We start from the raw sequence: 144,179 nt of genomic DNA, 5'->3' as shown, positions 1-144,179 counted from the left end.
AGCAAACACCACCCTTTTTTTTTAAATAGGGAAACCTCAAAGTTCCAGCATTTAAAATAGGAAAAAAATGAGATATAATGAAAACTAACATAAAATTAAACTCATTGGTTAATTAGATTAATAACAGAACAAAAAAAAATAAACAGTGAGGCTTTAATATTATAGGAGGAGACCAGCCATATATGGGAGTTAACAGCAGTTTGGAGAAAACCAACAAAAGTAGAGTTTTCAATGGACTATAAACCACAACATGAGATAACCTAAGCCATTTTACAGAATTAAGAAGTGAAAAATATAAGCCACAGACTTAAAACTTATCTCCAAAATTGATTAGTAATGAAATCGGCTAATTTATCGAAACTTGTTTACAAACAAATAAGATTACTAGGGATAAATGATGACAAAATATTTAAACTGCTACATCAGTAACCTTATTTCATACTCAAACTACCCTTAGTTTTAGTATTATACTGTTATTAACCACCAACACAATGGTAAAGTCAAGACAACTGATAGATAGAGAAGATAAATCGGAATATGAAAAATAGACTATCAGAAATATCATTGTGAAGTTAAGTTGACCAACTATAACTACTGTACCGTCAAAGGGATGACTTGGTTGAAAATGAACTTGCAAAATTGCCACACATAAGACAAGTAACAACTCTATGTTAATTGTCAAACTTGAACCATATACATTTCATATTGAAGTAGTCAGCGTAATCCTTTTCATACATCTCTGGATTCACCCAGGGAAAGAAAAAATATAACCCCAACTGAACCACCAGACCTAAGCTTTATACCTACCATGTTTCTACATACGCTAATTTTGATGCATAAATCAAAATAGTATTCTCTGAACTATTTCATCAATAATGTCAAGATATATCTCTATATTCAGTTCTATATTTAATTTTGTATGTCAGCAATCGTTTTTAGTAGTAGCATCGCAGTAAACTAATGTGTGCAACAGTAAAACTATCAACAAGAATATGGACCATTTGCTTTTCGATGACATCAATTAAATAACAATGTTTAGAAAAATTCTTCCACATTTGGCTATATTGATTTTAAATTAGGATTTTAATGTTTTCAATACCCCATGCTACTCAATCATGAGTCAATAAGGTGGTAATTTGATAATAAACTATTCTTTCTTCATTAGATGTTTCTTCACATAATATCTTTTTTTTAATCTAACCACATCTTACTAGCCCTGCAGAATTGAAAATCATATGAAAGGAGTTAAATCGTGGTCCAATGATATTAAGCTCCAGGAACAATAGAAGAACTACAGGACAGGAAAATATCATCCCCAATTTCTTCTTTGGCTATTGAATTATTCCTATTGATCCACACTGGTATTGTGAAACAATTCCAAACAGAGGAATCTTCAACAAATATAAGCAGGAACATGTATTCGTAGAAACAAATATTAATGAATTTCATTGTTCAAAAAATAAAAAATATAAAAAAGACATGTCATAATCATATCATGAAATTGAAACTTATCATCTTTCGTAAAAAAAAGCCCAATTAAAAATATCTGCGGAGAATATATTTAAAAATCTATTAATCTTTTTTTAAATTAAAAATTATACCTAAAAATAATTAAACCACAAATATAGAACATTTTAGTTATAAAATTTACCAAAAGTTTGAAGAATATTGAATTTAGTTTATCCAAAACTAAAAAATTAAAAAAAAAACATATATACAACAAACAATCCGTGTATCCCACAAAACAAGGTTTAGAAATAACAAAATTACAAATAAGTATTTCAAAAATTAAAATTTGAATTTGATTTTAAATATATACCGTGTCTATACATTAATTTTTATCATCATTTTTTTCATTACTCTATTCACAGTACTGTATTTTTTTTCTCTCAAAAGAAACTTAATTTGCCTCAAGTCTCAACAAATCTGAAGAGCAATTCAGTGCCATAGTTGTTAAGGTATGAGCTAAATGATATTTGATATATATCATGATTGACATTATAATCTTGCGTTGATTAGATTGTTAATTAAAAAATCCCTTCAGGTGTTTCAACTGGTGAGGTGTTTCAAAGAATTTCAAAAAGGATACAAGGAGTCAGTACACACAAACAGGTTTGAATAAATTTCTATACTATTTCACTAAAACAATATGCATTGAAACCAACTAGGAAATATAGAATTGACATGGATTAATTATCTTCGTTTTTGAATCTGTATAGTTGTTCTTTCTTGGGCTAATGAATTTACAATCTTCTAAATTAGAAATAACATGAATAGAGATAAAAATAAATATTTAAATCTGAATCATATATTTAAACAAAACATGCCTCAATAAACAATTAACAATCATCATGAACCTTGGAAATTTTTCATCAATCAAGATACTAAAAATATACCTCAATAAAAATCTACTAGCCGCAACATAGTCGCTGCAATCCAAAGCCACAATCGAGCGACATTGTACCAAAATCTACAACTGCCAAATCCATTCCACAACTATAAAGGCCAAAGAACCAGATTTTGGATGAATTCCCCTGCCCCCACTACTCAGTGCTTAACATAAAATTACCCTCAATTTTTTTAGGGCATTAGGCATTTAGTTTTACATCGAACTTCAATTAAATTCTCAAAAAGGGTATAAGTCTACCAACTCATAATGATATATTTATATAAGCATTCTCATATGCGGTGTTTCCCTTACTAAATATTACCCCCATCCCCTCCATAAAACCTAGTAACTAGTTATATCAACATACATTTCTTTGACATCAAATCAACTAACGAAGATCTTCATGTAGAATTTCCATTGTTAATTATATACATAATAATGAAACTTATAAAAATTACCTTCTTCCATTAGTAGAGCACTTTCTTAGAATCCACCACAATCCAAAATTCTTAGCCAGCCAAAAAAAAAAAAAAAACCAGAACACAAATGAGATGATTAAATAAAGCAAAGCCAGAGAAGAGTAGTAGTAAATAATGAAAAAACCGAAACAGAAGACAAATATTTTTATATGAAATTGAGAAAGAGCCCTCCCTTTGAGAGAGATTAAAACAAGAAAGACAAAGAAAGAAGTGGAACCAACCCTAAATAGAGATTGGTGGTTGAACTCAACAACCAAAGCATAGAACGATCAAAGTTAAACCAAATAAATAATATTTTTGAATTACCTGCGGAGCGAGGCAGGTGTCAACTTTTTGAACATCATTCTTGCTTGTTTTGTTTGAGTTTTGTTGGATTAGGATATTTTTTGGTATCTTGTTTTGTTCCAAATATTTCGAACAGAGCAGAACGAGCACTGCCTGAGCTGCCGTTCTTCGCCGAAGTCGAACAGAGCAGAACGAGAGGGAGAGACTGAGATCGATTTTAGGTTTAGGGTTGATACATGAGAGGCAGATTTAGGCTGTTTAGAGTTTAATTAGGCAAAAGAATGAGAGAGCTAGAGCAGTTGTCGACTAAGTTGCGAGTATATATGTCGAGCAGTTTAGGGATACAGCTGCTATCGTTGATACAGCTGTATATACTCTTTATTATTATTATTATTATTATTATTATTATTATTATTATTATTATTATTAGCCTACCAAAATGTAATCTATTTTAAAAAATATTTTTTTAACAAAAAATAAATTGAGTGACATTAATATAATATGCTCTTTATTTTTAAATGACAAATGTAATTAATTACTAAAAAAATTAGAGTATCATAACTTTTAATTTTTAAAAATAGTAGCAATTAAGTATATATATCTGAAATAAAAATTAGTATTATATTCTTTATACTTAATTGTGTAGTACTTATTTTTGAGTTGAAACTATAAACTATAAATTATCAATTATAAATATAAATATGAATTTATTTGTACACTTCAACAATAAATAAGAAATATTAGATCGTCACTTTAGTTGTGCCAATAAAATTTATACACTATGGTGCCGTTTGGTAGCAATTGTGTTTTCTAATTTTTAAATTACAAAATCATTAGAACTTGCTACAAAATCATTTTGCTACGAAAATTTAGTAACTAATATTAATTAACTGCTACCAACTACATTTTGTAGCTAAACTTTTGTTGCTAAAAAGTTGGTTTCTTGTAGTGAAAGGGGCATAGGTAAAGATGAATAATAATAATAATAATTAAGGATATGGGTGATGGGCGCAGTGTATAGTGTGAAAGAGAGAAAGAAGAGTAGTAGTAAGGGAAATGAGTAAGGAGACATGGTGCATAATCTTGGGGATTTTGGCCGAGAGCCCAGGGCCGCACCCTGGTGTCGGTCTCTTGGTCTACAAAATGGTCTAACCCTTCTTATAAAGGACAAATGCCCCGATTTGACAGCTCCTCAAGCCCCTTCAAAATACGTCTCCCCCCACACATACTCATACTCATATATATGACTCGTATCTCTCTCTATATATATATATAATAAAAAGGAGCTCCTCTAATTATAATTTCCTATTACAATATTTTAATCTATTTTTACACCGAAATGAGATTACAGAATATATTTTTTTATATTTATATATTCGTTATAATTACAATATTATTTTTGTAAATTTTTGAAAAATTTCAAATAATTTATAGTACTAAAAATAAAATTCTTGATATTTCAGTCTACCATGCGTGTTCAAAACTTTAAACATATTTTCGACGTTACAAATTATTTGAAATATTTTAAAAATTTACAGAATTAATATTATAACTATAATAAATACCACCATTCAAAATTTTTAAAAAATTTACAAATTTAATAAATAACGCCATAAAAAAAGTTTGAATTATAACATTCTATATTTTTAAATACAAAATTAAATAAGAAATTAGGATAAAATATTAAAGGAAGCACACCATGTATATATGGGGACACCATTTGTCCTGTGATGTACTTTCACGGAATGTATTCCGTGATACATTAGATGGGTCTCAGGGCACATTAAATGAGTGTCAGGGTACGTTACTATTTTTAACCCTAATTACCCCTAGATCAATCTCATCTTTCAAATCAAATAACTCATTTATCTAACGGCTGCCGTACATCACGACATACATTCCGTACAAATATAATAACGGAACAAAATCATCTCCCTATATATATAAATACAATACAAGGCTCGTATAATCTTACTATCGCTCTCTCTCTCTGTGTCTCACCCAAGTACACAGTACTATACTACCAAATCCACCCCTATCTCTGTGTTTGTCTCCTAACTCTGCCAACTCCAAACATCAAAGCTGTATCCCAATCTAAACAAATGGCACAGATATGATGACGTGGGAGCTACCTTATTGTTTTTTAACATTCAAAATTTGGCAATTAATTTTTTTTTCTTTTCTTAAAATAAGATAATTATCTATGTGTATGAAATAATATTATCGTGACATTCTTATTAGAATCATACGATTCACAGCTAGCACAGACCCTAGCAAGCTATAATAGTACGTATATATAAATTATATAAGGTATATATATAATATACCTGAGACCTGAGTAGTACTACAGGATCCAAATATAATATATGTGTAAATATGTTGTTATATATTAACATCTATATGCGCGCGATTGGACATTGATATATATATATATAATAATTTTAATTTTGATGAAATACTCTTAAGATAATAATTAATAAGATATGTATGTTAGTTCACAATTAACAACAATCAAAATCGACAAGCACGCACGTAATATTTTCGGTCGAGCTACATGCTACTGCTATAGATATAGTAATTAAAATTAATTAATTAATTAATCAGTATAATTAAGGAATATATATAAATATATATTTGGAGTGTGTTTTATTTATTTTTACAGGTCATATTAGGTCATTTTGCATGTCACCGACCCAATAAACATGCAAGAGGGGAACAAGGGTCTGTTTAAGGTTGGGTTTCATAATATTATCAAGTCCTAATAATAATATATAAAAATAATTCTAGCAAAAACTAATATAAAAATAATTTTAGAATTTAATAATATTGCTTGTTGGCCCAGAAAATTCAGTTTTTGCCGGATGGTCAATTTAAGGTCTCGATGCCAAAAATCTACGTCCAGTCCATTATAGAGCAAGTCATCATGACCGGCCACCTTTGCATTTTTTTATTCATATAACACTTATTATAAGGATACCATGCACCCATATATGATATATAAATTTTTAATTATTTAATTTGTTGCAAATTAAAATTAGTATGTATAATTAATTCACGACCAACAAATTAAACTATTGTGAAAGTGGCATTTGAACTACTCCCAAATATCTAGCTCCATATAAAATAGTAATAATAGTAGAGTTCTCTCTTTACCAAAATAAATAAATAAATAATTGTAGAGTTCTCTCCTACCCTTTTTAACTTTTTTCGAGCGAGAAAGACCCAAATGGGGTCAGTCAACTTTCCCAAATCCTACTTTCTTTTTTTTATTATTATTAAGCTAATTAAGATTTTTCTCCCTCCATCTTTAACATGTATTAAATTATGCTTTGGTCAAAGTCTAACATTGATGAAAGTTCAAGGAATTTGATTTAATACATGTCAAGATTCAAGGGGCGTGATTTGATAGATTTCAAAATTTGAAAAGTATGGTTTAGTACATAAACAATCACTGAAATAGTAAAATTAAATGAAATTAGACAAAAGTCCTTAAATCTAACAATCTTAATAGTTTAGGGGGAACTTTTAACGGCCATAAAAATTTAGAAAACATGATTTAGTACATATTAAGGTTTAGAGGACAAAAATCCTAATTATTATTATTATTATTATTATTATTATTTCCCAACTGTCTTAGCTAGTTACTTTTTAAAATCACAAATATATCGCTCTTAGCAACTATGTTATAAGTGGTCGATTCCCATTGTGGAAGACAAATCAGCAACATTATTGTTAACATATGTTTGCCTAGCTATACTTGATTAATATTTAGATTAGGTTGTTTTTATTAGGATGGACAACATCTAATTTAATTTAATTGAACTGAATTGATCTAATTTAATTTTATTATAAAAAATTGGATTTTCATTTATAATTAGATCATTGGATTTGATATTAAAAGTTAAATTTTAGTTGAATTGGATCGATTATAGTGAATATCAATATCAAAATTCAATTAAATATAGATCCAATTCAATTACATTTCTATATATTTAAACAATTATTTATATTTATTTATATATAATAACAATATTAAAAAATATATATACATGTTGTTAGCGGTTTTTTTTAATTCATAACTTTGTGTATTTATTTTCATATTTTGTTCTATTTTATTACTTGACAGTGTTGTCTTAATTATTTTAAATTTTATATTAAACTTGTAAGGATGATATCTTTATATATAGAGTATTAAACTTAAATAAAGAGTGATATTTAACTTTTACATATTTTTTTTTTCATATTTTAAAGTTAATATTAAAAATTTGGTATGTAATTGAATATTCAATTAAAAAATCGATACAATCCAATTATTAGTAATTGGATTGAATTTAGAGGACTAATTGAATTGAATCGAATGATGTTTTTCCAAATCTAATTACTAATTAGATTGAATTAGATTAAACTAGAAAAAAAATATTAAATTGGATCGGATATCCAGCCTAATTTTTATCATCAACTCAAAGACCTCAAAGACCATGTTTGAATAAAATGTGTTATATTTTAAAAAATGAAAATTGTTGACAATCTCTTCGTTGAGTTCACCCCAATCTCCCATGTAGGTATCCTAGAAGAGACATGCATAAGCAAGTGCAAGGAGTTGTTGTTCCAAATCGGCCCTACAATCTTGGTTGTGCTTAATTATATATAAATTAGAAAATATTAGTTATTATGTAATATATGATTATGGGGTGGTAAAATAGTCACTACGGAGCCTAAGCTAATATTTGAAAAGGGAAAGGGAACAAGATCCCTAACACAATCACTTCGAGGCAATTGTCTTGGCATTTGTCCCTAACTGTTTTCTTTTTCTCATTATATATATTATTTTTATATATTGTCTTCTATATAGGCTATTTATATATGATATACGTGTCGATGAGGACCCATATTGTTCCTTTCTCTCTTTATTATTTTAATTTAAACTAATTTTTATTTAACGTTGGGGAAGTGATATTTTTGTAGTATGCGCATGGGATTTCTATACAAACAACGTTGTGGTGGTCCTGCCCTAGCTAGCTACCTCTCTCTCTCTCTCTATATATATATATATATAATATAATTATAAACCCTAGTTATTATTATTATTATTATTTTTCTTCCCTAAACTAATAAGTCTTACTTTAGTGATTGATTGGCTAATTTAGACCAACTCGTATTGAATAAACTTTGATATTTTGATCCGTCATCGACCTAATCAACATTTTTAAATTCTAATAAATCAACCAAATAAGCATAAGATTGGAAACAAAAGCCAAAAACTTCGCGAGAATCATGTGTTTGAAATATATATAAGATTAGTTATATTAATTAGTATAATATATATATGTGAAATGTTGATCATCACTTTCGTCAGCACATAACAACTTTCTAGATCGGATCAAATTTTAATTCGTGATTGTTGAGTAATAAACGTTTGGAGATTCAGAATAATATCTTGGATAGAAAGCACCATTCCCTCTAGTAGAATTATTCTTAATTAATTACTTGTTTAACTACGGCCTAAAGCTTCTTATTCATTGTTTAATAACCTATAGAACATAATTAATAAAATGATAATCTCCATATATATCTTGATTCTAAATCCAATAGAAAGTTTAACAATCAACTAGCTAGACCGAATAAAATTTTGTGGAAAAGGGAAGATGGATTCTTAGGATCTCCTTATTCATAATATATATAATGAGAGAATCTCATAATGCGTAGCTTAATTATTTTATGCCATGATTATTATTAATTGTTTTATTCTAATCTCATTTTTTACATGTAATATATGCTTCTATATTACTTTGACTATATATATTCAATCATTTGAAAACAATAGGCTTTTATGAGAAGCTATATATATAAATGCAAATAAATCTTTTTATTTTTTAATACATATGTATATATAATACTATATATCAACTAGTTGCAAAACGCACTTATCGTGGTCAAATTAGCTACTATTATTCCTTAAGTCACCATTGGATGACACACATAAGTGTTTAAGTACGAAAACTTCATTGTCAAGTTCACCATCATCTTCATTGTCAATATATTTATATATCATCATTTTCTATAATTGTCTACAGACAGATCGATCGTATGACGGTCATCGTTATCATCATAAACAGTGAGACAATTATTTATTTTTGTCATTGTCATCAATCTCCTTTTTTTTAATCTTTCATACATGTCCTTATTTTTTTTATATTTATCTATAAATATTCAGTTTGTCTTTTTTTTACTACTCTATATATAAATATGGATGTATTTACTATTTAGCTAGTCCGGCACACCGTATTATTTTTATATATATAAATGTATATACACACAATAGTGGGATTGCTGGGATTGCTGCATGCGCGTGGATTGGCTTCTAATAAAAATATTGAAGCACAATTATTTTAAGAAATAATTAATATTTTTGTTTTCTAAACTTACAATATTATTAAATTATATTCTCTAAAATATATATTATATTGAAAAAATTTAGTGAACTCTTCTATATAAGAAATATAATACTTTTGTTAATTTTCTATCTTTTTATCATTTAAAAGTTGATGTGATATTGTTAATTAATATTTTTATCCTTAACATTATCTACTTTTAAATCATGACTCCTTTTACAAGAGAAATAAAAAATTAAATAATTTTTAATAAATTTTTTCAAAAAAAAAAATAACTCTAACCTAAAGTATATTATTAGTCAATTAATATATTTTTTGTTGATTTAAATAAAAAATTTGCATAATCATCGTCTTTTATGTTTAACTGAAGAAATTTCGGTAACATAATAATATTAGATTTTAAATATGAATAATGTTTAAGTAAACAAAAATTGTTAAGAAAGAAATTTTTTTAGAAAAGTTATTGGATTTTCAATAATAATAATAAAAGAATTAATGCAAAATAATTTTTTAAGAATAAAAAAAATGGGCATATATGGTCAAAGTTTAAGAAAAAAAATGGGCATCTAGGTCCTGGGTCCGGGTCTGGGTCCGAGTCCAGGTCCGAGTTCGGGTCCGGGTCTGGGTCCGAGTCCAAGACCCCAGTCAGGGTCCAGGTCCCAGATTAGGGTTCGGATCCAAGTCCCGAGTCAAGGTCCGAGTCTGGGTCCCGGGTTCGAGCCCCGGGTCCCGGTTTGGGTCTAGGTCCGGGTCCAGGTCTTAAGGGATCCGAGTCTGGGGTTCAAGTCTTGAATTAATTTTTTTCAAATAAATTAAAATCGAGTCGGATCAGATCCGATCCATAGAAAAATTAGGCGGGGAAGAGCCGAACTGATCTAAGATCCAATAAGTATCCGAGTATTTCGGATCAGAGGTGATCCGTCATATCGGAGCTCCAACCCACTCCAACTAAATGGATCTTTTTGACATGCCCAGGTATATATTTCTTTGAAACCTACCGTTTAGTAGTTAAACCTTGCACTATCAGGATAATTTTCACTTTATGGATAGGACATTCAAGTGGTTGATATCAATAATGCATTTTTGAATGGTGATCTTAAAGAAGATGTTTACATGTATCAACCCTAAGCATTCATTGATCCAAAACATCCAAATCATGTTTGCAAACTCAAAAAGCCTATCTATGGCTTAAGACAGGCCCTTAGAGCTTGGTTTGACAAGCTCAAAACCTGTCTGAACTATTGGAGTTTCAGACCAGCAAATCAGACACGTCTATTTTTTACAAGAAAGAATGGTAAGTTTCTTCTTCTCCTAGTCTATGTCACTACTAAAAATCCTAAAATTCTCAATGGTCTATATAACTATCACCTATATGAGTGTCGCGAATACTAGGTAGAATAGGCGATAGTAGAAAAATATTGGTATAAAAGAATTCCCGTCAGTTTAAAACTATCGGGTATAGTTAAGACTATATGCCACAATTTAAAACTATCGCCTATACTATAGGTGATAATTTTAAACTGTGGTCTATAGTATAACCAACTGTTTCAAACCATTGCTATAGCGGATTTCCTCAAAAAAATCATCACATTCATCCTCCTTGAAACCAATATGGGATCGAGTTTTGTTTTGCCTTAAGATTCCCGAATAGTAAAGATTTTTGACGATCTATGAAATACAAAAATCTCAAAAATATATAAATCCCAAAATAAAAAAAAATAATAAAGAAGTTACGAGAAAGAGTGGATAAGAGAGAGAAGATTGACCGGTGCTCGTGGTGGCTCGTCTATATTCGGACAAGAGAGAGAGAGAGAGAGAGAGAGAGAGAGAGAGAGAGAGAGAGAGAGAGAGAGAGAGAGAGAGAGGAGTGACGGTGGTTCTCATGGTGGAGCTCGTGGCCATGGCCGACCATGGTGGAGCTTGAACATGCTTTTGTCTATGGTGGAGCTCAAGAAAGAGAAAGCGAGAAAGAGAGTGGGAGAGACGACAGATGAGTGATGAAGCTCATGGAATTGCCGTCTATGAGAAAGAGAGAGGGGGAACTCTAAAGAGAGACTGAAATTTTGAAAATGTATTGATTTGAAAAATTTTAGATCTAAAATGCCTTATATTGGAGTGAGGGAAAACACATTATTTTAAAAATTTTAGATTTGAACTAATTGCTGACGGTTAAAAACTATAGCCTATAGTATAGGCCATGATTTTTAACCATCGGTAATTCTCCTTTAAAAATATTCGAAATTTTTAAGGTTTGCTTAAAAATTATCGGGAATAACACTGTAGGCGACCGTTTAAAACCCTCGCCTACAGTATAGGCCACAGTTTTTAACTGTTGGCAATTCGTCTTTAAAAAAAATTGCAATTTTTAAGACACGCTTAAAAATCGTGAAGATGATATACTCATCATAGGGGAAAATATGACGGTCCCCCAAAAAAGTTATTTTTCCCGACAATTTTTCCCGACAATTTTAAACACTCAAGTGACGGTCCCCCAAAAAAGTTATTTTTAGGACCGTCAGGAATAATAATTTTTGTAATAGTGTGTAGATGATATACTCATCATAGGGGAAAATATGACTGAAATTCAACAAGTAATTACCACCTTGCATGACCAGTTTACTCTCAAAGTGCTAGGATTTGTCATGAGTTGCTTCCTAGGCTTTGAAGTTCATAGATCTAATGAGTCCATTACTCTCACTCAACAAAACTATGCAAGAGATTTGTTAACAACTACTCAATTACTGGACTCTAAACCTCAACGTACTCTTATGTGCTCCACATCCGAATCGTTCCCTAAGATCGACACTCCAATGCAAAACCCCACAATGTACAGAGGTGTTATTGGAGCCTTACAATATTTCACAATGACCAGACCAGATATTACTTTTCATATGAATCGATTAAGCCTGTTCATGCAATCTCTAACTTTTAATCATTGGAGTGCTTGCAAACATGTTCTCAGGTACCTAGCTGGCACATTTGATATGGGGTTAACATTCAATGTAGCTTACAGTCTCAATTTACAAGGATTTATTGATGCTGACTGGGCAGGGTGCTATGATGATCGCAAATCAACATCTGGTTACTGCATTTTCATTTGTGGTAATCTCATAAGTTGGTGTTCAAAGAAGCAAACAGTGATTGCAAGATCGAGCTTATAATTTGAGTATTGTGCTCTTGCTTTAGTCATATCTGAAGTGATCTGGATTCAGTCGTTACTCTCTGAGTTTCACCTCAACGTTTCTTAGTTTCCAAATTTCATGGTGTGACAACTTAGGAGCATGATCTTTGCCTTCAATTCAGTATTTTATGCACATACTAAACATATTAAGATTGATCTCTACTTTGTTCGAGATAAAATTTTAGCACAACAACTTGCTGTTCGATATGTGAACTCTCACAATCAGTTCGTTGATCTCTTCACAAAGCCCCTAACTGCCACTCCCTTTATGTTTTTTCGTGACAAATTGATACTTTGTCTCGACGAGTGTCATTTGAAGGGGGATGTTGGAGATTTAGGTAGTTAGGAATTAGTTAATACCTTTGTACCTAACTAATTATTAGTTAACGAGTTAGTTAGACTCTATTTGTCAACTGTATTTTTAGCTATGATTGTTATTAACTTATTTTTGTAAAAACTTTCTATAAATAAAAGATCTTAAGGCCAATTAATTGATTGAGTATTTTTAGTCATTTCATTCATCTCTTTCTCGTTCCATCTCTCCCTTTTCTTTCTTCTTAGTTCAAGAACTCTGGTTTTACAGAGTTTATTCAGAGAAGAAATGAGTGAATGAGAGTATGGAAGCTTATCAATACAAGGCTATCAATGAACACAAAGAAATAGTTGGGTAGAAAGTCTTGCAAAAAGCTTGAGCCTCAAACTGAGCTCATTATCTTTATTTATAGGCTAAGAATTTAGAAAGGGAGAGTTGTTACAAAACAGTTAACAAGTAACAACCTCTGACTGAGGAAAAACAGAAAACATAACAGAATACAACTAACAAAACTATTCTGTAATATCCCCCCTCAAACGAAATGGTGTAGGACACAATTGAAGTTTATTTTTGAGGTAGAGCAACCTGTCCTTGCTGAGAACCTTTGTCAAAATATCAGCAACCTGATCGATCGAAGGAACATAACAGACTTCAAGTTGTCTGGCCACAATAAGATCACGGACGAAGTGTAAGTCGATTTCAATATGTTTGGATCGAGCGTGGAAGACAGGATTTGCTGCAAGGCTGGCGGCTCCTTGATTATCAACCCATATAATAGGAGCAGATGGCAAAGGAATGTGGAGTTCCGTCAGAACAGAGGTGATCCATTTCACTTCAGCAACATACTTTGCCAAGGCACGAAATTCACTTTCCGTGCTAGAACGGGCAACAACGGGTTGTTTCTTAGCTGACCATGAGACAAGGTTGCCACCATAGAATACTGTATATCCACCAGTGGAACGACGGTCATCGGGGCAGCTAGCCCAATCGGCATCTGAATAGCCTGTAAACAGAGTCGAATGGCAGGTTTGATGAGAAGTCCTTCATTGATGGAGCCTTTGAGATATCGAAACAGCCGTTTGCATGCCTCCCAGTGAAGAGTGGTGGGGGCATGAATGAACTGGCTTAACTTGTTGACAATGAAAGCAATGTCTGGTCGAGTTAAAGTTAAGTACTGCAGTGCCCCGAGTGTGTTGCGATATAGACTTGGGTTTGAAAACGATTCACCATTAGTGGGAGAGAGTTGCAGGGCAGTATCTGTGGGAGATGGACTCGGCTTAGCACCATCCATATGAAGCCTGGTCAATAATTCTAAAATGTATTTTTTCTGAGAGAGGTGTAAACCAGATGGTGTCCTGTGAACCTCAACTCCAAAAAAAATAGTGCAAGGCACCAAGATTTTTGACAGAGAATTCTGTGTTAAGATCAGTCATGAGCTTGGTGATGAGCACATGATTAGGGCCTGTAACTAGTATGTCATCGACAGACACTAATAGATAAATCATATCAGTGCCCGATCCATGAACAAAGAGTGAACTGTCGAATTTGGAGGCAGAGAAACCCTTGTGATAGAGTGTCTGTTTGAGCTTATCATTCCAGGCACGAGGCGCTTGTTTTAGGCCGTATAGAGCCTTCTGAAGAAGGCACACATGGGTTTGTTTTGTTGGATCCACAAAGCTTGGGGGATGTTGCATATAAACAGTTTCATTGAGTGTCCCATTTAGAAATGCATTAGATACATCAAGTTGTTGAACCGACCATTGAAAGGAGACAGCAAGAGTGAGCAGCAGTCGAGCTGTGGTTGGTTTAACTACAGGACTAAATGTCTCAGTGTAGTCTATACATGGTGTTTGAGAGTATCCCTTTGCAACAAGTCTTGACTTAAGTCTATCAAGAGTGCCATCTGCATTGATCTTAATCTTGTGAACCCACTTGTTTCCAACAATGGTCATATGAGGTTGGTATGGGACTAATGTCCATATTCTGTTTCGAATAAGGGCATGCATTTCATTATCCATGGATGTGTGCCATTTTGGGTCAGCAAGTGCTTGTTTTAGAGAAGTAGGGTTGTGGGTAATAGGGATTCGGGTAAGGGATGATTGGTGGAGAGGTAGGCTTTGGGTTTGTAAACACCAGTTTTAGATCGTGTTTGCATTGGGTGAGTGTTTGGAATGGTAACAGGTTGTAGAGAAGGGGCTGTATGGGAGGTGGGGAAGGCATAGTTGGTATGTGAGTGGGTTCAGGTGATGTTTCTGTAGGAAGATCATGTTGGCTTTTGTGCCCTAAATAATACTCATTTCAATATAATCAGATTTACTTATTAATAAAGATCAGAAATAATATTTTATGTTGCATGGTTCACATGATTTATTTCATGATTATATTTATAATGTATGAATTCCATTTAAGTCCAGAACATATGAATTTGTTAATGATTATAGTGTTGTCAGCACAGTGGAATATAATCTTAATTATATGTTCGAAAGTTTATTCCCTGATTTGTCAGAACACTGGATTTAGACTGACATGGTATAATCAGCGATAGGTATTCTTACACCTTGGAAAAGTGTTATGTCCTTTCCAGGACATTGGCGAAGTTTACCAGTATCGGATGTATATACATCGAAAGGGACCGATATTGAACTTTGATTAGAATTTACCGTAATATCTATTCAATTCAATATCACCTGTTGATCCTAGATCAAATGATCTTAATCCTGATATGATTAGGTTCAATCTCAAGAGTGCTATTCGTGTTCTTTGATTTGTTAGTTAAGCCTACTTTTGGGTCAGGGTGATACGTACATTTTGGGAACACGGTAGTGCAATTGAGTGGGAGCGCTAACATAAATATGGAATCTATAACTTCTATCTGGGGAATAGAAAGTAAAGGATGATTTCCTTCGAGCTGAACCAAACGAAAATAAATGCTGGAGTACTCATTTCACTTAGCTGAAATATCATTTATACAGGGTTAAGTGTTTTAAGGATAAAATACATTGTAGGGTGTAACGTTAATTTAATCCCTTTACAGTGTAAATCATCTATATAGAGGATCATTGATCAAATTAGGATTATAACAATGGATAACTAATGACGTATCTATATCGTGGAACATATAGAGCGTTCTATATGACTGAGAGTGCAATTCTAAGTTCTAAGAATAGATTTAATAAGGAATTAATAAGTTAGGGAATTTACTTGGTAAATTCGGTTCGACTTATTGGAAGCTCGGTTATATAGACCCATGGTCCCCATACTAGTTGAGACCATACTACTTGTAAGACTCAGTTAATTGATTTTGATTAATCAATTATAATTCTAAAGTTAGACTATGTCTACTTTATGAATTTTCACTAAGCAAGGGCGAAATTGTAAAGAAAAGAGATTCTAGGTTTATTTATTAATTAAGATACTTTATATGTCTAAATTAATAAATATATTAAAAGGTAATATTATTTAATAATTATTTTTAAGTTATTAAATAATTAGAATTGGCATTTAAAAGGTTAAATTGGAAAATTGGCATTTTTGAGAAAATAGGAATGAGAAATAACAAAATGGAAAAGTTGCAAAGTGAGGCCCAATTTCCTTAAATGGCCGCCCACTATGCAAAGTCTTTTACCATTTTATTTTACCATTATTTTAAGGGGTATGTTGAAAAATACCTCTTTTATTTATTAATTAACCAAATCTACCTCTAATTTTATACTTAATTGAAACATACCTCTTTTTATATGTATTGTACCTAAAATACCCTGACATAAATGAGTCACATGGAGAGTATATTGGGGTGACAGGGGTAAAATTGGTAAAGTGTTTAAAAAAAGAGGTAAAAAAGGTAGACTTTAAAAAAGAGGGTAAAAATGAAAGAGGACAATATAAAAAGGGTATAGAGTCTAATTTCCTCTTATTTTAATGCCATACAATTCTAACATAAACCTAGAGGGCATTCTATAAATAGAAAGTAATGGCTTCAGGAAACAACACACAATTGCATCTCATTCTTTTCAGAGAGAATTCCCGAGCCGCCATTTTCCTCTCTCTTTTCTTCTCTTCAAAATTTCGAAAATTCCTTGAGTGATAGAGTAGTGCCCACACACATCAAGTGGTACCTCAATCATAGTATGTAAAACTGTGGAAAATCAGCATCAAAAGAAGGAGAGAAAGAGATCCAGATTCAGATCTTGATTATGCTCTGCTACAGAAAGGAATCAAGGGCTAGAGATCTGAACGGAAGGAGTCATTATATTCCGCTGCACCCAATGTAAGGTTTTCTTAAACTCGTGTGTTTATTTCATTGTTTTAGAATTCAAATTAGGATGTTAATCAAACATACTTGGTAGTAAATCTAGATCCTGGTAAAATATTTCCAACAACTGGCACCAGAGCCATGGTAATGATTTACTTTCATGAAATATGATTTAAAACGATGTTTTATGTTGATTTGGATGGTTTCATGTTGGTTTATGTGCTTATGTGATGAATGTATGTGTTGTACGAAATTTTTCCATAAAAAATATTTTTTCTATTTTTGAAAATATTTTATTTGGATTCCTTGTGAAAAATTAAGCAATTTTTGTTTTTACGGAACTTGATTCCGATAAAAATTGAGAAAGTTATGAATTTTGAAAAAATCAGGATTCAATGGTGTCGAGGGTGGTGCTCATGCGCACCAGACCCTTGGACACCCCCATCCGCGCGCGTGGGCTGGACATCACCCCTGCCAGTGCTGAGTTTCTCCACCCACGATCACCCTGCTGGCGCCGAGGTCTCTGGCCCAGCTCCTCCTGGTCCACGCGCGTTTTGTGTGTTTTGCAGCCTCTGGAGGCTGCACGTGCAGCCTCCTGGGCAGCATTCACCAAAAATTGCGTTTTTTCCCCCAAAAATCCATTTTTTTATGGGACTGTTTCCCAAAATTTATTTTTTCCAATTTTAGATTTTTTCAATTTGAAATATTTCCAATTTTAAATATTTCTTTTTTTTTAAATATTTTCAATTTGGAATATTTCCAATTTTAAATATTTCCAATTATGGTCAGATTTAAAAATTTGTTAACTTCTTTAATATTTACATATAATTTAATTATAAGATTAACATATTTTAAATTAAAAGATAACTTTGTCTTTTTATTTAGAATATTATATTAAAATTATCTTATATGATAAATTAAATAATTAATAAATTTGAAATTAACATAGATATTTTTATAGATACACTTACCATAATATTTTGAAATTCTAAATTTGTTATTTTGTTAAATATTTAATTATTTATAAATTATAAGTTTAAAAATGATATTTTTCTATATATATCATTTTTTTTCTTATTGGAAATTTATAAATCGTATCTTAAATATTTAAATAACTTAGATATTTTGTAAAAATTTGAATATTGCTTAATTTAGATATTTTGACATATAATTATGGTAATTATTATTTATTTATTATTTTATTCATAAAATAATAATTATCTAACCAAATCTATTTTAAAATTAGTTTATTTTATTAAATTATAAGATTTGAAAGTGATATTGAAGATTCTTTCTTTCAAATCATTGATCTTATTTGATATTTAATTTAATTTGATTCTAATAAACCTAGATATTTTAAAATTAGTTTCCTTTATTTTGAAATTTTTTTAAAGTTTGAAATAACAACCCTAAATTTTCAAAATCTAGTTGGTTAGTTTAAGAATAATAATTTAATTATATTAATATCTTATTTTCACATCTGTCACATGGACAATGTTTGTTTATTTAATTTTATGTTGCATGGTTCACATGATTTATTTCATGATTATATTTATAATGTATGAATTCCATTTAAGTCCAGAACATATGAATTTGTTAATGAGTATAGTGTTGTGAGCACAGTGGAATATAATCTTAATTATATGTTCGAAAGTTTATTCCCTGATTTGTCAGAACACTGGATTTAGACTGACATGGTATAATCAGCGATAGGTATTGTTACACCTTGAAAAAGTGTTATGTCCTTTCCAGGACATTGGCAAAGTTTACCAGTATCGGATGTATGGAGTATACATCGGAAGGGACCGATATTGAACTTTGATTAGATATATTAGAATTTATCGTAATATCTATTCAATTCAATATCACATGTTGATCCTAGATCAAATGATCTTAATCCTGATATGATTAGGTTCAATCTCAAGAGTGTTATTCGTGTTCTTTGATTTGTTAGTTAAGCCTACTTTTGGGTCAGGGTGATACGTACATTTTGGGAACACGGTAGTGCAATTGAGTGGGAGCGCTAACATAAATATGGAATCTATACCTTCTATCTGACGAATAGAAAGTAAAGGATGATTTCCTTCGAGCTTAACCAAACGAAAATAAATGGTGGAGTACTCATTTCACTTAGCTGAAATATCATTTATACAGGGTTAAGTGTTTTAAAGATAAAATACATTGTAGGGTGTAACGGTAATTTAATCCCTTTACAGTGTAAATCATCTATATAGAGGATCATTGATCAAATTAGGATTATAACAATGGATAACTAATGACGTATCTATATCGCGGAACATATAGAGCGGTCTATATGACTGAGAGTGCAATTCCAAGTTCTAAGAGTGGATTCAATAAGGAATTAATAAGTTAGGGAATTTACTTGGTAAATTCAGTTCGACTTATTGGAAGCTCGGTTATATAGACCCATGGTCCCCATACTAGTTGAGACCATACTGCTTGTAAGACTCAGTTAATTGATTTTGATTAATCAATTATAATTCTAAAGTTAGACTATATATGTCTACTTTATGAATTTTCACTAAGCAAGGGCGAAATTGTAAAGAAAAGAGATTCTAGGTTTATTTATTAATTAAGATACTTTATATGTCTAAATTAATAAATATATTAAAAGGCAATATTATTTAAAAATTATTTTTAAGTTATTAAATAATTAGAATTGGCATTTAAAAGGTTAAATTAGAAAATTAGCATTTTTGAGAAAATGGGAATGAGAAATAACAAAATGGGAAAGTTGCAAAGTGAAGCCCAATTTCCTTAAATGGCCGCCCACTATGCAAAGCCTTTTACCATTATTTTAATGCCATACAATTCTAACCTAAACCTATAGGGCATTCTATAAATAGAAAGTAATGGCTTCAGGAAACAACACACAATTGCATCTCATTCTTTTCAGAGAGAATTCCTGAGCCGCCATTTTCCTCTCTCTTTTCTTCTCTTCAAAATTTCGAAAATTCCTTGAGTGATAGAGTAGTGCCCACACACATCAAGTGGTACCTCAATCATAGTATGTAAGACTGTGGAAAATCAGCATCAAAAGAAGGAGAGAAAGAGATCCAAATTCAGATCTTGATTATGCTCTGCTACAGAAAGGAATCAAGGGCTAGAGATTTGAATGGAAGGAGTCATTATATTCCGCTGCATCCAATGTAAGGTTTTCTTAAACTCTTATGTGTTTATTTCATTGTTTTAGAATTCATATTAGGATGTTAATCAAACATACTTGGTAGTAAATCTAGATCCTGGTAAAATATTTCCAACAGATCAGCAGATGCAGGAGCTGCTGCTTGTTGAGGCAGAGTAGCAGTATGCTGTGTTGCAGGAGCTGCTGCATTTTGGGGTAAATCAGTAGGGGAGCACCAGTAGTATGATCCTCAGCAAAATCTGTAATTGAGTGAGAGACTAATTTATGAGCAGTAAAACTAACAGTAGGAAATAAGGGAATTGGTTGAGATGCTACCTGATCTGGTGTGGAAATGCAAGTGTAGGGTAATCATCTTCATTGAAGATGACATTGCGAGCAATGTAAATTCTGCCATCCTTGTTCTCACATAAGTACCTTTTGTGTTGCAGGCTATAATCCAAAAATATGCACTTGGTGGATCTCAGATTCAACTTATTTGGTAAGTATGGTCTGAGATGAGGATAACAAGCACACCCAAAGCAATTGAGAAATGTTTAATCGGGTGTCTTGTGAAATAGACACTCATAGGGAGATATATTGCTAATCACAAGTGTGGGAAGCCTGTTAATGGTAAAAACAGCCGTGTGAAAAGCATGCCACCAGTATTCTAATGTCAAATCAGATTGTGCAATTAGAGTGAGCCCTGTTTCAGTGATATGATGATATTTTCTCTCTGCTCGTCCATTTTGTTCATGGTCATGTGAGCATGGGTGCTGAAATTGAATACCATGTTAAGCAAGAAATGAAGCAAAAGACCTATACTCACCTCCCCAATCGGATTGGACAATCTTTACAGGCAGTTGAAATTATTTTTCAACTAGAGTTTTAAATTGAAGAAATGTAGAGTATGCTCAGATTTAACAGTTAAAGGAAAGATCCAAGTAAATCTACTAAAATCATCAATGAAATGGATATAATATCTATAGCCATCCTTAAACACAATGTGAGAAGGTCCCCACACATCGGTATGCATTAATTCTAGGGGTTGAGAAGCTCTAGAAGTGGATAAAGGGTAAGGCAGTTTGTGATGACTTTTGCCTTTTTGGCAAGCTTCACAAAAGCTGAGATTTTTTTGAGATCCTGAATAATTGATTTGGGATAAAACTCTTTTTAGTGTGTGAAATGCAGGGTGCCCAAGCTTAGAATGCCATTTATTTATGTGAATAGCTTTGGCCACATTAAAAATAACAATAGAACTAGAACTAGGAAGCGGAGAATCAAATGGGACATTTTTATTATCATTGTCTGAATGTTTACAATTAATGGAGGCAGTAGAGACTGTCTAATTAGTACAGACATTAGATACAGAAGGTGTATCTGAAGAGGAACTAGAACTAGTACTAGGCTACTTAGAAGCTAAATGACATTCAATTTGAACTTGAGATTGAGGAAAAGTGTGATGAGAGAGCTTGTACATGCCATCTTTCTCCCTTCCTTTAAGCAGAACTTTCCCTGTGAGTTTGTCCTTAACAAAACAACAAGAAGAGTGAAACTCAAGAAAGACTTTGTTATCTTTAGTAAGTTTGGAGATACTAACAAGATTCTTGGTTATATTAGGGACTTTTAAAATAGAATTGAGTTCTAAAGCATGGGAGGAACTAGATGTAGGTAAGAATGAATGACTGAGATGAGTAATGGGTAGTTTCTTACCATTGCCCACAGCTAAGGTTTCGGATCCAGAGTATGGAATTTCAGTGTCAAAAAGTTCCATTCCTTGAGCAACATGGTTTGTGGCACCTGTGTCAGCATACCAGTCATGATCAACACCAAAATCTGGTACTGTAGTGGGAGAATGAGCCTGTGGTTGGTCTGTGTCATCGAGCTCAATAAGAAAGGCTTTGGCTTCATTCATTCTTGGTGTGACAAAATCTTTATCAAATCTGTAATGACAGACAGCCGCGGTATGACCCATTTTGTGACAAACTTGACACAAAAGTCTGGAATTGGTGAAACCAGATCTGCCATATGGACGATTTGGGGGTCTGTAGTTGTTTGAGTAGTTCGAACCACGCCCAGAAAAACCAGTCGATCTTGGAGGACCATGATTGTAGGATCGTGGATTGGGGACAAAGAGATTGGCAGTCATTTTTGTAGAAAGATCCCCAATATTGTAGTGACGTTCAAGTCGACTTTCATAAGTAAGAAGCAAAGATTGAATGGATTCAAAGGAAAGATTGTCAACAAGACTTGTAACGTGGACCACGACTGGATCAAATTCGGGACCAATGCCATTCAACAAATGCATAATGAGATCATTTTCATCAAAGGGATGACCTGCAGTGGATGAAGAATCAGCAAGTAATTTGATTTTATCATAGTAATCAGATATAGAAAGGTTGCCTTTGGTGATGGTAGACAATTGGGACTTAATTTTAAGAACACGAGCCTTGGACTGGCTAGCATATCACTGTTCTAGGGCTTTCCAAACAGAGTAGCAAGAATTGTGTTGGGCTATGGATCCAAGAACAGTCTCAGACTTAGACGAACGAAACCAACTAAGAAGAAGTTGATCCTTTCTTCTCCATGTAATGAATTCGGGGTTATCAACCCCTAAGACCAATTTCGCAAGAGGAGCAACTCCAGTAAGGAGAATATCATCAAGGCCATGGCCAATTACAGTGGGAATGACCTGCGATTTCCATGCAAGAAAGTTGGTGCGATCCAATTTGACCGTGAGAGATGAATTGAGGGAATTCTGAAATGGATTCCATTGAGATGAAGAGGCAGTAGCAAAAGCAGCAGGAGCTGTAGTGGTGGAAGTAGCATAAGGATTTTCAAGAACACCAGGATCCATGGAAGACAACTATTGTCGATGGCAATCTGATACCATATGGAAGCTTATCAATACAAGGCTATCAATGAACACAAAGAAATATTTGGGTACAAAGTCTTGCAAAAAGCTTGAGCCTCAAACTGAGCTCATTATCTTTATTTATAGGCTAAGAATTTACAAAGGGAGAGTTGTTACAAAACAGTTAACAAGTAACAACCTCTGACAGAGGACAAACAGAAAACATAACGGAATACAACTAACAAAACTATTCTGTAATAGAGAGAAATGATTCCAGGGTTGAGTTGTCGTTGTAACTGGAAGTACACTAGAACTAGTGATCCCAATTGGAGACGAGTTATCGCTAAAAGAAGTCATTGAGAAAGATAAGTGTCTCTGATACCATAAAAGTGTAGAAACAAAAGAGAAAAAGAGAACATAGAATTTTAAAGAACGCTTGGCAACAAACCTCTCAAACAAAGGCTTAACTTTTTATTTATAAAAGAGACATTCTTACAAGAATATGATAATGAACAGATTTGGTTAACATACAAACACTACAAAATTTTTTACTTTTAGTCATAATAAAATTTGTGACTAAAAGTAAAAAATATTATGACTAATTATAAATAATTATTTTTACATTGTGACTAAAAGGTTCGTGGTAAATGTATTAGTCATAATAATTACAATTTATTGTGACTAAATGTGTTTTAGTCATAATATTTGTTGTTACTAAAATTAAATTAGTGATAACTTGTATCTAAATATTAATATTTTAGTTCAAAATAATTTTTTGTTGTGATTAAAAATTTATCAGTAACTTTTTTGACAGTAAAACTAAACCAACATAAATTAACTAATCTAATACACTAATTGTTGGTTATCAATTGCTCCTGTCCCATGAACGAATACTAGTTTCAATATAATAAGAAGACAAAATGTCAAATTAATTGATGTTATTAAAAATAATCATTTCTCTACTTTCTTGCTCGTGCTAGCTATCTGTTAAGTTCTTTCATCATGTGCGTACGTAGGTAAGGTTTTAATTATATAAATGTATATTAACTGTATCATTTGAAAAATACATATATATACTAATAAAATTATAATAAAATGTTATTATTTAATCAATATTCTAAATAAATATTAGGCTAATTAGCAATTTTTCCCTTATTTGACATGTACTAAATCATGCTCCCTGAATTTTTTTGGCCGTTAAAAATCCTCCCTGAACTATTTATAAGATTATTAAATTTAAAAACTTTTGTCTAATTTTAGTAAAAAAATTTTAATATGGATGAAAGTTCAGGGGGCATGATTTAATACATATCAAAGTTTGAGGGGCATGATTTGGTAGATATAAAAGTCTGGGGAGCATGTTTTAGTACATAAACAATCACTGAAACAGTAAAATTGAATGAAATTAGACAAAAGTCCTTAAATTTAACAATCTCAATAATTCAGAGGGGAATTTTTAACGGCAAAAAAAGTTCAGGGAGCATAATTTAGTATATGTCAAAGTTCGGGAAAAAAAATTATTAATTAGCCTAAATATTAATTGGAACAAAATTAAAATAACCACATCATAGATATAAATATTTACAATAATAAAAAATTAAAAGAAATTTATTTTTATTTTCAAAAACGAAAAGAACCTAAATATATAATTTATTTTTAGTATGTACGTAGGAAGAGGAGTTTCAATTTACGACGTTAACCAATCAAAAGAGTACTATATATTAGGGTTGTATATAAATTTTTGTAAGTCGCCCAACTCGAACAATCTGCCCAAATCAAATCGAGATTACTCGACGAAAAATGCAAACCGGAAAACCCGACGGAAATATAACCCTCTCAAACTTTATATTCCAATCAACCCTAACTAACTATATTTATCTCATTATCATAATAACTAAAAATATAACAATTGAATGCGAAAAAAAAAATTAAACATTAGTGCTCGGTTTGGACGGGTTAACTCGACTAAACCGATGAATTCATTGGGCGGGTTGAAACTTCTTTTTTCTGGTTGTACTTAGAATTTTGTAACTAAATCTTTACATTGAGTTAAATGTAACTACAAGAAATGAAAAAAAAAAAAAAAATGAGTGAGTAACTACAAGAGAGGACTCCGTACATTTTCCTTTTGAACTTTCTATAAGATTAAATTAAGCTCAAATAAAATAGTTAATACAACAATAAGCAGGAAGTTTCGTAGGATTTCGTTTTATTTTTTTTCTAATATATATGTCAGCCACCAAAGATTTTTTTTTAATGAAAATAAAGAAGAGATTTTTTAAAAAATAAAAATAATAAAATAAATAAACAATTGGTGAGTACAGAAGGAAAGCTTCCATATATAGTTCCATGTAGTTTGACTGTGATTTTAATCATAGAAAAATCAATGTGTTCAAGAGTAGTCTCTATATAAAATCTACGACTAATAGTAGTGCAAGATATTATGGGAAACACTTGAAAAGATTAATGGTCAAATTTTCAATTTGAAAAAGGGTCTAAATATATGGTCACAAATTAAACAACCCCAAACCTATGGCCAAAAATCCTAGATATTTCAACGAGACCCGTCAAATGTAGGACCCCAATTATCATTTTCAATAACTAATTTTTTAATGGTTCATCTTTAATATTATATATTCAATAATTTTTAAATAATTAATAAAACAAAAAAAAACAATGATAATATACTTGTTAGGTGCTCTCTCTTAACCTACACAAAAGTCAGTTTGTCTTATATATTGTTTGTGTTATATATATATATGCTTAAATTAAAATATACTTCTGAACTTAGAAACTTCCAAGTCTATGTAGCTAATAGCTTGTTTCGTCCGCCTTTAATTATGACTATTCCTTTTCCTTTCATTTTCACAACTTCGATTTTTAAAATAGTCAATAATTAAGGGTCGTTATCATGATCTGATTTTTTTTATCCAGAATTATAATTAGAAAATTAGACCCTTCTTATGCCCCACACAATTGTGTTCTCACTAGTTTTTTTCTTTTTTTTGAATAAACTAGTTATTAATACTAAGTTTAGAAGAAGAGAAAAAAAATGATTGATTAATAAATAGTTACTCGAAAAAAACCTATTAATTGTGACGTGCCGACTTCCTAGAGTCAATGTCCAATCATTGTCAAAACTCATTTATTTTCAGTAATTAAATCACTCCTTAGCTTTTTTTTTTTTTTTTTTGTTTAAGATAAAATGGTGACATTTTATTAGCAAATTGAATCAACTATTACAATGTTTAAAAGATCATCCGGAGCAGTACTCTCGGTGAACATACGAACTGAGTGAAAACAAGAGCTGTGAGCCATATAATGGGCAGCCTTGTTAGCAGAACGTTTAACAAACTGAATCGACGTATTTTAAAGAAACAAGCAACTCTTTGCACTCTTGAATCACCACGCCAAAGGGAGAGCGTAGAGGACCCGAAGAATGTAAAGCTTGAACGCCCACAAGACGATGCATTTCAAGCTGTACATCTTGCCACTGCTTGTCTTTGATCCAGCTAAGAGCCTCCTTGATGCCAATCGCCTCCACCACTGCAGCATCTAAATAGCCCGGTTCACTACAAGAACGAGCTTCGATAAGATGGCCATGACAATTGCGAGCCACCAACCCAGTCCCAAACCAACCTTCTGCCTCAAAGATAGCTCCATCTACGTTGACCTTAATCTTATCAGTTACCGGTTTAGACCAATGCTCACTTCCTTCATTTTCACCCGAAGCCAAAAATAAAGGACCCTTCTTTCTCAATTGAGCATTCTTCCATTGATTAAGGTTGACTCTGCACAGACGAATGACATCCGAAAGCCGAAGTGCTCTTGCCTTTCCAAATGTACGCATTACGTGCATTCCAAATGGCCCAACAAATCATGACCGCTTCCTCTCTAATTTCGTACTAGATGGCAAGACGGATGACTCAAACCAATTTGAGAACTTACCCCCAACAAGACATTCGCACTTAAGGATGATCTATGCCAACAACTTTGAGCAAAAGAACATTCTATTAACAAGTGCACAATCGATTCAGCCTCAAAGTTACACATAGGACATCGCAGATCAAGTGGGACATGTCAGAGACCGGTTGAACCTTCGTGGGAAGAGTTTCGCAGAGAGAGCGCCACAAAAAATGAAGCACCTTAGGCGGGACATTGATGTTCCAAGCTATCTTCCACAATCTTTTCTCATCAGATGACAAAAGCAACCCATCTTCCTTGTGTAACAAATTATAGGCGTCCTTCACTTTATACACACCAGAAGAATTGAGAGACCAATACCAGAAATCAGAAGAAGCTGAAGAAATAGGGAGCTTACAAATCAGATCTCGATCACGGGTGTTAAACAAATCATTCAAAGACTTCTAAATCCCACCTTCTATCATGACTCTCCATCGGGCTAGCCACTTTACTCATCTAAACCCACCAAATGAGTCGTTACAAAGGGATTGGATGCATCGGGTAACCGGGGATCCCGCCGAATATTAATTGAAGTTCCGTAACCAATATTGCAACGCACCCCCGATAAGACAAGCTTCTGAGTATCAAAGATGCTCTTCCAGATAAAACTTGGATTGTGACCAAGTTCAGCATTAAAGAAAGAACCTCGAGGAAAATACCGAGCCTTGTATAAACGACTAACAAGAGAAGTCTCATTAACAATTAATCGCCAAGCTTGCTTACCCAACATGGAGAGATTAAAATCCCGTAAGTCTCTAAACCCCAGACCACCAAAATGCTTATGCTTTGTCAGTTGTTGCCAACTCTTCCAATGAACACCATGTGACTTTGAACTGTTAGACCGCCACCAGAACTTGGCCATCATCCCTTCAAGTTTGTTGCAGGTATCAATAGGAAGAAGAAAACCGACATAGCATATGAGGGGAAGAGCGTCCGAGCAACCTGTCTTCACAAGAACTTCTTTGCCAAACTTTAGATAAAAGACGACCCTCCCAACTTAATATTCTCTTTTCCATCTTATCCTTAAGGAAACCCAGGATAGCATTTTTATTACGACCCATAGTGCAAGGAAGACCCAAATAGAGACTATTTGGCGGGCCTCAACCATACCCAAAAGAGAACACATTCTAGCTTGGATAGATTCGTAGTATTCGAACTAAAAAAGATGGTGGATTTAGCAAAATTCACCCGCCGACTCGCAGGCTTGTTCAAATAACCGGCAAAGAATCTAATGACATTCAAAGCTTCCTTGTCGATAGCTTTACAATACAAGTAGCTATCATCTGCAAAGAGCATATGTGATATAATCGGAGCTCCATTACACACCCTGCATCCATGTAACTCTCCCTGAGCCTCGAAGGACTTAATTAGAGATGAAAATCCTTCAGCACAAATCAAGAACAAATAAGGTGAAAGAGGATCACCTTGTCGAATACCACTAGAAGGAGTGAATGGATCCAATGCATGACCACCATGAGTGACCGAATGTTGACCGTGGAAATACATTGATAGATAAGATGAACCACACGACTATCAAAACCCATCTTCAGCATCATATCACACAGAAAAGACCACTCAACTCGATCATATGCCTTACTCATATCAAGCTTAACCGCCATGTAACCATCCTTTCCCATCCTTTTCCTTTTCAAGTAATGCATTACTTCAAAGGAAATCATGATATTATCAGTGATGAGCCTTCCAGGAATAAAAGCACTCTGATTATCAGAAATGACCAGAGGAAGAGCAACTTTTAACCGGTTAGCTAACACCTTAGAACATACTTTATAAAGGACATTACATAAGGCAACCTGCCTCGCACGTACATATGCGAGGATCTTCTTCTTAGGAATAAGCACAATGTTAGTATGATTCAATCCCTCGTGTAAAGATCCAAACAGAAAAAGAACGAACTCCGCTCGATGACATCCTTTCCTACAACATGCCAACATTTTTGGTAAAAAGCAGAGTCATCCCATCGTGACCAGGGCCTTGTCCGGTGCATTTGAAAGAGGGCATCTTTGACTTCTTCATCGCAATTGGCGCGAGCAGAGACACATTATGAGCTTCGTAAATCGTAGGACTAATACCATTAGTAACATTCAGCCGATTGGCACGTACCACCGGAAAAGAGGGTCTTGAAATAATCAACTATGACATCGTGAAGACCATTGTCCCAATCGCCCAAGTACCATCATCTTTCTCGAAGTTTATGAATGAGGTTAGAGCGACTCGGCGCGAGGTAGCCGTAAAGCATGAAAATATTTCGTGTTCTCGATCACCCTCTCGTCAACTCCGTTTAGATCTTTGTCGCCGTAAAATTTCTTTTTGATTGAGGACCTCAAAAAGATTATTCTCAGCTTCTTTAAACCGCCTCAAAGACACATCATCACGCCCAGCTTTAAACTTTTTAGCTTCACTCTTCCAATGCTTCAACCGAGAGTGGAATTTCCCCAAGTAATCATTGTTCCACTCTGTAAGCTTATTACCGCAGAGCTTAATCTTCTCTTGAATGCCACCCAAAGCAGACTCCACCCAACAATCCTTGACAACTTGGAAACACATAGGTTCCCGGAGCCAAAAGTTCTCAAACCGAAACTGCTTATGACGAGAAATGTAAGACTGACCAACAAGATTAAGCAACAAAGGACTATGGTCAGAGGAGCTCAATTCCAGTTCAACAATCGTGCCGAGGAAAAATAAACCAACCATTGCTTAAACAAGTGCCCGATCTAGCGAGACTCTATCCAAGCATCCGAACCACTCGCTCTTTTCCCAAGTAAATCGGGTGACCAACAAGCTCCATATCACTCAACTCACACTCTTGAATTGTTTGCCGAAAACCCTCAATAAGCCGCAGATAAGGAATACCTCCACGCTTATCTTCATGAGACAAGATGTTATTTAGATCCCCAATAACACACCATGGCAGAAGAAACGTAGCCAAAGTTTTCAATTGATCCCAAGTAGTCACCCTTGCACTTCGGCTAGGCTCTCCATAAAAACCAGCTTAACCGCCACACACCTCGATCGAAAGAAGTAACCTCAACATCAATATAATTATGAGCAAAGCGAGAAGATTGATATCCCCATTATTACGCCAAAGAAGAGCAACACCACCACTACGCCCATTTGCATCAACCGCAAATAAACCATCAAAACCAATAGCAACTCTAATTCTTTCCACAACTTCCTTACGACACAAAGTTTCACAAAGAAAAATAAAATTAGGCTTCTTTGATCACAAGGTCCTTAAGGAATTGAACGGTCCCGAGGTTCCCAAGCCCACTCGCAATTCCAACTAAGAACACTCATAATTCGTGGTGGGCCCTGACACCGTAACCCACCAAAAGCCCATTTTTCGGGAGAGTAGCATTATTGGAAGAAATAATCAACTCGACCTCCATACCATCATTTGGCCCACTATCCATAAAGTCCACCTCATTCGCCCATTATCCACAAGGTAAATGTCATTCGCCTTCTCCTCTTATGGTCCGAATTCTCCCCATCGACCAATAACAAATTAGTAGTCTTAGAACATTTAAATTGTTTTGACCAATATTCTCAATAAAAGAATTTCTATTAAAAGAATGAGAAAATAAGTGGGGCTTGATTACCTCCCATGATATTAGGAGAAAATGGCCGAGATTTTGTATGACCATGATTCCCTCCATCGCCTAAAACAGTAACTTTTCTTTACCTCTCGCTCGTCGTACCCGTAGCCGGCACGTGGTCTTCATCTACAAGCCGACGCAGCCGCCTTGGGCTCCCTTGGCCCAAATATTTGGTCGTCCACCTCCGTACCACCCGAAGATATTGAGAATGAAGTAAATAGCTTTTCCGACGAGTTTCGAGCCCTCGCCCATTCCCCATACGCTTGACAACAGCCTCCTCCGCGTATCGAATAGTTTATGGCGTGCTTTTCGTGTGGCCAATGATTCCACAGATGTAGCAAAAGCTTGGAAGAAATTCATATTTAAATGGCACCCAAAACCAATCCCCACCAACCTTTTTAAGTTTCATTCGCCTTTTGATCGGTTGATCGATATTGACTCTCACCCGAACACGCAAAAAATCACGCCATAGTCCGTTATCGTTCTTCTGACGACTCGACAAACTCTCCGATTACTTTCGCCGCCTCTTTAACCACCCTCTCCGTCATGAACGCTGAAGTTAAGCCATGAATTTGCACCCACATATCCAATCTATTCAAAGGAACAGATTTCGGATCTCCTCCTTGCGGCACTCTTCCAAACAAAAATAATAGACGATTGAACGTCCACGGGCTGCCATTGATGACACGTTTAATATCGATTTCATGATAGAACTGAAAAAGATAGAGATTTGGTCCCAATTCCTTCACAAACAATCCTTTTCCAGGCTTCCACAACCCCGCCAGAGTATGTCGCATAGCATCAAAATCCACCGATCGAGCGTTCAAGAATCTGCCTACTAGACAGAACCGATCGTCAAAGATCACCCCGTCCTCCGAATCAAGAGCATCAATCTCCACTCCCTCCTCTTCCCCTTCAATATCAATGCATGCATATCTCTCTTCTACTTCCTCTAGAGATCTGCTACTAGAAGCCATTACATAGACCAAGCAAAATAGGAACCCAGAAAAAAACTACGTTGTATGGTGAATAAACCCGTAAAAAATGAACCCGAAAAGAATAGTAATTCTTAAAAGACAAAAAAGACTTTAGAGAGAAAGACTAACACATGCCAGCTGGCAAGACAAAAACATTACTTTATACAGAAAATTATTATTGGATATAAATCACTCCTTAGCTTAATTACCATAAATAATAAAAATTGGTCATAATCACATGCTTAATTGTCATTTCATTATCAATAATTTAGAATATCCAAATCCAATATCATTGTGATTTTTATTTCCCTAAAGTAGTTAAAAATCTATCTTTACATTTCAAACTCTGTATTTACCTATAGACATTTTTTTTTCCATCACGTGGTTTTAGTTGTAGGACTGAATAGAGCATTAGGGTCGTGTTAAAATCTAAGCCGCTGATTTCATGATTGGTTCCTATCACAGCCGTTCAACTTGATTGTGATGGGAGGGATATTTATGATGAGGCTAATCATCATTGGAAAAGCCAACGCTATCAGTTCTTTTACTATAAGGAAAGCTATTTTTGCAAAGGCAGCACTCAGAATATATATAAATAATATAATATACACGAATTCAGCAATATATATTTATATAATACACATATGTAAATCAACGGCCAAAAAGCAAGAGCCTTGTCTCCCTAACCAACGGTTCTAATTTAGCCATGTCGCCAATTTTTTCTTCTCCATAACCAAAAAAAAAGCCCAAATCTCATGCATACATACCATGTCATGCACACAAAAATTGCCAACTTCAATGTAACGACTAAAGCATGACATGGATATCATGGTTATTATATGATAGACATTAATTAATTAACTCTTTGTACGCACACCTGAGTAATTAAAAATCCATGCCCATGCCATGATGTTGATGATGATGATGATGAATGTCATGGTTTGATGTATCATGTATATATTGTATGTATGGGATGGTGTGTGTGGGGTTAAGTCGAAGGGATGGAAGAGGAAAAATAATAGTAATGATTACAAATGGGGTCATAAATGGCTCTTAAGAAAATAAAAAAGATAAAAAAAAAAGGTATTTATTTTATTTTATTTCGAAATAGTTTATGAAAGAATCACAAGACTGCGCAGCCATAGCCGCCATTTTTTCTCTACTCTTTACTTTTTGCTATGATCAGTTTGATTTTATTTTAGTTTGTTTCATTCATTTATATTTCTTTGTAATGTTGTTATTTACTAGTACTATTATACAATCCACTAGTCCTATTGCTGTGGAGAAAAATAAAAATATTTATTAAAAAAAAATTAGTAATAGATAAACGAAAAAGAAGAGATAAAGACACAAAAGGAAAATTGAATTAATTAGATCAAAGGAGAGAGAAAGAAAGCAAAAAATAAAAAAGTGGGGCGATTCTAGAGAGAGAAGGACACAAAAAGACCCCCCAAAAAACAAGTATTTAAAGCCACCACAAGGCCACTCGTACCACTGCAATGATGAACTACTCACCACCTAAGAAGCAGAAGAAGAATCAGCTTAAAGGCCCTCTCTCACCCTAACCTCAACTTTTTTCTTTGATTATATACATATATATATTCCTATATATATTTTCTTTTTCTCGTCTACCCAATACAGCTTTTGATCATTTATGAGCTGGGTTCTTTCTAGTTTCTCAAATTTCGAAGCCTATATATGAGCTTTTTAGCTTTGTTGCTTACAACACACGTTATTTAAGCTGTTTCGCGGCCTTGAAAAAGCTGCGATTTAACAGTTAACACTCATTTGCCTCTCTCTCTCTCTCTTTCTCTCTCCTTTTCTCCAAAGTCTCAATCATTCCCTCTATAAAATCACCAATATGGTTTCGTTCCTTTCTGCACAATAATCACACTGCCGATCTCTCTAAACTACTTTCACATAAAAACTTTCTCTATATATAGCTCATCCTCTTTTTCTCTTCGTATTCCTTTTTTCTTCTTCTTTTTGTTTTATATATTCTCGTTAAAACAAAAAAATGGATGGAGAAGAGAGAAAAGTTTCATTAGTGGTTAGAAATTATGACCCCAAAACAGACCTTTTGGGAGTGGAAGATGTTGAGCGGCGGTGCGAGGTTGGACCTAGCGGTGAGCTCTCCCTCTTCACTGACCTTTTGGGTGACCCAATTTGCCGAGTCCGTAACTCACCTGCTTACCTCATGCTGGTAATTTAAATTTAATTACTATTCTATACACACACTAATAAATATTAGTACAATAAAAGCTTCTTTTCTTTGTTACTCTGTTTTTGTTATTTATATTATAACTTTCTCATCAACTTTTCGTTTTTTTTTTAAAAAAAATAATTTGTAAGAAAAATATATGTGTATTCATAACGTGGGGTTTGTCGTTACATATTCTTTGTATTTACATATATAAATATATATTAAAACAACATCTAATATGGTTGGAACATGTTTATTTTCCAATAATTACAACAGGTAGCTGAGTCGATAATTGGGGAAGAGAAAGAGATAGTGGGAATGATCAGGGGATGCATCAAAACTGTTACTTGTGGGAAAAAACTTTCCAGAAATGGCAAAAATAATAACGAAGCTACTCCTAAACCTGTGCCTGTTTACACCAAAGTCGCTTATGTACTTGGTCTCCGCGTTTCTCCTTCCCATAGGTACTACTAAGTACTATAAACCTTTAATGATCCTTTCTCAGAAAAGTATTAACAAAAGATTATCACAAATCATTGTGTTTTCTTTTCTTTAGTTTGGCTCTGTTTTCTCATTCTTGTCATTATGTAACTTAAATAATAAAGATCCCATTATTGTAGTTATTATTATTATTATTCTTTTCTTTTCTCGAGTTCTGAAAAAAGAAAAAAATGCCCACCAATTATTATGTCTTTATTAAAATACCGTTTTGTTTATTTCGGTTTTTGATGATGATTTTTTTTTTTTATTTTTATTTTAATAATAGGAGGATGGGTATTGGGTTGAAACTGGTTCGTGATATGGAAGAGTGGTTCAGAAAAAACGGTGCTGAATATTCTTACTTAGCAACCGATAACGACAATCAAGCTTCCGTTAATCTCTTTACCGACAAATGTGGATACTCAAAGTTCCGTACACCTTCAATACTCGTCAACCCGGTATTCGCTCACCGGGTCCGGGTCTCTTCTCGGGTCACCGTGATCAAACTTCCGCCTTCCGACGCCGAGTTCCTATACCGGAAGCGTTACGCCACCACTGAGTTCTTCCCCCGCGACATCGACTCGGTTCTCAACAACAAGCTCACGTTGGGGACGTTTCTAGCAGTTCCACGTGGCACTTACACGGCGCAGACGTGGCCCGGGTCGAACCGGTTCTTGTCTAGCCCGCCCGAGTCGTGGGCGTTGCTGAGCGTGTGGAACGCCAAGGACGTGTTCACGCTCGAAGTCCGTGGCGTGTCGCGAGTGAAGCGCACGCTCGCCAAGACGACTCGTGTCCTAGATCGGGCCCTCCCATGGCTCCGGCTCCCTTCGGTGCCCGAGGTCTTCAAGCCTTTTGGGCTGCATTTCTTGTATGGTTTGGGAGGAGAAGGCCCACGCGCGGTTAAGTTTGTGAAAGCGCTTTGTGCTCACGCGCATAATTTGGCGAAGGAGCGTGGGTGTGGTGTAGTTGCGACGGAGGTTTCGAGCCACGAACCGCTTAGGTTAGGTATTCCGCACTGGAAAAGACTATCGTGCGCCGAGGATTTGTGGTGCATTAAGAGACTTGGGGAAGATTATAGTGACGGGTCTGTCGGTGACTGGACCAAATCACCTCCTGGCCTGTCCATTTTTGTTGACCCCAGAGAGATCTAATTTCGTAAAGAATCCAAATTAGCTTCAAAAACATCATTAGCTAATAATTTAATTTTTTTTTAGGAAAAAAAAGAAAAAGAAAATGAAATCTTTTTCCTTTTTCTTTTTCTTTTGATTTTGTAACCTTTTATATTTAGATGATATTCTCATAGGATAAGCGATTTTAATAGGAGTGGGGAAAGAGTTCCTATACACAAAGATATGGGTCTTTTGTTGTAAAAGGGAATATCATCACCATTGTTTTTTTTTTTTTTTTTTCTAAATGTCATTAATACTAGTCATGTAAATGAATGTGACATTTTTAGATCCTCCTTGAGCCAAACACAGCCTTAATTTTAATGTGGGGTTGGAATTAGCTTTTTATTTTTTATTTTATATGATGGGATTTACTTTAATTATTCTGAAATCCAAAATGTCTTCTTCCTAGCAATTGTTCTTCCAATATGGTTCAGAAAACTTTATTAAGTTCATCTCTTTTGTTTGTGTCAGTATAGTATATAAGAATATACGAGTGATAAGGTAACGTAATGACTACTAAGTAGAAAGTTTTTAATGAACTTTTCGAGCATATAATTTGTCCCACGATGCACACTGCTCAGGTAAAGAACCTTATCTTGTTCACTTTTAGTTAAGAGATTATTATTATTACTCTTGTGGGTTAATTAGGCTCCTAGTATCTTTCTAATTAAGGGTAAGTGGTCCTAGTTGTCGTATCCCCCGGGGCAATTCTGACTTTTCACAAAGTAAAAGTGCGTATATATGTTATCAAAACTCATGTGACATGATATAACATAATGGGTACCTTTTTTTTAGATGATATGATGATATTTTTCTTTTTTGTGGGTTTTGGAATTCCTCTTTTGGGCTCCATTTATATAATGATATACATATATATTGAGTGATGATGGGGACTATGAAATAGACATTAGATTTGGCTTTTAGTTGTTATGCGTACATGATTTATTTTTTTTAATAAAAATATACATGGAATAAAGATAATGAAATTTTAAAAAGAATATGAATATAAAAGATGTAGGGAAGGCAGATAGGAATGAATAGAGGTATTTTCTTGGCCTTTACCCTCTTCATAAGCACCTATTTCGCTTTCATTCCATTTATTTGTTATTGTTTGGAATAATTTGAGTATATAGTTTAACAAGTGGATTTAAAAGCTTTTGACCATGACATTTTTCAATACTATATTCACTGCACAACGTATAGTTGCTCTTACAAAAATAACCAAAATATCCATTAATATAAGTTATTATTATTACTATTAATATTAGGTATTATAATTATTTTATCCCACACAATATTTATAATAATATATTGCACTCTTAATCGAAGAGTTTTCTACATATCCAGTAACAAATTCGAGATTCTAACCTTAATTTGGATAAAAGAATGACCTTCAAACAGGGCTCTTAATTTATTACATTTTATTATATTTATTTATTTCTGTTTACTTTATTTGTATATAAAATATTTGTATAAAGTCCGTATACTATATTATATAAAAGAAGTGGATGATAATTATTTTAATGAGTGGATCACTTATAGGATTTTACTCACAATTCTAGTTACGGTTCTTCATGCAAAAATGAGTTTTTTAAAATTGAAGTTGATCAAATCTTATATCTTCAGTCAACTATATCACAAGATAAATAAGTAATTTGTCTATGCTATTTATTAATTACAGTAGAAACTCTATTCAAGAATACACTTCGGACCAAGTAAATTATATTCTAATTGGGAGGTTATAACTAAATAGAATTACACTAGAAAAAAAAAATTAAAAAACTAAAAAAATATCAATGTAACAATAATAACAACAAATAATCATTAATACAATATCATAATATAAATATTTTAGAGTAAATATAATTTCATACATGTATTATAATTTAAAATAAAATTATTAATTTTACATAAATAAATTTACAAAATACATGTATATATTTTATTAAGATGTAATTGTTCTTATATAGAGGTATACTTTGTTAATACGGGACTTAGAAAATGTATAACTAATTACAATTTAGAGGTTATTCTTATTTATAACTGGCCCAAATCGGGACTTGATTTTTTTATAACATATTAGAGGTTATTCTTGAATAGAGTATTCTTAAATAGATGTTCTACTATAGTATCTTTGCATCAAGAAATGCAAGACGAACTACATTTATGTAATTAATTAGCATGATTTTTTTTTTGTGGTCAATTTGCTCTTGTTTGTTTGTTTTTCATTTTTAAATATATATATATAGCTAGTATCATACATGTTTAGTTAGAGTTATATTAGAGTTGCTATTACATAATTATTAACTTAGATAATAAATCTAATATAATTTAATTATATTTTTTAAATATATAAAATTTAATATATTTTTAAATTTATTTATAAGAAAATATATCTAATCAATCTTATTAAACAACGAAATAAGTAAATAAGTTTACATATTTTAAATAATATAACTAATATATTTGTTATAAAGTATGATTAATTAACTGAACTAACATCTAATTTAAATTAAGATTTATTGAAAAAAAAATAATTATTTAATTTTGTTAATATTTTTAAATTAAATTTAAATATTTGAAATTAATTTTTAGAATAAAATATAATTAATAATTAATTTAACCGGATTAGCTTTATCTATTAATTATAACAAAAAAATAAAAAAAAAATTGTTAAATAAATAATTTTCTATAAATAATCATATTTAATATAAGAGATATATCACTTTGCCTTTCATTATTTTTTAATGCACAACCCAACTATATATTGGAATAACTCTTATATTATAGTGTCACGTGTCAATAAAATTGTGCCTCTAATTAGCAACCATAATAATGTGTGAAAAACTTATATATGCTATGTTTTCTTAAAATTCTAAAATGAAATAAGATGTCTAAAATTATATTAGATAATAATTTAATATTTTAAGTTGTGTTATATCAAATCTTTGAATTTGTGAGAATATAATCAGTCACTAATATAGACAAATTCTTAGCAATGTTAATATATTTTTTTTTAATGTTCCATTAAGTTATAATCTATTTTATATATATTATACTAAATTTTGTATGCTTTTTATGCTATGCTATATTTTAAAATATATTGTGTTCTATAATATTTGATGTAATGAATTAATGGAAATACAATAATAATACTACTACTAATAATAATAAAGAAATTAGTAGTGCTAAAGTTACACTAGAATAGGGACAACCAAGCTCTTAAGATTGACATGTGTGTCTTTTCCACATACACCAATGTTAGGTACATATGATCTTCGTTTCAGATTGGCTGATAACAGGTCAAAATTGTAAGGATCTGTATGCAGTAAATGAATGACCACATAGATTGGAAATATATATATATTTATGAAATAAATTATCCATTATATAATAGGATTGAGACCTTGGAGCTTCACGGGGTTTGTACATTGACAAAGATTGATATGAAATATGATATGATGAATCATGAGAGTTGTGTGGAGAAGGTGGAATAGTTGAAACTACAAATTAATGTGAATGCCTCTAAAAGAAAAAAGAAAAGAAAAAAAAAAAACATTTGTATCAAGTACACTACATATCACAATATATGAGAGGTGCAAAATTGCAATCATTCATTTATTCCACAGCTATACAACATTTTAAACATTTGGGAAATTCGTAGCAAAAATTCTTAAAAGGTTCATTTTGTTGTAGATTAGTTTTTAATTTTAAAAAATAACAGCAATTGTCTTTAAGGTCACATTTTTTAAAAGTCCATTAATCTTAAATTTAATTACTCTGTTAACTTATTAAAAAAGTGCCACGTGTTGAAACCTTTTTTGTCCAAATAATAATTTTAATTTAAAATTAAAAAACAAAACAAAAAATATATTTTAAAATCATAAAAATTATTATAATTATCTTTTTCTCCTTCAACACCCAACCCCCACTCTCTCTGATCACTATAAAAAATCTTAGTTTTAGTCTTAACAAAATTTGTAACTAAAAGTTAAAAAGTTGTCACTAATTATAAATTATTATTCTTATGTTGTAATTAAAAAGTACTAGGCTAAAGGTATTAGTCAATAAAATTATAATTTATTGTGACTAAATGTATTTTTAGTCACAATACTTGTTGTGACTAAAACTAAATTAGTGACGACTTGTGTCTAATTGGTATGTTTTAGTCACAAATAATTTTTTGTTGTGACTAAAAGTCACATTTAGTCACAAAAAATATGTATTGTGACTAAAAAGTTGTCACTAATAGTAGCAATTTTTTGTACTCTCTCTCTCTCTCTCTCTCTCTCTCTCTCTCTCTCTCTCACTCTCTCTCTCTCTCTCTCTCTCTCTCTCTCTCTCTCTCTCTCTCTCTCTCTCTCTCCATGGAACTTGAAAGAAGTGTGAAAAGACATTAAATCTCTAAGCCCCAACTCCCAATCCCTAAACCCTAAATTTCTCTCTCGGGCTTGGGAAGTTCTTCTGCTGTTGAAGAAACATCACCATCAAAAATGGAGGCCACCACAGACCTCCCTATCTGTAAAGCCCGCTTAGTTAATTTGGAAATTATCAGTTAATTGTGATTAATTATGAAATTATTTATAGCTATTTAAATAATTTATTATACTGTTATTTATGGAATTCAGAAATGCATGGTTATGTTATTCAGTAGTTTTTATATTTTGCATTTCCGGTGCCCGGTATTTTGGAACTCGGCGTTTGGCTCAGTAGAAATCACAACTTAGCATGTTATTAGTTTGGGACGGGTTTTAGACATTGGGAATGTCGGGAATGGCCGGGAATTTAGAATTTCCCAAAAATACCCCTTTAGTATGATTTATGTGGTTTTATGGTGGAGGGGCAAAATGGTCTTTTTGCCCCATTAGTATTTTGTCTTTTGTGATTTCATGAATTGGAAAATAAATGTTATTTTATTTAATTATTGGCTGAAATGTAAGTTGATATGTGGCTTTATGTGTATTCCTTCATTTTTACAAAAAAATCACTAAGTAAAGAAAAGAAAGAAATTTTCAAAAACACTCTCATTTCTCTCTCATTTTCGGCCAAGTCTTGGGCAGCAAGGAGCTGATTTCTTCACTGATTTTTGCTTGTTGATTCATCTCATCTTAAGGTCCTTTGCAAGCTAGGTTAGCCCTTGTTCTTCCTTCTTTAAATTCTTGAAAAAAATGTTGAAAATGGTGATGCATGCATGATGTTTTTAATTGTTCTTGCTGCTGTATGTTGTGGATGTTTTCAGAGGTTTGAGCTTGTTAGATTAGGGTTATTTAAAGTTGTTTTGATGCATGATTATTAGGTTGAGCAAGCTATAGTTTTTTTTTATATGCAAATATGTGATTTTTGAAGAAATATGGTGAATCTGTTTCTGTGATGTTGCTGTTGTTTTTAATAGTTTTCAGAGGTGATTTTATGCTAGTTTAAGTAGAATTAAGCTAGTGGAATGCATGATTAGGTGGTTTTGCTCAAGTTTGAGTTTAGAACTCAAAGCTTGAGCTCCAATGGCATTTTTCGTGTTTGAGGTTTCTGGGTTGTTTTGATGCCTTGGATATGTTCTAGGGAAGGTATAGAACAGGTCTGGAAAGTTTGAGGTGATTTGGGGTTGATTTGAGCAAAATATGAAAATTTGATGTTCTTTTGCGAGGAACCGATTCGGTTGTGCATCCGAATTCGGATGGGGTCCCGAATTTCCCGGAACCGAATTCGGTTGGGCAACCGGTCTACCGGTTGGGGAATTTTCAGAACCCGTGTTTTTCCTCGTTTTTATGTTTTAAGGGGTATTGCCATGCTTTTTATCGATAGGGAAACTTTTAGTTCCTAGTTTAAGTCCCCGGGAAGTGATTTAGCGTGTCACTTATAGTGTTGTGATTTTTATGGTTTAGGAGCACATCCGCCGCTCGGCTAAAGTTCCAAGCCAAAGTTGACCACACACACCGAATTCGGAATCCAAGTAAGATTAGTATAACAAGATGCATATGTAGATTACATGTTTAGCGTGCATGTAGGAAGCCTATTAGATTACATTAGTTGTATGTTGGCTTCGAACCATCCAACCCCCGTCACGTCGGTACGAGGGAGTATGACCAGCAGCCGGAGTATGACCGGTTCGACCGATCAGGCTGACACTTGGTTGGTGGTTCAGTGCTATTGACGTATCCCGTCGGTACAGGCTGGAGTATGACCGGTTCGAGCGATCAGGAGGATATAGTAACACGTCGGTAGAGGCTGGAGTATGACCAGCAGCCGGAGTATGACCGGTTCGACCGATCAGATTGTTACGTGTCAATAGTACCGTCCCTATGAACGTTCAGAACTCAGTACCATGTTGGACATGGCGGAAGTGGCTCGATGCCGTGTTGGACACGGCGGTAAGCGGGACTCAGTATCGTGTTGGACACGGCAGTTAGAATTATGTATGAGTATTATTATGCTTTTCTTACTGAGTCTGTCGACTCACAGATCTACGTTTATGTGTAGGTAAAGGCAAGGCTAAAGCTGATGGACCGTGAGCGAGCTTGTGAAGATTGTACATGTCAGGGCGGTTAGGCCTGGAACGTACGATCATCGGGACATCGAGGCTGATTTTTGTAACTGGTCGTTAGACGACTTTTAATTTATGTAACAGTTAAACAGTTAAACCTTTTTGTAAATGATTTTATAATCGGGATCCCGAGTCTTTTGTAATATTGTTTTATAAGTTTAATTAAAAAGCAAAATTTTAATTAATCACGTTTTTCCATAAACCTCGTTGATTAGCAACGAGCTGCACAAAGATGTTTAAAAAGCACGTAATACGCCTATGTTAGTTAGTGGTGTTACAATTTGGTATCGAGCCGCTGTGTTGTCTTCCGAAGATCGTCACGACATGTACAATCATCATCAGCAGTTAGCTCGTTTCACGGTTCAGTAAGCCTTTATTGCTTTAGTAGTTTATTTTATTCAGTTATGAAAAAGAAAAGCCTGATAGGAAGCATGTTAGTAGCCTGCTAGTAGAATAGGCGCATGTTTCGTTTTTAATTTCCAAATTAAGCGGCATTAGTAAGCTCTCCTTGAATACGACCTGATATGCCAACTCTTGGTTTCGCAGGCGGTTCTAACTAGATGGACGCCAGGCGGACCACCAGGAGTCAGGGCAATTCAGTGGGGTCGAACCAAGGACAGGGAGCTCGCCCCACCTGGGCCGAGGTAGAGGTCCCCGAGGCAGGGCTCGTGGCCGGGGTGATGAGAACCCGCCACAGGCTGCCCAGGCTCCCCCAGCCGATCAGGGAGCCCAGAACTGGGAGTTACGGTTTGCGGAGATGCAAGCCCGGATCGAAGAACAAGACCTCGAGATTCAGAGGTTGAGACAGCAGGGTGCTCCTGCAGTTCCAGTGCCCATAGTTCCAGTGGCACCTGCCCCTGCTGCCCAGGCCGAGATAGTGGTGGCGGCCCATAGATTGGAACCTCTGTATGAGCGGTTCCGGAAGCAAGCACCTCCGGTTTTCCTGGGAGGTCCGGACGTAATGAAAGCCGAGCAATGGCTGACGGTGATCACCAAGATTCTGAATTTCATGGGTGTCACCGGTAACGACAGAGTGGTGTGCGCCACGTTTCAGTTCCAGGAGGACGCTTTGGTCTGGTGGGACATGGTGTCTCAGATCCATGACGTCACCACCATGACCTGGGAAAGGTTCCAGGAACTCTTCAACGCAAAGTATTACAATGAGGCGGTCAGAAGCGCCAAAAGGAAAGAGTTCGCTCACCTGACCCAGCGGGAGAACATGAGCGTCACTGAGTATACTACTCAGTTTGATCGGTTGGCGAGGTTAGCCTCGGGAATTGTGCCGACCGACTTCAGCAAGAAGGAGAAGTATCTAGACGGGTTGAATGCCAGGATCAGGCATAACTTGATGATCACCACCGACGACAGCACCACCTATGCTCAGATGGTGGAGAAGGCACTACGAGCTGAGGGCGCAGTTGGGTGCATGTCAGAGTCAGCCAGTACTCCGGTGAGTGGCGGAGCTCCTACCCCTCCTGCATCAGGCTATAGCAAGGGGAGTAGTGGTTCGGCCATTGATCAGAGGAAGAGAGCACCCACTGCTTCCGGTGGCTCGAGTCAGAACAAGAGGTTCCGGGGGAACCGCAACGGAGGAGTCGTCGGTGGTGCGAGACCCGGTTCTCCTATCCCGAGTGCCCTAGCTGCAAGAGGCACCATCGGGGTGAGTGCAAAGGTCAGGGATGCTTTCATTGTGGCATGCCCGGACACTTCAAGAGGGACTGTCCCCAGCTCCGACAAGAGGCACCGCGAGCTCCAGCGATACCCACTCCAGCCAGGGTGTTCGCTATCACGCAGGCTGATGCAGATGCTAGCCCATCAGTAGTCACAGGTCAGCTTTCTATTAACAACTCGCTATATTCAGTGCTGTTTGATTCTGGGGCTACACATTCTTATGTGGCGGCCAGAGTCTTTAGTAAATGGGGTAGACCGTATGATAGATATGAATCAGGGTTTGGAACCCTGTTACCTGGCGGAGAATTGGTTATCTCCAATAGGTGGATTAGGTCTATGCCGATCAGGATAGATGGTAGAGAGTTAAGTTCTGATCTGATAGAGATGAGTTTAGTCGAATTCGATATTATTTTAGGAATGGATTTCCTAACTAAATATTCTAAGGGCGACATTGGATCGTAAAAGGAAGATGGTGGTCTTCCAACCGGAAAGTGAAGAACCGTTTGTATTTGTTGGTTCGGTTCGGGATCTCGGATCCCGTGATCTCGGCTATGTCGGCGAGAGAATTGTTGCACTAGCTTGCTTAGGGTTTCGGCCGTGGTGGTGGACACCACTCGGCCGTATACCATTCGGCCGTAGGACATCAAGGTGGTTCGGGAATTTTTAGATGTTTTTCCCGAAGAACTTCCAGGGTTACCACCTCAGCGGGAGATTGATTTCGTGATTGACTTGGCACCAGGGGTGGAACCGGTTTCCAAAGCCCCGTATAGAATGGCTCCAGCTGAACTTAAGGAATTAAAGATTCAGCTCCAAGGGTTGCTTGACATAGGGTTCATTCGGCCCGGGTGTCACCTGGGGAGCCCCGGTTTTGTTCGTCAAGAAGAAGGATGGATCTATGAGGATGTGCATCGACTACAGGGAGTTGAACAAGCTAACGGTGAAGAATAAATATCCATTACCTAGGATCGATGACTTGTTCGATCAGCTTCAGGGGAAGACGGTCTTTTCTAAGATTGATCTCCGTTCGGGTTATCATCAGTTGAGAATCCGAGAGGAGGACATTCCGAAGACGGCTTTCCGCACTAGGTATGGACATTACGAGTTTCTGGTTATGTCATTCGGACTAACCAATGCTCCCGCAAAGATTCATGGACCTGATGAATAGAGTATTCAAGGATTTCCTCGATATCTGTGTGATTGTGTTTATCGACGACATCCTCGTGTACTCTCAATCAGAAGAGGAGCATGAGTTACATCTTCAGATGGTACTGCAACGGCTTCGAGAACATAAGCTTTATGCCAAGTTCAAGAAATGTGAGTTCTGGCTATCTCAGGTGTCCTTCCTAGGGCACATTGTGAGCAAAGATGGGATCAAGGTGGATCCCGGGAAGATTGAATCCGTCAGGGATTGGCCGAGACCGAAGACAGTGACAGAGATCAGAAGCTTCTTGGGTTTAGCTGGGTACTACCGTAGGTTCGTCGAAGGGTTCTCCAAGATTTCAATGCCCCTAACCGAACTTACAAAGAAGAATCAGCGGTTTATCTGGTCAGATAAATGCGAAGCTAGTTTTCAGGAGCTGAAACAGAGGTTGATTACCGCTCCAGTGCTAGCTTTGCCTTCGGACAAGGAGAAATTCGTAGTATATTGCGACGCATCCAAACAGGGTTTGTGGTGTGTATTGATGCAAGCCGATCGGGTCATCGCTTATGCCTCCCGTCAGTTAAAGGATTATGAACAGCGATACCCGACTCATGATCTAGAGTTGGCCGCAGTGGTTTTTGCACTGAAGATTTGGCGGCATTACCTTTACGGGGAGAAGTGTGAGATCTACACCGACCATAAAAGTCTCAAATACTTCTTTACTCAGAAGGATTTGAATATGAGACAAAGGCGTTGGTTGGAATTAGTGAAGGATTACGATTGTGAGATCCTCTATCATCCCGGAAAAGCCAATGTAGTGGCCGATGCCCTGAGCAGAAAGGGTCCCTGACAAGTAGCTAGTATGGTTCAGATCTCACCTCAGCTAGCAGAGGATATGGTTAGATCCAGCATTGAGTTTGTGGTAGGTCAGCTTCACAACTTAACGCTGCAATCTGATCTGTTGGAAAGAATAAAAGTCGCTCGTATGACAGATCCGGAGTTAGTGAAAATCCGAGATGAGGTGTTGGCTGGTCAAGCCAAGGACTTTTCTGTCGGATAGTGGGATGCTTTTGTATAAAGCCGTGGTTTGTGTTCCGAACAGGTGTGGAACTTAGAAATGAGATCTTTGAGGAGGCTCATTCTACCCCGTATTCCTCGCATCCCGCACCACTAAGATGTACCAAGATTTGAAACCGTACTTCGGTGGAGCGTATGAAGAAGAATTTGGTAGAATTCGTATCGAGATGCCTCACTTGTCGGCCAGATTAAGGCCGAACATCGTAGACCAGCAGGGTTGTTGCAGCCTCTAACCCTACCAGAATGGAAATGGGAAGATATTACGATGGATTTTGTGGTCGGGTTACCTAGGACCACGGGTTTATTTGATTCCATCTGGGTAGTGGTGGACCGATTTACGAAATCTGCTCATTTTCTGCCGGTTAGAACAACATTTTCAGTGGATCGGTTGGCGAAGCGTATGTCGTAGAGATAGTAAGACTTCACGGGTACCGAAGTCTATAGTTTCGGACAGTGGATCCGAAGTTCACCTCCAAATTTTGGCAAAGTTTGCAACGGGCAATGGGTCCAAAGCTAAAATTCAGGACAGCATTCCATCCTCAGACAGATGGTCACCCGAAAGGACAATTCGTATATTGGAGGACATGTTGAGAGCCTGTGTTATGGACTTTGAAGGCTCATGGAATAAATATCTACCGTTGATAGAATTCTCTTACAACAACAGTTATCAGAGTACAATAGGGATGGCTCCCTATGAACTGTTGTACGGTAGGAAATGTAGATCCCCTATCCACTGGGATGAGACAGGGGAGAGGAAATACCTAGGTCCTGAGTCAGTACAGCGGACCAATGAGGCGATAGAGAAGATAAAAGCTAGAATGCTTGCCTCACAGAGCAGACAGAAGAGTTACGCGGATCCGAAACGCAGAGATGTTGAGTTCCAAGTAGGGGAACATGTGTTTTTACGGGTATCTCCGATGAAGGGGATTAAACGTTTCGGGAAAAGAGGCAAGTTATGCCCTAGATTTACAGGACCTTTCGAGATTCTCGAGAAGATAGGTCAAGTGGCATATCGGTTAGCATTGCCTCCAGCCTTATCAGCAGTTCACAACGTATTCCATGTCTCGATGTTGAGAAAATACGTTTCGTACCCCTCTCATATACTCGCTTATAGTCTTCACTCAGTACATGACTTATGAGGAACAAGGCGGATCCTGGATAAAAAGGATAAAGTCCTTCGGAATAAGACCATAGCATTGGTCAAAGTTCTCTGGAGAAACAAAGAAGGTGGAGGAAGCCACCGGGAGCTGTAGTCGATATGAGAGCTCAATATCCGAGTTATTCAGTTAGATTTCGGGGACGAAATCCTTTTAAGGGGGGATAGTTGTAAAGCCCGCTTAGTTAATTTGGAAATTATCAGTTAATTGTGATTAATTATGAAATTATTTATAGCTATTTAAATAATTTATTATACTGTTATTTATGGAATTCAGAAATGCATGGTTATGTTATTCAGTAGTTTTTATATTTTGCATTTCCTATGTCTCAGTATTTTGGAACTCGGCGTTTGGCTCAGTAGAAATCACAACTTAGCATGTTATTAGTTTGGGACGGGTTTTAGACATTGGGAATGTCGGGAATGGCCGGGAATTTAGAATTTCCCAAAAATACCCCTTTAGTATGATTTATGTGGTTTTATGGTGGAGGGGCAAAATGGTCTTTTTGCCCCATTAGTATTTTGTCTTTTGTGATTTCATGAATTGGAAAATAAATGTTATTTTATTTAATTATTGGCTGAAATGTAAGTTGATATGTGGCTTTATGTGTATTCCTTCATTTTTACAAAAAAATCACTAAGTAAAGAAAAGAAAGAAATTTTCAAAAACACTCTCATTTCTCTCTCATTTTCGGCCAAGTCTTGGGCAGCAAGGAGCTGATTTCTTCACTGATTTTTTCTTGTTGATTCATCTCATCTTAAGGTCCTTTGCAAGCTAGGTTAGCCCTTGTTCTTCCTTCTTTAAATTCTTGAAAAAAATGTTGAAAATGGTGATGCATGCATGATGTTTTTAATTGTTCTTCCGTATGTCAGTGGATGTTTTCAGAGGTTTGAGCTTGTTAGATTAGGGTTATTTAAAGTTGTTTTGATGCATGATTATTAGGTTGAGCAAGCTATAGTTTTTTTTTATATGCAAATATGTGATTTTTGAAGAAATATGGTGAATCTGTTTCTGTGATGTTGCTGTTGTTTTTAATAGTTTTCAGAGGTGATTTTATGCTAGTTTAAGTAGAATTAAGATAGTGGAATGCATGATTAGGTGGTTTTGCTCAAGTTTGAGTTTAGAACTCAAAGCTTGAGCTCCAATGGCATTTTTCGTGTTTGAGGTTTCTGGGTTGTTTTGATGCCTTGGATATGTTCTAGGGAAGGTATAGAACAGGTCTGGAAAGTTTGAGGTGATTTGGGGTTGATTTGAGCAAAATATGAAAATTTGATGTTGTCGTCGCGAGGAACCGACTTGTGCATCCGATTCGGATGGGGGTCCCGACTTCAACCGGAATTCCCGGTTGGGCAACCTGGCCTACCTGGTTGGGGAATTTTCGTAACCCGTGTTTTTCCTCGTTTTTATGTTTTAAGGGGTATTGCCATGCTTTTTATCGATAGGGAAACTTTTAGTTCCTAGTTTAAGTCCCCGGGAAGTGATTTAGCGTGTCACTTATAGTGTTGTGATTTTTATGGTTTAGGAGCCTGTAATCCGCCGCTCAGCTAAAGTTCCAACAAGTTGATCCGCACACCCGAATTCGAAATCCAGTAAGATTAGTATAACAAGGTATGCATATGTAGATTACATGTTTAGCGTGCATGTAGGAAGCCTATTAGATTACATTAGTTGTATGTTGGCTTCGAACCATCCAACCCCGTCACGTCTACAGTGAGTATGACCAAGAATGAGTATGACCGGCTTGGACCGATCAGGCTGACACTTGGTTGGTGGTTTCGTGCTATTGACGTATCCCGTCGGTACAGGCTGGAGTATGACCAGCAGCCGGAGTATGACCGGTTCGACCGATCAGGAGGATATAGTAACACGTCGGTACAGGCTGGAGTATGACCAGCAGTCGGAGCAAAATTTTAATTAATCACGTTTTTCCATAAACCTCGTTGATTAGCAACGAGCTGCACAGCATGTTTAAAAAGCACGTAATACGCCTATGTTAGTTAGGGTGTTACACTATCTTTCTCATAAGAGTCAATACCACCATGGTATTCATAGGACTTCAAACACCGAGCCCCGTTGTGACAGTGAGTAGTCCCGTGATCCGTAAGGGGAAATACCGGGTAAGCTGTACAATCTCACACCGCCTGGGGAAGGTCAAGTGGGATGATTCTGAAACTGTGTAGGTATGGGACTACACAGTTGAAGTGAACTTAAATGGATTGATTGGTACTACATATATCAACAAAGTGTATCTTATTTTTCGGTAGCCCATCTCGAAAGAACTCCACAGTTAAGCGTGCTTGGCCTGGAGCAATTTTAAGGATGGGTCACCTCCTGGGAAGTTTTCCCATGATGCGTGTGAGTGAGGACAAAGCACGCTGAAAACACTCGTGTTGGTCTGTAGGGTCAGTCATCAATCCAGGAAGCAGCCAGAGTGGCGTACTCGTGTATAAGAGCCATTAGTCCGTGGGTGTAAGCGCTCAATGGAGGCTTGAAGCGGGGATGTTACAAATGGAATCAGAGCCTTGACCCAGCCGGAAGAGTGGTCGACGAGGACGTCGGACCCCGTAAGGGGGGTGATTGTGACAGTCAGTAGTCCCGTGATCCGTAAGGGGAAATACCGGGTAAGCTGTACAATCCCACACCGCCTGGGGAAGGTCAAGTGGGATGATTCTGAGACTGTGTAGGTATGGGACTACAGAGTTGAAGAGAGCTTAAATGGATTAATTGGTACTACCTATATCAACAAGGTGCATCTTGTTTTTCGGTAGCCCATCTCGAAAGAACTCCACAGTTAAGTGTGCTTGGCCTGGAGCAATTTCAAGGATGTGTGACCTCCTGGGAAGTTTTCCCAGGATGCGTGTGAGTGAGGACAAAGCACGCTGAAAACACTCGTGTTGGTCTGTAGGGTTAGTCATCAATCCAGGAAGCAGCCAGAGTGGTGTACTCGTGTATAAGAGCCATTAGTTCGTGGGTGTAAGGGTCCAATGGAGGCTTGAAGCGGGGATGTTACACGTGGTTTCCAAAGCTCCATTCGTCGTTCACCACGAAGTTAAGAAAAAATCAACTAAACCCACATTTTTCTCACATAAAAATATAAAACGAGTGAGAAAGGGAGGTGGAGTCGAGAAAGAGAGAGACGAAGACAAAGACAAGCAAGGAGGAATTATTGTGGATTTTTTCTTGTCAATAGTGAAAGCGGGAGAGAGAAAGAGAATCAGGTGGTGACATCGAGATGAAGACGAGATGACTGAGGGCGAGCGAGAGAGGAGAGTGCCTAGGGTCAAAATAGGGGTTTAGAGGTAAATAGGTTATGTCTGTGGCACGACATGTATCGTCTGGTTACTGTGGTGAATGAGAGACCTGATGAGGATGCATGTTATGTTTAAGAAGACGAAGGAGAAAAAAAATAGAAAAAAATTAGTTTTTAGGATTTTAAAATATTTAGTTTTGTTTTATAATTCTAGTTTATTTTTAATTAAAATTATTATTTGGACCAATAAGGCTTCAACCCATGGCACTTTTGAATAAGTTAACAGAGCAGTTAGATTTAGGACTAACAGACTTACAAAAAGTGTGACCTTGAGGACTATTGTTGTTATTTTCAAAGATTATGGACTAATCTGTAACAAAGTGAACTTTTTGAAAACTTTTACTGCAAATTTTTCTAAACATTATTTACCATTTGTTTCCATATCACTGGCTCTCATATTAATATGATATTCATTATAATACACAAATTGAAAAAATAAATAAGGGTATAAAAATAACATGTCATTGTCTTCGATTACTAAAGAACCTGTTTAACATCAGTCATTACATATAAAGTCGTATAGGAGAAGCTCTCAAAAACACATCTATTTTGATTAGTCCACAAGTTGTACACAATAGCAGCAAACAAATCATTAACAATAGAGGCTACTAAACTTGATCGAGAGTTACTTATCCACCTTATCCATTATCCAGCTTTCATAGTCAAGAGGCCAAGCTTTATACCCCAACCAAGTAAATAGTAAATCCACCAATGTCTTAAAAAAACAACACTTAAAAAAATGATAATGGTTCTCATTTTTCAAGCCACAGGCTAAATAAAGAGAGCTCTCTATAGACACGCAAAACCTAGGGAGAAGATCTCAGGTGACATGTGAGAATAATGTCCCTGCTTCAAGCTTTTATTGGGCCCTTACACCCATGGAATTATGGCTCTTATACACGAGTATGCCACTTTGGCTGTTTCTTGGATTGACGATTGACCCTACAAACCAACACGAGTGTTTTTAGCGTGCTTTGTCCTCACTCGCATGCTTCTTGGAAAAACTTTCTAGGAGGTCACCCATCCTGAAATTACTCCAGGTCAAGCACGCTTAACCATGGAGTTCTTTCGTGATGGGCTACCAAAAAATAAGATGCACTTTGTTGATATAGGTAGTACCAATCAATCAATTTAAGTGCTCTTTAACTGTGTAGTCCCATACCTACACAGTCTCAGAATCATCCCACTTGACCTTCCCCAGGCGGTGTGGGATTGTACAGCTTACCCGGTATTTCCCCTTATGGATCACGAGACTACTGACTGTCACAAATTAACTGCATGCCAAATCGTAAATATGTGCTTTGGAATGCTCAATCGATACCAAACAACTTTCTTGTAAGACACTTAAGTTTGTTGCAGCAAACTGCTATAATGTTTGGAAGCTCTGAATTTAACATTCCATACAGCAGTTTAAATATTACTCTTGCTAAAAGCTTGCCTCAATTAAGTGACATAATTTTCTCCAATACCAACTTGTATCTTGTCTTAACTAATTGTCCCAGAAATTAGACTCCTTGAGGTAGATTGAATTTATCCATTTGACACATAATAGTTCATGTTTCCCCATTATAGCCCACACACATAGCCAAAATAGCTCTGTTACATTTAGTAGTACTTTCCTGAAACCCAAGACCTCCATAAGCCTTAAGGAGACAGACTTTCTCCCAAGAGGCTATGTGAATCTTGCTTCTGTTTCTATTTTTCCCCCACAAAAACTCACGACAAAGCTTCTCCACTTCCTTGATTATACTTTGAGGAAACACAAAAATACTCATCCAGTAGTTTTTTCGGCCAGCAAAAGATAAATGCCTAGATGCCTAAGTTTGAATTCTGAGCTTGATTTTTGTAAGGATTATACCATAATCCTCCATTCTCCATTTAGTAGGACTTAAAGGAACTTCCAACTACTTAGGAGGAAACTTAACTTTCTCAAATTGAAGTTCTTACATAATGGTAACTTTAACTTCTTCAGCAACCCCTCCAAAGAAATGTTGAGTTTTTTCTTTATTGGCCATCAAACCCAAAGCATTTCTGGTGTCATCTAGAGCAAGTTTTAAATGTCTCACTACTTGTAAAGTGCCCTTGCAAAACAAATTAAATCGTCTGCAAAACAAAGGCTAGTGAGCTTCATTTACACATGGGGTGATAGCTAGCGAAATGATTTCTCTTGGGTTTCAAACTTCAACTTTCTAGTTAAATATTCCATATCAAGTACAAAAAGCAGAAGAGAGGTCAAATTGGATCACCCTGTCTTAAACTCTTCTCACCATTAAACTTACCCTGAAGCCTCTCATTCATCATTAAAGAGTATGTAGTTCCTTTCAAGCAAGTCATTATCTAACCCATGCGCCTAGCTAAAAAAACACATAGCTTTTAGGAGATCGTCAACGAAGCACCAATCTACAATGTTATAGGCTTGAGATCAATCTTGATAGCACACCTAGAGGAAGTATTCTTCCTGCCATAATCTTTAATGAGATCCTAGAAGATGAGAATATTGTGGGCAAATGATCGGTGTTTAACAAAAGCGTCTTGATTCTAATTCACTAAAGAATGCAACACCGTTCCTAATCTTAAGTATAACAATTTAGAGATGTATTTGTAAATAGTTGAGCAACAAACTATAGGCCTATAATCAATAGCCCTTGAAAGATTACCAACTTTTGGAATCAAGGAGATTGTAGTTTCATTAAATTCAGCCGAGATAACACCACTATCAAATAAGTGAATAGTAGCTCTACTGACCTCCAACTAAATCTCTCGCCACGTAGCTTTATAGACGTTAGACCTAAATCTATATGGACCTGGACTTTTAGGGCTAGGAATACTAAACAAAACATACTGTATTTTATTGAGAGACAAAGGTTTACTAAGAGATCGCGATTGTGTTTATTTTTTATTTCGGGTTGAGATTGCAATTATGCAATATTAAAAATACAGAATAAATTTATATTGTTTATTCTTTAGGTATCTGAAATATGAGTGTTGCGAAAGTAGTCTTGTACACAAAGCTACGTGTGCAAACTAAGCACAAGATTACGCAATAAGACCAAACAGACACATCCAATTCCACACATGAGTCAGTCAGCAAGGAGTAATTGCCAAATTGACTAGCTCTCCTTTAACAAAAAAATAAATAACCAAGTCATTCTATGATGTGGATGTGGATGTGGATGTGGACCATTATTAAATGAAACTTGGACTTCCAAAAATATATTGTTTGTGCTCCACCTAAACAAATAAAAAGCTTCTGAATAAAATTTATTAAAAAAAATCCTTATATTAAAAAGATATAAACAAAATAAAAACTGATTTTTAGTTTTTTATTTCTTCTACCCATTATTTAAATATAAATATAGCCAAATGAAGACACATAAATTTGATTTTCTATGCATAGAAAATCAAAAAATTTGATTTCTAAACCAATAATTAAAACCCTAAAAAAACTATACCTTTTTTTTCAAAACCCCAAAAATACCCCCAAACTAAAACTATCTCTCTTTCTCTCTCTATCTAGCTTCTGGCCCCAATAATCCCACACCCCGGAGTCCGATGGTCGGACCATGGTCCGATGGGGTCCGACCAATCGACCCATCGGACCCCAAGGTCCGACCATCGACCTCTCTCTCCCTCTCTCTCAAATCGCGGGAAAAAAAAAAAAAAAAAAAAAAAAATTAGCCTACGGACCTTCTGTCCGATGGGTCCGACCTGACCCGAAGGTCCGACCATCTGACCCTTTCTTCCTCTCTCTCCGGAATCGCGAGAAAAAAAAAAAAAAAAAAAAAAAAAAAATTTCAAAGGTCCGATGGTCGGACCTTGGGGGTCCGATGGGTCCGACCATCGGACCTTTGTCTTCTTCCCTCTCTCAAATCGCAGGAAAAAAAAAAAAAAAGTTTCAGAGAAAATCGCAGGAAGTGGGTGGGGGCGGTCAAGAGTAGGTGGGTGCGATCTAGGGTGGGTGGGTGCGGTCTACCGTCGGTGGGTGGGTGCGGTCTACCGTGGGTGCGGTGGTTCACCGTGGGTGGTGGTCGATCGGCGTTTTGGGTGGAACGCCGGAGGTGGATCGGTTGGATTTGGTGCTTTCTTAGTTGGGTTTCGGGTGGGATTGCTTTGAGAGAGAAAGGAGGAAGAGAGAGAGATGGTTGAGAATAATGAGAGGGGTATTTTTGGGGTTTTGAAAAAAAAGTATAGTTTTTTTAGGGTTTAAATTATTGGTTTAGAAATCAAATTTTTTGATTTTCTAAGTATAGAAAATCAAATTTCCCATGAATAATTCACTTGTCCTATACCATTATAATCCAATATAATATTTGTGTAAGATTTAAAGATAAAATTAAGTTGGAATTAGGCAAAGTAGGTGAAAAAGTTGTGTACACGGTCACGCGGGTTTAGGCAACGTCTGACCTATAATCTATCATTTAACCTAAATCACAGCTACATATTATAAGGTGTGGAAGCTCAACTCTCAAAGTCCACTTTCAAACTCACAACTTAGACAAAACAAAATCTATGTACCCAAAAATAAAAGAATGTACCTATCAAAATAATTACAGATAATGTTGAAAAAGAATTACTTACTTTCTCCTTTTTATCTCTCTACCTTTTCCTTACTCTCATGTATATACGTTACACATGATTATTATTATTATTAAAAATTAAGTATTGGACACTATAATAAGATGATGGTGTCGACCGACTCAGAATTTTTATTACGTGGAATTTTTTTACTATTTTAATCTATTATTATCAAATTAAAAAAAAAGAATATACTTATTTATTACCTTGTATTTTTACCAAAAATATATTTGGTACCTTATATTTTCAATAATACTTTAAATAAAATAAAATTTAAATTGTACATATTTTTAAAATAAAATACAGTTTTAAATTGGTACCTCATATTTTTAAATTGTAAATATTTGGTACCCTAAAATAAAATTTAATCAATACAGTTTTATTAATTTAACCAAACAATTGTCAATTATATGTAATCAAATAAATAAATTTGAATTTAGAATTCATAAAATTTTAGACTATTGATTGTATTGATTAAATTTTATCAAAAAAAATTAAATTAAGGGTACCAAATAGGTATGATTGTAAAATACAAGGTACCAAATAAGCATTATTAAAAATACAGGGTACCAAACTTGTATTTAGATAAAACACAGAATACCAAATGTGTAGACACCCTTAAAAAAATTAAATTAAATTTTTTAAAAAATAGTATTTTTATTAATGGGAACTGTAGCCCCATTAACACAAGTGGGTCCGTCCCGAAAGATTAGTGAACAATTTTTTATATAAGATATATATAGAACTTAATATTAAATTACTCACCATATATAACATATTTTGGTAATATCAAACACCATATTTAAGTAATATCAAACACCATTATATTCTCTAAGTAATATTTTTCATATGCGTTAATATTGAATTTATTTTTCGAGTTTCTTCTTTGGAAAAAAAAGTGTACTTTGATTGTGTTTTGATGAGGAAAAGAGACACATATAGTGCGATAAAACTAAGTGTGGCGGTCGAAATGTAGTCAAACTTGGTCGGCGGTTTGTTTTCTTGATAAAAAAAAATGTGAAGTCTTCCTCCAATTTGGCAAGTCAATTTGCCCAACGGCTAAAGGTATTTATTTTAATATGAAACGCTTCCTTTTCGGCCTAAAAATTAAATCTTTTACTTTTTCGTGTAAAAATAAAATAATAATAATAATAATAAAAGTAGAATTAATGAGAGGAAGTGAAGGTAGGTGTACTTGATGTGAGTGTGGACTTTATAAAAATATATAAAGTAACAGCTTGGTTCATGTGAGATATATATATTTAGATTTCGAGCATCTTCTATTGAGGTGGTCCACTTTGTTAATAAGAATTTTATTTTTCTTTGACTCTTTTGTATCCCATGGGATAAATTTTGGGATAAAGTGGAAAAATTAGAATAAATCAATCTGCATTCTGACTTGACAATGTTCTTTTTTTTTTAAGAAAAATTAATGGGAAAAAATGAGTATTTAGTGATTGATGAATAATAATGTAAGATTCAAGAGTTGTTGGTTATAAAGTGTAGTAGGTCAATTTAGTGTGGCATTTTTATAAAGAATAATTAATACGTCTTATCGTCAAAGAATAATATGACATTGTTTACGTACGTACTACAGACTCCACATTTTATTTATTTATTTATTTATAAAAACTCTTTTTTGTATGGTTTATTTCAGATCACTTCCATATTTTATTTCCAATTTCTGATTTATACCGTTGCCCTTTTTTTATTTAGAAGATCTTCGTATAGTATTTTTTTTTTTTTTTCTTTATTGAGTCAAAATATAGGATTTGTTGATACTTGTCTTTGTTGAATTTTGCTAATCTTTCCTTATGATTATTATTATTATTCTATTTTATGATAAGCAATAGACAAACTCAAAAAATACTACAAGATTGGCTTGACAAATGGTTTTCAGTAAAATTGTCATTTATTAGACCCTTAAAAAATCAATTCAACTTTCTCTAATTTGGGGCCTGGATTTTTTTTAAAGGAATTTGGGGCCTGGACTTAAGGGATCCGTAATAGCCCAAACCAGTCTTACTTTTGGAGAATCTTCGTTTTTATAATTTTAAGGCAAAAGTTTATAAAAATATATCTTTTTTCAATAAAATTATTTTATGGGAAATATATTAAAAAAAAGTTTAAAAAAATATAAGAAAAATATTATAAGGTAACCAATTACCTAAGCAGGTAACTGGCTGTCCTTAACTACTTTTCTCACTTTTTTTTTTTTTTGGAAAAATTAAACTATATTTTGCACAAATTATATGAAAACCCAGCAATTTCCTTTATATTTATATATGTAAATGGTCATATATTATTATTTATTTTTTAAAAAAAAACAAAAGATATAGTGGTGAGATTAATTAATGTCGAAATTATACAAAATATGCCTTTTTCTCTTAGGAAATTACATAAATATGATTTTTTTAAAAATATATATATATATATATATACTAGTTTCAATTTTCTTAATAATATTATGATTTTTATTAAAAAAAAAAGTTAATTATATGAAATAATTACTTTTTATTTATTTTTGTATAATATTGTAAAAATGTCATATATTTTGATGAATTTAATATTTCTAGTTTTAAATTAATTTTTGTCAATTTTATTATGGTTAATTACTTTATATACTTTTTTTTTTTTTCAAATTTACAGTTTAGATTTTTAAAGTGGTTTCAGCGCTAGTTGTAATAGGGGTTTCTATACGATGTTTTGAAGTGTAAAAATAAAAAAGTCCTTTTTATTATTTAGGCTAATTTACTTAATATATAAGGAATATTTTTAATGGGTATTAATTAGGTTTTTTTTTAATATTATACTTAAAATTAATTTTATTTACCAAAATAACTTCAATAAATTTATTTGTACAAATACCGATGTGCCACATCAGCATAAATACTAAAATTTAAAATAATTACCAAAAATAGAAAAAAAAAACTTGAAAATTCTTGCCTTCAGCAATTTCAGTGTTTTGTAAGTTTTAAAAAAAATAATTTTTTAATTGCTTTTGATATAAATAATATATCAATTAGTTATTTTTTTAAAAAAAAATTGTTTCAAGATAATTTTTTTTTCGTACACATTTAGTTAGTTGTTTATTTAGATTTAAAATTATGATTTTATTTTTTAATTTTTAGGCAATATTATATGATATATTATTATTTAATATACCATTTGAAGCTATATTTTGAGTTGTGAGAAATATATATATATTTTTTCAATATAAAAATTAATGAACAAGATAAAAGTAACATTTCCCTTCCTTTTATAAATTGTTAATAAAGAAATAACTGTTATAAATATATATTTATGTGGATGTCCAAATCTTTTATTTATTACCATGAATTGTAATCAACATTCCTCTTTCCTTAGTTTCCCTTTTTCTTAGTTTCTTAATATCTCACTCTTGTATTTGTATAAATAGGGGTTCACCCCATTGAAATAAATAACTCAGAAATTCTCATTCACTTTCTCTTTCTCTCTTCATCATCTTCTTCTTTCTTCTCATCTACTTTATATTATTTTATATTATTTTATAACACGTTATCAGCACGAGTCTCTGCCCAAGCTTCAAGCATGAGTCTCTGCCTAAGACCCAATGTAAGTATCTTGTTAAAATTCTTGAATTGTTTCAAAGTCACGATACACTAAATATATATTTATATATATACTTATCTGACTGAAACAATTTCAAGAATCCTTTGGTTTTTTTTTTTCTTTTTATCTATATATATCTATATATTATATATATATGTATATGTTTTTATATATTTATTTTTGATTCATATATATATACATATTATGTTCTTATCATTCATAATATTTACAATATATGTTTGCCTATGATATGATAAAGAAAATCTATATAAATTATACATATATCCTGAAGATTATGTATCCTCGATAAAATATTGCATATATCTTAAAGATTATGCATCATCGTTAAAATATTGCATATATCCTGAAGATTATGCATCCTCGATAAAATATTGCATATATCCTGATGATTATGCGTCCTCAATAAAATCTTGCATGTATCCTGAAGATTATGCAAATGTAATATCCATTATATAGTTGATGGATATATAATGAAAGAGATGAATACATATTTATATATATGTTCTTGTATTCTTTGAGGACAATGAAAAGTAATTTAATATCGATATAGATTTTGACAAACATTTCCAGAAGTAAATGTTTTATATTTGTCAAAAAAAATGATTGTATTTATGTGAATACAACTAAAGAATCATTAAAAATGATTATTATTGATGCAATTTTATAGTGGGTTTTGAATACCTAAAAAGAATATTAAGAAAATTGCATTGAAACATCAAAGTATAAGAATAACAGTGAGCATGACTAATGTTATTTAAATACATGAGACATGTATTTATTGTTCATCATTCCCTGCAGAGAATGATACGAATTGAAGTCAACTACTTTTAAAGATTGTTTGTATTAGTCATGTTATTATACACTGTTATTGCTTGCAATGTTGAAAATTATTGCATGTGATATATATTAAAGATTAAATTTTGCATATACATCTTGGAGATTATGCAAAAATTGTATTCATATATTCTTTGAAATATTGTTAAAGAAATTGCTGAGTAATTTCTTTTTATATATGAACAAGTAATAAATTTTTAAGAAATTTATAATAATGTTCTACTTGTTCAACGTCATTCCCCGAAGTGAATGTAATGATTTTAAATAATCAATGGCATTGTTTGCTACTCAAATATTTCCAGAAGAAATTGGAAATAACCAAAAGATGAGATACCACACACAATCAAAGTGCATGAAATCTATATATCATGTGTGGAATTGAATAATAGTGGTCGCGTACCTGTAGTACGGACACACTTATAGTCAAGATAAAAGTATACTTGATTATTTAATAGAATGTGAATTGTACAAACTTATTGTACATTTAGAATATTTAAATATCATTACCTAAAGAGAATGAATAGACATGAAATTCTATTTCAAAGAATATAGATTTCACATATATTGGTAATGCCAGAAGCAAATTAATATATACATATTTTATTATTTCTTGAAATCAATAGTTTCAAACTATTGTTGGTACATGATATGTAAATATATAGTTACCATATAATTCAGTTTGCATATTCCCAAAAGTGGATATATAATTTACTAATATTTGTTAGTGATCCAATATAATCAAAGTGATAAAGAATCACAAAATGATTAGTTGAAAAGCTTCCTGAAGAAGTCTTACATACAATTGCTACTTTGAGTAGTAAAATGTCTTTGTATGTACCTAGATGTGTAACTTTTATCTAGTTATGAAAGTGATAATAAATAACTTATTATATGTACTTGTTATACATTTAAATATATAATATATCAAATCATGATAATTAGACTGATGAATAGTCTATTAATAAATTAGACGACTTGTTAAAAAGATATCAGGAAAAATGAATGATATGTTATGGTTATATCTATTTGACCATTACAATAACATGATGAAGTTGTCATGTATCTTTTAAATTATACACATCATTGAATTGATGACAGTGATTCCTGAAGAGTGTATATGTTTTGGAGAATAATATAATTATATTATTCGTGTATATAAAAATGAAACTTGTAATGATTATGTTGTAATGAATTTACATTACATTTTGAAAGTTTCATTGAAATACAAATTATAGTGAACCTGAAGTTCATGAATTGAATTATTTTGACATGATCAATCATATGCAATAAATTGTCAAAGAATTTGACTAAATTTTGTTGAAGAACCAGAAGATTCTTCTCATTGTTATTTATAAGGCTCAAAAGAAGAATGTGCATATATTTGCACATAGAAAATATTTAAATTATATTTTCTTAACAATCTTGAGCCATTGTTAGATTTTTATTGCATAGTTTCTTATCGATGTGATAAGATTATATGATCATGCATTTACAAAATGTGTAAATTTATGTATTTCTAATTATACACGTATGACTCATTCTTAGAAACTGAAGTTTATTGAACCTGAAGTTCAATGTCATATAGTATATATGAGTTTAAATAAATATTGATTCATTGTGATATATTGAAATCCCTACAGGTATATTAATATTATTAGATATCACAATTTTTAAAAATTCTCTCGATCAGGGGGAGAGAAGCAGTTGGGATCGATGATAATTTTTGAAAAATGATCCTTGCACAAAGTATATAAGAACAATATAGTTCAAAATGATATATACCAACTGCAAATCAATATTATTCAAAGTTGAGATAGAATGAGTTGAAAACGCCTGAAGCGTAAATGAACAATGTAGAAATTATTAATAAATGTTCATTTGATTTGCCCTGAAGTTGTTAAATCTAGAGGCACTCATGGAGATACCTTAATGTTATAAAGTATTAAAATGATAACCGTGATGAAAACGGTACTCGAAAAGACTCCCAAGAGAAGTTAGACATAACACATTTGATCATAATTGAATCCCTGAAGTGATTCTATATAGGTACCTATAAATGATAAACATATTTGAAAAATATGTAATTTAAAGAGATCTCTATAAGTTATGTCAATATGGGAGGAAATTATCATTTATTGAAATTTTTGTCGACAATAAATATTGAATGTTTGCATATGCAATAAACTAACATGAGATAGCAAGGATCATGGTATTAGATTTGTCGAGAATCATCGACATACATTTTGATTTTTGGCCAAAATATTATGACGCAATCCAGACAAATTTACTCACATAAAGTGAAGTAAGACCTGTAGGGTGTGCAAATAAATATTTCTAATGAGAAATTTGCATATATGTATTTGTACATAATGAATTGTTGTACAAATTTTGCATAGACATGAGATTGATTGAAGTAAGGCTTAAATATTGAGAAAATATAATCATGATTTGATTATAGCCTGGAATATATTTTATGAGGATTTATAAGCGTCACATAAATGTTGCAACAAAAGGTTATTTATTTGGAGCTCCTAATATAGTGAGAATTTGAAATAAGCCTTATCTAAAAATTCTAGAAGAATTTAATACATGTCTTAAGTGATATAAATTCTAAGTCGCGCGCACTATATGACAAAGATCTTTGTATGAAATAAAGACATGTAAGTAAATTATTGTTTGAAAAATACGTATGGTTGTCTATGCAGTATAAATACGTAAATTATACGTTGTGATAGACTCTTGAAGAGTTTTTGATTAATTGAAGAACAAACTTTTATTTCTTTTGTATTTCGAGAAATATTAATGTATAAAGTTTGTTCATTAGTATCAAGTCCTGAAGTACTTCATATGTATCAAGAATTATAGATATATGATCATTTGATATGGAAATTAAGATCATAAAACAAGATGGAATAAATATATGGTCTTGGAGTACCATCATTGTCACAAATGAAAATTTGTAGTACCATTAATGTGTTATGTTCATATCTACTTGAAATTTTAAATTTTCGTATGAACAAAGTTGTGTACACACATGAATGATACAATTAGTTGGATAAAGACTAATGTTCCACGAACCCCTCATCTATAATTTAGAAGTCCATACATACTCTGGAAGAGTTATAGAAAATATATGATCAAAGATTGTATATTGTGATATTTTAAAAGTGATAACAATAATCTTATGAGATTTATTATCACCAAAAGAATTATGGATCATATGTGCATGAGGGGGAGACATATTCATGTTGCACTCTTTTTCCCTTAGCTCAGGTTTTGTCCCACTGGGTTTTCCTGGCAAGGTTTTTAACGAGGCAACTTGTAAATAGTTATGAATATGAAATATATATTGTACTCTTTTTTCCCTTAGCTCAGATTTTGTCCCACTGGGTTTTTCTGGCAAGGTTTTTAACGAGGCAACTATAAATCATGTTAACATACTTGCATTTTATGAAGCAAGTAGAGAATGTGTGTGAGTGAGATCATTGACATAGCATATTTGGGAAACATATGAATTGCACTCAATAAAGAAGTATCAACCCAAGCAATTCTCTATGGATAATACTGCTTGCATCGCTCAACTAAAAGGATGGTACATTGAAGGAGATAGAGTCAGAACACATTTCACCAAATTCTTCTTTGTACGCTTCAAGAAAATTCATATTGGTGTTCAACATATTCAATCAAGTGTCAATCTTGCAAACTTATTCACAAAGTTATTACCAACATCAACATTTGAGAAGACGGCAGATAATATCGAAATTCGTCGATTAGAAGATCTCCACAAATGCCTAAATGAGGGGGAGTTAGTTTACACTATACTCTTTTTCCTTTGATCAAGTTTTCAGCAAGATTTTTAATAAGGCAGTTATTATGGACATCCAAGGGGGAGTGTTATAAATATATATTTATGTGGATGTCCAAATCTTTTATTTATTACCATGAATTGTAATCAACATTCCTCTTTCCTTAGTTTCCCTTTTTCTTAGTTTCTTAATATCTCACTCTTGTATTTGTATAAATAGGGGTTCACCCCATTGAAATAAATAACTCAGAAATTCTCATTCACTTTCTCTTTCTCTCTTCATCTTCTTCTTCTTTCTTCTCATCTACTTTATATTATTTTATATTATTTTATAACAATAACTAAATATTATATTTGAACAAAATAAGTATACAATTTATTTTATAGGTTACTACAATAAATATTATAATATTTCATATTTAAAAAATTTCTAGCATCTAAATAATTTTACTTTAAGTAACACCAACATATCCTATACAGCAGAGAAAATATCATATTTAAAAATTTAGTTTCTTATAAGTTATTTTAGAAATTAGTTAGTATTTGAAAATTGAATTTTGTAGTAAAGAAACTAAAAGGTTACTTTTCCGGCAAAACTTATTATTATTTACAAATATAGAATCTCCATCTTTTTTTACAAAAATATGGCATAAAAAAACCCCATATAAATGTAAAACAAAAAAAAAAAAAAACCCATAACCCCTTAGCATTATTTATTTATGCCATAAAAAACTAAACTCTTATAATTTTTTTCACATATTGTGTAATTTCTACATATAATATTCTAAGGAGTAGATAAGGTCAGCCCTAAGTTGTATTTGGGCCTTAAGAAAAATAATTTTTTTGGACCTTTAGAACATCTCCAATGGTAGCAGATGCTAAAAATCTTCACATCATCTAAAAATATAATCTTTTATTTTATCTCTCTTCCACATTATTTTTGGCACTCTTACTTCTAAAATCACTCCAATGGTATAGCACTCTTCAAAAATAATATAATTATGATCTCACACATTATTATTTAATTTTTTAGCAACAATAATTTTTTATTAAAAAAATAATGATAGCATCATATATTCGTAGAATAGTATTCTTTTTCCTCTAATGGTATAGCATCTCAATATTTTGTCACTTTATCTATCCATCTCAGCAAGCATCCCATAATTTTTTACCATTAGAGATGCTTTTATTATATTTTTAAAAATTAATAAAAAAATGTGTATTTTTCAAAATAACGTTTTCTTCATTTGTGCCCCTAGACTAGATGGGCTCTAGCCGCAACCTTGCTCGCCTTAGCCTAAAACTAACTAGGGTGCTATTATGTGCCTTAAATGGTAGCACAATATATTTAATATCGTAACACAAAACAATTAATACACTGTAGTAATAAATTTATATACTATAACTTTTTTAACAAAAATAAAAAAAGTTTTTACATGAAAAATACAAATTAACACTTTATTCAAAAAAATACTTTCATAAGACCTGGACAACAATTTTGTCTTTAATGAGATTTTATTTACCAAAATACAACTTACACATATCCATTCATGTCAACTCGAATATTAACATTTTTTTTTTCTCGTTTTACTTTCATTTTTTATTTTTAAATTTAACATTCAATTTTTTTTTTCTTAATTTTTTATTTTAAAACCACATTCCAGCCATTAATTACCCTTTCGAAACCCACGTTCAAAACTCACTAAAACTACCTCCCAACCATAACCTTTGCCATCTTCTTCTTCTAACTGCCTCTTTTATCAGTTTTCTTTTATATATCTTTCATTTCGTATTTATAACGGCTATTACCTGTGACTTTACTTTTTCCATCTCTATTGCTAGAAAAAGCTTCAAAAATAGGTCATAAAATAGTTGCTAACAAGGTTAAAGAGAAACGCCCAATCATCAACGATGATGACTATGATTTCGCTCCCTCGGCTAAAGGTGGTCGTCGTCCAGTGAAGACGAAGTCGAAGGTGTCTTTGCCTGAAAAAAATTCCAACTCCGACGGCCAAAAGGGAAAGAAGTCAACTTCAAGACAATTGTGATGAAACTGTAATGCAACAGTTATATCTGTTGCGAGCCAACTAATAATTTTACATATTTAATACAAATGAATATTACAACAATCGTGTTTTATCTATTCAGGTCATGTATTTGATAATTTCGAGCATTGTTTTTATAATACTATGATATTGTAACAGCAAAACTATTATTAAACTAACGTGCATTTTAATTGCAACTAGATTTGTTAAATGTGGACGTGTATATATAAGAAACTATTTGTCAGTATTTTTTTTGTCACTGATCGATAATTAATTGTACCTTAATAGTAATATGTGGAGAAACAACAATTAGACCTCTGTAAACAACCTTTATATCAACTAATTTAGTATATCACTACAAAAAACTGTTACTTTTGGTGACAACTGTTTAGTTAAAACACAATTTTTTTGTGACTAAATGTGACTTTTAGTCACAGCAAAATGTTACTTGTGACTAAAACATAGTATTTAGATACAAGTTGTCACTAATTTAGTTTTAGTCACAACAAGTATTGTCACTAAAATTACATTTAGTCACAACAAATTGTAATTTTTGTAACTAATACTTTTAGTCACGGACTTTTTAGTCACAACATAGGAATGATGATTTATAATTAGTCACAAGTTTTGTTGTGACTAAAAGTAAGATTTTTTGTAATGTATATTAATAAAACTAAACATGTTATAAAAGTTTCTTTAACGAGCTTTGTACTGTATTGGCGATATAAAACACTTACAAATATAATAAAATTTATTGTATCGTTATCAGTTTGTAATAATAATAATAATAATAATAACATATTTTTAAATATATATATATACACCATGTTAACCAAATTATATACTACAATTAAAATATATATACCATGGTAACAAAATTATATACTACCATTGTATATAATTAAATAGAAACTAAATATTATCTAAAATAAATGATATATCATATAATTAAAATATATATATAAAATTAAATATATATATATAGCATAGCAATAATATTATATACTTACATTAAAATATATATAAGAAAGAAATATATTGTAAAATATATATTACTATTATTCATAACACAGTAAGAAAATAACATCTAAAAATAATAAATATCATACAACTAAAAAGAAATATATTGTATAAAAAAAATATATATACCAATAACTTGCATTTTAAACATGCATTGTATGTTACTAATACCTAGTTTAAGTGATGCTAAATCTTAAACAAAATAAAATAAAAATATAGATTGAACATTAAAGATGTGAGAATTATGCAAATTTTATGTGAAAGTAATTTTATTATTATTATTATTATTTTTTTGAAATGGAAAAAAAAAATAATCAATCAATATATATAAATAAGATGAATGAAACGGTGATATGACACTCTGTTAATTCCATTTTTGGCATATTTAATTGACAAAAATATTTTATTATTTAATGTATATTTCGGCTGGCATATATTGATATGGTTTCCATATTTGTGTAAATCAAACTTGAAAGGAAAGTTGTCTAGCTTTCCTATTTTTGGAAAAAAGGTAAAAATGGTAAGTTTGGTTACCCATTTCGTTTTTTTATCTAACCAGCTGTTATTCTGATCTTGTGTTGAGTTTCCCATTTTCTTAGATCAGGTTTCTTGAAGAGAAAACCGGAGCTAGACTTTCCTTTTCTATAAAAGGAAAGTTGTAGTTACTGCCCACGATTCTGTATGTACAGAAACGGAAATTCCTGGACTGATTGAAGAATTATTTTAGGGAAGTTTCTAGTGGGTTGAGGTCTTGTTCAGACCGAATGTAAGCTGTCTATGAGATGTATATTCATTATAAATACATCTTATAGCTGCTAGGTTTTGGATCTCTTTCATACACTTAGAATTGCTTTCATATCTTAAGGAAAGAGTGTCTTTGTTTAGTACCTCTCTTGGTACCTCTCTTGTATCTTTGAATTTCATTCATATCTTTAGAAAAGAGAGTCTTTGATTTGTAGAGAAGAGTTGTTCTACTCTTACTCTGTTTATTTGTTGTTTGTATTGTCTCGAGTCCGTATTCAAGTCTACAACGAAGAAGAACATCGTTGCACCTTCTGGGAGAAGGGTATTTACAAGCTTTCGGGAGATTGCTTTTGAAGTCTTGCATCGGGAGGATACAAGCACACAACCTTCGGGAGATGGTTGTATAGGCTTTCGGGAGATAGCCTTTAAGCCTTGAATCGGGAGGATTCAAGCACTCTTCAAGGTGATCGAAGGGAGTTCGAGCACTTGGAGTTTTATCAAGATTCGGTTAGTAGGTGGAATACATCAAGCTTGCGTCATACAATAAGAGGGAGTCTATTTATGCATAAGTCAATTACTTTGTATTTTTGATACCGATCTAATGAATCTTATCTCTGGGCGTGGCCCCGTGGACTAGTAACAATCTGAAAGGATTGTTGAAACCACGTACAAAAATCTTGTGTGTTTTTACTTTTATGCCTTTATTTTGTTTTTCTCGGTTTCTCCGGAGTTACAGAGTTGCATTCGTAACTACGAAAACTGTTTTCGCACTAGCTTTATTATTCCGCATTTAATTAATCATTTAATTAAATAATCAAACTGGGAATATTAAAATACGGAATTTCAATTGGTATCAGAGCGAGTCACTAAACTCTTAGTGAGATCTTGAGGTTATTCCGTTTAACTTGTTTTGTGTGAGATGTCTTTGTTTGCAGAAGGAAGTTCCATCTCTAGACCTCCTCTATTGAATGAGTCGAATTATCCTTATTGGAAGGTCAGGATGAGAGCTTTCATCAAATCGCAAGATGAGAAAGCATGGAGAGCTATTCTTACAGGATGGTCTCAACCTACTGAAAATGATGAAAAAGGTAATACTCAGGTAAAATCTGAACTCAGTTGGACCACTGAAGATGAAAAGCGTTCGGTTATAATAATAAGGCTTTACATGCTATTTTTAATGGTGTTGGTGAAGGTTTTATTAAATTAATATCATCTTGTGAATCAAAAGAAGCATGGGAAATCCTTCAAATTCAATTTGAAGGTACCGCCGATGTAAAGAGATCACGATTTACCATGCTTCAAACTAGATTTGATGAATTGAGAATGTCAGATACTGAAACTTTAAATGATTTCTATGAAAGATTATCTGACATCTCTAATGAGTTTTTTGCCTTGGGAGAAAAACTAGATGAATCTGTCTTGGTTCGAAAAATTGTTCGAGTTCTTCCCGACAGTTTGATACAAAATTGCTTCGCAATGGAAGAGGCGAAAGATTTTGGCAAAATGAAGGTTGAGGAACTCATGGGATCTTTAAGAACCTTTGAGTTGAATCAACAAATCAAGAAAAAGAGTAAGCAAAATCTCTCGAATGAGAAAAGCAAAGGTATTGCCTTTAATGCTTCTGAAAATATTGTTTCTGATGATGAAAATGATGATGAAATGGTTCTATTGGCAAAAAATTTCCAAAAATTCTTGAAATCTGTGGAAATAAAAAGTTCTTTTCAAAGAACCCAAAAGGTAACATTTCGGTAACATTCCTCTAAACCTTTTCCATCTAACAATAAAAAAGGTATTAAATGCAAGAGAATGTGAAGGTTTTGGTCACACTCAATCTGAATGTGCTAATACCTTAAAGAAAAATAAAAAGGGATTGAATGTTACTTGGAGTGATGATTCTGAGAGTAGTGAGGATGAAAAAGAAAAAGTTGTCCTAACAAGTGTTTTGTCAAGAAATTTGCAGGAAAAAGGAAAAAGCATTTGCTTGAACAATATCCTGATCAATGACAACAAGGAAGAATCCGCATCCGAATCGGATGAGTCGAAATTGATGAGGATTCCATGATTGAATCCTACAAGGTAATGTTTGGTAAGTGGTTGGAAACTAGTGCCGAAAATCGTTCCCACGGTTAAAGATAATAAAATTTTGTGTAACAACATTAATGAGTTGGAAGATAAACTCAAATGTTGTGAATCTGAATTGTCTTTAAAAGAGTCAAAAATTATTTCTTTAACCAAGGAAATTGATAACATTAAAAAGAATGTTAAAATGTTAAATCCGTGTTCCACCATCTTTGAAAAAATTCAAAAATCCGGCCAAACCAATCATGCCGGGGGGGTTATGTTCCAAATCAACCCGTGTCTAATACCACTAATAGTTTTGTTTCGGGAAGAACCGTTTCTACCTCGCAGTCTCTCGTCTCGACAAAGAAAGCACTCTGTTGTTACAGAAAAGAAGCAGCACGGTAAGTTTGACAACTTCAAAGGAAAAGGAAGACGTTTCATTCCTATTTGCCATTTTTGTGGAGTAAAAGGTCACATTCGACCTAAATGCATAACCATGCATAACATGTTTAAATCTAATTACATTGGAAATAAACATGTTTTACAAAAACAAAAATGGGTTGTCAAAAACAAATGCTTGGTAGGTTCTACTTGTTTTAAAACTGTTGCTTCTAACATGTGGTATTTTGATAGTGGTTGTTCCAAACACATGACAGGTGAAAAAGAATTTCTTGTGAACATAAGACCAATGCACTGTGGAGAAGTTACATTTGGTAACGGTCTTACTGGTAAAGTCATAGGAATGGGAACTCTCAAGTTCGAAGGGCTTCCTAAACTAAAGAATGTCATGTTGGTTGAAGGACTAAAAACTAATCTACTTAGCATTAGTCAAATTTGTGATCAGGGATATACTGTGAGCTTTGATAGCAATCATTGCTATGTATATAATATTCTTGATGAAATTGTGTTACAAGGGCTGCGATCTAGTGATAATTGTTATACTCTCACCACGCATGCCACTTGTCATTCTGTCATTGAAAATGTTACTGACCTATGGCATGAAAAACTTGGTCACATTCACTTTAAAAATCTGAAAAAATTATCTGTTTCAGGGATTGTTCGAGGATTACCTAAATTAGGTAAAGAGTCATTGGGAAAATGTGGTCCATGCCAGTTAGGTAAGCAACTGAAAATTTCTCACAAGAGTGTCCCAGATGTGAATACTTCCAGACTTCTCGAACTCTTGCACATGGACTTAATGGGTCCAATCCAGGTAGAAAGCTTAAATGGTAAAAGATATATTTTTGTTTGTGTTGATGATTTTTTCTCGATTCTCATGGGTGGATTTTTTGAGAGAAAAATCTGATACTTTTGAAGCTTTCCAAACTCTGTGTTTGAAATTACGAGTTGAAAAAGATTGTAACATTGGCAAAATTGTTAGGATTAGGAGTGATCATGGTAAGGAATTTGAAAATACCGTATATGATGAATTTTGTAAAGCTAACGGTATTTCTCATGAATTTTCTGCTCCTAAAACTCCTCCACAAAATGGAGTGGTTGAAAGAAAGAATCGTACTCTAGCAGAAATGGCTAGAGTAATGTTGAATAGCAAGAAGCTCACAAAGCGCCTTTGGGCCGAAGCCATTAACACTGCTTGCTATACCATCAACAGAGTATTCTTGCGCCCAGGTACTCACAAAACACCATATGAAATCTGGAAAGGTAAGAAACCAAATGTAAGTCACTTTCATGTGTTCGGATGTAAGTGTTATATTTTACGAGATCGTGATTACATTGGTAAATTTGATTCTAAAAGTGATGAAGGTGTTTTCTTAGGATATTCCACAAATAGTAGGGCATATCGTGTGTATAACATGAGAACCCAAACTGTTATGGAATCTCGCTAATGTTGTTGTTGATGATCTAAAAGATTTTTCCGAGTTTTCCACGAAGAACAGATTGAAGATTTGCTTGAAAAGCCCGTCGAGGAAAAGGAACCCGACGAAGCTTCGAAGCGGTCGTCGAGGTTATCAGTGCAGAATCGTTGCTACGTAAAATCCAACAACAAAAGAAACTGAGTATCCTTTAAATTCAATCACTGATCCAATACAGAGGGAACCATCCTCCAGGGTTAAAAAGAATCATCCTTCAGATCTCATCCTTGGAAACTTGGATGAGAGCATGGTTACAAGAAGAAAATATGCCAATATAATTCAATTTTTATGTTTTATTTCTTCTTTAGAACCTAAATCTGTAAAAGAAGCTTTAATGGATGAAGATTGGTTTTTAGCTATGCAAGATGAGCTTCATCGCCTTGTTCGAAACAAAGTCTGGAAAATGATTCCAAGACCACCGTTTGTGAACATCATTGGAACCAAGTGGATCTTCAAAAATAAGAGTGATGAGTTTGGCACTATCATTCGAAACAAGGCAAGGTTGGTTGCCCAAGGATACACTCAAGTTGAGGGTGTTGACTTTGATGAAACATTTGCTCCAGTAGCTAGACTGGAATCGATCAGGTTACTTCTTTCCATAGCTTGCATTCTTGGTATTAAATTGTATCAAATGGATGTCAAATCCGCTTTTTTGAATGGGCTGTTAAAAGAAGAAGTGTATGTGGAACAACCTAAAGGGTTTGAGGATCCACATTTTCCTGATCATGTTTATAAGTTAGACAAGGCATTGTATGGTCTAAAACAAGCACCACGTGCTTGGTATGAGCGTCTAACTGAATTCTTGCTTTCTCATGATTACAAGAGAGGAAATGTTGATAAAACACTTTTCATCAAAAACATTAATTCTGATGTGATTGTTGCTCAAATATATGTTGATGATATTGTGTTTGGCTCTACTTCTAACTCTGAAGTGCAGGTTTTTGTTTCCCAAATGCAAAAGGAGTTCGAAATGAGTATGGTAGGTGAACTCACTTATTTTCTCGGTCTTCAAGTGAAGCAATCAGATGAGGGAACTTTTGTCACTCAAAGCAAGTATGCGAAGAATTTGGTGAAAAAATTTGGCCTTGAAAAAGCCAAACATACCAACACTCCCATGAGCACAACTTTGAAATTAAGCAAAGATGAACAAGGAGTAAAGGTAGATCAAACTTTGTATCGAAGTATGATAGGAAGTTTGCTTTATCTTACTGCTAGTCGTCCTGATATTTGCTATAGTGTTGGTGTTTGTGCACGTTATCAGGCTAATCCCATGGAATCCCATCTTTCTGCTGTGAAAAGAATCATTCGCTATGTAAATAGCACTATTGATTTTGGGATTTGGTTTTCAAAAGACACTAATTCTAACCTTGTTTGCTTTAGTGATGCTGATTGGGCAGGTAATGCTGATGATAGAAAAAGTACTAGTGGTGGATGTTTCTATCTTGGAAACAATTTGGTTTCATGGCATAGCAAGAAGCAAAACTCAATCTCTCTGTCCACAGCAGAGGCTGAGTACATTGCTGCGGGTAGTTGTTGTACCCAATTGTTATGGATGAAACAAATGATGGCAGATTATGGGTTTGATTTGAAAACTTTAACCATTTTTTGTGATAACACTAGTGCTATAAACATTTCTAAGAATCCTGTTCAACACTCTCGCACTAAGCACATAGACATTCGTCATCACTTTATTAGAGAGCTTGTGGAAAATAAAATTCTTGTCTTAGAATATGTTGAAACTAGCAAACAAATTGCAGATATTTTTACTAAAGCTCTTGACTCGGTCCGATTTATTTCTCTAAGGAAATCCTTAGGGGTTTGTACTGTTTAATGCTTTTATTTTTCCATAATCCTTGATATTTGAGTTGTCTTAGAGTTCATAATGTCTTGTCTTTGTCCTAGAAGAAAATTTCAACCTTATAAGAATTTCAGTCACTATTTTATTGCTAATGTTGTAATATTATGATGTCATACAGGTTTGTCAGGAAAATTGTCCACTCCTCACAGGAATATTCAGGTTCATCAAACAGTGTTATGTAAGCTACCATTTTCGAATTTTGTTGTTCAAAAAACTGTGTATTCAAGCTCCATTGGATGAATAGAGCTACCTATCTCAATGTGTGAAAGCCATCTCTGAGTAAGTTGGAACTATGTAATTAGGAGTTATGTAGAAGATACGCTACCATTGAAAAGGGCTACCATTGAGGTAGTGTGACAGCGTCTCCTATGGGTACAATTTATCAGAAAAAGTCTTTTTGACAAATTGGGCAATGTTCCCTGCTTACACTTTCACACACTAATGCTTGACACAGTTTGTGGTAAAATTTGTTTATTCTCGAAAATGGTGTTATAAAGCTATTACGTACTGTTTGATGTGCTTTAATATTCTTGGTGATGGAGTCAATTTTTCCTGTGAACCGGTATGACCTCATTCTATTACTTCATTAGTTTGATAAAATAATTTCTGATTATTCTTATGAGTTTGATTTTTTCATCAGGGACAAAGACAAATGGACATTGTGAATTCTAGTTGCAAAAATATCAAGGTTATTTTATTTTTCTGTCTTTTAATCAAAAAATAAATAAAAAAAAAAAGGGTTCGTGATCGAGTTGTCAAGTGAGCTTTGTTAAAAATGTTGTTATTTTTTTTGTTATGTTTCATTATATTCTTAGACACAATTTTTGCTCTTAAGTGGTGATTAGTGACTTTTGTGTCTTGGTGTGTTCTCTTGTTTATTATTTGTTTTTTTTTTCTTTGGGGGGCATTTATTGAAAAAATAAAAGAAAAAGGGGGGCATAATTTTTTTTTCGAATTCATTTTCGAATCCTTGTATATATTTTTTCTTTTATTTTTTATTTTATGAAAACATGTTTTAATTGTATTTATTTATTTAGAATGTTTCCTTTATTTGTGGAGATTTGGTCTTTTTGGTGTATATAGGAAACTTGTTCTTAAATAATTAATTTTATTTTTGGTTTCCTTGTTGGTGGCTTTTTCGGATTTGGTGGGGTTATTATTTCTTGGATTTTGTGGGAAGATATGGTTTCCTTTTTTCATTTAAGGAAACATTGACCACACTTGAAAAAACTTTCTTTGGTTTCCTTTTTTTTCTTTCCACACGTGGGTCAAAGGTAAGGAAGTTACCTTCCTTTTTCAGTTTTTTTTTTTTTAAATTTGGGCATTTAAAATTGGAAGTTATATATTCTCAACTTCCCATAATCCCACGATCACCACTCTCTCTTCTCTTTTTGTTTTTTTTTCTCTCAAAGGACTAACATTGTTCAAAGTGTAAGAGGGTTTGTGTTCTAGGGTTTCAAAGAAAAAATGGTCAAAACTAAGAATGCCCAACCATCCAAGAAGCCCACTCGTGGATCTGCTTCTGCTTCACTGGTGTCTCCGCCTGCGCCGCCTGCTCCAGCAACCGGAGCTTCTGGTTCGTCTTCTGCTCCGACGAAGTCTGCCAAGAATTCGAAGACCCAAGCTCGAAAATCAGTGGCAAAATTTTCATCTCCTCTTGTTGGTGCCTCTCCTATTGCTTCTCCAACACCTGGGTTGGGTGATCATGATGAATCCCATTCATCCGATCACACATTGTCGAAGTCCTCTTCTTCGAATGGTGCTCCTAATGTCGACCAAGCTTTGGTGACTTTGCCCACGGTGAGTTCTCGAACAAGGTCCAAGGTTTCCACTCCTTCTAAGCCTGAAGTGGTTAAACCTAAAATTGCATCCAAAGGGAAAAAGGTGGTTTCTTCATCTTCAAAGGCCAAAAATCTCAAGGAGAATCCCCCTTCGGTCTCTTCCTCAGATTCTGAACCAGAAGAAAGTGAGGAGGATCATGATTCAGAGGGCTTGTCCGATTCAAGTGAAGAATTTGTGCCCAAAGATCTTCCTGTTGTTGATGATTCTGGATCCGAGAGTGAAGAACCGAAACCGAACCGGTCACTACAGAGATCTGCTCCAGTCCCTCCTGCTGTTCCAAAGAAGGACAAAGGAAAAAGGCCCATTGTCTCTAATCCTGTTCTTCCACAGAAAAGAAAGAGGCCCTCTGGTATTTCTCTTGATAACTTCAAGCCCCACTCTCATTATTTTTGTTATAATGATCATGCTAGAGATATGAAATTCTATGAGAATAGGAATTTTACTGTGGAGAAAAATTTTAATGTTATTGCTCATAAGCCTTTTGGAGTGTATAACATGTTGAAAGAAAGACAATGGGTAGATACCTTGATCGGTTTTGATGGGTATGTGGATAGAATTGTGAAGGAATTTTATGCTAACATCACTGATGAGTTTCTCGATGAGGACTCTTTCATGTTTGGCAAAGTTTTTGTCAGAGGACACTGGTATTCCTTTACTATGAAGGATGTTGCTGAGGCTCTCAATTTGCCTATGGGAATTGAGCCAACTGATGTGGAGTTTGATCGTCAAAAGGTGTTCGGTTATCTCTCTGGTGATAATGAAATTGAACTCTCCGACACCATGCATATGTCTCAACTCACCTATCAACATGCTGCTCTCATGAGGTTTGCCCTATCCAATTGGTTTCCTTGCTCCAATCCGGTAAATGTTTCAAATGAACTTGCTTTCTTTTTGTATAAAGTTTCAATTGGTGCTAAAATTGATTTGGCTGACATGATTTGGGAGCAAATTGTCTCTCTTCGAAAGGGTAAGAAACCTAGGCTCAATCTCATTTTTCCTCACTTAATCTATAAAATCTTATCTCGTATCAAGAGGAATTGATTCTTGAGAATGAATCAATTGAGATGCCCGCTGTTGGAACCACTTTCAAAATTCCCGAGAAGCCTCCTCAAGGAAAAGCCGCTCAAAGAAAGGCTCGGTCTCGCTTCCCCGGTCTTACAAATGATCCCGCCGCTGGATTCGATTCCACTTCGCTCCCGCAAATGGCAGAATTCAACTTGCGTTTGGGAAGAATGGAGACCACGCCTTGCTTCTTAGGAAGATGGACAGCATCATGAAATACTTCCGACCCAATGATGATGAATAAGTGGTTCAATCTTTTATCTTTTGCTTTTTACTAATGTTTATTTGACTTTATGACTTTGTTCTTGTTTGTTTTTGTTATCTTTGGCTCCTTGATAGACAAAAAGGGGGAGTAGTCATATTTTTTTTTGGATTCATTGAACTCTTTGTTACAACTCTGGACCCTTGGTTTTAGGGGGAGTTGCTTGTTTGTGGTTTAACACTTTTCCGTTTAAAAAGTTGTTTGTGGTTTAACACTTTTCCATTTAAAAAGTTGTGTTCTTCGGTTTGCAAGCTTTTCCGTCCAAAAAAAGTTCTATGTTTTATGTGTTAGAGAGCTTTCATGCAGGGGGAGTATTTTCTATACTCTTGTATCTTTAAAAAGCTATTTGCTTTGGTTTCTAACACTTGATGCAGGTTTTCTCATAATAAAATGTTTTGTCAATCAAAGTGCCAAAGGGGGAGATTGTTAATTCCATTTTTGGCATATTTAATTGACAAAAATATTTTATTATTTAATGTATATTTCGGCTGGCATATATTGATATGGTTTCCATATTTGTGTAAATCAAACTTGAAAGGAAAGTTGTCTAGCTTTCCTATTTTTGGAAAAAAGGTAAAAATGGTAAGTTTGGTTACCCATTTCGTTTTTTTATCTAACCAGCTGTTATTCTGATCTTGTGTTGAGTTTCCCATTTTCTTAGATCAGGTTTCTTGAAGAGAAAACCGGAGCTAGACTTTCCTTTTCTATAAAAGGAAAGTTGTAGTTACTGCCCACGATTCTGTATGTACGAAACTAAATTCCCGGATCGATTGAAGAATTATTTTAGGGAAGTTTCTAGTGGGTTGAGGTCTTGTTCAGACCGAATGTAAGCTGTCTATGAGATGTATATTCATTATAAATACATCTTATAGCTGCTAGGTTTTGGATCTCTTTCATACACTTAGAATTGCTTTCATATCTTAAGGAAAGAGTGTCTTTGTTTAGTACCTCTCTTGGTACCTCTCTTGTATCTTTGAATTTCATTCATATCTTTAGAAAAGAGAGTCTTTGATTTGTAGAGAAGAGTTGTTCTACTCTTACTCTGTTTATTTGTTGTTTGTATTGTCTTGAGTCTGTATTCAAGTCTACAACGAAGAAGAACATCAGTGCACCTTCGGGAGAAGGGTATTTACAAGCTTTCGGGAGATTGCTTTTGAAGTCTTGCATCGGGAGGATACAAGCACACAACCTTCGGGAGATGGTTGTATAGGCTTTCGGGAGATAGCCTTTAAGCCTTGAATCGGGAGGATTCAAGCACTCTTCAAGGTGATCGAAGGGAGTTCGAGCACTTGGAGTTTTATCAAGATTCGGTTAGTAGGTGGAATACATCAAGCTTGCGGCATACAATAAGAGGGAGTCTATTTATGCATAAGTCAATTACTTTGTATTTTTGATACCGATCTAATGAATCTTATCTCTGGGCGTGGCCCCGTGGACTAGTAACAATCTGAAAGGATTGTTGAAACCACGTACAAAAATCTTGTGTGTTTTTACTTTTATGCACTGTTTGTTTTTCTGGGTTTCTCTGGAGTTACAGAGTTGCATTCTGTAACTACAGAAAACTGTTTTCAGTACCAGTTTTATTATTCCGCATTTAACTAATCATTTAATTAAATAATCAAACTGGGAATATTAAAATACGGAATTTCACACTCTTAAAATTTCTCCAAAGCTATTTTTTTTTCTCCTTAATTCTCTCATTTTTAATATTTTATTAAAATATAAATTTATAAATTAATATTTATTATTATTTTAATAATTTTTCTATAAAAATGTCTATTATAAATTAATTATTGTTTTTTTTTTAAAAAAAAAACACAATAATAAATATAAACTAAATTAATAATATTAAATTATTTATATATATACGTATCAATCATTAATCATCAATAAATATAAAGGAGAAAAATGAAACGGTGGCATTACACCCTAAAATCTCTTCAAAGTTATTTTTTTTCTCCTTAATTTTTTCAATTTTAATATTTTATTAGAACATAAATTTATAAATTAATATTTACTATCATCATTCATCAATCATCAATCAATCATCAATCTATCTATATATATATAATTCTGTTGTTAAGCACAATGATGTGGCAGTTTAATATTTTAGGATTCTAATTTTCAAAATTTGTGGTTTTTTCTAATTTTTCTTATGTAATAATAATAAAAGGATCTATAATCTATCTAACAAACTAATAACAATTAATAAGTATTTTATTAGTTGTTAATTTTAAAAACTATTCACCTTCTCACGTTATCATAATAAATGATATTTTTAGTACATTCTAATTAATAAAAATAATAATTTATAGATTATATTTTTTATGGAACCCAACGTTCCAATCTTAATACAATGAATTTATATTACATATATTTTACATAATATGAAAATAATCAATAACTATTAATATAATTACACTTTATTATAGAAACTTCAAAACGCATCAGTTTAAAAACATATAGTAACTATTATGAATTTTAATATATTAATTATTATTTATTATTTAATATATGTAATTATACTTTATTATTTATTAATTAATTTTTTATTCTATTTTCCTTATTTATTTAGCTTTTTATTTGCCTATATATATGAGGATATTATTGTAATCTGCATTATTATGGAGTTTATGATGAAAACATTTTCCCATTTATTAGACACATTCAATATATATAATATAGTTATTATTATATTAAAATAGTTTTGTAGTCATTTGAAAAGTTTTATTTGTTGTAACGTTTTTTACTAACTATTATCTATAAATCTCAACAAACACTAATAATATCACCACTAACCTATCTTTCTAAAATTATTTTTCTTCTCTCTATACCAAAGTTTTCTATGTACTCCAAAAGAAAAAGAATTAAAACATTACTGCAGACCATTTTTTCTAAATGCTTGGGCTCTTTGGATTTCTCAAAAGTTGACCCAATATTCAATTTTTAAAAGGTAATTTTTTTTATTAATTAGATATCTCAAAGATAATGAAGCCTTTTTTTTAATTTTTTTTTTCATTTTTAGTTCTTCTATTTTTTGTAGGGCTACTAAATTATGCAATTTTTCGATACTAATTTTTTTTTTCATATGTGTATATAATTTTTTTTTGCTAGACGAAGATTGGTCCTCGAGTAAAAAACAAAAGTGAGTTTCACTGCAAGATCCATCCGTCAAGCATAGATAAAAGTTGGCTTTAGTAATCCAACAATGCCAATAGAAGGGCATAAGATTTAGGACTTGGGCCAACTCCATATGTCTATATATTTTTGTCATTGATTAAGAATTTTATATTTTTATTCTTCTCGAAAAGACAAAATATATTGATATTCATTTATTAATTTTATTTCAATACTTTCATTAATTATTTGTTACTTTTCTTTATAATAGATGAGAGATATTCACACTTTAGATATCTTTATTTTCCTAGCTATTTGTTGTAATAATACTTAATTATTATATATTTTCTAACTGATTTAAAATTTATATATAGATATATATTCAGATTGAATTTTAATTATTTTTAACATTACTAAAATAATAATATAATGTATATTGTGAGCCAAATACCAGTTCACAAATTATAGGTTGGTATTTATTAAATTCAAATATTTATATTTAAATGTGTATTTCAATTCAAATATTAATTGTACACTGTTACATTGAATTTGTTAGGTTATTATGTAGTAAAACAAGAAAACAGTATAAAAATCATTACATGTTTATAAGGTTTTTTTATTGTTTGAATAGAAAAAAAAAATATTTATCTTTTTTAATTAAGTGGAAAATAATCAAATTAAGATCAACTATAAAATAAAAAAAAAAACTATAATTTTTTTCAAATTTATCTATATACTTATCCTGTTGTTAAACCAGATGATGTGGCGGCCTAACTATTTAGAATTTCAATTTTTCTATTTTCTGAGTTTTTATAATTTTATTTATTAGTACAAGAAAAAATATATTTTATTTTAATTAATTAATAATTAATAAAAGAACAAGGTAACAACCCATATGGATAGGTCCATTACGAAAAAAATGTATACGTTATAATAATAAAAATAAAAATAATGACTGCATTAATTTTTACTAAATTTAAACAGTCCATATATATAGGGAATATTAATAGTATTATAATATGGTTGTTTAACATATAATTAAATTGGACGTTAGAAAGTAATTAACCATTCTTATGGTCTCAAACTCATTTTAAGAGTCTCTTAAACTCTCACACCACTGTTATTTTTGTGTATATATATACCTATCTCACAGTTGATGTTTTTGTTAATCATCACTCATTTTCCTAGCGAAGGTTACTACCAGTGAACACCACACCACCGTTAACCAAGTTTGCATCACTTTAATTTTTTTTCCTGATGTGTAAAATATAGCACTCTCTTTCTTAACATCTCTTAGCTTCAATTTTTCTTTTTTCTAATTTGATGTGGCTTCATGATTTCTGTAAATTTATTCTTATTGCTTTTTATCATTGATGAGTATTCACATCAACATATTTTAATTTTATTTGAGTTGACTATTCATGTGATATACAAAAGTATATATTGAAAGGCATGAATATGATAATTTTGGTTTTGAATATTGTTATTTTATTATTTTTAGTTAATTATAATGTTGTAGATCATAAGAAGGTTTCGACATTAAGTGATTATCATAATTGTTTTTAGATCTTAAGTTTCCAATTTTTGGAGATGCATCGAAATGATTATGTGATGTATATGTGAGATCAAGTTTATTGGATTTCTTTTATATATAAAAATATAAAGTATATTGAAATTATTTAAAGAAAATGATAAAAACTAAGATTTACAATATTATTTTTTTTAATCTTTTCCGGAAAGAAATAAAATATAGTAAAATAACTATTTATATTATAAAAAAAATTAACATATTAAATTAAAATTTGATATGATTCTATTATTTAATTATTATCAAACAAGAATGTTAATTTTTCATAATATAAATTGGAAAAAATCTATGTATATTTATAATTTTGCTGTTGGAATAGGTGACGTGGAGCTCTAGCTTTTCAAGAATTTTTTTTATTATTTTTTTATTATATTAAAATTTATTTGCTCTTTCTTATTTATTACGAGGATTAATAAATTATTAATATTAATAATAATGAAGATTAATAAGAAAAAAAACTGTTAAGAATTAATATCATTAATATTAATAATAATATATTTTTTTTTTTGAAAAATATAATAATATAGATTGATAAGAAAAGAAACTATTAAGAATTAATAACAAATGTTCATTTTTTTTAATTGAGAAAGAAACCACTTTTTTTCTCTCTTTTTCTTTTTATCAATATATATGAAAAGATATATAATATACCTTGAAAGGTCTATTAAATGTTCATTAGAGAAGGTTTTCTCAATTTCTATTAAAAAACAAAATATGAAAGGATTTATAATGAACATATTTTACTATACATAAAAAGTTAAGCCATCTACCTTTATTTAAAAAGTCATATATAAAAGAAAGTACAACATATTTCATTTAGTATTCTCTATACATTATATTTTATGTAATTAACTGTCTTTATTTATTATCAATGTTGTATTTTTCATTTTATAACACTCACCATTATTATTATTATAGATTTTTTTTCTCTAAAAAATCAATAGACTATTTTAGAATAAAAAAACACATTAATTTTTTATTAGTAAAAAAAACATAAACAAAATATTTGAATAGTTTACATTAATTTTGTAACATTCTAAACTTGGCATCTTAAAAATAAAATAAAATAATAATAATAATAATAATAATAATAATAATAATAATAATAATAATAATAATAATAATAAAGATATGCTTATTTGCTAATTTTTTCTTATTAAATTTTGTGTTTTCTGTTTTTTAATGCTCCTTATTAATGCAAGTTATAAAAGATAATTAACTGTCTTTGTAATTTTTTTTTATTTTAAATTATTTATTCTGTGGTTGATTTAGTTTGAAGTAATTTCTTTTAAAAAATATTAATCTTTTACATATTTTAACAAATAATTATACGTGCAATTTATATAACAAACTTACGATAATAATAATAATAATTCAATTAAATAATGTGACTTAATATTTTAACATATTAAGATTATAATTTTTAGTATTTTTTTATAATATATTAACATATTAATATGCTAATAATTTTTTTAATATATTAAATATAAATTTTATTTTTACAACATAAATAAAAAGTTTTTAAACAACCGCGCAAGGCGCGGTATCGTTACCTAGTATATATATAAGAATGAAGCGGTGACATGACACTCTAAAATTTCTCCAAAGCTATTTTTCTTTTTTCTCCTTAATTCTCTCATTTTTTAATATTTTATTAAACATAAATTTACAAATTAATATTTACTATTATTTTAATAATTTTTTTTATAAAAATATCTAACATAAATTAATTATTGTCTTTTTTAAAAAAAAACACAATAATAAATATAAACTAAATTAATAATATTAAATTAAATAATTATTAAATTATTTATATATATGTATCAATCATCAATCATCAATATATATAAATGAGAAGAATAAAGCGGTGACATGACACTATAAAATCTCTTCAAAGCTTTTTTTTTCTTTTTTTCCTTAATTCTCTCATTTTTAATATTTTATTAAAACATAAATTTACAAATTAATATTTACTATCATCAATCATCATCATCAATATATATAAAAGAATGAAGTGGTGACATGTGTGACAGTCAGTAGTCCCGTGATCCGTAAGGAGAAACACCGGGTAAGCTGTGCAATCCCACATCGCATGGGGAAGGTCAAGTGGGATGATTCTGAGACTGTGTAGGTATGGGACTACACAGTTAGAGAGAGCTTAAATAGATTGATTGGTACTACCTAAATCAACAAGGTGCATCTTGTTTTTCGGTAGCCCATCACGAAAGAACTCCACAGTATAGCGTGCTTGACTTGGGGCAATTTCAGGATGGGTGACCTCCTGGGAAGTTTTCCCAGGAAGCGTGCGAGTGAGGACAAAGCACGCTGGAAACACTCGTGTTGGTCTGTAGGGTCAGTTGTCGGTCCATGAAGCAATCAGAGTAGCGTACTCATGTATAAGAGCCATCATTCCGTGGGTGTAAGGACCCAATGGAGGCTTGAAGCGGGGACGTTACAACATGGCACTCTAAAATCTCTCCAAAGCTATTTTTCTTTTTTCTCTTTAATTCTCTCATTTTTAATATTTTATTAGAACATAAATTTATAAATTAATATTTACTGTTATTTTAATAATTTTTCCATAAAAATATCTATCATAAATTAATTATTATTTTTTTTAAAAAAACACAATAATAAATATAAATTAAATTAAATAATTATTAAATTATTTATATATACGTTTTCATAACTATATATATGTGTGAAGATTTTTTTTTACTTTGCATAATATAAGAAGTGTATTTATTTAATAGAAGAAATATATTATGAATCAAACATTATGAATTGAACCAACAAAAAAAGCAAGTGTGAAATTATGTAGAAGAAACATGTGTGAGATAATGAATCAAATTTTTTCATAATGCATTATTTTTATATCTCGGTCATATAAAGTTGATATCATCATTGTAGTTCCTATTGATATATATCCTCAAATTTCTAAACTTAACACCCAATTTAACGTTTTGTTAGTTGATCAATAAAGTGCCACATGTAAATATAGTATTGATCAAACTAATAATTCTTTTAAAAAAAACAAAAATTAATTAAAAAATTCATATTATTCAAAAAAGAAAAAAAAAATATTATATATATATTAAATGGAATAAAAATTAATTATTTATTATTTTCTATCTTCTTCCAGCCATGTTATTTTTACAGATTAACAATAGATTTTTTTTGTAAGAAGATTAACAATAAACTTTGATTCTCGATTCAAATGCTATCTTTCAATTCTATTTTCATATATTCAAAATTCGTATTCCATAAACTTTCTACTAATATTTTCCAATCAATGAAACAAAAAGGCAAACTTTAATTTTCATATGAAAAATCAAACTCTCAATCCCAATAATCAATAAAAACAACATCAAATTTCAAGTTCTCAAAATTTATGACAATAAATAAAGGGTGAATACCATTTTGGACTATGTGTTTTGCAAAAATTACCAATTAGACCATCTGTTTTATTAAATGACAAAATAGACCCTATATTTTTCAAAATAATAAAAATAGGATCCTGAGCTCAATTTTTAACAATTTTATTTTTTAATATAACCAACTTTAAGACAATTTCTAACACGAACGAATACAGAAAATGTAACCAGTTTTGTCATAATATCTCTAGATTAGATTATTATTAAGTTTTATTTTGATAAAAAATTAGTTCAGGGTCCTATTTGTACAATTTTAGAAAATACAGAGTCCATTTTGTCATTTAACAAAACATATGGTCTAATTAGTAACTTTTGTAAAACACAGGGTCCAAAATAATATTTATCCATAAATAAATAAATATAAAAATAAATCTCATAAACACAAACTCAAACAGTGGAACCCCAGTAAAACACTAAAACTCAAACATTAAAAACACACACAATAAAATTTGAACCTAAAACTCAACATACACTCATCAAAATAAAAATTAAACCTTAAATGAATCGAATCTAAACTCAAATTCGTCTTCTTCTTATTCTTTGGCTTGGTCTCCGTTCAAGACCATTAAATTTGGTACCAATAAAATTATAAAACTGCTAAATTTAGTCATTTGAGGATTTATGCTACAATTTTTCGAATTCCGATATTTATTAGCAACAAATTTAACAATTTAAGTATTTATGTCACAAATTTTTTAATAATAAAGTTAAAATTTTAATATAATTTTATTAAGTAATTATTATTAATTAAAATACATAATTTATTTTTTATGTATAATTTAAAATATTTAATACATCCGCCGCAAAACGCGAAAAATTTACTAGTTTAAACAATAAATAATGTAAAAGGCTCCTTAACTAAAATTTTTAAAATAATGACATTTATCTGTGTTAAAAATTAATCCTCCACTTAAACTGATATTTAGACCAGATACAACCAGATACAAAAAGGACAGAAAAGGAAATCCCTAAGTTGGCCTTCGGCCTCTAAATCCCTAACTGAAATTAGTTAGAATGGATTAGGAAAATCCATACCTAACTAATATCAGTAACTAACAATATTAAACACATGCTGAAATTAAAATAAAACCCTAGATCTATAAATATACCTCAAGCAAAAGAACCAGATAAGGTTGGTTGAGGGTGTTCTTCAAGATCCAGAAGTTTGAAGCTTGAAGAACCAGAGATGAAAGCTCGTACATGCAAGGAAAACAACAGAGGGTTAGATCAAGAGAGAGAGAGGGATTAAACACTGAATAAACACATAAACACTTGTATTAAACATAAGATTACCAGTCAAAATTACCTGTGACTTGGAATCTTCATTGTTGTATGTCTGAAACGTTTTGATAGTGGAATCGAGCTCTCAAATTTGAGGAGCAGCTCAAACGGAGACGTAGCCAACTCGTTGGTGAACTTCGGGAAAAATCTGGTGTTTTCTATCCCTAAATTAATTCTGTTTGTGTGTGTGGGTGTTTACAGATCAGATCATTGTAGATCTGATCTGAGTAGTGTGTTTGGGGCTTGATTTCTCTGGGAAGATTGAAACCTAGCTTCGAGTTTCTCAGAGAGAAACTCTCTGCTAGGGTTTCGAAGAGAAGACAAGAAAGAGAGAAAGTGGCTGAGAAGATTCTTGAGCCTTGGGTTTTGTTCAAATACAAAACGCAGTCGTTTTGACTGTTCAGACTTTGAAAAGTCTTTGAACAGGGAAAGGTCTAAATTGACCTTAATATTGATTTGGTTTGTTTGTTGGTGTAGGGGGCAAGATAGTAAAATTCTATCTTAAAATTCCTACAATGGTATCAGAGCTTGGTTGAAGCTGTAAAGATCAACATTCAAACATATCAAGAAGGAGAAGAACTCAAGCAAGAAATCAAGAAACACAAACAAGAAATTCAAGAACTCAACAAAACCAATCTGAAATCTTTAACAAAGGATTTCTGGGACATTTTCTAATAAACATTATAACTGAATTGCCTATTATTATCTATTTTAATTGATTTTACTTAACTTCATTAATTATGAGCAATTTAAAGGTTGACATTGACAAATTTGATGGTTCTGGTGATTATAGGATTTGGAGGAGAAAGATTAAGTCACTCTTGGCTCAACAGAAATTATTGAGAGTACTTAATGACCCTATAGAATGGCCAGAAGGGACTACCAAGATTCAACAAGAAGAATACTTGGAAACTGCTACTGGTATCATGATATTTAACTTATCAGATGCCATTATCAGACTAATTGACAAGGAAGAAACTCCTGCCCAGATTTGGAAGAAATTGGAAGAACAGTTTCAACAGAAATCCCTAACCAACAAGATTTTCTTGAAGGAAAGGATTTTTGGGTTTAAAATGAGTTCATCCAAATCTCTTGATCAAAATTTGGATGAATTCTTAAGGATGCATATTGAACTTGCAAATTCTGGGGAAAATGAGGCACTAAGTGATGAAAACCAGGCCATTATTATTCTAAATTCATTACCTGAATCCTACAGAGAAGTCAAGACTGCTATTAAGTATGGAAGGACATCTATAACCCTAGAAGAGGTGATCTCTGCACTCAAATCTAAAGACTTAGAAATGAGGACAGAGAAAGGTGGACATTCTAATGGTGAAGTCAACCTGAGTAGGGTGCACTGTGTCCAAGAAAACCTTGGAATAACAGAGGTAGAAGTCAAGGCAGAGGTTCAAACAAACAGGGAGGTTTTCAAAGAGGCAGATCAAGTTCTAACCCTAGAAACTCTGATGAAACTAATGGCTGTTACAACTGTGGTAAACCTGGGCATTTCAAAAGAGACTGTTATTTCTTGAAAAGAAATAACAAACAAAAACCACATGGACAGGGAGACTCTAAATACTCAAACTCTAAACCTAAATCTGATATGCATGATGCTAATATTACTACTGGATATGAAAGTGGTGAAGTGTACCAAGTTGGACCATCCATCAAAGATGAATGGATCCTTGACTCTGGTTGCACTTTCCACATGACTAATAATAAAGCTTTTATGTTTGATTTCAGGAAAACAAATGGAGGCAGAGTTATACTTGGAAATAACCAGACCTGTGATATACAAGGCTGTGGATCTATAAGCTTTAAAATGCATGATGGAATGGTCAGAGCTCTAAGTGAAATTAGATATGTTCCTAACCTAGCTAGGAATCTAATTTCACTAAGTGTTCTAGATGACCAAGGCATAGTTAGCAAGATTGAATCTGGCCAAATGAAAATAAGCAAAGGAGCCCTAACTATCATGAAAGGACACAAAGATGGAGGCTTATACTACTTAAAAGGACAACCAGTTGTACCTTGCAATTACACTGCTCACAGCAACAATGATAACTCAAATGCAATGCTATGGCACAAGAGGCTAGGACACATAAGTGAGAAAGGACTGCAACTAATGAGTGAACAGAACTTACTAGGTAAAGACAAGGTATGCAAACTTGATTTTTGTGAGTGTTGTGTACTTGGAAAACATCATAGACTGAAATTTTCCACTGGCACACACAACACTAAGAAAATACTAGAGTATGTTCACTCTGATCTGTGGGGACCAGAGAAAACTAGTACTCATGGTGGCTGTGTCTATTTTTTATCTATTGTTGATGATTTTTCAAGGAAAGTTTGGATTTTTCTGTTAAAACATAAAAATGAGGCTTTTTCTAAGTTTACACAGTGGAAAACACTTGTGGAAAATTTAACAAATGAAAAATTAAAAACTCTAAGGACTGACAATGGATTAGAATTTTGTAATGATGAATTTAACAATTACTGTAAAGAACATGGCATACAGAGACACAGGACAGTTAGAATAACACCCCAACAGAATGGAGTTGCAGAGAGAATGAACAGAACCATTCTCAACAAAGTGAGATGCTTACTGTTGCAATCTGGACTATCACAAGGTTTCTGGGGAGAAGCAGCTTTAACAGCTGTGTACTTAATTAACAGGAGTCCATCCAGTGCAAATGGATTCAAAACTCCTGAGGAAAAATGGTCTGGTAAACCTCCTAACTTATCTAATCTCAGAGTGTTTGGTTGTGCAGCATATGCACACCAAAGTGTTGGGAAATTAGAACCTAGGGCTATGAAATGTGTTTTTCTGGGATATCCAGAAGGAGTTAAGGGATATAGACTTTGGGTTTGGGAACAAAAAGGGTTTAAAACTATTAATAGCAGGGATGTAATATTTAAAGAAGATATATTTCCATGTTTGCCTATTTCTTCTAACCCTAGTGCAGGTACAAAAGACACTGAAAATGCAGGTAACACTGCAAATGAAGAAACTGGATCTATTCAGGTGGAACAAACAGTGAACACACCTGAACAGAACTGTGAGATCAGGTTCAGGTGGAACCTGGGAACCAGGTTCAGGTGGAACCTGATGAAGACAACACTGACATTATTGATGAAGGCACTCAAGAAGACTTGGGGGATTATCAACTAGTCAGGGACAGGGGCAGAAGGGTACCAAGACCTAATCCTAAATATAGTTTTAATATTTGGGATGAAGACATTGCATATGCCTTTATGAGTGAACTGGAAATGGCCAATAATGAACCTCAATCATATGAAGAGGCCATTAAAGGACCAAATTCCAGGAAATGGAAAGGTGCAATGGATGAAGAGATGGAATCTCTTAAGAAGAACAGGACCTGGATTGTAGTGCCTAAACCTAAAGACAAGAGCATAGTGGACTGTAAATGGCTATTCAAGGAGAAAGAAGGCAGAACTAAGAATGAGCCTATAAGATACAAGGCCAGATTAGTGGCCAAAGGGTTTACACAGAAGGAGGGTATAGATTTTAATGAAGTATTTGCACCAGTTGCAAAATACAAGACTATAAGGATAATGCTAAGTCTAGCTACTCAATTCAACCTAGAAATTGACCAAATGGATGTTACTACTGCTTTCCTACATGGTGAACTAGAAGAGGAGATCTACATGAGACAACCTAAAGGATACATTGAAAAGGGGAAGGAAAACTATGTATGCAAGTTAGTTAAGTCACTGTATGGTTTAAAACAGTCTCCTAGGCAATGGAATAAAAGGTTTGATGGATTTATGCTAAAGCTGGGGTTTTCTAGGAGTTACTATGATCACTGTTTGTACTACAAAGGTACTGATATTAATAAAGTCATATATCTACTTCTGTATGTAGATGATATGCTTATAATCAGTAAAGAAAGGGCAAGAGTAAACACAATGAAGGGCCTACTCAATACTGAGTTTGAAATGAAAGACCTAGGGGAAGCTACTAAGATTTTGGGGATCTCTATTAAGAGAAACAGAGCAGAAGGAACACTTATTCTAAATCAGGAAGACTACATACACAAGATAATTGAGAAATTCTCAATGAAGGGATCTAAAATTGCTAGCCAACCTATAACTACACAGTTCACACTATCTAAGAAGCAATGCCCTGAGAGCAAAGCTGAGAAGGAGGAAATGAGTAAAATTCCTTATGCTAATGCTATTGGATCTGTTATGTACCTAATGGTAAGCACTAGACCTGACCTTGCTTATGCTATTAGTGTACTTAGCAGATTCATGACAAATCCTGGTAAGACACATTGGCTTGCCATGAAATGGTTACTAAGGTACCTAATTGGGACAACTAAATTGGGACTCAAGTACAGAAAGCAACAAGGAAGCACAGCAATAGAATGCTTCAGTGATGCAGACTATGCTGGAGATAGAGACAGTAGGAAATCTACATCAGCCTATATATTACTACTAGGGGGGAATTGTGTAAGTTGGAAAGTCCAATTACAACCTGTTGTGGCATTATCCACAACTGAATCAGAATACATTGCAACTACAGAGGCCATTAAAGAAAGCATATGGGTTAAAGGAGTCCTAGAAGAGCTAAGATTACTAGACACAAAACCAGTAATTTACTCTGATAGCCAGAGTTGTGTACACCTATGCAGAAACCCTATGTTCCATGACAGAACCAAGCACATAGAAATAAAGTACCACTTCATCAGAGATAAAGTGACACAGGGACACATAAACATTGACAAGGTGCCTACAGAAGAGAACCCTGCAGACATGGGAACTAAAGTGATCACCCTATCTAAGTTTAAACATTGTTTAAACTTAATAGGGTTGGATCAAGGATAAAGTGATCCTTTGGATCACAGAGCTATGACCCTCAGAAATGACTCGACCACTATAATATCAGCTCAGTGAAGGATTAGGTGGAAATTGTTAAAAATTAATCCTCCACTTAAACTGATATTTAGACCAGATACAACCAGATACAAAAGGACAGAAAAGGAAATCCCTAAGTTGGCCTTCGGCCTCTAATTCCCTAACTGAAATTAGTTAGAATGGATTAGGAAAATCCATACCTAACTAATATCAGTAACTAACAATATTAAACACATGCTGAAATTAAAATAAAACCCTAGATCTATAAATATACCTCAAGCAAAATAACCAGATAAGGTTGGTTGAGGGTGTTCTTCAAGATCCAGAAGTTTGAAGCTTGAAGAACCAGAGATGAAAGCTCGTACATGCAAGGAAAACAACAGAGGGTTAGATCAAGAGAGAGAGAGGGATTAAACACTGAATAAACACATAAACACTTGTATTAAACATAAGATTACCAGTCAAAATTACCTGTGACTTGGAATCTTCATTGTTGTATGTCTGAAACGTTTTGATAGTGGAATCGAGCTCTCAAATTTGAGGAGCAGCTCAAACGGAGACGTAGCCAACTCGTTGGTGAACTTCGGGAAAAATCTGGTGTTTTCTATCCCTAAATTAATTCTGTTTGTGTGTGTGGGTGTTTACAGATCAGATCATTGTAGATCTGATCTGAGTAGTGTGTTTGGGGCTTGATTTTTCTGGGAAGATTGAAACCTAGCTTCGAGTTTCTCAGAGAGAAACTCTCTGCTAGGGTTTCGAAGAGAAGACAAGAAAGAGAGAAAGTGGCTGAGAAGATTCTCGAGCCTTGGGTTTTGTTCAAATACAAAACGCAGTCGTTTTGACTGTTCAGACTTTGAAAAGTCTTTGAACAGGGAAAGGTCTAAATTGACCTTAATATTGATTTGGTTTGTTTGTTGGTGTAGGGGGCAAGATAGTAAAATTCTATCTTAAAATTCCTACAATCTGTATTATATTTTTGGATCATTTTCCATAATTTATCGTGAAAAATTGTTCAAAGTTAATTGGAAAATCTACGGAAATATTGAAAATTTAAACTAAGTTTTTGTAAAATTTAAATTTACAAAGAAGAAAAATTCTAATAATATATACACAGTGTGAACAGATGTATTCATAGAGAGAATTTAGAAAAAACTATGGTACCCTACGAGTGTTCTTAGATGTTTCAACTTTGACGGGAAAAGTTGGAAAATAAGAATTGATACGCACAAAAAGAAAATTGGCATTCCCTTTTTGATTATGATACAGCAAAACTGGCTCATTATCACAAAATCCATTCGAAAACTGAAAAAAAAGACCAATCTTTTTTTTTCTTTGGGGCATTACAAAGCTCAATTACAGGCTGGCCTTTTCTTATAAATATATATATATATCATATATATAAAGATACATTCTTCTGTTTCTTGGGCACTTCTTTCTCTAACAATAGACATAACCTTCTTTCTTACCCCCAAAATCAACTAAACTTGTCAGCACAATCTAAAATAATCCCCTAAAGTCAATTTGAATGAGATGATTTTACACTGGCTCATCTTTCTTCTTCAATGCCAGACTAGGCTCAGCAGCCCTTCTATTTGTCAAGGGTTAACACTTCAAAATATTCCCAACACACAAGTTGCCTTGCCCTCTAAGATAACCTATTATTATGATACTGAATGCCTCCCGCTTCTGGCAGAGGGAGTACTAGATTTAGTCTCCTCTGCATTTGTAGAACCTGGGCTCTCAGAAGTTTCTGAGCTACTGATATCGCCAGAGCCACTACGGTCTTTGCTTGACCAAAGTTTAGAGAAGAGTTTCTTTGACATGATCAAGCCTTTCTTATTTGATGCAGCTCTCTCTGCAACAATGATTTTGGTCCCATCACAACCACTCCTCTTACTTCCAATTTCACCATGATCCCCAGTTCCTAGCCTTAGAGTAGCAAGTTCCCCTTTTATGGCTTTGATATCCTCGGCCGTTGGCACAGTATCCCAGTCCTCTTCTGTGTTAGTGGTGGTTGACCTGGAGCTTCCATGGGATCCACTAGGAGGGAGTAAGGCTCGGATGGATCCTGGTAAGTCTGGCGTTCTGTTTCCGGCTGTTGTAGTGGCTCGAACCTGCTCAAAGAAAAGGACTTGAACAACGCTTCTAAGTGGCAGCCGCTCATTTTGTACTGCGTGCATGCAGGCCTCAGCTGATAACTTCCTGCAGTCCATCAATTTGCATATTCTCTTTCGCTCGCTCTTGCTGATCCCAGGGTGTTCCTGCATTCAAGGAATAAAACAACAATTACTCGACTTCTCGTGGCAAAGAAAAAGGGTAGGAGGTTTTCAATGGCCCGAGTACAACATTAATTGTAATGAAAGCTTGAGCCTAACAATATTCAGGAGCTAGCTAACCTTGAGAAACATGTCAATGGCACGATAGATTCCATCATGAGATGGTCTGGAGAAGCTGGAGACCATTTCAGCAAGACTTACAAACTTTGACAGAGGTAAGTTAGGATCGCGAGCAATTTCAGCAAGATAACCATCAATAAGTTTCGCTACTGAAACCTTGGAAGCTTCTGAGCTATATCTTGGGCTTCTAATCTCCAAAAACTCATTTTCTATAAGAGGATCAATCACAGCAGTATGATCACGAGTCGAAAAATCTTCAACCAGGCTTTGCACTATATCAACATCGTAAATGGTTGTCTCATCAGATGGTGATCGAATTAAAAGATCTGCCACTGTAGCCTCTTCAAGATGCTGGCTGATTCTTCTCATGATATCATGTCTTTCAGCTTCCCCACATTCTAATGAAATGGTTGCCCTTAATAACTTGAGCAAAAAACTGCAGGGGACACTGCCTTTCTCTGTGGGCAACAGCCTTATTATGGTCTCCACTGCTAATCGGCACTTCAAGACATCACCACCTTGAATCACACCCTTGCTAAAACCGGGAAGTCTTCTTAGAGCATAAGCATGTAATGCTTCTCCAATTATGTCATTAGATATCTTTCCTTTTGACTTAATTGTCGTTATGACCCGCTTGTACAAATCAAGTTGAAGCTCACAAAGATCTTCTACCCACCAGTCCCTTGGAACCGTCGGTTGTTTTCTAGCACCATTCCATAGAGGGTCATTCTCAGATGGGAGCTTCTTTCTGTTATAGGTATAAGACCACTCCACCCTGGAAGTTTCAATGCAGGCCTTTGAAGCAACAGAATCAAGACAATGGCTGATAACTTTAAGTTCCTCAGACCACGGGAAAAGAGACTTTGTAGTCTGAAGAACAATAATGGAGTCTTTCCAGCTTCTAAATATGCTGGAGTTGAGAAATACTTCAATCTTGTATATGAGATTTCCTTTCTCAACAGTTTCGTACATCTCAAGGTACTCTGCTGCACATCGAGCTGCAACCACATTATAGGCATTTAGTGTTACTGTCATACCATAGCAGAATTTTGTGCAGATTTCAAAAGCAGCAGGACCGCCCGGAATATCATGAATGTTAATCTCATCACTGTTTTCTTCATTTGTGTTTGAAACCAGTTTCTGCAAGCGGGGACTCTTCGACAACAGGGGAAACTACAGAAATCACAGGATATAAGAATACAGGAGAGCTCATTAATCAAATTACGTCACATACTATCCTAAAACTCTTTTCATTGATATCACAACACACAAACAAATTAAAGCAGGTTTTCTATGTATACTTCTAAGAGCATATATGATTTGGTAAAGTAATAGAGTAGTAATGGAAAAACAATTCAAAAATGGACCGTAGGATGTTGCTTTAAAATACAATTGTTTTAAAAACCCAAAACAATAGCTATCTTATCTTAAGTAGGTCCATTGAGAGATAATACTTGTGCACAGAATTGAATATATAAGAATAAACCAGTTCAGTTCTCATGCAAGTTTAAGAGTGAAGATTTCTAACTATTACATTAATCTGGACATTGTTTGCATAATTACATAAAAACATGGCTGTGAACCCAGTTATTGCAAAGATTAAATTAAAAGGCCTACACTTTATAGTGAGCTTATTTCTCAAAACCAAATGGGTTTCATACCTTGTGTAGATAGAACTTAACACTTCCAACATTAATGACTATGTCAGTTGCCAGCTCTGTTGCCACATACCTGGATCCACAAAGTAGTTGGGTCATGTTAAAGACTAAGAATTAGAAAACTAAAAGTAAGCAACCTTGAGAAATGTAATTTAATGGAAAGGGAATCCTATGAGTAATCTTCAAGCCTCAAATAAATAAGATATTACACTACACAATTTAGTTGGACCCCACCATTCCATTTTGTAAATGTGTTGGATGAAATGTCAATAGATACAATCATAGTTCTTCAAATTAGAAATAAAACAAATACAAAGATTAAATCAATTTATCTTTTTTTTTCTTGTAAAGCTACAAGACTTGAACAATCAAGAGAGAATTAATATGTCAACAGTCCAATTTTTTTTTTTACTATACTTATTTTCAAAACAAAGGCAAAAATGAGTTTAGTATCGCAACCCAGAAATTACATATTTTTCTAGAAGAAGCAAAAAAAAAAAAGGGAAAAACATTTCAAGAAGGATCACATACCTAATATTGTCTCCATCAGTCTGAAAAGAATCAGGCTTAGATCCAAGTTTCATAAACTTCATTTTTGGCAAGGAAAAGATCTGATTCTCTGACTTCCTAAAGAGGTTGAATATCAACTTCTAAAGAGCCTCAAACAGTTTATAAGTTAACCACAACACCAACTAAAATTAATGCAAGAAGACTCTCAAAGGAGGTATTGAAGGGTTGAATAGTTCTGGAGATTAAGATAGAAATAAAAATGGATCCTAAAAACTCTGTATCTGTATTTGTTTCTCTTAGTATGACCGAATCTTTCCCACAGACCAAGGAAAGAGAGAAAATGGTATAAGGATTTTTTTAATGAAATCTTCACTTGAAAGAGAAGAGACCAAAATAAGAGGATGCTTCCCCAGCTGGTAACACAGCCCAAGGAGTCCGGGCAAGAGAGATCAGCTTAGCTTAGGAGACACTGCCAAGTGCCAAATGACTAACCAAAGAGACTTGTATTTGTATATAAAACTCAATATCAGAGACACCCCCACTTGCTCAAACTGACACAACCGACCCTTTACTAATTGTTTATAGTAGAGTTACTTTTGCTTGGTTTTGCCAACGAAATCAAACACCAAAACAAGGACCTTTTCCCCTTCACAAAGTTTCACAGCCCAAAACCCACATAACCCTCATTCCTTTAATGCTATAATCTCTTTTTATACCTGGCTGGCTATCCTGTCTCAGTGTGCAAGCCAAAACACCCTGCATTAGAAGACAGCATATCTCGGTATTAGCTGAGATTATGAACAAATCTCTAGACAAAAAGCATCCATATTGGGTGGATTTCCATAAGGAAGGTTATGCAAACAAACATAATACCAAGTACCCAAAAGAATTTTGTTTTCACTTAACAAACTCAGAATGTAAAACAAGAGATTAATGGAGAAACTAAATTCTGCATTCTGTCCAACATATACTTTCAAGAGTTAAAACTCAGCTAAATGAGCATTAAACACATCCTCAGCTTGAAAACAAAACCCGAAAACATCTCTTTTGTGTCGTATTATTGAAACAGATGTAATAAATCTAACGTAACAAAAACATCAGTGAAAATTGCTTCATCTTTCACAATAGAAGAAAGGCTACACATTTACACAAGCAAAAATAGTAATAATAATAATAATTAAAATCCCACCTCAGAAATGGTGCAAAAGAAGAGAAATGAGTTGATTTTTACAAACAAATCGGTGGCATGAAATGTCAAAAGGACAAGGGATTAACAAAATATGAACAGGGCCTAAACAAAAACAGTTGAACTCAGAGAAAAAGGAGGAGTAGTAGAAGAAGAAGAGTACAGAGCCCACCTAAGAAATATGAAGGTGGCAATAATGGTGATCTGACATGAGAGTTCTTCTCCAATATCAGTTGTGTCAAGTACCAAGAATCTAACATCTGGGGAGCACGACAAACAAACACAATGTTCACTGCACGAACACTAAATCCTCAGAGAAACCCCACAAGAGCAGAAGCAAAGACTGAAAAATGAAAAGAAGAACAAAATACACCCCATTCAAAAAGATGAGCTGTTTCTCATCTTTGACAGCCACCACCACACCTACAACTCAACGCAAAAAGCCAAGCTCTTAAGACTGTTCCCACTCTCTCATTCTCTCTTTCTCTCTCTCTACCCCTGACCCTTTGAATCAGCACCAACGCCCCCACCATCACCAACACCAACTTTTTCTATATATCCTCATAATTTCCCTCAAAACACAAATCCCATAAATTAATTTTAATTTTAATTTGTACCCTTAATATTGTTTTTCTTTTTAATTACAAAGAAAAGGTTCTCTTTTGGTGGTAGTTAAAGCTCTTACGCAGAAAGTAAAGGCAACCCAGTTGAGAACAAAGACCTGTCTCTCTCTTTCTCTCTTTATATAATGTAAAAGCACGCCAATCTGACAAACCCAACTTTGCTGCTCCCTTATAGAAATACAGAGTGAGTTCAAAGGTTATGGTTTTAAGAGAGAGAGAGAGCTTACCAGTTACCACCCAGCCCCCTCTTTCTACCAGATAACGACTCATCCATGATCCATCCCCTTCAACTCGTACTTCCATAATAATGCTTTCTTTTCTTTTATTAAATTATCCTTTTCCACTGTTTTATATTTTTTTCATAAATATTAATTAAATAAATTCTTCTTTAAAAAAAAACAATAATAAATTTTCTTATATTTATTTATGGTGATCAAATGGGCAATATATCGTGGCATTGAGGGGTGAACTTGGCCCCTCTTTCTCTCTCCTCTTGATTGAATGTGTCCCATCACATCACATGGCTTTTGCTAATCTGTTTGGACATTTTCTCGTAAAACAAACAGGTTAATCACAATTTTAAATTGATAATATGAAAAGGTACTGAAACACTTTATTATTATTTTATTTTATTTTGATTTTTTATTTTGAAAATTTTTATTGAATTTTAAAAGAATAATTACAGTAAAAGTTTTTAAAAAATTTATTTTGTGTAGATAAATTTTTAATTTTAAAAATAGTAATAATAATCTCTAAGTTTAAAATTTTTATAAGTCTATTTTAATAGATTGATTAGTTGCTAAGAAACAAAAAATATCACGTTTTGACATAAATAAAAGTCTTCTTTTACTTAATTTAATAGTTTCGTTCGTAGTTCTTAAAATTACTACGTGCTAAAATTTTATTGGTCAACATTATGAAAAAAATTATTTAAATAATAAAAAAATCATTAAAAATTTTAATAACTTTTTTTTTTAATTTTTTTTTATTTTATTAAAAATTAAAAAATTCTATATATAAAAAATAAAATTTTTACGATTTACCACCCATCTTTCTTAGCCGTGGAAGTTTACTACTGACCGGTACCATTAAGTAGTGTGGGTTGTAACTTTTTTCAAATCAAGCTGTATATGTGGTCTTTTATAATTTCTCAAACTACAATCGCACTGCGAGATCTTAAAACTGCAGAAACCACACCGCGAAAATACGGTGTGGTCCATTACGGTTTAAGCGGTTTACACTATCATCATTATTAAATATTATAATTAAAATTTAAATATCAATCTAATAAAATATTAACAATATAAAAAAAATCTTATTAAAGTTATAATATTGTCGACTGGAGAAATAACCAACTGACTCGGAGTTAAATAATTAATGGTTAATCACAAATAAGAAGTCAAGAATAATAAATAAATAAAAAGAATGATTTATATAGGTTTGATCCTCTTGTATATGGGTAATGACATACTCTCCTTTTAGTTGTATAGATTATGAGATTATACCGAGCATACCAGTGAGGAAGACAAAGTGAATTCTAACTACGACTTTCAAAGTGTTTACAGAGAATATCTTTCAACAAAATGCTCTTAGATGTGTGGGTACGATTTCAGGTCTAGGTATTCCTCCCTTCTCCTTGTGAATTCATTCACTATTTATAGGGGAGAGGTTGTTACATTTGGCCTTGTAAAACGAGTCACTACAAGAAAAATAGGAAATTTCAACAGACCGATCTCGGCAGGCCCGCGTGTGTATGTCGAGCTTGGTCTCTGTCTCAACGGGCTATTAAAAAATTGCCATAATTGATCACAATAATATATTTTTTTGAAGAAAATTATAAATTTTGGACCCTATCTCGACAGGCCCAACTTAGACTGCCGAGATTGGGTACACGATTGGGTACAACCGTGTACCCAATCTCGGCGGTCCAAGTTGGGCCCGTCAAGATAGGCCCCAAGACTGACAAAAAAAAAACCATAATCAACTTTAACTTCTCAGTCGCACCTTATTTCCCTTTCTCTCATCTTCTCTCTCGCACCAGCAGGCAGCAGAGGTCTCATGAGCGATGGAGCCCTCCATCTCGTTCTTCTTTTCGTTTTTCACGTGCAGTGGCAACAAGCTCGACATCGTGAATGGTAGTGTGTGTGTGTATCGTATTCTTATTTTTCTTCTTCTTTTGTATTCTTTTTAGGCGGACGACGTACGCCGTTGTTGGGGAAGAAGCTTCTCTTGGGATGACCCCGAAGTTAGGGACGACGCTGAGCCTTGGACATCAGAGGTTAAAAAATATTGTCCTCATATAAATTATAGGTTAGTCTTCTCTTCATCTGAATGGTATAAAAGTTCTTTTTCTCTTTAGTTTTCTTATTTTGTATCTTTTTTTTCTAATTTTTTTTTCTTCTAAGATGGTCACTTTTCATATCAAAAGCAAGAACTTTCAATGTCATATTGTAAAGGCGTTTTTATTGATTTCATTTTTTAAATTGAGTTGTTTAGATTAATTTTTTTTTTATTTATGCATGATTAATAATAATTTATTCGTGTGTATATAGATATTTATCTTTGTTTCTATGTCAGTATAGTTGTTGGAATTTTCTTGATTGGAATGTTCATTCAATTCAAAGAAAAAACTTTGGTGAAAGATTTTTGTTATAATTATGTATTGATACTTCTCTAAAAAATTATTGTGGTTTAAAATTTGGGTTAAAGCATATATGTATAATATTGGCAGGAATAAGTTAATTTTAATTTCTGTAATTTTTTTAATAAAAAATGACCTATCATGGGGGGCCTAGCTCGCCGAGATTGCTCACCTATCTTGGCGGGCTTGGCGTGCCGAGATTGCTTACCTATCTCAGCGGGCCTAGCCCGTCGAGAATGATTCTTTTTCAATGTCGCCATTCAAATTCACGGTGGTTTGCGCCCGTTGAGATAAAACAATAACGGGGGCTGGGCCCACCGAGATAGGCCTATTTTTTTTGTAGTGAGTGAACAAAGAGTAAATATTCCTATAATTTGAGGTGCAGTTACGATCTGTTGAAGCTCCTTTATTCTCAAATAGATTTATTGGATCCGAGTTTGTAGGATTCAATTTGAGATATTTGTCAGACATTGTTGAAGAAGATATCAAGGCTCGCGTAGCCTTGTCCGGTACTCCCGACAATATTATTTCTGCCCGACATATTGATCACCCGACCAGGCCTCTCTTGAGACTTGTCTTCTCTCATGGAATCACTTTGGCAAAGTCTTACTCTTGCCATCTCAGACTGACAGGTTGGTGGCCCAGCCAAAAGCTTCATGGAAGGCCACCTGCAACTTATGGATGTCAGCCCCATACAGGACGGGGTTTTCTTGTCATGTTTAAGAACTGGTTAGATTATGCCACGTGTAAATGTCATGTCAGATGTGTAAATTTTAAGGTAATAAATATCATAACAATGTATACTAATCATCAAGTCAATATAATAAATTGTCTCTAAAAAATAATAATACACATATATTACATATATTTGTCTTTATATGAAAGAAAAAATAAAAATTATATTGTAAAGGTTAGTAACTTTGTAATATATAGTGCAGTGTAGGTTAAATCGCAATTATTGATCAAAACTGTAAACTGCACTGCACCGGACAGTTTGGCAAAAATGCAAACAACAAGTGCATGATAAAAGATTATAAACTGTATTTTTTATGCAGTATACGAGCGTGTAGCTTTTCCTTTTTTTTTTTTTTTTTAATTACTATGTAGCTTTTCCAATTTTTTTTTTTTTTTTGAGAAAAATTCACTAATATTATTAATCAACAGCAGTCATTAACAACAGAAGTGAAAATAGGTAAGGGAATTTCCCCAAACCAACAAACGTCTTGATCCAACGCTAAAGCATATTTCGCCAAACCATGAGCAGCATGGTTAGCGTTTCTCTTAACATGAGAGATAAATGCTTCAGGGAAAAAGGATAAAAGACAACGAACATCAGAGATCAAATCTGAAAAGCTAGATAAGTCTCTAGATGAAGAAGTTAAAGCCTGGTAAACTCTAAGGGCATCAGTTTCAATGTGGGAGATGCGAATTTGGTGTTGCAATGCCCAATTCAGGCTATGAAATAACGCCTTAGCTTCCATTTCATCCGATCGAAAATCACCTTGCGCAGGCATTGAAAGTGCAGCAAGAACTTCCCCATGATGATTACGAACAATGGCTCCAATCCCCAATTGTTTAGACACTGAGTTGACAGCAGCATCAACATTAATTTTTACACCCGAGCGTGGTGGAGGATGCCATGAAACATGATCATTTGGAGCAAAACTGCTTGAGGTGGCAGCTTGAGGATCCTGGACAATTCTGCAATATGTTGCAGCAGGCAGATCTTGTACACTACTGCTATGAACAGCAGCAGAAAAAGGGCCAGGTGATTTGGTAGCATGCTGATGAGGCTTGGCAGAGTGAACCCGAACCTTGTCTACATAGCCCTTTGCAAAAGTAGCAATATCTTTACCATTCTGAACAGAGCTACCATGGACAGCTTTGTTTCGACTTGTCCATATAGCCCACATTGTACAAATACTCATTCTTGTGTAAAATAATTAAATGTGCACCATATTTAGATTGTCCATTGATTTTTAACTTTATAGAAACTGAAATATATTGTTAGAACGATATCTACTAACTGTACTTTATTGCTTTTTCTTGTTTTATTCATTCATGTAGCACTAATTAAAAAACTACCGCATTATCATAAATTAGTGGTGATTTATTATTAGAAAATTAAATTGCGCAAGTTATAGTATGGTATGGTATTAATGTATTATTTTGATTAGTTTTCCTTTTACATAAATAGGAAATGAGAATGTGGGACAACATATGATTTCATATGGGAAATAAAATTGTCTAGTGATTAACTATGTATTCTTTTTCAAATTAAAAAAAAAAAAAAATCTATATATGTATGGTTTTACTTTATTTATAAATTAGGTATGTTTTTATTTTTAATTACTATTAATTTATTCATAGCTGAACTATTTATATATTCAAAACCAGAAGTGCATTCATCTAATTATTAAATAAAATATTCTTTATTTGTTTTGGCTTTTTATTATTGTATTAGCTTTGATTTGAACATTCAAACCAATAGTGAACTCTTTTTCACCCCTTCTAAAATCAATCAAGGATTGCATCGAAAACAGTTATTAATATTATGCTAAATTCTTCAATAAAAGCAGTCGTCCTAGAAGGAGCGTACGTTGTTGTGCAATATAGTATATATATATATATATATATGGAAGAGGTTTCAATGGTTACATTTTTATTGTAACTATCATGGTTATATTTTTTTTAAGCCATTGGATTACTATTAAATGGTTGTGATTAATTTGAAAATTAAATAAAAATAAATAATAAATAACTTGAAACCTGAAAGTAACCTAATCATTTATTTCCTTATAAAACTTTAATTAAGATTAATTATATTTTAAAATTAAATTAATTATAATTATTAATTAATTTTTTGTAATTTATTACTATATAAAGATCTTTTAGCAATTTATTTTTTTATACTTAAATTATTTAAAATTTTATAGCAAAACTTTTTATAATTTAAAATTATACACATATAATTTCATAATTTAAATTTTATTATTCTTGTAATCTTAATTTTAAATTATTACACTTAATTATTTAATTGAGGCCTCATACTTAGTTCATATAATTGTAACAAAATATTAAATATCATTTAAAAATAATTAATTATTTGAAAATTTATTATAAGAAGAGAATTTTAATTTGTGTCAAAAGAAGTTTAATTTTTGTAAAAAAATAAATTTTATTGTAAATATTATAATTAAATGGCTTAATTATTAAAATAATTCAAGTAAGGATTTAAATATAAATATTAATTGCTAAAAGAGATCTTGTTAAATATTTAATTAATTATTTAAGAAAATAGTTAATTATAATTAAATAATTCTAAAAAAAGAATGTCTATTTAATTAATTATTTTAATAAAATAGTTAATTATAATTAATTAAATCTAAAAAAGGAAAGTCTACCTATTAGTAACCTGCTATTACAGGTTAAAAAAAAATGTAACCATATGGTTACAATAAAAATGTAACCATTGAATAGTCACCCAAAGATAAAACTATAAAACTCGATTAATAGTAGGAAAATAATTTGCTTTGATTGAATATTAATGTTTTCTGTTTTCCCTTTCATTTTAGTAATTTGTAATATTGCAATAAGAACACTATCAATTTAATGAGAATTTTTACACCATTACCTTTTAATTTAATATATATAAAAATTGCATGAAAATGTGTTTATAGTATTATTTTTCTTCAGCAAATTAAAAGCTAAATTGTTATTGATAGAACTTTACTTTGGAGAGCAAATAAAATAAATCAGAATTGACTGATTTGATTCTGTTATTATTATTTATAGATAATATACTTTGATAATGCTATTTTTGTGTTGTTATTTTTATGAATTTTTTCATATGCTTTTATGATGTTATGATAGTGGTTTAATTAGTTTAACTTAGTGAGTTGTTAATATAATTTTTACAAGGGTGTTATGATGATAAAATGCATTATTTAATTGTAATTGTAATTTATGAATTTTAGGTTAAATACTCATGGAGATGGTTTGGCAGATTAACATAGAAGCTTTTAATTTACATATATATTTATGATTAAACTAGATAACATATCAAAGGTGTGAAAGGTCTTAAAATGTGCCGCTGCATATATTTTGACTATACATTAACCAATTGATCATGAAACCTAAATTATACAATGGTTTTCTAATCAAATTCTTCATTTCTACGAGCCAATGATATATGCAATTGCAACGACGAAAGTAGATTAAATATATAGTGCAATGTTTATTTGTTGTTGTGATATTTTTGCTATATCTATAAATATATAACGACAAGTCCAATCAAAATAATGAACATATATATACATCGACTTATGTGTATATATATAAAATAATTATATATATATGTGATCATCCTCGTAGTGGACAAATTGTGACCACAACTCTGCTATTATCCTCTTATATTCCCCACAACCTCACATGCATTGCTCAATATATGTAAATCTACTACACTGCTCCCAATGTCACTATAAACTATATAAGAAAAAAATAAACAAAAACTTTATTCTTTCCATCCCACTTATATATTATCATATTCACCCTCGTAACACATCCCCATAATAATGCTTATGTATATATATATATATTCTTAATAATATATATTACTTCGCATCAAGAATCTAGTAACTTGCACACATAAACATACGATGTATATAATATTACACACGAAAAAATTAATTAATTTAATATTTGAAGCTGAGAGAATTAGAAAAGAAAAAAAAAGGCTTCGAAATCTAAACAAGATGAGATCGATACCAAAAGAAATGTCGGGATTCTTAATCAAAGACTGACAAAATTCGAGTCACTATACAATCTTTATAAAGATCCTATCCATGACCATGAGAAATGGTCGGATATTCAGACTTAATTTAGACAACACTACTATATAATATATAATTTAATTTGTTTTCAAATTATAGTATATATTTTCGTATATACATTATCATTTATCAAAAAAAGAAAAAGAAAATATATATTACAACGTGATTTTAGTCAAAGGAGTACTTATATACGTAATGTATGTGGATTGTAAATCATAAATATGATATATCTTTATATATTAAAAGTGTCTATCTAACGGCAATTCTTGGTTTAACGATTCTTGGTTTAACGATTCTTTTTTTTATTTAGCCTTACACGATTAACTTAACAGACTGTTAACGTTAAACGTTAACAAATAAATAAACCCAATAATTAAACCAAAAAAATTAAACAATCTTTTTTTAAATTAAAAAAAAATATCTTACCCACATATCTCTCTAACAAATCCTACCATTTTTGAAATTATTTTACACGGCTACAATCTTTTTTTAAATTAAAAAAAATATCCTACCCACATATCTCTCTAACAAATCTTACCATTGAAATTTTTTTACACGACTTCATTCAAATTTTAAAAAATAAACCCAATAATTAAACCTAAAAAATTAAATAATATTTACGATTAACTTACATATCTCTCTATCAAACTACAATTTTTGAAATTTTTTTACACTGCTTCATTCAAATTTCAAAAAATAAACCTAATAATTAAACCCAACAAATTAAACAATCTTTACGATTAACCCATTCATCACCCATACAGGCAAACACATATTATTACTATATATCATCATGATCTCACCCAATGCATATATCTAATAATTAAACCTAAAAAATTAAACAATCTTTGGTTCAAATCTCATGATCTCACCCAATGCATATATATCTAATACTTTATTTTTCTAAAAAGTGTCCTTCTTAGGAATACTTGTACACATTAATTTTAATTTTGCTCTGTTTTTGACTCCATATCTAAGATTTCTCCTTGGTAGTGAGAATGTCCAGTGTTAGTTATTCTTAATTTTGTAATATTTGTAATATATATCTAAGATTTCTTCTTGGTAGTGAGAATGTTCCTTCAAGTGTTAGTTATTCTTAATTTTGTAATATTTGTTTTTCCAGCTCAAAGATGTTCTTGCTGCTATTATTGGAACAAATGCAACATATATTATAACCTTATTATTATTGTTTCCAATATATTTTTACTAACATTTGTAGTTTAATTTAAACTCTATTATACTGGACATAAAAGTTTAATTTAAATTTATTATTCAAATCTCTCCAAATTAAATATTATTTATTTTTGATTCATTTATTTCCTTTCGAACTCATAATATAATACTTAATATAAAACATAACATACGTGCATCGCACGTAACAGTATACTAGTATATATATATATCTACATGGAAATGGAAGCATTCATAGATGTTAAGGTCCTACACTCCTACCCTGTCTAGAATCTACATACAGAAACGGAGGGTACCCACCACTATAAAGATAGGAGAAGAAGAAGATAGTGGGTGTCATTTGTACTTTTTTATTTTTATTTTTTATAAATCCAATTATACACAAAGGATTACACTTTTTTTTTCTCTATATAATAATTTATATTATGGTTTCAGCTCATTTTTTTAAAATTTAAAATAATTTATGGTATTATGATTTTTTTATATATATACATACACTATTTTGAATTATGTATTTAATAATGTAAATTATTTAAATTTTTTCAATAATTGATCATGATTTAACTTCAATAAAAGCAAAATTGATGCTGCACCTATAAAAATTTGTTTTTTTTTTTTTGTTTGATGAATATAAAAATTTGTTATTGATTATATAAATATAATTTAACGTGTAAAGTTTGAGCCATACCATGTGGTTTGCTAGAGTGATCTTTTTCCCCTACATATATATCTAATGCTTATTGTCCCAAAAAACACTAGAGTTCTCTACAGCACACGATGCAAAATTCCTTTGCTTAAGAAGGGACCACTTTCTTCGCTGTTTCTATACATGACATGAGTACGTCGTTGTCTAAAAACTCACTAAAAAAATAATCTTATTTTTAGAAAAAGTCAATATTTTTTAGTTATTATTATTATTATTAATAATTAATTAAAAGAATTTAATTATTTTAATATGTGATTGTAAGCTTTTTGGCAAAATTAAAATACAAGGCAATGAAATTTCTATGTGTATTTATTTGGTTATTTTTTAGTTTATAATTATTTTTTATCTATCATTATACTCAAAAAGGAGGATAGAAAAAAAAAAATGAAAGAATAAAATTGTAACAACAAATTTCATGAAAAAAAATTAAATTGTCAAAACTAAATAAAAAAAAAACATAATACAAAAATATATTTAGGAGTTAATATTATTTTACTTATTGCAATTAGATCAATATTTTATTATCTCTTGCCTTGCCTTGTAGTTATATTTTTATTGTTTTATAGTTGTTTTATGTTATTTGCTAGATTGTTTTTTTATTTTACATTCTGAAACACAATATTTTTGTAAAATTGTTATAGTAAAAATGTAAAAAAACTCATTATCTCAATATTTTTATAATTTTTTTTATTTTATATTATTTTTATAGGTTACACTAATTTTGTTCTAATAAGTTATATAATCACATTTTAATAATTGGATCCAACCAATACTAACTTTTACAACCCACAAAGAGCTTATATGGTGCAAAATAATAAAAGAGTCTCCGAAAAGAAGAAAAATTGTTACTTAAATTTAGGATTGTAATTATGGCAAGGCACATGATTCCTCTGATACATTACATTATATATATATTTTATACATTGTATATATATTCTCATGCTCGTTGTGTGTTCATTAATTGCTTTGGGAACTTGTACTAGTTATTTATAATAGTACAAATATATATATGTATGATTACTGAGTATATATATATATATGACCGTGGACTAATTATGATCTTCAATCTCCCTGCATTTTGCAAGTTATATATACACAACTGTATAAATTATAATATTGCAGTTTTTTTAACAATCGAACACGACACACCATATAATTAATATATTATATATATATATACATATATATATATATATTGGAAGTATGATCATGATTAATTCATGAGGATCTGATCCCTGTTTGCTGAGCAATATTAATTTTGTGATAATGAGGTGCAATGAATGTGATAAAATGATCGAATATATATGTAACTTCGGATTGGTCTCTCTTCGATGAATTTATGTCTCCAGTACTCATCCGATCATTTCATTATATATGTATATATAGATCGATATATATATATTCTGTACGTAGTAACGTCAAATATATTAATTAGAGGATCTAGTTTACGAGTTAATTGTAGTTTCAAAAGTAAAACTCATTTCGCCAAAAGTCTACATATTATAATAATGGCATACTGAACATAATTATCAAATATATATAGGTGATGATTAATTAGTGTCTAAGTTAGTACGGTTGCGACTAGCTGCACAAGTTGGCCACTAGTTACCTATTGTGATTAGTTTTAGTTACAATCTTGTAACTATTATCTCTTATGTTAGTTGAGCATAGTGAGCTATATATATAAGTTTATTACGTAATTTTTGAATAATTAATGAAAAATAATTATCTTCTATTCATTTACTATAATATGGTATCAGAGTCACACAATTATTGTGTGTTTCTTACTTCTTTCTCATCTTCCTCGATCGATCTTGACTCAAGCTCATAGCATGTGTGGAAGTGTCTAAACTTAGTGTTGGATATCAAGGAGATGTCTTTGATGATTCATATAAAGTTTTTGTTCTTCAGCAATTATATTCAAGTGAAACTATTTACTTTATTTCTCATAGATCTAAAGCAAGTTTGGTGTCAAAGATTTTGATTGGTTGTGAGTATTACGGTAAAGACTCAATTTTTGACTGAGTCAAATATATATAAAATAATAATAATAATATATATATGTATATATGATTAAAAAAAAAACAGCAGACCCCTATCATCCCTCTCTCTATCTATCTCTTTCTTTTTTTCTCTCTTCACAACACAAAAAGAAAACTACAAAGCTCCATCACCGGCACACTCCGGCGACCCACCCCACGCACCGGACCACCTGAACCCCCTGGTGCCAGCGACCTCACACTCAAGCGGCGCCACTTCTTTCACTGCCGTTAGCTCGGGATCGCAAGTTAAAGTTTGGGGGTTCAAACTTTGAACGGACTTTTCGGTCATCTCCGGTGTTCGTTTGACGAGCCGTCTTCACCACTAAACTCAGCTCGTCGAGGAGAACAACCTACACTAAACCATTTTTCTCAGCTCGCTACTTTTTTCAGTGATATTTTTATAGCTCCGCCCCTTTTCAGCGACTTTCCAGCGATATCGTTTACTATTTTGACAAACGGGTTGCATGGGTGTGATCTACTCGTCGAGGTGGTCGTTTTGATATACACTACTCCTATTTTTGGCGATGTTTCCGGTACACCAATTTTTACCGCCACCGATTGTAAATGTGCACCGCTTAGGTGAGGCTTCGAAACCCTAAATTTTAAATATAGTCATATTATATGTCGTTGGACTCGATTTTGAATGTAGAATGCAATGATGATAATTATTTAACCATTTGATAGTATATGTGAGAGTAATATCTAAGATTTGACTAAACATTTGGAGCTCGAGACTTGAGAGCTTAAGATCGTCTTTTGGACAAAGTTTAACGACTTGGGAGAGGTAGGGACTCAACTTGATTATTGGACTTGATTTTTATATGTGTTGTATAACATTAGACATATTCTAAACTTTTATGATTTGCAAATTGTTTGAAAAATTAAAAACTTAATCTGCATATTTTTCTGGACTGTTCTGGAGCATTGTGTGCCAAATATATTTTTGTACAAATATTTATGCAGGGTATGATTTTTGGGTTTATCCAAAATACAGTCGTTATGCTGCCGAATTTTCTAAAAGTGAAAAGAAATATGTTCTTTTGTTATGCTTATTAATTGTCTGCTTTGGTTATACTGATGAGAGCCATGTTGATCATGTTCGGTGCATATTGTTATTTCGCGACCTAGTCTCTGTGTCATCATAGGTAGATCAGGTGTGCACTCACCTGTAGGTGAAAGACCTAGAATCTATATAGGGAGTGAATTAAATTTGAGCCTAGGTATTATGGTGGATATCAGATGCGACTACCCGGTTTCGGATGTCGTTTTCTATGATTGGTATTGATTAGAGCTAGGGGTTTAGTGGACGGTATGATATGCATTTGATGCTTGATTTTGTGATTCTTTGTAGTCTCTCTATTTTTTTTTATATACATTTTGATACTGGTGATGAGATATTTTATTTTTACAAAGCTAACCATGCAAGAATTTTATTAAACCGAGGGTCCTTTGATATTAGTTGTTTTCCTACAGGACTTTATAAGCTCACCCCCTATTTTTTCCCATTCCAGGAACTCAGTTTGATGCTAGTGGATGAGGATGGTACCGTTGGGAAAGAAAGTCGTTATTAGTTTAGTCTTATTCTACTCTTTAATCTTCTAATGAAACTGATTTTGTATTTAAGCTGAAATGGATGGTCTGGATAACTTAAATTAGCTATGTACTAGTTAGAACTGAGAAATGATGGATGTTGGGTATTATTTGGTATTTTATTAACTTATTAAATCTATCTATTCGGTGATTACATAACTGTGGAGATATTATTGTTCTTTTATATTGATGAGTGGTCTTGATTTTGTTACTAATATTTTTTTTATTAATATAGGAGTTAATCCATTACTTTTAAATTACTATTTTGTGATATAAATAAAAGGATCATTTATAAACTTTATCTTCCTACAAGGGTCAAAGTGTGACCTTTGACCACCCAAATTATGGATATTACATATCTGCCACGCCCTAGGGCTCGGGTCGTGACAATTACAACTAGTGGAGGCATTCAATGGTGATAGTATTGGTCGCATGGAATAAAATTAAGCTCGTTAATAGAAAATTACTTGTACTAGATGCTAATTAAAGACGATGATTATTAGGATATGTGGTGTCAATGTAACAATGTATAGCGATCTTTTGGATACTTCGATGCTACAACATAATGTACTTGGAGAATGTTGTAGATATTTTGTTAGAACTGCAAGAATGTTTTCATGACCGAAAGAATAATTCCCCTCGTGTTTTCAAAGCTAAAAGAGTTATGCACACATTAATTTTTGGGGTTAATAGTTGGAAACATAATTTACGATTATGGATTAATCCTAACTTTTTAAAGGATTAAATGCTGGCTCTCTTTAAGTGTTAATTTTAGAACTGAAATGTTGTTCACAAATTTAGATGGAATTTAAATTATACTTCCACTAGTGAATTAATGGTACTAAAGGATAAAAAATTTATTAGAATGGTAAAATGGTAATTTGACCAAAATTAATTACGAACCAACACATGGAGGGCTAATCACTGGAATTGATTAAATCAATAAACACTGTAGTAAAACTCAGTAAATATAATTCTATAATTACTAATGGTTCAATTCTAAATTTATAGTGGAGTAATCATAGAATTAATAAACAATGATTATTTAGTTGATGAGACTCAATAAATAATCTAGTTTGTTGGAGCTTAGAATTATAGATCCATGGTCCCCGAATCACCACCTTGAAACACTATCAAGGGAAATGATAAAGAGTAGTATAATGATGTTCATAAAAATCTATTTTGAATTGGCAAAATAGTACTTATTTATTTTTGTAATAAATAAATAAATTTTTAAATCAATTAAATAGGAAAAAGATAAAAATTGTTACGACAAAATTTGTTAAGACAAGATTTGTTAAGAAAAAAGTTATCAAGACAAAAGACATCATCATTGTCCTAAACAAGACATGGTAGGCGCTAGGGCTGTTCATCCGATCCAATTCGCACTTTTTTGGTCAAACAACATCCAATCCGCACTAAGTGCAGATTTCATTTTTTTGGATCTAATCCAATCGCACAATAGCTCAAATCCAATCCAATCCGCAAAAGTGCGGATTGGATCGGTTACTTTTTAATATTAAATTATTTAATATTTATGAAAAAATATTTTTTTTTTCACATAACTAGCAACAAAATAGAACAAATTATAGTTATTTTATGTCTCCAACAACACATTAAATAAATAAAATAACAAATTCAAAGGAAGAAAAAAATTGTATATATAAAAAATATATATTTAATTTTATTTTAAATTGTATGTAGAAAAAAATATATAAGAATAGAATATACATTTTATCTATTAAGTTTTGCAATATAATTGTATTATATGTATTAGACTTTTAAACTACTATTTTCTTTACATTAAAATGTTATTTGTATATATAATTTTTTTAATTTTATTATAAATATGTGTGGATTGGGTTGGATCGGTTACTTTTACATGTCAATCAACATCCAATCCGCACAAATGCGGATTTTGAATTTTTCAATCCAATCCAATCCGCACAAGTGCGGATATCCACACTTTGCGGATTGGATTGGATTGAATCGTGCAGATTGGATTGGATCGGCTATTTTATGAACACCCCTAGTAGGCGCCTGTGATGAAAAACTTTAATATGTATTTAGCCCTAATTATTTTATGAGAAATTCAACAACAGAATCAAAGATTAGCGAAAACATACCAGAGTCCATAAAATCAATTTTGGAATGACATGATCTTCTAATTTTGCAGTAAAATCTTTCTCAAGAACTTTTATCTTTTGATGATGGGGTTTCAAGATAATGAAAAGATACGGCACTACAAATTGGAGACCATTAATAGCTCTATTACCATCTCACAAAATATTTACTAATATTTATTGACTATTACTATTTGGGTCCTCATCAAATTAGAAATTGTCCTTATGCCCTTAAGTTATAAACTTTATTTTAAAATAGACCACATAAATTTGACTCATTTATATGATGATCCAACACATATTTTATATATACAATTGTGGCCCCAAATAAATAAATTTCTAACAATCTCCCACTAGGCCACTGTTGCGATATTTTGCACACGCAAGTGTACGTATCGTTATAAGTAGTAAACTCACCAGGAGTGAGGTCGATCCCACAGGAAGTGTAGTTAAGTACGTTAAAATTAAACGTTTACTTCTATTTGGTTAAATAAAAATAAAGAAAGAATTAAAAATAAGAAACTAGTAAGAAACAATTATTCAAGAGAATTGAAAATTAATAAAAACTAGGGCTTCGACTTCAATTGTTTCTATTGAATAGAAAAATATGATTATTTTCTTAATGTTAATTTCTATGCAATAGCAGGTTTACTAAGGTAATTTATAGTCTTCTCAGATATATAAATCTCAATTACATGTAAACTTTCTACTCTCGTGATAAATTTAATATGCAACAGGCATTAAACACAGAAACCCTATAAGCTATTTAAACCATATAGGTACTCTCGTCCTATATCGAAATTCAGTTCTATTTTACTATAGCATATTTAACACTCACTTCTCAAATCTCGCATCAAAATCATAGACAGATAATTGGTGATCAGGCAATTAAAAGTAGTTAAGCACAAATAAATAGAATACATAGAAATTAGGGGGGAAATAAATCATATTAAAACCATAAAACAATGTTAAAGAATCTCCATCTAACCCTAATTAAAATGTTTAGCTACTCATGTTTATGAGAGCACAATCACACATATTAACTTTAAGAAAAGAGATAAAAATAAAGAAGAGAAGAATGATGAAAACACTAAGAAGTATGCCTCTAATTTTGCAGTTGATCTCTCCACTCTGTATCTGAATTCTCTCTTTTTTTTCCCTCTAAAATTGTTTGATGAGATCAACTCTCTTCTGCTCTTTATATAGGCATTCAGGGCCTAAAAAGATGGAAAAACGCACATGTTAAATGCCTATTTGAACTAGGAAACCCCCAACACCCACGTGAGAGAAAAATACGATTTTTGTGCTGTTTAGGGAGGCGGGCCGCGGCATGCTAAAGCCATGCCGCGGCCCGTGTTGGAAGTGATTTTTCTGCTGCGTTGACTAATAGTATTTTGGTCATAAGTCTCTCAATATTGCTCGGAATTGGACGATTCAAGATGTTCCGGAAAGATAAAAGAGAGATCTAGAACTTTTATGTTTTGACGTTTTCCAAAATTCAACCAGAAGACAGTCGAATTCAGGTCTGAAGTTTCAGCTTTATTTTCTTGCACAATTTTCTCTATTTTAAATATCATCTTTTTGTGAGATATTTTTATCTTTTTCCATCTTTTTCTCTGATATTTTTCTAATCTTCTTCTATTTTAAATCTGCACAAATAAAAGATAACAAGCGTAAAAATGCTCCAAACACGATTAAAACTCAATTAAAAATATACTAAACTTAATCTAAAATTAATACTAAAAATAATCTAACAAATTCACCCAAACTAAGCTTTTACTCGTCCTCGAGTAAAACACTAAATAAACATCAAATAAGTCAATCTCCAAAACATGAGTAATTTTCAAGTAGCTTCAATAACATCATTATGAAAAAATTCACTTATGCATATAATCCAGAATTTCAGCTCAATTACACCATTGACAGATTTCAATTTATTTTCATTTAGCTCATGAAACCATAGAATGCAATTAACTAACAATTAAATCACTTTATGCATGCCAATTACAATCATCAATCCACTAACCCAAAATTCTATACACTTGCAATACTTACCACTCTCACTAATATAGATTAATGCACAACTAAGAATCAGAAGGTCTTTCTAGGCTTGTAATGTTAGGCTTAGGTAAGGGTAGATGAGATGGTCATTTAGGCTTGTCTATACCATAAGCTTCTCCAATCATGTCACCCAAAATATATTTCACACAATCCCAATACCCATTTTTCTAATTGCATGAGAGAATTCTTTTTTTTTTTTCTTGGATTTGACATTAGTTGTTAGATTTTCTTTCTTTGCTCTTGTTTTTTTCAAGTTGTTGCCAATCAATTTTTTTTTATATTCTCTCAATTTTTACACCTTTTCCACACACATACAACAAACTTCCCATCCAAATTCCCTCAAACTAAAGATATACTTATGGTATAATTAGGGTTAAATATTTTGGATATTCATGGGTTTATCTTTTTAGGCTCAAATGTGTAGAACAAAGAATAGGTTAAGGCTCAAAAAGGGTAACTAGGATAAAAATTACAAGGATGGCTTGAAAGGCACAATCGATCCAAAAAAAATTGCCTAAATCACTTTCCTAGTCATGCATAATTTATTATTTTGCCTCAAATAGCAAGCACGCAAGTTCTAGAATTTATTTCAAACAACTTTCTACATTTCACAATTAGCATACATAAACCAATTCAATTACTAGAAAATTACCTAATATGATTCCATGTTCTTTCAAGTATAAAATTGAAATTAGTCAAGAATGTAATATCACCAAGCACACGAATTTTTTAAAAAATAAATGAACTTTTCAAATCATGCTATCTACCTACTTTCAAATCGACTCACATTAATCAAATTGACTCACAACAATAAAAACTAAAAAGTAAAAATTAAAAATTAAAAGACATAAAACTTAAAAAAAAAAAAACTCAAAATAAAAATTAAGTCACTCCTCCCCCCAAACTAAAGTGACACATTGTCCCCAATGTGACATTAAAGAAAAAGGAAAGGAAACTTACCTGGGTGCCACATCAATAAGCGGTTGACGCCCGTAATAAGCGTCATGCAAGACAACTTGAAAATTGTTGTTGTACTTGCCTTCAAGATTGACAAGCGATGAGTTTGAATCAAAGTCAGTACCAACAACATAAGACTTTGGATGATGAGCTTGGGGAGAAGCCTTTCGTAGCTCGCAGAGGATGTAATATGATGTTGATGAAATATATGGATTCATTGGTGGTTTATTAGTCAATATCATTGATGAAGTCGAATCAATGATGCCATGTTCTTCCTCATCCTCCAATGTCACAGTATCTACACTTCCATCTAACAACCTTTCTTCTTGTTTCTCACTCTCCACTTGGCTATCCATACCCTTGCTTGTGATTTCATATTCAATGAGTTCCTCTTCACAAGGATCTTGATCTTCAATTGTAGGCTCATTATCTTCCTTGTACTCAACTAATGACCCTTATTCATTGTAGCAATAACTCTCATAACTTTCATCATTGGAATTATTACATTCTGAATCATGAGCCATTGAATTATCACATAAGGATCTCACCATGTCAGTTAAGCGATTAATCTCTCCTGGAAGTGATTGCATATGTGCTAATAGTTGCTCCTCTTTTTCAGATTGTTGAGATGAATTTGGGCAATAAGGTGGGTATTGGTGACTCCAACCCTGAAGTGATGGATCCCAATGCCAGTCATAATCAAAATCTTCCATGTTATTCAATAGATTTATTATATCATAGCCTCTCATTAATAGAGGTGCTCCAGTTGTCTCTGCTCCATAATCAACCCAGCTTCTTGTTTCATCATTAAGTCCGTTATAAAAGAGCCACGTAAAACATCCACTTGAGAAAGTGGGATAATATCTCTCTCCATACTCTTTAAATCTCCTCCAAGCAGAATAGAATGGTTCATTGTGTTGTTGGGAAAAATCCTCAAGATATAGCATCTGGCTTTACCTTGCAGGTCAAACTCAACAATAAAACATTAGTAAAATTAAAAAAAAAAAAAAACTAAATTAGTACTTGAAAAGATAAAAATTTGAAATAACACGATTAATACTAAAACTAAAAAGAAAAACCAAATTAGAACAAAATTTAATTTTTAATAATATTAACTATCACTCCCCGGCAACGGCGCCAAAAACTTGTTGCAATATTTTGCACACGCAAGTGTACGTATCGTTATAAGTAGTAAACTCACCACGAGTGAGGTCGATCCCACAGGGAGTGTAGTTAAGTACGTTAAAATTAAACGTTTACTTCTATTTGGTTAAATAAAAATAAAGAAAGAATTAAAAATAAGAAACTAGTAAAAAACAATTATTCAAGAGAATTGAAAGTTAATAAAAACTAGGGCTTCGACTTCAATTGTTTCTATTGAATATGGCCTAATATGATTATTTTCTTAATGTTAATTTCTATGCAATAGCAGGCTTACTAAGGTAATTTATAGTCTTCTCAGATATATAAATCTCAACTACATGTAAACTTTCTACTCTCGTGATAAATTTAACATGCAACAAGCATTAAACACAGAAACCCTATAAGCTATCTAAACCATATAGGTACTCTCGTCCTATATCGAAATTCAATTCTATTTTACTATAGCATATTTAACACTCACTTCTCAGATCTCGCATCAAAATCATAGACAGATAATTGGTGATCAGGCAATTAAAAGTAGTTAAGCACAAATAAAATAGAATACATAGAAATTAGGGGGAAAATAAATCATATTAAAACCATAAAACAATGTTAAACAATCTCCATCTAATCCTAATTAAAATGTTTAGCTACTCATGTTTATGAGAGCACAATCACACATATTAACTTTAAGAAAAGAGATGAAAATAGAGAAGAGAAGAAGAGAAGAATGCTGAAAACCCTAAGAAGTATGCCTCCAATTTTGCAGTTGATCTCTCCACTCTGTATCTGAATTCTCTCTTTTTTTCCCTCTAAAATTATTTGATGAGATCAACTCTCTTCTGCTCTTTATATAGGCATTCAGGGCCTAAAAAGATGGAAAAATGCACATGTTAAATGCCTATTTGAACTAGGAAACCCCCAACACCCACGTGAGAGAAAAATACGATTTTTGTGTTGTTTAGGGAGGCGGGCCGCGGCATGCTAAAGCCATGCCGCGGCCCGTGTTGGAAGTGATTTTTCTGCTGCGTTGACTGATAGTATTTTAGTCATAACTCTCTCAATATTGCTCGGAATTGGACGATTCAAGATGTTCCGGAAAGATAAAAGAGAGATCTAGAACTTTTATGTTTTGATTTTTTCCAAAATCCAATCAGAAGATAGTGGAATTCATGTTTGAAGTTTCAGCTTTATTTTCTTGCACAATTTTCTCTATTTTAAATATCATCTTTTTGTGAGATATTTTTATCTTTTTCCATCTTTTTCTCTGATATTTTTCTAATCTTCTTCTATTTTAAATCTGCACAAATAAAAGATAACAAGCGTAAAAATGCTCCAAACACGATTAAAACTCAATTAAAAATATACTAAACTTAATCTAAAATTAATACTAAAAATAACCTAACAGCCACATATGTATATATATATATAAATATATTAATCTTATTGAGCTCATAACTTTATCATTATAACCGTAGGCATGTACAACCTCGTCCATTAACTATATCAACATAGGGTCAAAGCGGTTTTCATTGTATCAATAGTCACATATATCAACACAGTCAATGACAAAGATCAATCATGATAATGTGGTATAAAAATTTACATACATGGTGATCTATTCATGTCAATTTTCACTTGATCCTACTTTACTTTATGGAGATCAAAACTTTAGCTTAAATGCACAAAGTGAAATAAACTGAATAACATAATTTCTGATAAAAAAATTATTCAAATACACAAGTTTCATGAAATAAATAAAAAACACAAAAGATAAGAAAGACAAATTCACTCTAAATCTAGATATCCTGATACTCTAAAACACACATTAAAGACCTTGGGTGGCAAACCCTTAGTAAGGGAGTTTGTAATCATGAAGTTTATACCTAAGTATTCTATACAAATTTATCCACTTTGTACCCTTTCTTTTACAACAAGAAACTTGATGTCAATATGTTTTGACTTCGTCGAGCTCCTGTTGTTATTGGAATACAATACAGTTGATTTATTGTCACAATATCAATAATGGCTCTTTTACACGAGTACGCCACTCTGACTGCTTATGGGGTCCGACGTCCTCGTCGACCACACTTTCGACTGGGTCAAGGCTCTGATACCATTTTTTAACGTCCCCGCTTCAAACCTCCATTGTGTCCTTACACCCACGGAATAATGGCTCTTTTACACGAGTACGCCACTCTGACTGCTTCCTGGATTAATGACTGACCCTACAGACCAACACAAGTGTTTCCAGCGTGCTTTGTCCTTACTCGCACGCTTCCTAGGAAAACTTCCCAAGAGGTCAGCCATCCTGAAATTACCCCAGGTCAAGCACGCTTAACTGTGGAGTTCTTTCGTGATGGGCTACCGAAAAACAAGATGCTCCTTGTTGATTATAGGTAATATCAATCAATCTATTTAAGCCCTCTTCAACTGTGTAGTCCCATACCTACACAGTCTCAGAATCATCCCACTGGACCTTCCCCAGGCGGTGTGGGATTGCATAGCTTACGGATCCCGGGACTACTGACTGTCAAAGTCATAGTCAGAATATCCAATGATTTCAAAGTGATCTGACCTCCTATATGTGAGCATGTAATCTCTTGTTCTCTTCAAATATCTCATAACTTTTTTGGTTGTTTTCTGGTGATCAATTCCTGGATTACTTAAGTATTTGCCTAACGCTCTAACAATGTACGTTATATCTAGACTCGTACAAACTTGAGCATACATTAGACTCCCGATAGCTAAAGCATAGGGAATCTTTTACATTTTTTAAACTTCAAGGCTTCCTTTAGGGCATTGCTTAAGACAAAATTTGTCTCCTTTGACGACAGGAGTATCACCTGGTCTACAATCTTGCATGCCAAACTGTTTAAGTTCTTTATCAATATAGTTCTTTTGTGATAATCTAAGAATACCCCGAGAACGATCTCGATGTATTTGAATTCTTAAAACAAAAGAGGTGTCACCAAGATCTTTCATCTCAAAATGATTTTAGATAGAAATTTCTTGGTTTTGTGCAATAAGCCTATATCATTAGTGGCAAGCAATATGTCATCGACATATAGAACCAGAATTATGTACTTACTCCCACTAAACTTGTGATACAAACAATCATCAACAACATTCATTTTAAAACCAAACAAGAGAATCACTCGATGAAATTTATGGTACCATTGACGGGAAGCTTGCTTGAGTCCATATATGATTTTTTTTTTTATTTACAAACCATATTCTTTGGGTTGATCTGGGGTAATTTTAGGATGGGTGGCCTCCTAGGAAGTTTTCCCAATAAGTGGGCGAGTGAGGACAAAGCGCATCGAAAAGACTCGTGTTAATTTGTTGGGTCAGTTATCATTCCATAAAGCAATATAAGAGTCATTAGTCCATGGCAGAAGGCCCAATAGAGGCTTGAAACGGGGACATTACAAAGAAGACCTTCTTTGTTGTTTTGGCACCAAGGGGGACGAATAGGGCCTCTCTCGTGAAAGCCGGAGAGACGCCGAAGACCTCCGGAGTTCAAACTATGGAGAGACGGCACCTAAATCCACTTGAAGGTGTGCCCAAGATGGGGACGACATTGGCCCCCATTTTAGGAAAATCAAATCGGGAGTTGGTCTGGCCGAGGAACTTAAAGAAATTCCCTTTAACACAACGGTCCCGACCAAGGTTGTCAAGATTAAAATAAACTTAGCGGAGGTTTTAAGTGAGATGCTCATGGTTTGACCCCGTGTTGATTGACATGTAATAATAAATTATTCATTCCAATTCACACATAAAATAAAATTATATACAATTAATATTTAAATGTAAAAAATAATAAATTAAAAATCTAATACATATCATAAAAATATATTTCAAAACTTAATAGATCAAATAATCAAATGTATATTTTATTCTTATACATAAAGAAAATATAATTTAAAACAAAACTAAATATTTTTTTCTTCTTTCTTTAAATTTATTTATTTTAATTTGTTATTAGAAATATAAAACAATAATAATTTAATTTATATTATTGTTAGTTATGAAAAAAATATACATATATTTTTAATAAAATATTAAATAATTCCATATTAAAAAGTAATTAATCGAGAATACCTCATTCAATCTGTACTTTTGTGGATTGGATTAGATTAGATTTGAACTATTGTGCAGATTAAATTGGATCCAAAGGTTATTTAGGGTTTTTTCTCTCAGAACTACCCCATGAACTTTTCAGCTCGTTAAAAATGGTCCATCGACTATTCACAGAGTTGCAAATTGGTACTTTTCATGTTTTGTCACACGTGGTAAATAAAGTGATAACATGACTACTTAGTCAGTTGCCACGTCAGTGCCATGTCAACGCCATGTGTGTAATTAATTTGAAAAAATAATTTAATTTTTTTAATTAGTTTTACGTAATTTTCTTAATCATTAATTATTTTTTAAAAAATGCATATTTTTTATTTTTTAATGTTAAATTATACCTATAGCGTTGATGTGGCAATTGGCTAAGCAGCCATATCATCATTTTGTTTGCCACGTGTGAAAAACTTGACAAAAGGATCAATTTATAATATTATGAATAATTTAGAGACCATTTATAATGGACTAAAAAGTTCAGGGGGCATAATAATATATATGTCATGGTTCAAGGGATAAAAATTCTAAATAGTCGGATCCAAAATATGAAATCTAAGTTTAGTATAGATCGAATGTACTATGAACAAAATAATACGTATTAGATTGTATAAATACTCCTAGCTAAAAAGCATTAGCAATGCTTAGCATTATTTAAGATGTTATATTGTATAATTATGTATAGAATCGTAATTTAATTTAAATAGTATCATAGAATATAAATAACCAATAAGATGGGGTGTTTGGCGCTTAAATAATGCTCATAATATAATCTAGGATTGGACATCCCATTCAATTTAATATTTTTCACTTCATCCGATCCAATTCAATTAGTAATTGGATTTAAAGAATTTTCATCCAATCTAATCTAATTATGCCTTAAAATTCATTCCAATCCAATCCAGTTACTAATTGGAGTTGATCGATTTTTTAATTGGATATATAATTATACATCTAATTTTTCATATTAACATAAAAATATGATGAAAAATACATAAAAATTAAATATCACCATACATTTAAGTTTAATACTTTATAAAAATATGGGATATTGGCGGCTAAACCACTTGAATTTTACGGTTTGTAACACTTAACCACAAAAATTGAATTTTTGGCGGCTAAACTACCTAAACCCTGGTTCCGTTTTGCTCTGCACACCTCCGTCCAAAAATCACAGTTAAGTGCCACGGTGGACTGTCCACGTGTACACACTTGTACACGTGGCAAATTTTTAGTGGTCCACGTAATATTAATTTTAAAAAATAAATATAAATATTTAAAAAAAATTAAAAAAAATCAGAAAAAAAATTAATTATTTTTTATTTTTTACTTTTTTTTAATTAAAAAAAATTATTAAATAAAAAAAAATCGAATTGGGCTTCTTAGGCCCCAAACTAGGGTTGTACATCGGTCGGCTTGGGCGGTTTATCCTATATATTTTTTAACCCAATTTAAAGTTCGGGTTGCTAAAATTTAAGTGCAACCCGCCCAATTTTTTTTTAAAAAAAAAATTGTAAACCGACCAACGGTTTGGGCGATTTGGTCGGGTTAACCCGCCCAAACCGACCAAATTTTTTTTTTTTTTTTGGTTTTAAAGTCAATAAAAATTAAAAAAGATAAATTAAAAATATCAAATTCCACCAAAGCACAACACAATATAGATGACTTTGAAATTAACAATTAAGTATATAATTTTATATTATTATATATTTAATCATTTATGTTATATATAATAAAAACTAAAAAGAAAAAAATAAATAAATAAAAGCCAAAGTTGGGTTGGTCGGGTTATTCGGTTTAATTGGGCGGGTTGGACCTATTTTCAACCCGCCTAATTAACAGATTGAGCGGGTTGTAATTTTTTCGGGTTATTTCAGTTTGTAATTTTTATCGGTTTTTTCGGTTCAATTTGGGTGGGTTATTCGGTTTGGGCGGTTTACAAATTTTTTTGTACAGCCGTACCCTAAACCAGCATCATCGTCTCCTCCCCTGGAGACATCATTGATGAGCGACTTAGGAGCAGTGTGTTAGAGAGTCCCACATTGCTAATGTGTGGAGAGATAATAGAATATATAAGAGGAATGGGCTACTCCTCTCATTGCCAATTGGTTTTGGGATGGAACCTCATTTATCTTATTCCTCAAATTCTAACATGGTATCAGAGCAAAAATAAACAAAAAAAAATCTCTAGCGACTATCCAACCCAAAAATTAAAACCTATCGAAGTAGAGCCGAAAGAAAAGAACCACTAAAAACCCAAAAAAGTTGATCCAAGAGCCAAAGTCAAAAAAAGTCACTTGTGATTCGGGGATAGTGAGCCAAAAATAAAAAGAGCCACCAAAAATCCAAAAATACCGATCCAAAAAGTATAGCAAAAAGAGCCACTTGTGATCAGGGATAGTGAGCCAAAAAATAGTCGCTTATGATCGAGTTGTCCAAGATGGTGAGCAAATAAAATAGCTACCATCTTGAGGGGGATGTTAGAAAGTCCCACATTGCTAATGTGTAGAGAGATAATAGAATATATAAGAGGAATGAGCTACTTCTCTCATTGCCAATTGGTTTTGAGATGGAACCTCATTCATCTTATTCCTCAAATTCTAACTTGCGCACAACCTCATTGTCAATAGGGTCGATTTGTATCGAAAGTAACAGAGTTAAGCGAAGCAAGCTGCTGCTCCATCTTCTTAGTCTTCGCTATCTCTAGGTCTGTGGACGCCATGCTTGCCTTACTAGAAGATATCAAGAGCCCTAGAAAAATATAAAATATAAAAAAGCCCTAAAATTATTAACCCAAAAGCAAAATAAAGCTTTAGAAAATGTTAAAAACTGAAGAGAATACCAGTCAGTCACAGTGGAGCCGTCCATGTATGAAGATGGGTGCGAATGGTCTGTACATTTATATATACTTAGGTATAATACTCTTCTTTCTTCACTTTCTTTTTAATAATTTTTTTTTAAATTAAAAATAAAGTAAAAAAAAATATATATATAATTTTTTTTTTTGATTTTTTTTAAATATTTATTATTATTTTTTAAAACTAATATTACATGGACCACTAAAAATTTGCCACGTGTACAAGTGTGTACACATGGACAGTCCAACATGTGATTTTTGGACGGAGGTATGCAGAGCAAAACAGATCCAAGATTTAGGTAGTTTAGCCGTCAAAAATTCAATTTTTGTGGTTAAGTGTTACAAACCGTAAAGTTCAAGTGGTTTAGCCGCCAATATCCCTAAAAATATTATTGTTACAAGTGTAATAAAACTTAAAATCTGCAATAAATAAAACAAAAATATTACAAAGTAATAAAATCGACAAAACATCATGAAAACAATTAAATATTACTAATTTAACACAAAATAAATTCTACTAAAAATTAATTAAAATATATATATTTTTATTATATAAATATAATTGGATTTGATTCAATCTGTTTTTAATTGAATTTTGAAAATAATATTTAATAATTAATTTAATTTAATTAAAATTTAACTTTTGACATTCAATTTAATAGTAATTAGATATTTAATTTTTTATAGAGTAATTTGCGGTATAAATATTTAAGTTTAAATTTGCATATTAAATATTAAATCATTATCTACGTATCATTTAAATTAATTTTTTTAAAAAAATAAAATATTAATGACTTGGACCAATCAAGAATTATCACGTGGTAATTTATTTAACACTATTTAAGTACCTAAAAAGTCTTATAATTATAACTTACTATTATTACCACAAAAAATTAAATTTAAATATTTATTTTCAACTAATAATTAAAATGACTATTTTTTATAATTGAATTGGTTCAATTAAATTGGATTGTAAATATAAGGGTAAATACCATTTTGGACCCTCTGTTTTATAAAAATTACCAATTGGACCCTGTGTTTTGTTAAATGACAAAATGGACCCTGTATTTTCTAAAATAGTACAAATAGGACCCTGAATTGATTTTTTGTCAAAATAAAGTTTAATTATAATCCGATCTAAAAGTGCTATGACAAAACTGTTTACATTTTTTGTATCTGTTCGTATTAAGCATTGTCTTCAAATTGGTTGTATTAAAAAAAAGTTGTCAAAAATTAAGCTCAGGGTCCTATTTTTACTATTTTAGAAAATACAGGGTCCATTTTGTCATTTAACAAAACACAGGGTCCAATCTGTAACTTTTGCAAAACACAGGGTTCAAAATGGTATTTACCCTAAATATAATCTGACCTCCTCAGTCGCCCGCTCCGTTTCAACTTTCCGTTCCAGCCTTACGGAAAAAGAAAAAAGAAAAAAAAACTTTCCCTTTCCAGACCCGCAGCCATATCCAATTCCTTCCTCTATCGGCAACCCGCTTTGGTTTGAAGCCATATTCGTCTCTTGGAGACCTTGTTGCTATTGCTGATTTCCATTTCGTAGGTATAATGAACCAGCTCTCATGGATTTATTTCTCTTGAATCATATTTCTTAGGTCTCTTCCGGTAGTGATTTTTGAGAAGCTATCTCTTTTGCTATTTCACCTCCATGTTCGTCATTGGTCGCCGGTTGCTCATGTCTGCCGCCGCTTTCACTCTTGCCGAATCTCATCCCTAAAATCAGGTTCATTGTGATCTTTCTTCCACCATCAGTTTATTCAACCACAAGAATTTGTGGTATTATATATAAAATTTCCCGCGCCCTATTATATTTTTTCTCTAATGTGATGAATATTGGAAGCAAAGTGATTATATATATATATAAACGAACCTGTGTTCATCATTCCAAATCTTATAATTGGTGTAGGGAACTGGTCAGACTATATTTTTTTGTCTTCAGGTTCCTTGTTTGGTCCCCTGTTTTTTAGTTGGATGTGCTTGTTTCTTAATGCCTTCATTTTGTTTGATAAATTTCCTGAATGAAGTTGAAGGCCCGTGTTTGTGTTTCTGTGTATCTACCCCATAATGATCAATGTGTGAAGTTGGATGAAACTGGCTAGGTTGGCCTTATTTCAGATCACGGCACACCATAAAAAAATTATATCATTATGTATACATGATGTGTATCATATAATTTATAAAATATCATGTTGTGCATGGAAAAGATCATACAGAATATAATTTGGAAGTAAACAACGTAGATTACTTTCATGGTTCTAGGAAATTTGACCATATAACTAATGCTTAAATAGACGTCTGAGCCTACTTTCTCATAAAAAGAATTCGGTAAAATGTCAAATGGAAGTGATTTTGTTGATATTTGAGTGAGTGAGTTTGGTTGGTTTTGTATCAAGTTCTTGATAAGATAAAGAAACAAAAATGACTAATTGTTTTATTTTAATTTACAATATTTCATCATATATAAATCCATATTCACTGTTCTTTAAGATATTAACATGGTCTTTTCATTTGTAAGTTTGGACAACTGCATTTTCTTGTTTAAGTTCTTCAAGGACAAATAATTTTCTATCAGCAATTCTTCCCATTGTGTATGTAATGAGCTTGAATTTGAAATGTTGGAGGGTGTGGTTAGTTTTGGTACAAGTAATATTGTTTCTTAGGAATGTGGTACTATAATTTTGGTCAGCATTGTATAAACAAAACTTCTTATTCATCATGTTCACATCATCACTTTCTTCTCGTTTTAGTCCTTTATATAGCAAAGACACCAATTGATTTTGATCAATGCTAATTTCATTTTTCTGTTTATAGAACGAAGGAGTCACAATCCATTCAACTGTCAAATTGTTTAGAGTAATTCAAAACGAAACTAGAGTTTCTACGGTTCTCACTTCCCCAATTGAAATGGACCCAAGGCACACAGGAGATGTTTTCAAGTAAGGTTTTCTTTTGAAGAAGTTTTGACTAAGTTATACTTATGCATTGGTGTGCTCACATCACATTTAATTTACTGGCTTTGCAGGCATTTGGAAAAGCAAAGTGAACTCTTAATGGAAGCCTATAGATCAATGTCACATGAACTACATAAACTTCAGGTTGGTCCTCAATTTACCTTTAACTTGTCTTGGTTTTGCCTACTTAATTTAATTGATTTGAAAAAGATTGATAATTTACAATTACACTTTATAGGACACTTATTGGCCTATTTCAACAAGTTTTTAAGTTTTGCAAAAAACTAATTTGTGATAGAGATATGCAACTTTTCTTGTATTCACTTTCTAAGATTTATTCCCTTTTAGTATTATAGGTTAAAAAAAGATGATAATTGCTGTGCATCTATTTACTTAATGTTGTGAAATTTATGTATGCAGGTATACATATTGTAAACAAGTAATAATAATGAAAATAGATTATGTTTCTAGGAGGATTGATTACAAATTATCAATTGTTTTCAGCTTTAATTATATTTGGAAATCGATTATTATACTTGAGAAACGGTAAATTTGAAATAAAAGAACAAAATGAGATTGCAAGAAAAGAAACAAAGATAAAATTCAATGGATTAAACCTTAGGACATTTAATTTTGTCAACTGTCCACTCTATAATTATGTATCCAATACAAAGGGCACCACAAGTACTCAGCTTCCAACACTACTAGAGGTTTGTTGCATACCCAAAAAAGGTAAAGGGTTGATTGAATTTGCAGCTTTGTTTGTGCTGCCCCTTTAGCATTGTTCGCTTGCTTACTCTTACAGTTGTGTTTCTTCATGTTGATTTGTATATACTTTGTTAAAAGGGAATGTGGTTTCTTGGTTTTTCCTAACACTCATTCGAGAAGATTTAAGGACACTATTTCATGTTTACCCTCAAAACTTGTGGTCATTCTATTAAACCTTGTCTTAAGGATTTTAACCAGTGTTTTATTCTTGCAACTTTCTATTGACAGTAGAATTATTTCATCCAGAAAATTCGCTTCACAATTGCATTGAACGAACCTAACTTCGTGCTAATTTGACATCTACAACTTACAGGTAGAGGAAGAAATGTTGATGCGGAAGTTCTACGAGATAATGTCTGCTCATGGAAAAACTAAACAGGTAGCATTTGCCCCGCCAATTCACATTGTTGAACTTTGTGTAAACTACAGTAGTACTACTTTTAAAAGGCTCAAAATAGACGTGGCAAAGATTGCTATTTCTTCAACAGTATATTATGTTATTCTATTTTTCACTTATGCAGATTGAAGGTGGTAGTAATGCTTCAGATGACAGAAAAGTTGGAGACAATCTGCCTTAGCTGTTTCAACTCACAGCAGTGTTGGTCTTTTTTATGAAATTGTAAATGCTCTTTAGTTGTTTGTCATTACTGAGAAGAGGACTGTAATGGAGGATTATTCATGTGACAATCGGGATTTATTCATTTTAAACAAATGTATTGCTTGCGTTCCATATAAAGCATCAACATTTTATGTTTTACTAATCTTTCAATTGAAGCTTTTTATATAGCTTGCGGTAATTTCTCTCGAGCACTTGGTATATGAAATTTTATTAAAAGAAGAAAAATGTTATAATTGTCTTCACGTTCTAACATACAAAAACTAAATATGAATCATTTATACAGGAAATTGCAAACTTTTTGGGTTTTAATATTTTTTTTGTGTAAAAATGTGACTTTGTTTCCAAAACGCTTATTTTATAGGAAAATTGAAAAAAAAAAAATAGGTTAAGAATTAGGGAAATTTACATAGTATACTAACTTTTGTTATTTTTTTACAAAAATACTGTCAAGCGGCAATTTTTACTTTTTTACTGTATTTTTTATAAGTTTTACACTGCAGTGTACTGTTCTACTGTTGTTTTGAGTTGTTCTGTTTTGTATTTTACTGGTGTTTTATAAAAATAAGTATTTTTGAAAACTTTTTCGTGTGACAGTATTTTTGTAAAAGTTAACCCAAATTTCAGTATTTTTGTAAGTTTTCCCATGAAAAAATTAGGTAATGGTAATTAGGTACCTTTATGATAACTAAGGAGATAACCAGTTATTAAGGCGGCAACCATGTATCTTATGTTATCATTTTTTTCATAATTTGTATGTTTTTTCAAATTTTTTTCATAAAATATTTTTTTTATAAAAAACATAGTCATATATTTACAAACTTAAGAATCATAAAAACATAATTCCCATTTAAAAATCATAATTAAATGCATTATAAAGAAGATGATTCCCTAATTTAAATGGTACAAAATTTGAATTGGGAAAACTATGATACAATTACAAAGAACAGAATTTCGGTTAAAAATGAAAGTAATGGACCTTGATTTTTTTTTTATTATTATTATTTTTGTAATAGACCTTGAAAAGGAAATTTTACATATTATGCCCTATTTTTGATATAGTTATCACATATAACTTTGTTAAATTTTACTTACGTTTAAGTTTTTCATTGTTTGGTATTTTTCAATACTTTTTATATGCATGTGTTTCTCTTTTTTATCTCTCTCTCATTTTCTATCCATTTTTGTAACTTTAAAATAATGTTTGGTCACGTCGTTACTCGATTGATCCTAAAAAAAATTATTGTAATCTACTCTTTAATGCATATATTTTTTTTTCCTAATTTTAGAAAAAAAAAAACTATTTAGTTACTAATATAATAAGGGAAATTTGAATTAATATGCTTACATTACCCAAAAATTTTTCCCCTAAATGCAAAGTTATTAAAATTGGTAATATATGACCATTTTACCAATTTTCCTAAACTACCCCTCTCATTTGAAATCAGCCTCTCTCATCCTCTCTCTTCGTCTTTGTTAAATCAGTCTCTCTTCGTTTCTTAAAACATTAACTAAAATAATAATTAATAACTAATAATTATTAATAAAAAAATAACTAATAACACAAATAATAAATCAATATAAAATAAATTAATAATAATAAATAAAAAATAATAATAGATTAAAAAAAAATCCCGTAGGGTCCGATTGGTCCGACCATCGGACCCCACCGATCGGACCTTATATTAAAAAAATTTTAAAAAAAATAAAAAAATTCAAAAAAAAATTTGGGTCCGATGGTCCGACCATCGGACCCATATGGGGACCATCGGACCCGTGTTCCAAAAAATATAAAAAAAAAATTAAGAAAAAAACATCGGACCCGAGGGGGGTCCGACCATCGGACCCAATGATGGACCATCGGACCATCGGGTCTTCGCCCCTGTCAACAAATTTTTTTCCCACATCGGGCCACCCATCGGGCCAGCATCGGGCCCGACGAAAAAAAATGCAGAAAAACAGCAAAATTCCAGTTTTCACATGCAGCAAAAATTATAACAGAAAAATAGCAAAATAACAGCAACAATCCACAGATCAATCATCAAACACAACATTCTTAATTAAATATGACAACAACAAACAAGATTTAGAAAAAAAAAAATTAATTACTTACCCATTGATGGAGCTTGTATGTGTTCTAGCTTCTAATGTGGTGGATTAGTGTGGTGGCTTGTAGTGTGGAAGGTTGTAGCTTTTAGTGATGAGTGAAGAGAAGAAAAAAAAATTTGGTGGTTGTGGAAGCTTTCGGGTGGGGAATTTTGTTTGTTGAATTGATGAGAAAAAGGTTGGAGTGGGCAGATGTAGGTGGGGAGGGTATTATGGGAAAAATACAAAAAGTGTCATATATAATTAATTATGTATAGTATTAGTTTAGGGGAATAATTTATAGGTTATTTAAGCATGGAAATTCAAATTTCCCATGTAATAATTAGTTACTGATTTATAATTTTTTTCTTAAATCTTAGTTAACATTCATTTTAAAATTTATTAAATGAATTATATTATACTATACGATAACTAACTAGTTTTTAAAATAATAAAAAAAATATAAAATAATTGGTATATGAAAATAGTAGCTTGTTATATTACATGACAACTCATTAGTTTTGAAAATAATTTTTAAAGTTATCTAAATGTATTTTAAACTATAACCTACTATAATATAACTTAAAAATATCTAATTAATTGTTAAAATGTATATAAATAAGTATTGGAGATCACCAAAATATATTTCAGATTATATGATATAAAAATAAATTTATTTTATATAAGAGTAACTAATTAATTTATTATATCAACACTATTAGTAACTAAAAAATTAATTTTAAAAACACCATAAAAAAAAAAAGTCAAAAACTTCAAATTTAATTAACGTGCACGTCAATAAAAGTATTAGTAGTAGTATTATTATTGTAAACTTCCTAATAATTATTCTTTTTTTTTTGAAAGAACTATAGTTCATTAAGCAAAGAGAAAATTGGTGATCACAGGGGGATCACCCTCCCCTTGAATCACAACATTAGATTGTTTGGAGGCTCTAACACCTCTGGCTAAAGCATCCACAAATTGGATTTGATTACGGTTAAAATAAATAAACTTACAACTATTAAATTTGCTTCTATAATCTAAAATTTCCAAAGACTTGTGCAGTAGTTTCCAATCTTTGAGACATTGGTTGCTGGCCAAAGCTTGGATTGCGATTTGGCAGTCCGAAGCTATCGTTATCTCCCTTCCTTTCTCCTGGAAAATCCACTCCAAAGCCATAGCGATCGCGTTGATTTCTGCCTCAAGAGCAGAGTTCGTCTTCATGAAATTTATTTTTGAAGCCCACACCCCTGTTCTGCTATTTATCCCAACTGCAGCTAGACCTGCCTCACCTTTGGACCAAGAAGCATCCGTGATTACTATCCATTCAGTTTGAGGAATGCTTATCTCCCTCCGTTGAGTTCCTTGGTCCGTCTTGTAACAAACTTCCTCTACTGCTGCATTTTCTTCTGGAGTAAAGTTTAAGTATTCTTCAAAAGCCTTCGATACTCTCGTTCTCAGATCACTCATATTCACTCTAGTGCCCAGCCGGTTGTACTGATTCCGACTCTGCCAAATTTGATCAATTATACATCCTAAATGAGTCAGAATCTCCTTTTTCCCAATACCTGCCGCTTCCACTTCCTGTACCAGATTCTGCACAAAACAAAGCATATGTGCCCCTGGGATCTGCTCTATTCTCAACGGGAACCTGCTTGAGAACCAGAGGGATCTTGCCATGCTGCAATCTCTGAAAATATGGATACAATTTTCCAGATGATGGTTGCAGAAAGAACACTCCTTATCTACAAGAAAAGGTAGCCTTTCCTTGACCGGTATTGCATTATTCAGTACCCTCCAAAGAAGGACTGAAATTCTGGGATGTAACCCCGAATTCCATAGCCATTTCCACACCATATGATTGTCTCTGAATCTAAACTTCTGATCCTCTATGTATGCGCTCTTGACTGAGAAATTTCCATCTTGTTTTCCTTTCCAGATAACCGTATCCATGTTAGGATAAGGGAGTCTAGGAATCTCAAGGATTCTGTCTCCCATTTCCTTCCCAAAGAATTGTAACACCACTTCTTCATTCCAATTATTCCCCATGGAAAGATCTGCCACTGTCCTAGCAGTATATCCTCTTGTTCTAAGACCATTCATTAACTCTTTGAAATCCTTGAACTCCATCCACGGTATCCAAGGTTGATTCCAAATATCTATCTTCCTTCCATCAGCCGGAATAGCCATAGAACCCTTCAGGATTATGTTTCGCACATCCAGGATACACTTCCAAATATAGGAATCACTTGTCTTCTTTTTAACACCCCAGAAATTTTCGTTGCTGCAATACTTGCCTAGAAGACACTGAATCCACGGCTTATCCCTTCCTTGAGCTATGTTCCAAGTTAGCTTTGCTAAAAGGGCTCTGTTTGAGTCTTCTAATCTTCTTATCCCCAGGCCTCCAGAGGCTTTCGGTTGGCATATTGTGTCCCAAGCCTTGTAAGCCATAAACTTACCTTGTCTCACTTCTCCTTGCCACCAATATTTCCTCATCAATGCATCTAATTCCCTGCAGGTTGATAATGGAACTCTATTTGTTGACATAGTGTAGATTGGCATTGAAGATGCCACTGTTTTAATTAGAGTCAATCTCCCTGCGTAAGACAAAAGCCTTGTCTTCCATCCCTCTAATCTTCGAAGCATGCTCTCTTTTAACTTCAAAAAACTTTCTTTTTTCCTCCTTTTAAAAACAAAAGGATTGCCTAGATGCCTCTCTTCTCCATCTGATTGCTTGATGGAAAGTTTTCCCAGAACTTCCTTTTTCTTTTCAGGTCCCAAATTGCTTGAGAAAAGCACACTAGACTTGTCTTTGCTGCAGACTTGTCCTGACCAGTTCTCATACAACTTAAGACACTGCATCAGGTTCGATGCCTCTTCCTTGTTGGCTCTTGCAAATAAGATTGTATCATCCGCGAACATGAGATGGGAAATTGGAATCGCAGCTCTTGCAATCTTAACTCCGTGAATCTTTCCTCTTCTTTCTTGGCATTGAATGATCTTCGAAAGAACTTCTTGACACAAAAGGAATATGAATGGGGATAATGGGTCTCCTTGTCGAAGGCCCCTATGTGGCTTGAACTTCTTTAGAGGAGACCCGTTCAAAATAATCGAGTATGACACCCCCGTAATGCACGACATTAAAAGGCTGCAAACACGATCATCAAACCCATTTGCTTTTAGAACCCGACGAACAAAGTCCCACTCCATTCTATCGTATGCCTTGTGCATATCCAATTTGATCGCCATTAATCCTCCCAAACCTCTTTTCTTCCTTATTGTGTGCACTAGCTCCTGAGTTAGAATTGACGACTCAGCAATCCTCCCAAACCTCCTAATAATTATTCCGTTAATAATATTATAAAGTAAATAATTCCGGTCCGCTGTTTTTTTTTTTAGTACAAATTCAGTCTCTTTTCAGATTGCTTAAAATAGATTTTTTTTTTTGTATAAACGCATTTTTCTAAAAAAAAAAAAATAGATTTTTTGTATTAAAGTTATTTATAATTAGATCGCAATAGTCCTCAACAAATCAGAGTGGCGCAGCGGAAGCGTGGTGGGCCCATAACCCACAGGTCCCAGGATCGAAACCTGGCTCTGATATAGAGTAGCTTCCTATGCCAACATTTTTTTCCTTTATATAATGGCCCTTTAATTTATAACAACCTTAGGGATCCGGATCTTCTCTCCATTTCTCTATCCACCCAATCAAATAATGCCACATCAATTAATGAGTTTACAGCATGTAACACTCTTTAGACTATCTCAATATTTTGCCACTTCATTTATCCACCTAAGCAACATCCCTTCATTTTTTACCATTAGAGATGCTCTTAACTTCCGTTTACATGAATGAAAGTTCAGGGGTCATAATTTAGTACATGTCAAAATTCGATGACATGATTTGATAAATATTAAAAGTCAGGGAAGCATGGTTTAGTACATAAACAATCACTGAAATAGTAAAATTGAATGAAATTAGACAAAAGTACTTAAATTTAACAATCTCAATAGTTCAGGAGACATTTTTAACGACCTTAAAAGTTCAAGAGACATGATTTAGTACATATCAAAGTTAATGGAGCAAAAATAGGTTAAAAAAATAACCCCTATATTAAAAAATCCTCTATATATATTATAATTTTTATGATTTTATAATTAAAAATATGCTTATTATGATTTTTTTTCCTCTGAACTTTAACAAGTACTAAATCATGACCCTTGAACTTTATGGGCCGTTAAAAATTCCCCTTGAACTATTGAGATTGTTAGATTTAAAGACTTTTGTCTAATTTTATTCAATTTTACTATTTCAGTGATTGTTTATGTACTAAATCATGCTCCCCAAACTTTAATATCTACCAAATCATGCCCCTCAAACTTTGACATATACTAAATCATGCCTTCTGAATTTTCATCCATGTTAGAATATTTTTACTAAAATTACACAAAAGTCCTTAAAGTCAACAATCTCAATATTTCAGGTGACATTTTTAACGATTTTAAAAGTTCAGGGGGCATGATTTTTATTACTTTTATTCCATTATTTGAATAGTAAAAGTGAAATGGTTTATTATTTGAGTATTTTTCCTAATAGTTTAACACTTAAGTTATAATATTACTATTTGGCTGATAATATAAAATTACAGATGGTATGTTTGGTAATACTTTTTTAATTAATTTTTTTTTTTGTTTTATTAATTAGAAAAGTAAAAATATTTTCCAAAAATATGTTCTATAAAATCATTTTTACTTTTAAAATTTTCAATTGAGAATCAAAATTTTGAAAATAAATAAAAATCACTTTCAAAATTTTCTAAAATAGATTTTTTTTTTCTTAATTAATATTTTGGGCTCTAACCCCAACCTGGACCTTGGGACGCGAACCCAAACCCAGACCCTGACCCTAGACTCGAACCCGGAGGCGTAGCCCAACCCCATCTCCGACCCTGAATGCCGAACTAGGACCCGCACCCCTAACCTTGGACCCCGACCCCAACCCAGATCGTAAACCTCAAACCCCAACCTAGACTAGGACCCAGAACCTTGGACCCTAAACCGGACCCCAAATCCGGACCCAAACCTCGGCCCCGGCTCCAGACTCGGCCCCAAATCCAAACCCTAATCCTAGACCTGAACCCTGGCCTCGGACCCAGAGCCGGACTTGGACCCGAACCTAGACCTTGGACTCTGACCTGGACCTTAGACCCCGACCCCACACTTGGACCCAACCTCGGCCTCGCACCCCAGCCCTGCACATGGCCCTAACCCCAGACTTGGTCCTGGACCCGAACCTCAGCACCAGCACCGGCCCCAACCCCGGACCCAGACCCAACCCTGACTCTGGACTTGGACCCCGACCTCGGACCCTAAACCCCAGGCCTGGACCCGGACCCCAAGCCCGAACTCGACTTAAATAAAATTAACAAATAAAAAAAAAATTTAGAGAACATACTTTAATTTTTGTTCTTAAAATTGAAAAAAAAAAAGTAGTTACAGAATATTTTTTTTCAAAATCAAAATTTTAAAAACAAAACTTTTATATTTTTATGATTAAAAATTTTTAAAAAAAAAGTGTTACCAAACTTCACCTAAATAAGTGACTGTGATTTGTGAGTAATGGCTAAAAGAATGGAAATAAAATAAAAAAGAAATATTTATTGAAAAAAAACATATAGATGAATAAAACAAAAAATTAGTAGCATTTTTTTATTTTTAAATTAGACAACTTAAAATTAATTTCAAAATAATATTTTATAAAACTATCTTCACATTTTAATATTTTAATTGAGAATTAAAATTTTGAGAATAAAAAAAAATTACTTTCAATTCTTTTAAAATATTTTTTTCTTATTTTGAATTTCGACTTCAACCTACACCTTGGAATCTGGACCCAAACTCCAACCAAGACAAGACTCATACTCGAACCCCAACCTAGGACCTAAACCCCAACCCCAACTCGGATCCAAACCCAGATCCTGGACCTAGATCTCGACCCAAACCTCAGACTCGGACCCAAACCCCGACCCTGACACGGACCCCAGCCTAGACCATTGATTCTGACCCTAGACCCAAACTTCGAACCCCGATCCCAACCCGTAACTAGACCGCATAAATAGAATGAAAAAATTACACAAAAATAAATGTTTCTCTTGGCAGAGAAAAACATAAAAGCCATTGCAAAAGAAAATAATATATCACTTCAAAGAAATTTGCGCATTGGGTGTGGGTCCCAATAAATTAAGAAAAAAATGTGAAATGGTGAAACGGAAGCAGTGTATATATTACTGTGAATTCACGTGGGATTATTTGATTGCATTGACAGAGAAAAAGACAGCAAGTTATGACAGAGGATCCCGGTCCCAATCTTAGGCCATCTTTATTTTTCTTAAGCTATATCAACCGAAAAAATTAACAATGATATATATAAGTAATAGGAATAACAAGCGCATATTATCAGTTGAAGTAACTTCGCTCTAGATATAAAATAAACCAAAATGAGTATTACATTACATGGATGTATAGAGTAATATTTCATAGCTAGTTTAGGATAATATACTCCATTAACTACCAATCTAATTTCTACAACTAATACAACCAAAAAGAACCAAGTAACCTTAGAATCAGCATTTTAATCATTCAAGCCTCTGTTCCCATTTCATGGCGCTTTTGTCTTTCAAGTGAGCACAAAACGACAGTGAAGAAAGCCTGCCAAATTACACTCAAATGTTAAAACAAATATTTCTAACGACCAACAACAATTATTTAACTAAATCCAAATGAAGATAACATAATTAAAAAAAGCTTACTTGGGTCGTTGTTGATTAACATAGCAGTCCCTCCAAAACTACAAGTCCCACCAGTCCTCTTGTGCTTCTGCCAATAGCTATTGAAAGCATAAGAAGCATGAGCCACAACAGTATCGGGATTATAACAATTTCCTTGTGGCATTATCTCATTACAATCAGCTCCACCTTCTCCACAAGCATAATCCATGGCAGCCTGAAGTGTATCAGCAGGGACATTGGGCTTAGCCACGCACCAAAGCTTATGGACCATCCCTATATGGGGTGAAGGGGCACCTGGGTGGTATGGTGATGGATCACAAGGAGGCAAGGTGAACCCAAATGGTGGACTAGCTGATTCAAAAGCTGGTGGACTAGCTGCTGGTTCAAAAACAGGGGAACTTTCTGGTGCATAAGAGAAAGGATAGTGGGGTGGAGAGACTATTTGGGCCAGTGGAGGAGACATCATCTGGGGTGGAGAGGCTATTTGGGGTTCTGAAGATTGAGGGGGTTTGGCCGCATTAGAAGGAACTGAAAATGCAACTTTCGGTAAAGGGTTTGGTCTGACTGGTAATGGGTCAAGTGCATCTGGATTCAAAGATGAGAGCTTTCTACTCATGGGTTTAGTAGGGTTGTTATTGACTATCACATTGACCTTGTTGAGCTCAAAAAGTCCAAGCTTTTTCATGCATTCGGAATGAGATGAGACCAGATTAGCTGTTTCAGCTGGTAAAGGAGCAAACTTTGGAAAAGGTGGATGTAGAGAGTAAGTTGAGTTTGTATTCTGAAGAAACTCCAGAAGGGGTTTGGTGAATCTTTGTGCAAACTCCCCATTAAAGTAGGTAGATTCTGGGTCCAAACAAGTAGATGAAAATACAGCTGAGACTTTGATATCTTTCTCCAAACCCCACCTTGTAAGGGAATGGTGAATGTTCTTTAGAGATGGTAGTAAAAGAGAAAGCTTATGCTCTTGACCTTTTTGGCACATAATAGTACTGCCAACAACTATGGTGGTGAACCGGTTGGCAGGGTAGTAAGCCAGAACATGATCCCTAAGCCAACTCTCTGCCATTAAAACACTGCTTGAAACCCCATGAAGGTCTCCACTACTTACAGAAGCAGCAATAGGTAAACTAGGGTGAGAAGACACCGTTTTTGGCGCTTCTGGAGTTGAAATGTAAAGGTTAAGGAGTTGAACAGATTCTTGACCAGCACCTGCAAGAGAAGAGCAGCCATGAGAATAATAAATGATGAAAAAACAAACCCAGAAAGGGAAAGAGAAACTGTACAAATCGTAGAGTAAAAATAAATTCAAAACAGGTAAGAGAAGTAGTAAGTTGCTTACATGTAAGACCCAAGAAACAGAAATATAAAATGGGAAAGATCAGCAAGACCATCTTCAACATTTTTGCTAAGTGTTACAATACTGACCCAGGACCTGAAAAGAAAAGATGACCCAGAAAGCTAAATATAGTGAGCTTCAAATGCTTAAAATACACAGAATGCTATAATATGTGCTTTACTTACAGAGTGAGATACTGAAGCAAAGAAAAGGAGTTAAGAGGACAAAGCAAAGCAAGTTGTTGATACTCTACAACGTTCTCTTTCTTTTTACCACTTGTAAATCGTAGTGAAAAATCTTCCTTTTTTGTTATACTGTAACAAGAAAAGAAAAAGATTTTAATTTTAGCTCTTCAAGAGTACAACGGTTACAAAAGCCAAACATTTTGTTTGTTCAGAAAAGTGAAAAATAAAAAAGAAAAGAAATTGAGCAAGGGTTTTGGTTTAACGTTTCCTAGTGTCCCAATTTACAAGGAGGCCATTTGTCCTTTCAGCTGAGTATTGAGACACGTGGCAGAAGATTAAAAGGGTAGCCTGGGAAATGTGAGACCCCCACCTATGACACTAAACCAACATATGACCGTACCTAGAGAGAGAGAGAGAGTTGTCGTTCTCTTCTCTATGAGAATCTATTGTGTTGTGGGGTAGAGGTTTGTTTTTGGCGGTGTGTTTTGTAAAACGACGTCGTTGATGCAGTAAAGCAAAAAAGTGAAGGTTCAACGCCAGTCAACCAAAGCAGCAGCAGTGCAGAGCAGCATTCTTTCTTTGTTTCTTATTTATACTAAGGACAGCACACGACACGAAATGCATATTTTCTTTTTCATAATACCAAAGTTAAGAAAGGCAGACAGATGAGTGGGGACCACTCCAGAACCGCTAATAAAAAGAAGAAAGAAAAGGACAAATGTGGAACCCACTACCAAAGCAAAATGGCAGCTTGTGGCCCATACTTTCATCTTCTGATTGGTAAGTAAATTTGTAATTTATGGTGGAATGATTGATCTTTGACTTTGGTAAAATTTGGTCCACGTAATTCCACTCTCTAGTAGATTATTTATTAGGAGGTTGGGCACCATACCTTATTATTAGAACATTGTTAATACATAATAGTGTTTAACATCTACGTGGTTTTGTAAAAATTATTATATTAAATTATATAAGATTTAATATTTAGTTAGACTAATAACAATATTAATAAATAGAAGGGTGTTAGACACCATTAGTCAGGACGGGACGGATGTTCGTGGTTCTTTATAGTGGCCATGAACCCTCTAGCATATATGTAATTAAGTCTTAAAGTTTAGTATATTGTAATTGGCCTCTTAGCATATATGTAATTATGTATATGTAATTCTAAGTCTTAAAATTTAGTATATTGTAATTGAACTATTTTAATAATTATTACATGGTGGCTCCTTTACAAAACTCAAAGTAAAATTTGAAGAAAATAAAATGTATTTTGTCTACAGTAACACTAACAAAATCATATACAATTATTACTTTCCTTTATAAAAAAAAAATAATAAGTGTCATTTTTCTTTTAAAGTAATTATTTATATTTTTTAATAATATTTATTTGGTTTATTTACTAGTTAGATCATTTCCACTTCACAATGTTTTTTTTTTTTTGAAAAGAAATTATCAATTTATTAATTGCAATCATGTAAGATTACACTTTGGAATTCAGAAGAAACATCACAACTTCTGAAGATACGATCAGCAACAGAATAGGAAGCTCTAGCCAAGAAATGAGCTACACTATTCGCAGACCGTTTAACAAAAAGAACCGAAACACCACTTAACTCTTTTAATAGAGCTTTACAATCAAAAATAACATTCCTAAAATAAGAAACCATTTCAATAGGACTTCGAATAGAGCTTCACAATGTTTTTCAAAAAATTGGTTTTAAAAAAAGTGAAAAACTTCTTAATTTTACTATTTTAGCAACCATTTTTTATTTATTTATGTCAATAGTTAGTAAAAATTAAAAAAATAAAAAAAATTTAAATTATGTATAAAGTAGGAACTCTTATCCTACACTTCCAGTTTCTACCGTTACTACAGATCAATCTTTTTCCACTATGAATATAGTGAAGATTACACTTCGCAACAAAATAAAAGATATATTTTTTAAGTGATTGTTTGCTAGTGTATATATATATATAAAAAAAAAAAATTAGCATAAATTCACTTATATATGACTTTCATGATATCTAAGAGAGAGGTATTGTATTTTAATTTTAATTATAATATTAGTAATATATTTTAAATTATCTGTCATTTAATTTATAATATAGTTTGGCCCTCATTGAATTTTGACTCTGGCTCCGCCAGTAATACCTTTTACAATCAGATCCCATTTAATTTTATAATAATTTTCAGGGAGTATTACTAGTCAATTATAAAATAATATATCTAAAAATATTAAATATCACTTATACCTAATAGCAATGCTCTATTATTACTCTACTATTTTTGCCCATAACACTACATTTACTACTACTTAAGCACTCCTTAAAGCCTTATATCAAATAGTTGTTCTCCCTTTTCGTGTTTTTGTACAGCATGTATTTACCACCATTACTCATCTCTAAATCATTATTAGGGTGCTATAAAAATAGTGTATGTCTTTTTTTAAAAAAAAATATTTTGATAAAAGTAAACTTTAAAGATGGTGTAAAATGTGTGGTAAATTTAATTGATGTTAAAAATTATATTAAATTTAGCACAAAAAATAAAATAAGTCATATTTTAGTCTACAATATGTTAGAAATTTTATATATATAGATAAAATATATAAATGTGTATATAAAATGGAGAATTAAATAAACATATACACAACATAATATCCTTATCAGTCCTCAATTTCACTGATATCGTGATGCTTAATAAATAAGCCAGTGAAATTAAACATACACCACTTAAAATAAGTAAGTGTCACTAAACTTGCTTAAAGAATTAAGCCAACAACATATCATTGTCAATAAGCAAATAGATTTAAAAGACAATGATCACAACAATATGAACCACATGCTTTCAATTCAATCATTCTCGAGAATATAACAAAACATAATTGAAAACATATCCATTCAATAATAAAATATTGAAACATAAAATGTAGTTCATAACTTTATTCAGAAAATTATAAATAATAATTTCTAAAAACAAACAGAAAACAAAACTCCCACTAACCCAAAAGATCAAAAGATTCTAAAATGCCCATATTAACAACATGTTTATTAAACAGCACGGCACTTAACCCTTTGGTTAGAGGATCAGCTAACATCGACTCGGTCTTGCAATTTTCAATGACAATGTCTCCTTTCTTGACCAAGTCTCTGACAGTGAGATACTTTATTTCCATATGTTTAGAAGCACTACTAATCTTGTTATTCTTTGAAAAGAAAACAGCAGCATTATTATCACAATAGATTAGCATAGGTGTGGAAATAGAATCAACCACTCGTATCTCCGAAATAAAATTCTTCAGCCACAAAGCTTGCAAAGATGCCCCATAACATGCAACAAACTCAGCATACATAGTAGATGACGTGATCAAAGTCTGTTTGACACTCTTCCAAGAAATAGCAGCACCTGCCAAGGTGAAAATATAGCCAGAAGTTGACTTTAAATCATCTACACAACCACCAAAATCTAAATCTGAATAACCAACAACTCGAAGATTGTCAACCTGCTTATACACAAGCATAAAACTCTTCGTTCTTTGCAAATATCTCAAAACTTTCTTGGCTGCAACCCAATGATCAAGGCCAGGATCAGATAAATATCTCCCAAGAACATTGACTACGAAAGCTATGTCAGGTCGAGTGCAAACCTGAGCATACATCAAACTCCCTACTACACTTGCATAAGGGATGTTCTTCATTGCTCCTCTTTCCAAATCGTTCTTAGGACATTGTTGCTTAGTGAACTTGTCCCCTTTCAGAATAGGAACAGAACCAGCTTTACACAAATCCATGTTGAACCTTTTGAGCACACGATTAATGTAAGCTTCTTGAGATAAGCCAAGAACTTTTCGATTCATGTCACGATGGATCTCAATCCCCAAAACATAGGATGCTTCTCCAAGATCTTTCATATCAAAATTGGAAGACAGAAAATTTTTGGTCTCATTTAGTAGTGACAAATCACTGCTGGCAAGTAAAATGTCATCTACATAAAGAACAAGAAAAATATAACGACTCCCACTGATCTTCATATAAATACACTGATCAAACTTGTTCTCTACGAAACCAAACGATGTCACAACCTTGTCAAACTTCAAGTACCACTGGCGAGATGCCTGTTTGAGACCATAAATGGATCGTTTCAACTTGCAAACTAAGTGTTCTTTTCCATTCTCCTTGTAGCCTTCAGGTTGAGACATATAGACTTCCTCATTCAATTCTCCATTCAGAAAAGCAGTTTTAACATCCATTTGATGCAACTCTAAATCAAAATGCGCAACTAAGGCCATAATAATTCTGAATGAATCTTTAGTGGAAACAGGTGAGAAAGTTTCAGTGTAATCAATACCTTCTCTTTGAGTAAAGCCTTTAGCCACTAAACGCGCTTTAAACCTTTCAATCTGTCCCTTTTTATCCCTTTTAGCCTTTAAAATCCACTTACAACCTATTGGTTTAAAACCATCAGGTAATAAAACTAGCTCCCATACACCATTTTTCTTCATGGAGTCGATCTCATCATCCGTAGCTGCTAACCATTTTGAAGATTGTGGACTATTAAGTGCTTCACTAAAAGTGACAGGATCCACAAAATGATCAATATCATATTCTCCTTCTCCAAGATAAACAAAATTATCATGACACTTTGTTGACTTCTTTTATCTCTGAGATCTTCTTAGAGGAGGTACTTCTGGAATAACTTCTCTTTGTTGATCATTGTTTTGAATAACATCTTCCACAACTGGAATTTCTTCAATAACAGGATTCTCATTAACAATAGGAGCTTCATCATTAATAGGCCCTTCATCAATAATAGGGCCTTCATCATCTTCGATATCGGGAGCAATGTATTCATCAACAATGGGAGCATTACCAACTGGAGTAGGATGAAGACTACTATTATCATCTCTTGAAAATGACATAGGAATACAAATTCCTTTAGAGGACTCCCCTATTTCAAGAGATGTTGAAGGAATTTTCTCAAAGAACATCAAATTCCAAAAATTTAGCAGTCTGAGATTCAACAATTCGCGTACCACGAGTAGGACAGTAAAAGCGATAGCCTTTTGAGCGCATTGGATAACCAATGAAATAAGAGAGATTTGTTCTCGGATCTAACTTTTTCAAATTAGGATCATAAATCTTTACTTCACTGACAACCCCATACACGAAGATGATTAAGACTAGGCTTCCGCCCACCCATAACTCAAAAGGGGTTTTGGGAAATCAGATTTACCGAGAACACGATTTAAAATATAAGTTGCGGTCATAAGTTGCTTCACCCCATAAAAACTCGGAAGATTTGTTCTACTCATCATACTTCTAACCATATCCATGAGAGTGCGATTTCTCCTTTCAGCAACGCCATTTTGCTCAGGTGAACCAGGCATAGTGTATTGAGCAACTATACCATTTTCTTGTAAGTACTCTGCAAAAAGCCCCATGTGTTGTCCAGATTCTGTATAACGACCATAATATTCTCCTCCACGATCAGAATGAACAACTTTGATGACTCTTCCTAATTGTTTCTCAACCTCATTTCGAAAATTTTTGAGTTTATCAAGGGCGTCAGATTTTTCTTTAATTAAATAGGTGAATCCATAACGAGAAAAATCATCGATAAAAGTGATAAAATACTTATTTCTGCACAACGTGGTGGAATAAGGACCACTGATGTCTGTGTGGATAATTTCCAATAAAGATTGACTGCGATTTGCAGTCTTCTTTCTTGTTTTAGTCAATTTTCCACGAGTACAATCAACACAAGTATCCCAATCAGAAGCATCAAGAGGAGGAAGTATTTCGGATTTAATTAAACGATCAACCCTTTCTCTGGAAATATGACCCAATCTTTTGTGCCATAACAATAAGGATGTTTCCTTAATATGAGGTCTTTTACCCACAGTATTCACAACATTAAAAGAGGAATCTAAAGGAGCCAATGACAACTTGTAAAGACCATCAGAATAAAAACAATTTCCAATAATTCGAGAGTCAAGCATAATGTCAACATTATCATTTGCAAAATGAAAAGAATATCCTTGTTTAACCAAAAGCGGAAGCGAAACTAAATTCCTTTTAAAAGTAGGAACATAAAAAGTATTGTTCAGAATAATCTTATCACGAGACTGTAATTCAAGAATAAATGTTCCAACATAGATAACGTCAACTCCAACATCATTGCCCACTTTAAGCTTGGACTCCCTCTCACTTGGCTTCCTGAGATCCCTTAGCCCCTGTAAGGAAGCAGAAACATGAACAGTAGCACCACTGTCTAACCACCAAGAATCAATAGGAACATCAACT

The 144,179-nt window shown here is 32.8% G+C and overlaps 5 protein-coding genes, 1 long non-coding RNA gene and 1 other non-coding gene across 12 annotated transcripts in view; 4 read left to right on the top strand and 3 right to left on the bottom strand.

Moving 5' to 3' along the window:
• LOC115711626 (uncharacterized) overlaps nucleotides 1–3,484 on the bottom strand; it is a 4,136-nt gene extending 652 nt beyond the window's left edge. Inside the window, exons 1-3 of the long non-coding RNA XR_009687460.1 lie at nucleotides 3,175–3,484; nucleotides 2,848–2,897; nucleotides 2,397–2,476 (exon numbers count right to left, since the gene is read on the bottom strand). This is a non-coding gene — a long non-coding RNA (uncharacterized LOC115711626). The remainder of the gene's footprint in view (nucleotides 1–2,396; nucleotides 2,477–2,847; nucleotides 2,898–3,174) is intronic.
• Nucleotides 3,485–12,118: 8,634 nt separating this feature from the next.
• LOC133037126 (uncharacterized mitochondrial protein AtMg00810-like) lies at nucleotides 12,119–12,706 on the top strand. Its single transcript, XM_061113952.1, has one exon. The coding sequence runs from the start codon at nucleotides 12,119–12,121 to the stop codon at nucleotides 12,704–12,706; it is 588 nt and encodes a 195-aa protein (XP_060969935.1).
• Nucleotides 12,707–33,139: 20,433 nt separating this feature from the next.
• LOC115712428 (probable N-acetyltransferase HLS1) lies at nucleotides 33,140–36,081 on the top strand. The gene is made up of 3 exons (XM_030640702.2): nucleotides 33,140–34,044; nucleotides 34,321–34,508; nucleotides 34,811–36,081. The coding sequence occupies exons 1-3, from the start codon at nucleotides 33,859–33,861 to the stop codon at nucleotides 35,673–35,675; spliced, it is 1,239 nt and encodes a 412-aa protein (XP_030496562.1). The 5' UTR covers nucleotides 33,140–33,858; the 3' UTR covers nucleotides 35,676–36,081.
• Nucleotides 36,082–57,368: 21,287 nt separating this feature from the next.
• LOC115712185 (glucan endo-1,3-beta-glucosidase 12) lies at nucleotides 57,369–138,244 on the bottom strand. 4 transcript variants are annotated; one of them, XR_009687459.1, is made up of 4 exons: nucleotides 137,692–138,244; nucleotides 136,371–137,561; nucleotides 136,032–136,269; nucleotides 57,369–57,394 (listed from the first exon to the last, which is right to left on the bottom strand). XR_009687459.1 is itself a non-coding variant. In XM_061114431.1 (4 exons), exons 2-4 carry the CDS (start codon nucleotides 137,750–137,752, stop codon nucleotides 136,238–136,240), a joined length of 1,284 nt encoding a protein of 427 aa, XP_060970414.1. In that variant the 5' UTR covers nucleotides 137,753–137,784; nucleotides 137,874–138,244; the 3' UTR covers nucleotides 135,956–136,237. The 4 variants fall into 4 exon arrangements, 3 of the variants coding, with proteins under 3 accessions (XP_060970414.1, XP_060970415.1, XP_060970413.1); XM_061114431.1 differs by lacking the exon at nucleotides 57,369–57,394 and having other exon boundaries at nucleotides 135,956–136,269; nucleotides 137,692–137,784; nucleotides 137,874–138,244; XM_061114432.1 differs by lacking the exon at nucleotides 57,369–57,394 and having other exon boundaries at nucleotides 135,956–136,269.
• Nucleotides 91,705–97,211, bottom strand: LOC115714301 (BTB/POZ domain-containing protein NPY4). 3 transcript variants are annotated; one of them, XM_061114428.1, is made up of 6 exons: nucleotides 97,083–97,211; nucleotides 96,236–96,492; nucleotides 95,068–95,802; nucleotides 94,540–94,609; nucleotides 92,879–94,051; nucleotides 91,705–92,743 (listed from the first exon to the last, which is right to left on the bottom strand). In XM_061114428.1, the coding sequence occupies exons 3-6, from the start codon at nucleotides 95,127–95,129 to the stop codon at nucleotides 92,144–92,146; spliced, it is 1,905 nt and encodes a 634-aa protein (XP_060970411.1). In that variant the 5' UTR covers nucleotides 95,130–95,802; nucleotides 96,236–96,492; nucleotides 97,083–97,211; the 3' UTR covers nucleotides 91,705–92,143. The 3 variants fall into 3 exon arrangements, with proteins under 3 accessions (XP_060970411.1, XP_030498808.2, XP_060970410.1); XM_030642948.2 differs by having other exon boundaries at nucleotides 96,405–96,492; XM_061114427.1 differs by lacking the exon at nucleotides 97,083–97,211 and having other exon boundaries at nucleotides 96,236–97,076.
• Nucleotides 124,480–127,657, top strand: LOC115711941 (uncharacterized). The gene is made up of 5 exons (XM_030640139.2): nucleotides 124,480–124,864; nucleotides 125,953–126,077; nucleotides 126,164–126,236; nucleotides 127,174–127,239; nucleotides 127,382–127,657. The coding sequence occupies exons 2-5, from the start codon at nucleotides 126,046–126,048 to the stop codon at nucleotides 127,436–127,438; spliced, it is 228 nt and encodes a 75-aa protein (XP_030495999.1). The 5' UTR covers nucleotides 124,480–124,864; nucleotides 125,953–126,045; the 3' UTR covers nucleotides 127,439–127,657.
• TRNAM-CAU (transfer RNA methionine (anticodon CAU)) lies at nucleotides 133,093–133,164 on the top strand. Its single transcript has one exon. It is a non-coding gene; the product is annotated as a tRNA-Met (tRNA).
• Nucleotides 138,245–144,179: the final 5,935 nt, after the last annotated feature.

Source organism: Cannabis sativa, chromosome 4 (genome assembly GCF_029168945.1).
Source record: "Cannabis sativa cultivar Pink pepper isolate KNU-18-1 chromosome 4, ASM2916894v1, whole genome shotgun sequence".
In the NCBI taxonomy this organism is placed as follows: Eukaryota; Viridiplantae; Streptophyta; class Magnoliopsida; order Rosales; family Cannabaceae; genus Cannabis; species Cannabis sativa.
This window is presented reverse-complemented; position numbering and strand designations above follow the sequence as displayed.

Coding starts and splice junctions, on each gene's coding strand:
- LOC133037126 (XM_061113952.1), top strand. CDS start 12,119: ATGACTGAAATTCAACAAGTAATTACCACCTTGCATGACCAGTTTACT.
- LOC115712428 (XM_030640702.2), top strand. CDS start 33,859: ATGGATGGAGAAGAGAGAAAAGTTTCATTAGTGGTTAGAAATTATGAC. Junction 34,045..34,320: donor CACCTGCTTACCTCATGCTG/GTAATTTAAATT, acceptor TAATTACAACAG/GTAGCTGAGTCGATAATTGG. Junction 34,509..34,810: donor CGCGTTTCTCCTTCCCATAG/GTACTACTAAGT, acceptor TTTTAATAATAG/GAGGATGGGTATTGGGTTGA.
- LOC115714301 (XM_061114428.1), bottom strand. CDS start 95,129: ATGAAGTTTATGAAACTTGGATCTAAGCCTGATTCTTTTCAGACTGAT. Junction 94,052..94,539: donor TTAAGTTCTATCTACACAAG/GTATGAAACCCA, acceptor TGATTTCTGTAG/TTTCCCCTGTTGTCGAAGAG. Junction 92,744..92,878: donor CCATTGACATGTTTCTCAAG/GTTAGCTAGCTC, acceptor CCTTGAATGCAG/GAACACCCTGGGATCAGCAA.
- LOC115711941 (XM_030640139.2), top strand. CDS start 126,046: ATGGACCCAAGGCACACAGGAGATGTTTTCAA. Junction 126,237..127,173: donor ATGAACTACATAAACTTCAG/GTTGGTCCTCAA, acceptor TACAACTTACAG/GTAGAGGAAGAAATGTTGAT. Junction 127,240..127,381: donor CTCATGGAAAAACTAAACAG/GTAGCATTTGCC, acceptor TCACTTATGCAG/ATTGAAGGTGGTAGTAATGC.
- LOC115712185 (XM_061114430.1), bottom strand. CDS start 137,752: ATGTTGAAGATGGTCTTGCTGATCTTTCCCATTTTATATTTCTGTTTC. Junction 137,562..137,691: donor CTGTTTCTTGGGTCTTACAT/GTAAGCAACTTA, acceptor CTTCTCTTGCAG/GTGCTGGTCAAGAATCTGTT.